This window comes from Carcharodon carcharias, chromosome 9 (assembly GCF_017639515.1).
Source record: "Carcharodon carcharias isolate sCarCar2 chromosome 9, sCarCar2.pri, whole genome shotgun sequence".
Lineage (NCBI taxonomy): Eukaryota > Metazoa > Chordata > Chondrichthyes > Lamniformes > Lamnidae > Carcharodon > Carcharodon carcharias.
The window spans coordinates 88,577,981-88,684,137 of NC_054475.1; the positions used below are offsets into that span (position 1 = coordinate 88,577,981).

General features: G+C 45.0%; 1 long non-coding RNA gene across 3 annotated transcripts; it reads left to right on the top strand.

Moving 5' to 3' along the window:
- Window positions 1–30,814: 30,814 nt before the first annotated feature.
- On the top strand, window positions 30,815–105,133 carry LOC121282640. 3 transcript variants are annotated; one of them, XR_005944088.1, is made up of 5 exons: window positions 30,815–30,953; window positions 34,963–35,050; window positions 48,140–48,245; window positions 76,741–76,796; window positions 104,634–105,133. It is a non-coding gene; the product is annotated as an uncharacterized LOC121282640 (long non-coding RNA). The 3 variants fall into 3 exon arrangements; XR_005944089.1 differs by lacking the exon at window positions 104,634–105,133 and adding an exon at window positions 77,402–77,483; XR_005944087.1 differs by lacking the exons at window positions 48,140–48,245; window positions 104,634–105,133 and adding an exon at window positions 77,402–77,483.
- The last annotated feature ends 1,024 nt before the right edge of the window (window positions 105,134–106,157 follow it).

Consider the following 106,157-nt stretch of genomic DNA (forward strand, 5'->3'; position numbering starts at 1 on the left):
GGCTGGCCATCCCCCCATGGAACTCGGGGGGTGTAAGAGTCTGAGTGCCAACTGTCAATGATGCTGGAGTTGGCCAAAGGGGTGAACCCAGGCTACTTGAACTGAGTGTCTTGCGGCTCGAGGGCCATAACTCGGATGTGCCCAGCAAGGTGCTCCTCAGGTGGGCTTGGCCTGGCTGCAATGGCACTGCAGATAGAGAGTGGACTTCTCAATGCTCCTCTGTCCTTTCAGGAGAAGACGGCCCATAACAACATTGAAAGGTTGCATTGAAGGGAGGCCCCACTAACCTCCTAATCCTAAGCAGATACGAGCAGGACACCTTGGAGCTGGAGAGGCGCCATGCACCTTTGTCATCTGGCCACGAGAGGCTGGGGTGTCAGATGAAGGTAAGAGTGCAGTGCACAGAGGTGAGAGTTTCAGATGCTGCAAACATTCTTGTGTAGTCTCACCATTGATGGGATCCTCAAAACTGGAGTCCCCATTGATCATTGAAAAATGATGGCACCATGATGCAGATCTCCATGGTCTCACCAGGGTGCCTGGTGCACAGTGACAGTGTGATAACTAAAACTAATGATATGTCATTGTTCTCCCTTAGGTTTGCCACCAAGCACCCAAATGCAGGACCTCAAAGACCCACCCCGATACCAGAGGATCACCAAACTCAACATGTACCTGCGTCACACCCGCTCTCTGAACCAGGCACCAGCACAGGTACCAGCATCTTGGTGGGCATTAGATCAGTGGCTAGAAAGTCAGTGCAAAGTGGTGAGGGTACTTCACACTCCCTTGAGGTGCAGGATGAGGTAGAGTGCGCCCAGGTTGCCGGCAGTCGGAGGACTGCTGGGGACCAGGACAATGCTCAGTCGAAGGCAGGTGATGAGGCCTTGGAGTCGTCCATTAGGCAGCAGATGCTGGATGTCCAGCGAGATGTGCAGGAGGATCTGGCAGAGATCATTGAGGGTCCGCGTGCCATGGTCTCCATTGTGGAAGAGTCCCTGCGGAGCATCAGCGCTGCGTTAACCCTCACAGCTGAGCACACTGCCTCCTCCATTGAGAGAGTGGTGACTCTCATGGAGAGGCAGCTCCAGGTACAGAATCAGGGGTTCCTGGGATTGTGCTCGGACGTGCAATCCCTCACACAGGCAATGTCCTCAGGTGATCAGTGTCAACGCGGGAGATGGATGAGGCACCCAGTATCCCAGCTAGCTGCCCGTCTATCAATGGCGATCAGGGAGGTCCAGAGCGACTTCATGTTGGTGCATAAGCTGCCTGTTGTCTCTGCAGGCTCCTCTCAGGGTGCTCTGGATGATGGCAGCAGCTCCTCTGCTCCTCTGCCAGTGACCATGACATCTAATGAGGCTGCGGCGACTGAGGAGATGCCAGCCATGGAACTGGCTGCTCCATCCCATGCAGGACCAGCGCAGGCTCCACCTGCGAAAGGATGGCTGCCAAGGTCATCAATGCCAACAAGACAGCAGAGTCAGCAAGCTGTCTCCAAAGCCAGTGCCAGCAAGGGGTGGAGCATCAAGAAGTGGCACTCGCAAACATAAGTTTAAGGCACCATGAGCACAAGAGGGACTGGTCACAGATGATCTTCTGTTGTTCAATGTTTTGTTTATTTTAACTGGCCTGGGGTTGAAGACTAGAGAAGGTTCCAATAATTTGTTTTGAATGTCAACATGAGATAAATTTTCTTTTGTTGTAATGGCCTGAGTGTGCTTCACCTTTTGTTTTAATGTGGTACAGAGTATGCCAATATAAAATGCTGGATGTAGTGGCTTGAAACTTTATTGCACAGGCACTGAGTGGACTTTGGGATCAAAGGAAAGGGTCATTTCAGACATCCGGGATGGAGGCGGCAGCCCTGGCATTAGGTGGTAGCACTTATTTGGAAGCCTAGCTGAAGGAGCATTGGATCAATGCGTCCCTAGTGTCCCTGCCTCCCTGAAAGTTACAGAGGTCTACCTCCATGCCCTCAGCATTCTCCTCACCGTGCTCCTCTTGTAACTCACTACTGGATTCATCATTGGTGGCTTGTGCAGCTGCTTCAAATTCCTCTTCATCCAGTGGCTCCCCCCTTGCCAGTGCCAGATTGTGGAGAGCGCAGCATGCCACCACTATCAGTGACACCCAGCAGCCATCCATCCAGTCGGGCTGGAGCACTGAAGAGCCTTGGCACCTGGGAGTGTCTCAGGATGTACGTGTCATGGGAGCTGCCAGGGTACCTTGTACAGATTTGCAGAATATGCATTCTATGGTCACACACTAACTGCACATTCATGGAGTAGAATCCCTTCCTGTCGACAAAGGCACCCGGCTAATTTGCTGGCACCTTGGCCACGTGTGTGCAGTCGATTGCACCCTGGATGCAGGGGAACCCAGCAATCACTGCAAACCCTTTGGCTCGCTCACCTTGGCTGGCCTCATCCATACGGAAATGAATGTAAGTCTTCACCCACATAGCTTCTGTCATCATCATGATGCAACTATGGACAGTTGACTGGGACACTCCACACAGATCCCCCACTCACCCCTGGAAAGGGACAGATGCATAGAGGTTGAGGGCCACTATTACCTTCAGAGCCATTGGCATGAGTTGCCCACCCATACAGTCAGAGCCAATCCCAGGCCCGATCATCTGACAAATGGAGGTCACTGTCTCCCTTGAAAGGTGGAGCCTCCTTCGGCATTGCACCCCGGACATACTGAGGTAGCTGCATCGCCGCCTGTAAACCCTAAAGCCTTGGACTGCTAGCTGGCCTTGACCTGTGCCTCTCCTCCTACAGGTCGCTCCCCTGGAAACTGTATTGGGACACCTGGCCTCCTCTCACTTCTGTCCCTCTCTTCCTCCTGAGAGGAGGTACCACCAGCAGAGACCACAATCCCCATTACCAGGGTAACAGAAGGCTGTCTGATCCCTGGAAGGGTCCACATGGTCTGAATTCTCCAGAGTCATTGGAGACACCGAAGAGTCCTGAAATGAAGGCTGGAAATGCTAACAATGAAGCCCCAAACACAAATGAAGCTGCCATATACCAATAAGTCACCAGCAGCAAACTATCCACCAAGCTCCTCACTATTCACACTGGCAATGCTGCTGACCCTTTTCATCCCATCTGTGGATGAGAACTTAGAAATTGTCAGTTGGCCGTCTGCCCATTTTGCCCATGCAACGAGCGCAATATCGCACAGACAACAAAAAAAATCAGCGTAAGTTGACTTTTTAATGGCCTTAACTGGCCTCTTAATTAATGGCGGGTGCAGGTCCGGCACGCACGTGTGTCTGCCAGCATAAATATTGTGTGAGTGTGCAATGACATTGGGGCACTCGCCCAACATCATCACACGCTTTTTTACACTCAAGCGTGTGGGTGTGCACCCGCACGCCGAGTGAAAAATTATGCTCTTGGTTTCAGAGTGTGGTGTGTCTGACCACAGGGTGCCTGTTGGTACATGGACTGTGTACTTACTGTGAACATTAAAGTATAAAATTGCTTTTGTAACTTACACTCTCCTTACAAATCTGTATATATCTGTAAAGGTATAGTTGCGGGTGGAGGGGTATTGTAATATAGTTCATCTTTTCTTGTTGAATAAATGTTTTCTTTTGTTGAAAGTTCATCAGCTAACTCCTGTGACCCTGTTCAGTAGCTCCTCTCCACGTATCTAAACAAACAAATAAAAGTTAGGATCTATCAAGTTGGGTTCCATTCTGGGATCAGGCTTGTCCGGGGGTAACCTCAGCTGGGTTCGTAACGCTATATTCCATGGTATGAGGAATACCTCAAAGTCAATGGAATTTTAAGAGCATTTTTTCCTTTATTGATCCTGGTGTCTTTTTCCTGTTTTGTCACCTCTCCCAGGAGATTGCATGGTTATGATGTGGATGTGACAGACAGGGTGTGAGGAGAAAGTGAAGGAAAGAAGATGATGAAGCCATTATGGTGTGGAGCAGGCTTGATGGGCCAACTGGTCTTTTCCTGCTTGTCATTTTCCTATGTTCTTAATAGAAGATTGCATTTTGATCATCTATGTATTTTATGCAAAATAAAGCAGTCTGTTAGGTTACAATTGGTTTCACTTCAGTACATCTTCTGAAACAGCTAGGGGAAAGCATGGTACAGCATGTGAAACAACATTGCATTTGGTGCACTTTTCTCACAAGGATTCTTGAGTTTACCAGTTTACCGCTGCAACTGCAACCAGTATTGAACATGGGTTTACTACTTGGCCTGCAAATTGCTGTATGGATTTGGAAGAAGAAGAGGAACTCCTGAGGAAGGAGAACAGGTAACTGAGCTGGCAGCTACCAAGAAGATAGGTTGGAATTACCTGTTAGGACCTAGATCCAGTTATTTGGACATATCAGAAGAGATCTGCCTTTGGAGCTGATGATTCAGCAAGGATGCTGTCACTGAGTTTTGACTAATACTTCGGCACGATCTCAGACCATATCCGGCAACAGCCTGCTGTAAACTTACCACATTTTACATGTTTACGTAATATTCAATTCAAGCCACTGGTACTTACATTTATCACATTAATCACTTGTGTGATAATTGTAATATGCCTGACTGGATGAAATTATTTCAGTGATGAATAAGAGTTATTCTTAATCATACATGGCTAACTTCAAAATGTCATTTATGCAGAGAAAAAGATTAAGAGATAGAGTGACCGTAAAAGAAGGAAAGACAACAAACATAGGCCAGAACTTTCTGCCCCCACTGGCGCAGACATCTTAGCAGGTGTGAGCGGATAATATGGCGAGAAGGACAAAAATAGGTTTTAAGCCATCGTAAAACCAGTTTGCGATCACTTGCTCTGCCTGTCAATGGTGGGAACCTAATTTCAACGCATTTGCATCTCATCATCTTGCCTGCCTGCCAGAATCATCCCCTCACGCTGGATCATCCAAGTGCACATCGACGTGTTTCACAACTGAACATAAGCGACTTGCACCTGGTAAGTTGCACTTCACTCGGGATTTTGAGGTTTGTTTGTCTACCTTGCTTCAGGCAGCACTCACAGTCATCAGCGTCAGAATTCACATGCAGCACCAAATCACTTTTAGGGGGGCTCAAGGGCAGGTCTCTACTTACCTGACCAGCTGTAATGCCGGAGTGGCTTTTCATCAGCTGCTGGGGGAAGAAGTGGCCTCAGGCAAGGGAAGAGGTTGCAGGGCTAGGGCAGTACTGGGAAGGAGGGTATCCCAGGGTGTGTGTGGGGACACATGTTGGCCTGTGCAAGTGACCTAAGGATGGTGAGGGCTGAGGATGCAGTCTCCAGAGGAGTTGAAGCCAGATGGAGATGTGAGGGTGTGTGTGAGAGAGTGAGTGGTGATGTCCATTGAGCTGGTAGTGAGTGAGATGCCAGTGAACGTGTGATGGGCTTGTGAGTGTGTGAGTTTAGAGTGATGAGATGGTTGCCTTATCCTGGCGGCAGGGATGAGATCATTCATCTGGTTTCTGCACTGGATGATGAATCTCTCCTGTGCAGCATTGGAACTGACCACAATTGCTATCACCTGTCTTGCCAGAGTGGTGAGACTGATGGGCCACCTACAGCCAGAGCAGGGGTAGAGGACCTCAAGGCAGCTCTCCACGGCACCCAAAAGGCATTGCAGGGACACATCAGAGAAACAGTGAGCTGCAGTCTACTTGCCTTTCTTCTCTTAGCCTCCCCGCGCCCCCCCCCACCCCCCAACCCCTGCTAAAAGTGATGTAGTGCTTCCAGTGAACCCTGGCGTTGATGACTGTGAGTGCTGCCCGAAGCAAGGTAGGCAAACAAACAAAGAACAAAGAACAAGAAAAGTACAGCACAGGAACAGGCCCTTTGGCCCTCCAAGCCTGCGCCCATCATATTGCCTGTCAAACTAAAACATTTTGCACTTCTGAGGCCTGTATCCCTCGAAGTCCCGAGTGAAGTTCAGCTCACCAGGTGCACGTTGCTTATGTTCAGTTGTGAAACACGTTGGCGTGTACCTGGATCTCTTCTGTGTAGCAGTCCTGGGCTGTAAGCATTGAGAGCTGTGCACGTGGCTGCAGTTCAAATATGGCACCCAGCACGAGGAAGAGGCAAGGTGATGGCATGGTGGGTGAATCGGAGGAAGCCCGCATGTTTCCCGTGACTGCATAAATAATGAAGCGGGAAGGGGACGATATGGCATGAAAACCCACCTTTGCAGTCGGCAGTTAAAACATTGTTTTACATGCCTGCTACCGCACTTTGTGCAATTCTGGGATGATTCCACCCATAGAATCAGAGGTCTAGAAATTCGATGATATTATTTCTATTTTCAAGCATAAAATGGGCTCATCATTGAATATGGAGGACGGCCACCAGACTAAAAGTGCCCCTTTGGTATTTGTAAAAACAGACAAAGAGGTGGCTAGGACCTGCACCTGAAACAGATATTAGGCCCTTTACATATGCAAATAGAACACTAATGCCTGCATGAATCCCCCTTTGTAAAATTTGCACCTGCACAGTTTGTGCTGGACAAGCACCAGGAAAACATGGTATGCATTTGGGCCCCATCAACAATCCTTTTGGGTCCTAAAGGGGCCACTTGAGGCTGCTGCTGAAAAGGTACATTTTTAAAAAATATATCTGAACGTGGAGTAGGGAAAGAGCAGGTGTGCTGGCAGTCCATCTTTTTGATAAAGACTGGCTGCAAGTCTCCACAAGGTAGATGGCACAGTTCTGTAACTGCCCCCTTGCTTAGACTGATCTTTGTCAGGCTGCTGTAAATATGAACTTGTAGATATGGTTAGTTTAAGAATGGCTAATACGTCTATGCTGATATTCCTACCTCCACGAATAAATCACTAGCAATCCTTACAGTTTATAATTGCACAGCAACAAACAGAAATGTATGGCATGGCTTTAAGGAATCCCTTCCAACAAATGAGAATGTGACTGGTCTTTAATTACCATTCACACAATGGGTGAGAACTGTACATTCCACATGCAGTGTAGGAGTTCAGGAGGAATGCAGACCCCTTCCATTAACAGCTACCTCTCATGTGATGTAGTGTACTGTATAATGATGCTCCAGCACATTCCATACATGAGTCACTGGGAGGCAATTGGATTAGGAAAATAGTGCACATGGAGCTGGCAGAAAGCAATTTGCCAGCAGCTCCTTGCACAATTGTATAGGCTTATTGTAAAAGGATTGTAAACCAATTTCAAAACAATTGGGTTACAATGTTGTTATACATGGTGCACAGAGGAAATATTTCCTCTATTATTATTAAATATTTCTATACTGAACCCATTGATCATTCAAGAAGGCTCTGAATTCAGCGATCATTATTTCTGGTAATCTTACTGAGAGCTAATTAAACATGTGGTGTGATGGGAGTATTATTAAATATTTGTGGTTTATAACAGACACTCGAATTAAGCATTACTAATCTCGTGACACCACCTGGAATATGATTGACATTTCATCTTCTGGCGTGATATTCTGGAGGTGATTATTTTGAAGGCAGTTAAGTGAAGTTTATCCAAGGTGTGCTATGCAAAGCAGTGAATATGAAAGAAAGTTTGACCCCCAACAGTGAATGGAGGGGGTGGGAGTGCGGGGGTTGGTGGGTTAGAGATAAAAGATTGGATCCAACATGCCCTCTTCCAATTTTAACAGAGGCAGATAGAAGGGTGACAAAATGACCTGCTCTCCAGAGGGAAGCCAGCTATTAAAATATTTTAATGCGGCAGGTTGCCAAAGAGTTTATCCTGGGTTTTAATTTACCTCTTCCACTGTGAGTGGAGGGCAAGGGGAGACACTGAGGGGCAGGGAACCTGGGAGTCAGCATTGCCCCATACACTGTGGAGTTTTTGAGTGGGAGAAGGGGTCAATCCCAGGGGAGGATTGAACTGGGGGTGGGGGGAAGGGGTTGTTGGAGAAGGACTTCAGTCAGAAGGGTATTTGAATTGTGTAGGGAGGTTCTTGGAATGGGGTGGGGGGCATGTAACTTCAGAGACGCAGTACAAATTCAGGGGGTCCCACTCATACAATGTCCAGCTAGTGTGTGACCATATACAATGCATCCTGCAAGTCAATAGCCAGTATCCTGGCAGTAGTCATTCTGCAGCATTCGAGCCACCATGAGAAACCAGGGGGTGCCTATTGAGCAACAAGGGCCATCCACTGATGACATGGTTCAAGACTCCAATGCGCAACCTATGCAGGTGTGAATAGCATGATTAATGAGAGTAGTGCTGACATATGAAATCCCATTGAGCAAACCATTGGGGTGCTTAAGCAATGGTTCTGCTGCTTGAATTACTGTGGAGGAGTCCTGCAGTACTCCCCAGAGTGTGTCTCAATTTGTCATGATCTGCTGCATTCTATACAATCTTGCCATTATTGGGGTACAGCCCTTGCCACCAGGTACACAGCAAGCAACTGAGAAGAAGAAGTAGGAAGTGAAGAGGCAACCAACACAGCCTCTTTCTTGCTGAACAGCATGTGATCGGCTCATCCAACTGCAGTACCAGTGATTGCAATCTCAATTCCCCATTCATTAACAGTCCCACAGCTTCCCTTCCCCCTCTCATTGAATCTCACAGCATCCTCTTGCTACAATACTGAAACAAAGAGTCTCATTCATAAAAAATTCCAAACCAGCTTCAGAAATTAAACTGCCCAATATTCCATTAAAAAGCCAACTAATTACCCCTGTGCAGTCCTTTATGCCTGTCTTGAGGGTTTCTTTGCTCCTTTGAGTCATCCTGCATGTTACTGTCCCTGTTGCTACACATGTTGGCAGAAGGCTGCTGACTTTCATTGGAGCATACTGCAGATAGTCTTGCAGGATGATCTTGACCAGCTCTGGCATTAAAATGCCCAGCTTCAGACTGCACCTCAGCATCAGCAGCAACTGTTTGGGCTGGCTGCCTGATAAGGGAATGGTGAAGTGGTAGCAGTGCAAGAATTAATGCTGTTATCCTGAAAGAGAACACTGGTGCACACCCCATGGAAACACTGCCACTCTCCCTATGACAGCAATGCCTGAGCCATCCTAGCAACATGTTGGAAGGAAGATTAGTAGAATACCACAAGACCCTGCAAGTCCCTTTGAACATTGTTATCTGCAGCCATGATGGCAGCAGCCTGAGCCATGTGTGGAAGCAAGCTGTGCTTTAGTCTGAGCTTCCACTGCAGCACCCACATGTTAGATAGCTTCAGCTTGAGCTGCAATTGAAGATGAGACATCAGCCGTCAGACATTGTATCATGGTTGGGTCCACAAACATGACAATGGAATTGACCATCACTTCTATGTTGGAGAGGATGGGCACCGAGATCTGAGTAAAGTTATGCTCAAGGTTACTGCACATTCCTCCATGCTTCTTGAAAGTGATAGCATGCTTTCTAACAGGTTTGTTCATGAACCAGCATCTGTGTGCATAGCCATCAGCCTTTCTCTTTATATCACCCAGTGTTTCACCATGTGCAAATCCCTCCTCTAAGCTGCTCTCTATAATGTCAATATCTGAGCCTGAGGCTACAAGTGTGAGATTGAGTGTTGGTGTTTCTTCACCAACTTCCTCTGCCAATTACTTGCTTCTGCACCAATGTATGGCCAGCTTGCAGCTCTTGGGCACATGAAAAGAGAAAGGCACAAGAGTGCGGTTGCAGGGAGGAGAGAGTGGCAGCAAAAGTTGGATGATTAGATCATAAATCAGAAGAGATTATGTGATGAAGGGGTGATGGGTAGTGAGAAAGTGAATTCAGTATGGACTACCATCACATTTGATTCAGCTCCACCAATAGCCAGAGTTTCAATCATAGCTAATCCAATGATGGCAAGCATTATTTCCTCTATAAGAGAGTGAGGACATGCAGCTCTGCTTGTCCCCCACTGGTTAGGTGTTGCTGCCTGCACTTTGTCCTGCAAGAGTGCAAGTGTGTCAGTGAGTATGGTGCAATGTGTTTGAATGATGTACCTGTAATGGTTGAAAAGCTGGCAGTATGAGTAAAGCTGTGAGGTGTGGCTGTTAATCTTGCAGCAGTGCTAAGTGTGTGAGGGTGTGTGAAGTACAAATCATGGTTGATGGAGATTATTGGCAGGTGAGTGATAGGGGTGTGGTGAACTGAGCAGTGCGTGAGGCTAGTGGTGCAACACAAAATGGCATTTCAAGATGAATTCACTGGCCTTGGCCAATTGTGTGAGATCATTGAAGTTCTTGTAGCATGACATCCAGGTCTTTAGGGCTACACTCCTGACATTGACCACAATGGCTATTTGCTCCTTCTGCCTTTGCATTGTCTACCTGGCAGATCTTCTGGTTCCCTGTAGATAGAGAACCTCTGTCCATCTCCTGCACCAAGACCTTAAGTAGAGTGTTGAAGATCTTTGGATCATACCCTCTGCCATGGTTTGCCATTCTTCTGTCTTTCCAACATTAAAATTGCCTTTAGAATGCTTCCAGCACCTCTCCAATCAAATGCACCTCCTGTTTAAGAAGTGCCGGCTTGCTTTAGGTAGGGCAAGCTATCTTAAACTCACGCTAGCTGCTTGTGATTTTGTACCCCCTGCTCAGGTGTATCAGTGATTCAACAAGGGAGAACTTTTTATCGTTCTTGAGATTTGAGCATTGCTGAGAAGGCCATCATTTATTGCCCAACCCTAATTGCCCTCGAGAAGGCGGTGGTGAGCTGCCTTCTTGAACCACTTCAGTCTATGTGGTGTAGGTACATCCACAGCGCTGTTAGAGTGGGAGTTCCAAGACTTTGACCCAGTGACAGTGAAGGAGCAGAAATATGATTCCAAGTTAGGATGGTGTGTAGCTTGCAGGGGGAATTTGCAAGTGGTGGTTTTCCCATGGGTCAGCTGTCCTTGTCCTTCTAGGAGGTAGATGTCATGGGTTTGGAAGGTGCTTTCGAAGGAGCCTTGGAGAGTTGTTACAGTGCATCTTGTAATGGTACATGCTGCTGCCACTATGCACCAGTGGGGGAGGGGTGATGTTTAAGGATTGCTGATCAAGTGGGATGCTTTGTCCGGGATAGTACACAAATGTTGTTGGACCTGTACTCATCCAGGCAAGTGGAAAGTATACAATCATACTTTGACTTGTGCCTTGTAGATGCTGGACAGGCTTTGGGGGGTCAGGAGGTGAGTTATTCGCCGCAGAATTCCCAACTTCTGGCCTGCTCATGTCTCCACAATTTTTATATGGCTGGTTGTAGTAATCTGATGTATAATATACCTTTAAGACAAATGTTTTAATGTAATTTCACATGTTCTTGGAACCCAATAACAGAGTAGTGCGGGTTACCTCAGTAGTCAATACTCATGAGTTAGAATCTGAAGAGTAAAGACAGAGTTTTGAGTTGTAAGCACACAACTGTAGCTGCTGAGTTCCTCTAGTAAATAAACAGAATGTGTTTCTTCTAAGAACGGTCTACTGATCTTCTCTGTCTTGGTACCAACTCGGTCACTCTGAAACAAGTGTGCATCCTGGATCCTTTAGCCCCAAAAAACCAGGGCACTGGATCTAACACTAATCCAGCTAAGTTTCTGGTAAACAGTAACCCACAGGATGTTGATATTGGGATAGTCAGCAATGGTATTACCACTGAATGTCAAAGAGAGATAGTTACATTCTGTGCTGTTGGAGATGGTCATTACTTAGCACCTTTGTGGCATGAAATGTTATCTGCCACTTATCGGCCCAAACCTGAACGTTGTCCAGAATTTATTGCATTTAGACATGGACTGCTTCAGTGTCTAAGAAATTGTGAATGGCATTGAACACTCTGCAATAATCTGCAAACATTCCTACCCTGACCTTATGTTGAAGGGAAAGTCATTGATGAAGCAATTGAAGATGATTGGGTTTAGGACACTCCCCTGAGGAGTTTCTGGAGCATTGTCCTGGGGCTGAAAAGATTAGCCTCCAACAACTACAGCCATATTCTTTTATTCTAGGTATGACTCCAACCAGTGAAGCGTTTTCCCCCTGATCCCCATTGACCTCAATTTTGATAGGGTTCCTTGATTCTACAAATGCTGTCTTGATATCAAATGTAATCAGTTTCACCTCACTTATGGAATTCAGCCTATTGTCCATGTTTGGACCAAGTCTCTAATGAGGTCTGGAGCAAGTGGCCATGGCGGAGCCCAAACTGAGCAACAGTGAGCAGATTGTTGCTGAGTAAGTGTCTTTTTATCGCACTGTCAATGATACCCTCCATCCTTTTGCTGATAATCAAAAGTAGACTGATGGGGTGGTATTTGGCCAAATTGGATTTGTCCTGCTTTTTATGGACCTGATATATTTGGGCAATTTTCCACATAGTCAGATGGATGCCAATGTTGTAGGTGTACTGGAACAGCTTGGCTAGAGGCGCAGCTCATACTGAAGCACAAATCTTCAGTACCTCAGCTGGCATGTTGTCCAGGCCCAAAATCTTTGATGTATCCATTGCCTTCAGTCATTTCTTCATGTCATGTGGAGTGAATCAAATTGGCTGAAGACCGATCTGAAATAGGGCAGGAAATCTGGAGGTGCTCTAGAAGGAACAACAATTCTGGCTGATGATGATTGTAAATGCTGCAGCCTTGTCCTGACATGTTGGGCTCCCCCATCATTAAAGATGGGACTGTTTTAGGAGCCTCCTCCTCTGGTTAATTTTTTCATTGTCCATTGCCATTTACAACTGGATGTGGCAGGATTGCAGAGCTTTAATGTGATCCGTTGCTTATGGGATCACTTTGCTGTGGCTGTAGCATGCTGCTTCTGCTGTTTAACATGCATGTTGTCCTGCATTGGAGTTTCACCAGGTTGGCATCACATTTTTAGAGATGGCTGGTCTGCTCCTCGCATGCTGTCTTAGACTCATCATTGAATCATGGTCGGTCACGATGTGATGGTAATGGTAGAATGAGCAATATATTGGCCATGAGGTTACAGATTTTGATTGAATAGATTTGTGCTGCTGCCCCCAGCACCTCATGGATGCCCGGATTTGAGCTGCTAGATCTGTTCTGAGTCTATACCATTTAGCTCTGTGTAGTGTCACTCCTATGAATACTGTCATGGACAAATATAACTGCGACAGATAGATTGCTGAGGAAAAGATCAAGTAGGTTTTTCCCTTGTTGCTTCTCTCAGCCCCTGCTGCAGGTCCAATCTGGCAGATATGTCCTACAGGATAGTAATGCTCCCAAACCACTTCTGGTGGTTGACGTTCAACATTGAAGAGTGTTGATTCATCAGCTGAGGTGGGGGGGATAGGATTGAGGGTGGGGGTGGCAGGGGGATGGGAAGTGGGGGATAATTAGCAGAAGGTTCTGTTGTCCATGTTTGATCTGCTGCCATGAAACTTCATGGGCTTTGGTTTCAATGTTGAGGCCACTCTCTACTGACTGTATACCACTGTGCCACTACCTCTGGTGGGACCGTCCTGCTCGGATCATAGATCATATCCAGGGATGGTGATGGTGGCGTCTTGGACATTGTCTGTAAGGTATCATTTGGTGACTATGTCAGGTTGATGCATGACTAGTCTGTGGGACAGCTCTCCTAATTTAGCACAGGTCCCCAGGTTTACTGAGGAGGATTTTGCAGGGTCAATGTCCTATGCTGAATCATCTTCAGTTACTTCATCAATGACCTTCCTTCCATCAAAAAGTAAGAAGTAGGGATGTTCGCTGATGATTGCACAATGTTCAGCAAAATCATGGCTCCTCAAATACTGAAGCAGTCCATGTCCAAGTGCAGCAAGACCTGGACAATATCCAGACTTGGGCTGACCAGTGGCAAGTAACATTTGCGCTGTAAAAGGACTAGGCAATGACCATCTCCAGCAAGGGAGAATTTAACCATCAAGATAAAAGCAAAATACTGCGGATGCTGGAAATCTAGAACAAAAGCAAAATTACCTGGAAAAACTCAGCAGGTCTGACAGCATCTGCGGAGAGGAATAGAGTTAACGTTTCGAGTCTGAATGACTCTTCATCAGGACCATTCGGACTCGAAATGTTAATTATATTCCTCTCCGTAGATGCTGTCAGACCTGCTGAGTTTTTCCAGGTATTTTTGTTTTTGTTCTAGAGTTTAACCATCGCCCCTTTACATTCAATGGCATTTTTAAAAATTCATTTATGGAATGTGAGTGTTGCTGGCTAGGCCAGCATTTATTGCCCATCCCTAATTGCCCTCGAGAAGGTGGTGGGGAGCTGCCTTCTTGAACCACTGGGGTGTGGGTACACCCACAGTGGTGTCAGAAAGGGAGTTCCAGGATTTTGGCCCAGTGATTGTTGAGGTACGGTGGTATATTTCCAAGTCAGAATGATGAGTAGCTTGCAGGTGCTGGTGTTCCCATGTTTCTGCTGCCCTTGTTCTTCGAAATGGTACTGGTTGTGGGTTTGGAAGGTGCTGCCTGAGGAGCCTTGATGAGTTTGTGCTGTGTACCTTATAGATGGTATACATGCTACCACTGTTCATCAGTGGTGGAGGGAGTGAATGTTCATAGAAGGGATGCCAATCAAGTGGGCTACTTTATTCTGAATGGTGTCCAGGTTCTTGAGTTTTGTGGAAGCTGCATTCATCCAGGCAAGTGGGGAGTATTCCATCACACTCCTGACTTGTGCCTGGTAGATGGTGGACATGCTTTGGGGAGTCAGGAGGTGAGTTACTTGCCACAGGATTCCTAGCCTCTGACCTGATCTTGTAGCCACTGTATTTATAGGGCTGGTCCAGTTCAAGTTCTGGTCAATCATACCCCCCAGGATGTTGATAGTAATGCCATTGAATGTCAAGGGGTGATGGTTAGGTTCTCTCTTGTTGGAGATGGTCATTGCCTGGCACTTGTGTGGCACAAATATTCCTTGCAACTTGTCGGTCCAAGTCTGGATATTGTCCAGGTCTTGCTGCATTTGGATATGGACTGCTTCAGTATCTGAGGAGTGGTGAATGGTGCTGAACATCGTGCTATCATCACCGAACATCCCCACTTCCGACCATATGGCGAAAGGAAGGTCATTGATGTAGCAGCTGAAGATGGTTGGGCCAAGGACACTACCCTGAGGAATTCCTGCAGTCATGTCCTGGAACTGAGATGATTGACCTCCACCACATCCACCTTCCTTTATGCTAGATATGACTCCAACCAGCAGAGAGTTTTCCCCCTGATTTCCATTGACTCCAGTTTTGCTCGGGCTCCTTGATGCCACACTCAGTCAAATGTGGCCTTAATGTCACGGGCAGTCACTCTCACCTCTGGAGTTCAGCTCTTTTGTCCATGTTTGAACCAAGGCTGTAATGAGGTCAGAAGCTGAGTGACCCTGGCGAAATCCAATCTGAGCATTAGTGAGCAGGTTATTGCTAAGCAAGTGCCACTTGATAGCACTGCTGATGACCCCTTCTATTACTTTACTGATGATCAAAAGTAGACTGATGGGGCCCTAATTGGCCAGGTTGGACTTGTCCTGCTTTTTGCATATAGGACATACCTGGACAACTATCCACATTACCGGGTAGATGCCAGAGTTGTAACTGTACCGGGACAGCTTGGCTAGGGATGTGGCAAGTTCTGGAGCACAAATCTTCAGTACTATTGTAGGAATATTAGCTGGGTTCATAGCCTTTGTAGTATCCAGTGTCTTCAGCTGTTTCTTGATATCATGTGGAGTGAATCAAAATGGCTGAAGACTGGCATCTGTGATGCTGGGGGCCTCTGGAGGAGGCCGAGTTGGATTGTTCACTGTGCACTTCTGGCTGAAGATTGTTGTGAATGTTTCAGCCTTATCTTTTGCACTGATGTGCTGGGCTCCTCCATCATTGAAGATGGTGAGATTTGTAGATCCCCCTCCTCCAATGAGTTGTTAGATTGTCCACCAACATTCACGACTGGATGTGACAGGAATGCAGAGCTTAGATCTGTTCCGTTGGTTGTGGAATCGCTTAGCTCTGTCTATCACTTGCTGCTTATGCTGTTTGGCATGCAAGTAGTCCTCTGTTGTAGCTGCACCAGGTTGACACTCATTTTTAAGAATGCCTGGTACTGCTCCTGGCATGCCCTCTTCATTGAACCAGGGTAGATCCGCTGGCTTGGTGGTAAAGGTGGATTGTGGGATATGCCGGGCGATGAGGTCACAGATTATGGTTGAGTACAATTCTGCTGCTGCTGATAGCCCACAGCGCCACATTGTTGCCTATTCTTGAGTTGCTAGATCTGTTCGTATTCTACCCCATTCAGCATGGTGGTAGTGCCACACAGCACAAGGAGGGTATCCTCAATGTGAAGATGAGACTTCATCTCCACAAGGACTGCCTGGTGATCACTCTACTGATACTGTCATGGATAGATGCATCTGCAGCAGGCAGGTTGGTGAGGGTGAGGTCAAGTGTGTTGTTCCCTCTTGTTGGTTCCCTCCCATCAGCTATCAGTCTAGCAGCTCTGTCCTTTAGGACCCGGCCAGCTCAGTCTGTGGTTGTGTTATCAAGCCAATCTTAGTGATGGGCATTGATGTCCCCCAACCAGAGTACATTCTGCCCCCTTGCCACCCTCAGTGCTTCCTCCAAGTGGTGTTCAAAATGAAGGAGCACTGATTAATCAGCTAAAGGCGGGAGGGGCGGGGGGGGCGGTGCGGGGACGATACATGCTAATCAGCAGAAGGTTTCCTTGCCCATGTTTGACTTGATGCCATCAGATTTTATGTTGAGCAGTCTGAGGGAAACTCCCTCCTGACTGTATACCACTGCGTCTGCCGATGGGACAGGACATACCCAGCGGTGGTGATGTTGGTGTCTGGGACATGATCTGTAATGAATGATTCCTAGAGAATGATTTTGTCAGGCTGTTGCTGTGAGGCAATTCTCCCAATTTTGGCAAAAGCCCCCAGATGTTAGTAAGGAGGATTTTGTAGGGACGATAATACTGGGTTTGCCGTTTCCATAGCCTAGGTCGATGCCGGGTGGTCTGTTCACTTTCATTCCCTTTTATTGACTTTGTAGTGGCTTGATACAACTGAGTGGCTTGCTGGGCCATTTCAAAGGGCATTACTGCAGATCTGGAGTCACACGTAGGCCAGACCAGTTGAGGGCGGCATATTCCCTGAAGAACATTAGCAAACCAGATGGGTTTTTTTTTTAACGGCAATTGATAATGGTTTCATGGTCATCAATGATGATGAAATCAGTGATAACATGGACTATGTCCTGAGCTCCCTGACAAGTTTTGATCCTGTAAACAGAATAAAACAATTGTCACGTCCTGTAGAACAAAATCCATCAAGTCTTAGAAATGCCACATCTGAGATTTGACATATGAGAGACCTTCAAAACCATGCAAACATTGGGTACTGAACTCAAACAAATGATCTCTTTCCTTATTAAAAACAATCCTTCTAACTACCAGGCCACTGCTTCCAGAAACACCAATTAATCTCCTCAGCATTCGCTTCCACATTTTACCCATAAAGTATTATAAGAGACCATATGGAGATCAGTTGGTGGGGCAATTAACTATGGCACAGTCAATTAGATTGTGGATAGTGGTTGTCATAGATTATCACTCTGTAGCAATAATTTCAATCCTAGCAAGAGGCAAAATAATCAAGTCATTTTAATTTTGCCAATGTGATGAATCCACCCCAGAAGGGGAAAAAACAGTAAAAACTGGGAAATAAGAATACTGGCCTGAACTGGTCCTGTATACTTTAAAATGGAACACCAGTAAAAACTGGGAATAAGAGTACTGGTCCTTTCCTTCTGGGACACTTTGTTGATATGGAGTATTAATTGCATGTCAAATTGAGTAAACCTCAGTCTGGATATGATAAAATTGTAGGATTGAAGATTTAAAGAGATACTTCGCTATTTTTTCTAGCCCAGCCCCTTTAGCTACATTTCAAAACTGAAGCCTGAAGTCAACAAATTCTTTAGGCTAAATTTTACTGTGGGCTTCAGAATCCAATGTTGGGAGGGGGGGGGTTAACTGTAGTATAAGGGTCTGGCACATACAGGGTTAATGTGGGACTGAGTACAGTAGGGCCCACAGAATGGTGTAAGAAGGCACATGACCTAGACCTAGGGACATGTGGTGTTGAGCAGACACTTGCTAAGTCTTAGGCATGGAGATAGCTCCTTGCCTGTACACTATTCTTTATATATGAATAGAGTTATAAGCAGTTAATAAAGACTTGCTGTTAACATACAGGAGACTATGAAGACTTCTTTAATAGGCACGTTCTATAACCAACACCATCCCAACATGATGGCAGCTTGTGATTAAAAACTCTCATCCTCACAGAAATGATGAAAAACCAAGAAAAAGAAAATCTCCAACTGAAATTCTGACCTGAAAGAAGCTCCCAACTGAAGCTGAAGACACTGAGAAAATTCACCAGAAAAAAGCTACAGAGAAAAGGGCTTGGAAGCTGAAGGCAGAGGTTATACTGCAGCAGAAGATTCCATAGATTCTCCCTTGGAAGTCCAGTTTCAGCATGCAGAGCCTGAAAAAGTGAGCTAAATCTTTTTAAGTTCCATGCTGCTGCTAGTCCTGAGAATTCCTTCCAGATTCAGGAGTGCCATTTGAACGAGACTGTCACTAAACCGAATCCTGACTCAGAGCTTCAAAATGTGGCCCCTGAGTTTGAAAAAGAAAAGAAAATAATTAAATTATTCAGTGTTACGGGCAAGGGAAAGAGGAAAACCCAAACTCTTATTTTCTCACCATCTGTCTGCAAGCAAAAGTGTTTTAATTTTTCAAATAGGCTGTGGCGTGTTTCCTCAAACCTTTGGTTTGTGAGATCAATTTTTAAAGTAACTCAGAGCAAACTCTCTTTATAATTAAATCAGAAGTATTGTTTATTCATATATTCAAACTCAGGGGATGGTCACAACTTCATACACACAAACAAGCACACAATAAGAAGATAGGAAAGAGGGGTTTTTACAACTATGAATTACTGAAAAGAAAAATATCCACAGATATGGATCAGTTCATGTAATTGCTGGAGTCCAGAAAATCAGAGTCTAGTGAGAGTTCCTTCACAGAGGAGTTACAGTTCAGAGGGGTTCAGCTGGCTGAAGCAGGAGTTGCAGAATTTCTTTAAAGCTGACGGTGACACAGTAAGACGAGGTTGATATACAGAGGCTTGGGCTGTTCAGCAGAAAATATCAGGAATCTTCTAGAGAAACAGGCTTTGAGGAGGCTTAGACTTGATGCAGGCTGTTGGCCAGCCTGGAGTCCTGCTGCAGTGTTTGCAAGCTGGAGGTTAAACAGCAGACTGAGTTACAAGTTTAGAAATGTAATATTAAAACTTTCCAAAGGCCAAAATCTTAGGTCACTGGCCCATTAATGAGTCAGTTGTAACTTTTCGAGTACAAACACGTTTCCATCTGTTCCTATAGGCTAACAAGCAGTTTCTATGCCTCTAGTCAAATCTGTTGTTTGCCTAAGAGGATAGATGATGGCAGGCATCATGAGTTTTGATGGCTCTCCCTTTGTTGTAGGATCATGCTGGTCACTGGTTTTGTTGATTGTAATGTGTCCTCACAATGACAGGTGTAAGATTCCACAAGGATGAGAGTTGAACTTTTGTCCTGTAACTGCAGTTGGAAATTTCCAGAAACTGTAGCCAACTTGTGAATCTTGTGAACTGTAGCAGCCAGCTTTTGGCTCAGCAAAGTCCACTTTTGAACAAGCAAAAAAAGTGAGGTTTGATTTAAACAGTTTATTATCTCTTTCATGTCTTAGGGACATGACACTTAGCCTCTTAGAAATATCGCAACTGAGCGATCCATAAAGCAGCAAGCCTGCGTTGAATTTGAACACTTCACTACTCACAACAGTGAACCGCTGAATGAAATAAGTCGGCAGACAGCTGATCCACACAGCCATTGTTGGAAATTTTTCTTCCAGAGGCACACTGCCGCCATTTTCGGAATCTGCCAAAACCGAAAAGTACAGGAAATGCCATCCTGAAAGCCTGTAAGCTCTTAAAATTGTACCCACACTTTAAATATCTTTAATATGCAGCACAATCCCACACTTCAAACTCCATTTGGACTCAGCCAAGGCCCAGACCAGCCACAAAGTTGGGGGTCTTTGATGGAAAATCTTTTTAAAATCTTTTTCTCCAGCCTTCAACAAATGGTCTGCAGACCTGCAAGCAAAAGGTGACCTAACCTTCCACAAGGCAATCCAAATAGTTAGACTGTCTGAGCTGCATGAGCAACATAGGATCCTAAGGGGGGCGAATACAACGTGGGCAGAGGCCAACCCTCAGTCCAACTTATCAGGGCACAAAGACGCAGGTACAATCCAAGTAAGGGAAGACAATTCCTGATAAAAACAAAAAACTGCAGATACTGGAAATCCAAAACAAAAACAGAATTACCTGGATAAACTCAATAGGTTTGGCAGCATCGGCAGATAAGAAAAGAATTGATGTTTCGAGTCCTCATGACCCTTCAACAGAAACTGAGTAAATATTAGGAGAGGGGTGAAATATAAGCTGGTTTAAGGTGGGGGGGGGGCTGGGGGGGAGAGAAGTGGGGGGGTGGTGTGGTTGTAGGGACAAGCAAGCAGTGATAGGAGCAAATAATCAAAAGATGTCACAGACAAAAGAACAAAGAGGTGTTGAAGATAGTGATATTATCTAAATGAATATGCTAATTAAGAATGGATGGCAGGGCACTCAAGGTTCAGCTCTAGTGGGGGTGGGGTGGAAAGACTAGCAGGGCATAAGAGATTTAAAAATAATGGAAATAGGTAGGAAAAGAAAAATCTATATAAATTATTGGAAAAAACAAAAGGAATGGGGAAGAAACGGAAAGGGGGTGGGGATGGAGGAGGGAGTTCAAGATCTAAAGTTGTTGAATTCAATATTCAGTCCGGAAGGCTATAAAGTGCCTAGTCGGAAGATGAGGTGCTGTTCCTCCAGTTTGCGTTGGGCTTCACTGGAACAATGCAGCAAGCCAAGGACAGACATGTGGGCAAGAGAGCAGGGTGGAATGTTAAAATGGCAAGCGACAGGGGTGGACCATGTGAAAATGATGGAGGGGTGGAGATGGGAAACAAATTAATAAATTTTTCCAAGTCCCGGCGAGAGCATGAAGCAGCACCGAAGTAATCATTGATGTACTGGAGAAAGACTTGTGGAAGGGGGCCGGAGTAGGACTGGAACAAGGAATGTTCCACATACCCCATAAAGAGACAGGCATAGCTGGGGCCCATGTGGGTAACCATAGCCACACCTTTTATTTGGAAGAAGTGAGAGGAGTTAAAGGAGAAATTATTCAGTGTGAGAACAAATTCAGCCAGATGGGGGAGAGTAGTAGTGGATGGGGATTGTTCGGGCCTCTGTTTGAGGAAGAAGCCAAGGGCCCTCAGACCATCCTGGTGGGGAATGGAGGTGTAGAGGCATTGGACGCCCATGGTGAAGAGGAAGCATTTGGGGCCAGGGAACTGGAAACTGTTGATGTGACGTAAGGTGTCAGAGGAATCACAGATATAGGTGGGAAGGGACTGGACAAGGGGAGAGAGAAGGGAGTCAAGATAATGAGAAATGAGTTCTGTGGGGCAGGAACAGGCTGACACGATCGGTCTACCGGGACAGTTCCGTTTGTGGATTTTGGGTAGGAGATAGAAGCGGGCCGTCCGAGGTTGGGCGACTATCAGGTTGGAAGCTGTGGGAGGAAGATCTCCAGAGGAGATGAGGTCAGTGACAGTCCTGGAAACAATAGCTTGATGATCTCCTCTGGAGATCTTCCTCCTAAAGCTTCCAACCTGATAGTCTTCCCTTCACCCCCCCGACGGCATTCCGTAGGGATCGTTCCCTCTGGGACACCCTGGTCCACTCCTCCATCATCCCCTACTCCTCAACCCCCATGTATGGCACCTCCCCATGCCCACACAAAAGATGCAACACCTGCCCCCTCACTTTCTCTCTCCTCACCGTTCAAGGGCACAAACACTCCTTTCAAGTGAAGCAGCATTTCACTTGCATTTCCCCCAACTTAGTCCACTGCATTCATTGCTCCCAATGCGGTCTCCTCTACATTGGAGAGACCAAATGTAAAAATGGGCGACCGCTTTGCAGAACACCTGCGGTCTGTCAGCAAGCATTACCCAGACCTCTCTGTCGCTTGCCATTTTAACACTCCACCCTGCTCTCATTCCCACATGTCTGTCCTTGGCTTGCTGCATTGTTCCGGTGAAGCCTAACGCAAACTGGAGGAACAGCACCTCATCTTCCAACTAGGCACTTTACAGCCTTCCAGACTGAATATTGAATTCAACAGCTTTAGATATGGAACTCCCTCCTCCATCCCTAACCCCTTTTCATTTCTTCCCCCTTCCTTTTTTTTCCAATAATTTATATAGATTTTTCTTTTCCTACCTATTTCCATTATTTTTAAATCTTTTATGCCCTGCTAGTCTTTCCACCCCAACCCCTCCAGAGCTGTACCTTGAGTGCCCTGCCATCCATTCTTAATTAGCACATTCGTTTAGATAATATCACCACATTCAACACCTCTTTGTTCTTTTGTCTGTGACATCTTTTGATTATCTGCTCCTATCACTGCTTGCTTGTCCCTACAACCACACCACCCCCCCACCTCTCTCCCCCCCATCACCCCCCTCCCCACCTTAAAGCAGGTTATATTTCACCCCTCTCCTAATATTCACTCAGTTCTGTTGAAGGGTCATGAGGACTCAAAACGTCAACTCTTTTCTTCTCTGCCGATGCTGCCAGACCTGCTGAGTTTTTCCAAGACAATTCCTGAACTGCCCAGCTGAGTGACCTTGCTCATGCTGCAGCGCAAAGTGTCCTCACAGGAGAGATCAGTGTCCTGCGAGTACAGTCCCGTGCAACAGACAGGGACACTTTGGCAAATTGTGCGCATCAAAACCCCAGCACCACACAGAGCCCAAAGTTAATCCATGAGGTCGAGACCGAAAACCCAGAAGACACACAGCCATGCTTCTTGAGTGAGGTCATAGATTGCGGTTCTTCATTTTGGAATGCTAACATTCTGGTAAATGGTAATCTAACAAATTTTAAATTAGATTCTGGTGCTAGAATGACAGTCCTGTCAGACAAGGAACCATGGCTCCAAGACCTCTGGCTTCAAACAACAGACATTCCACTTTATGGGGCAGGGGAGTCCAACTCCTGGTCATCGGCATGAACCTGGAACCACTGAGTTATGGCAGCAAACAGATCTTTGAGCTTATGTACATTATCTGTAACCAGCCTTTCTCTCTCCTGAACAGGGATGTTTGCATAGCCCCTGGATCTCCTCCAGAATGCAGAGTATGTCACGACCATCACTGTCATTAGCCAGCCAAAACAGCACGGTCCTGAGTACTCAAACACTAAAGAATATTCAGACTCGGATTTCACCTTTGATCTCTCTTCTTTCTTTGTGGAGCAGGTTCAGCCATTATCATTCCAGGTCCCGGAAAGTCCCCAATGGTCAGACCAACCTACTTCCCACAAAATTACCTTGACGCCTCTAGTGGGAGCGGTATCAGAGGATGATCAGCAGTTGGAGAAGCCTCTGCCTTCAATTACGATGATGGTACAGCTGATCAACACAGAAACCACTGTGCACATGCTGCAACTTCCAGCCAACATGCTACAACCACAAGGGATGCTTGAACCTGATAGCGGTCTCTCACCATTAACAACAAAAAGAGGTGAGCGTACTACTAAACCAGGCTGCCAGAATCTCTCATTTCAAGGTCTTGAAGGGGGCAGGTGGGGTATTGAGAATGTTGTACAAATGCTAATACAGTAGTAGCAATAATGTCAGAATAGCATTAAGCTTGTAACAATAAAGTAAATGCATACGATTAATGACAATGTAAGGTATGAAGTAAACTAGTATAACTCCATATCCATGGGATAAAGACTTGGTGGGAGAGGTAGAATAGGGGTCTGGCACATACAGGGTTAATGTGAGACTGAGTACAGCATAGCCCACACAGTGGTATTAAAAGGCACATGATGCAGACCAAGACATGGAGAAAGCTCCTTGCCTGTACCCTTTAGTACATATATTTATAGTTACAAGTAGTAATAAAGATTTGCTGTTAACAAGCAGAAGACTTTGAAGAGATCTTTAACAGACACATTCTGTGACCAACACTATCCCTACACTGAACAACTCCTGAGCCTACATTTTTCAGCAGCGTGACTGAATCAACAATTTTACCGCAGGTGACCTCCGAATTGATCACCCGCAAACCCACTGTCCAGTTAAGGATGGCAGGCAGGCTCCTGAACCTGCTGGCCCAGAGATAAAAACAAAATACTGCGGGTGCTGGAAATCTGAAATAAAAACAGAAACTGCTGGAAAAACTCAGCAGGTATGACAGCATCTGTGGAGAGAGAAACAGAGTTAACGTTTCAAGTCTGCATGACCCTTCTTCAGAGTTGGGTCATACGGGCTTGAAACGTTAATTCTGTTTCTCTCTCCACAGATGCTGTCAAGCCTGCTGAGTTCTTCTAGCAGTTTATGTTTGTATTATGGCCTAGAGGGCCGATGGCCTCAATAGTGTCATTGGGAGAGGTTGTCACTATGGGGCTTCCATTAAACCGATGGTCTCCCTATGTAGCTGGGAATCACCCTACCATCAACAAAATGCTGGTGGCTCCATAAAATGGCCCCTAATTCGACCTATATGTATGCAAATCAGTTGCCTACCTCCTTGGAGCATGCAGCCGCTCAGCATTCGGTGGCCGAGCTGCATCAGGGAACCATCCCTATTTTACAACCAGCCCTGCCACCTTCCTGGGCCAATAAAATTCTGCCCATTGCATCTCTTTAAATTTACTTCCAGCACTTCCCTATAAACCTGAAGTATTTGGCAAAGCAGAAAATGGGGTGTGTGGGACTAGCCAGGCTGCTTTCCTCTCAATGACATTCATCCTATTATGGGGTTTTGAGTATATTATAGCTGCTAACTCTTATCCTACATTGCTGCTTTATTCTTCCATCTCTGATATGAAAGAGAGGCAGCTCTATCCTTTCATTATTTAATGGAACAGGAAGTAACCTGGCCTCCAAATTAATTACTTGGCGCACAATAGTCTAACTATTCATCACCACAGAATTTCAGAATTGATACAGAACAAAAGGAGACCAATTGGTCTGTTCTGTCTGTGCCAGTTCTCTGTAGAAGCAATTTATCCAGTCCCCCATCTTCTCTCCATAGCCCTGCACATTCTTCCTTTCCTGATAAAAATCTAATCCAATTCTACCTGTGGTCTTGCAGATTCTTCCTTTTCAGGTAAAAATCCAATTATGCCTTGAATACCTCGATGGAATCTGTCTCCACCACACTCTTAGGCAGTGTACTCTAGACCTTAAGCATTCACTACGTGAAAGCTTTTCCTCAGGTCACCATGGCTTATTTTGCTAATTACCTTAAATCTGTGTCCTCATGTTTTCAATCCATCCACCAGTGGGAACAGTTTTTTCCCTAACTATTCTGTCCAGATCCCTCATGATCTTGAATACCTCTATCAAATAGCCTGTCAACTTTTTCTCCAAGGAAAACTATCCCAACTTCTCCAATCTGTCTACATAACTGCTGAACTTCCTCATCCCTGGGACCATTCTGTAATGCCTTCACATCCTTCCTAAAGTGTAGTGCCCCAGAAGTGAATGCAGTGCTCCAGCTGATGCTAAACCAGTGTTCAGTAAAAAGTTAACACAACTTCCTTGCTTTTATACTCTATGTCCCTTTTAATAAAGCATAGGATACTGTATGCTTTATTAAACATTCTCTCAACCAGTCCTGCCACCTTCAATGATTTATGCACATCTTCTCTCTGCTCCTGAATTCCCTTAAAAATTGTACCTTGTATTTTATATTGTCTCTCCATGTTCTTGCTACCAAAATGAATCACTTCACACTTCCCTGCTTTAAATTTCACCTGCCCATTCCACCAACTTGTCTGTCTTTTTGTAGTTCTTTCTATACTATCCTCCCCACAGTTCACAATGCTTCCAAGTTTTGAATCATCTGCAAAAGTTGAAATTGTGCCTTTACACCAAGGTCTAGGTCATTAATACATATTAGGAAGAGCATGGGTCCCAACACTGACCACTGGGGAACTCCACTATGAACCTTCCCCAGTCCGAAAAACATCCAATAACCACTACTCTCTATTTCCTATCACTCAGCCAATTCTGTATCCATGTTGCTACCATCCCTTTTATGCACCGAGCAATAACTTTGCCCGCATATGTGTTGAACGACACTTTATCAAATGCCTATCCAATACTCTTAACAATTTTAAACACTTCAAAGATCTTTATTGCCTCCTCTTTCACAATGTCCTGCATGCAATCCTATTCCTTGGTAAAGACAAATACAACGGATTCATTTAATACCTCAGCTATGCTCCCTACCTACATGAGTAAATCCCTTTCTTGGCCCCTAATCGGCCCAATCCTTCTTTTACCACCGTTTTACTGTTTACATGCCTGCAGAAGACTTTTGGATTCCCTTTTATATTAGATGATATAGCTTCTTTTCATACTTTCTCTTTGCATCTCTTAGATGCATTTTCACTTCCCCCACTGTAGCTCCCTCCCTCCCAATGATACTCCAATGTTCAGCTGGGTTCTCAGTTGTATTATCCACCAGACATCTGTCATATGCATACTTTTTCTTCATCATAATCTCCATCTCTTTTGTCCTCTAGGGAGATCTGGATTTGTTTGCCCTGTCTTTCCATTTCACAGGAACTTCCTTTGTCTGCACCTGAACAAATTATTCTCTAACGGCAGTCCATTATTTAGACAATGTTTTTTTCTGTCAACTTTTGATTCCAATTTATCTGGGCCACATCCATTCTCATCCCATTGACATTAGTTTTCCTCCAATTAATTATTCCTACTCTGGGTTGTTCCTGGTCCTTTTCCATAGTCAACCTATAGCTTTTGAGACAATAATTACTGCCCCCTAAATGTTCCCCTACTGACACTTGATCCACTTGGCCCACCTCACTCCCAAGAACTAGGCCTAGCAATGCTTCCTTTCTTGTTGGCATGGAAACATACTACTGTAGGGAATTTTCCTAAACACACCCCTGAACTCTTTCCCCTCTCTGCCCTTTATACTACCACTACCCCAGTCTACTATATTTGGATAATTAAAGGCCCCATTATAACTACTCTATAATTGTTGCACTTCTCTGTGGTTTTTATGCAAATTTGTTCTTTTAGATCTTTCCCACTAGTTGGTGGCCTATAAACTTGCTGTAACAATGTAATTGCACTTTTTTTGTTCCTTAGCTCTAGCTAAATAGATTCTGGCCTGAATTTCATGCTCCCCCAATTAAGGGTTTTTAGGTGGTGGGGGAGCGTGAACTAAAACAAATAGGCTTCCGGCTGGGTTCACGCCCACCCCAACCTCTCAGCAATTTTACACTGGGGCGAATGAGGCCTTGGATGGGCCACCTGGCCTTGCCCAAATTGAGGCCCTTAAGGGGGCAATTACTGGCTATTCAAGGGCTGTTTCCCACCAAGCCTCAATTTTAGGCTGGCAGAAGAATTTCCCAGGTGTGGGGGAAGGCCGCAAATGATCGGGCTTAGGGCATCCTGAGACCCCAAAAATTTACCTTTCCATCCAATCCCATGTCTTAGGGTGCAACATCTTCAGAAAGTTCCTCTTCTGTCCTTTGCAGCTTCTGTTGCTGCAGGGACTAGAGAGCTGCCAGCCAATTAGATTGGCAAATCCTGTGTTAGGGCACTTATTCAAGCTGAAATGGCTGTGGGGCAAGCAAAATCAGCAGTTTCGGATGGCAGGATGGGAAACCCTGCCATCTGAAATATCCTGACTTCTGTCCCTGACCCCTCTGGGACATATTCTCACTCCAGCACTGTATTGTTATCCTTAATCAATACTGTCACGCCTCCACCTTTCCTTCCTTGCTAATCTTTCCTGAAAACCTTGTATCAGATCTGGATTGAACACGTAGAGTTATAAAAAGCCTAACTCATCTCTGCCAAAATGGCCCTTTATATTAGGGTCAATAGATAACTCCAGACTACTTTTCTCTTCTACTACTCATTCTTTAACAACCTCATTCAAACTCACATTTGACTAATCTTTTGGTAACCCCACATAATATCTCCTTCTTTGGCTTTGCACCAAATTGCCTTTATAGCACTGGGTTTGTTTTGGAGCCTATTTCTGCATTAAAGCCATCCTAGAAAAGCAAGTTGCCATGAATGATTTTAACTCTTGGCGGAATTGGCCGCTCCCATTGTCATAGCGGTCATGAGCAGGCAATATGGCGAGAAGGTCAAAAAATCAGTTTTACACCGTTGTGAAACCAGGTTGCGATCGTCCACACCACCCGTCAATAGCGGGCCATGTTTCCCACTGCCGCACGCCGGGAACCTAATTTCAATACTTTAGCATTTCATTATAAGCCCTGCTCACCAGAATCATCCCCCCCAACACCCCCCCCCACCCCCCCCGCCCCCACATTAGATTATCAGGGCACTTAGGAATGATTGCACACTGACGTGTTTCAGAGCTCTACATAAGTGGCATACACCTGGTGAGCTGCACTTCGCTTGGGACTTTGAGATTAGTTTGCCTACCTTGCTTCGAGCAGCACTCATGGTCATCAATGCCAGGCTTCGCAGGCAACACCACATCACTTTTAGCAGGGCTCATATGCAGATCTTTACCTGTCTGATCAGCCGTAAGTTGGGGGTGGTTTTCAATGGTTGCAAGGCTAGGGTTTGCTTGGGGAAGGGGTAGAAGTGGCCTCAGGCAAGGGAGGAGGCTGCAGTAAGAGGGCTGTACTGAGCAAGGGGAGTATCTCAGAGTGTGTGTGGAGGCACAAGTTGATCTGTGCAAGTGGCCTCAAGATGGTGAGGAGGCAGTCTCCAGAGGAGATGAGACCAGTTGGAGATGTGAGGGTGTGTGTGAGAGAATGAGTGGTAATGTCCCTTGAGCTGCAGTGAGCGAGATGCCAGTAAATGTGTGTTGGCCTTGTGAGCATGTGAGTTGAAAGTGATGAGATGGTTGACTTATCATGGCAGCACGAATGAGATTATTCATCCGTTTTCTGCACTGGATGGTTGTGTGCAGTATTGGCACTGACCACTTCTGCCACCGCCTCCCAAGCCAGAATGATGAGACTGATGGGCCTCCTGTGGCCAAGTTAGAGTAGAGGACATTGTGACAGGCCTCCATGGTGTACAGGAGGCTTCCCAGGGATGTGTAACTGATTCGGGAGATGCACTCTTCCTGGCTTTTGGGCCATGTCTTCACCGGAGCAGTCCTGAGCTGCAAGCATTAAGTGTGCAGGGCTGCAGCTTAAATATAGCGCCCAGTATGAGGAAGCGGCAAGGTAACGGCGTGGTGGGAAAATCGGAGGCCACCCGTCAGAGTGACAGTTTGTTTCCTGTGGCTGCGGGAAGGGGTCAAGATGGCAATAAAACCCGCCATTGTGACCAGTGGGTAAAACATCTTTTTTCATACCTGCTACCGCACTTAGCGTAAATCTGGGACAATTTATCTTTTTCTTTGCTATTGTCTCCACACCTGTCCTGACGGTACCAGGGTAACTTTTTGTCTTTGGTATGGGCAGAGCAGAAAAGAAGAAAGTCTTTCAGGAATGATTTTGCACTGGTAATAGAACTGTCTGCTTTCACCACTACTTTTCAATGCCATAGAAGGAAAATTCATGAAAGAAGTCATCTCTTCTCTCCCTGAATATCTTAGGGCCAGTATTGGTGTTCACAATATCTGTAACATCAGATGTGCTGATGTCACCACCCTAATGGCCAAAGGCAAGTAAGAACTACCTATGATGGCTGAAGAGCTGAGAAAGTTATTTTTTTTTATGTCTTGTAATAAATTCCTGTTCACACATAGAACCTGGCGTGTGCCATCTCTGCGTATCTATGAGGCACAAAACATAATAGTTGGTGAAGAGAATGGAGAATAGTTTAATTTTACTGGCTGCAGCACATTTCCTTTCTTTATTGGGAGACCTGCCCCTGCTATGAGATTAGCTTCTTGGTCACGATGGGTATGGGTGGTCCACAGATAGCAGCAACCGAACATGATACTCATCCATTGCTTTGGAGCAGAAGGTTAGTGATTATTCAACCAGCTCACAAAAAACATGTCTATGTTTGAAACAATGGTAAGGGCTCTTGAAAAATACTTCAGGCCAAAGAAAATGTGAAGATCGAAAGATATACCACCAGAGATATCAGGGAAATGATGAGAACATAGAACAATATGCGGCAGAGTTGCAGCAGCTGGCTTCCACGTGTCATTGAGTGAGCCAAATTTACAAACTAATTCATGATCAACTTATTGAAAAAAACTTCAATTCTACAAATTAGGGAATACCTACCCATGGAGGATGGTCACTTGCAAAAAGCCACAATCTTAGCAGTCCACATTGAATATGCCATGTTTGATTTAGATGTTACACAGAAATGCACCCTCAGACTCAGGGTCACAAAGACAGATTGCCCAACCAGCTTAAGTGTAATGGTTACAGACCGCAACCTCAAATTCATATATTTCAGTGTAGTCATCGGAGACCTTCATATCTGTACTTGGAGAAAATGAAAACTCTGAACTCTAAGGAATGGCCTGACGTACATATGGTTGCTGTTTCTATTGGTTTAATTTAAAATAATGTCCTTTAGTTTTACAAGGAGGAAAAGCTATTGCACTCAATTGTTCGGTGTTTGATTAGGTGTGGCTGTTGACTGTTCTCTGTGCTCTGTGTTGTCTGTCAAGCCTGTGGGTGTAGTTACAGAGAAAGAGAAACTGAAAGGAATCTTGTACCTGGAAGCATTTTTTAAAAAAAAGCTTTTGTAATATAGTCCTGATCATCAGATATCTCTGAAACACAAAACACAATACGTCAAGTCTGAAGTTTGGGTTGAGCATCAACAGACACTCGATGACAATTTATGGTGAGAGTAATGTGATGATTCAGTCTGTTACAAATACAAATGTATATCAATTTCAATTTCTGGGATTGAAAGGGACCATAAATGGGAATAGCCACACAAGTCAAGACGAGGCCAGTAATTGCCCACTTTACAACTCATCAGCTGAATGAAGTATGGAGGGCATCTATCATCACCCTCCACTTAGAAAAGCAACTTGCAAGAGGAAGAGAATTAAGGGCTTTTGAAATGTGGTTCTAGTGAAGGGTCTTTAGAATCAGCTGGGCAGAGCGAAGAACCAATTAATTTGTCTGCAGGGAAATCAGAATCCCAGCATCTCATGAACTTTCAGCTAAAGTGAAGTGGAAATTGAGAAAGTGCGACCACTGGAAAAAGTTGGGTAGAGTTTGGCGCTGGTGACAATAGAAGGTGAAACAACCAGAAAGAACAGGCCAAGCTGGAGATGGACTGGATGGGTGGACATCAGAAAGTGGACAGAGGGGAATGACAGTGGCACCCAGAATTGCAGTGAACTGAGAGGGATGCCTATAGCAACTCGTGGACAATGGCTAATTATACCTGGAATAGAAATCAACCCTTCACTAGAACCACATTTCAAAAGTTTTAATTCCCTTCTCACAATCTTATTGAGGATTCAACTCTTTCACCCATAAAGTGTAATGTTCCATACCAGGAATCTTGCAAGTTGCTTTTCCAAGTGGAGGGTGATGATGGATGCCCTCCATACTTCGTTCAGCTGATGAGTTGTAGAGTGGGCAATTACTAGCCTTGTCTTGATTTACATCCTACATCCGTGATTCCTCTGACACCCTACATCACATCAACAATCTCCAGTTCCCTGGCCCCAACCGGCTCCTCTTCACCATGGACGTCCAATCCCTCTACACCTCCATCCCCCACCAGGATGGTCTGAGAGCCCTTAGCTTCTTCCTTGAACAGAGGCCCGAACAATCCCCATCCACCACTACTCTCCTCCGTCTTACACTGAACAATTTCTCCTTCAACTCCTCTCACTTCCTCCAAATAAAAGGTGTGGCTATGGGTACCCGCATGGGCCCCAGCTATGCCTGTCTCTTTATGGGGTATGTGGAACATTCCTTGTTCCAGTCCTACTCCGGCCCCCCTCCACAACTCTTTCTCTGATACATTGATGATTACTTCGGTGCTGCTTCATGCTCTCGTCGGGACCTGGAAAAATTTATTAATTTTGCTTCCAATCTCCACTACTCCATCATTTTCACATGGTCCATCTCTGACACTTCCCTTCCCTTCCTTGACCTCTCTGTCTCAATTTCTGGTGATAGACTGTCCACCAATATCTATTACAAACAAGCCTACCGGCTCCCACAGCTACCTCGACTACAGCTCCTCACACCCCGCTTCCTTTAAGGACTCCATCCCATTCTTTCAGTTCCTTCATCTCCGTTGCATCTGTTCTGATGATGCTACCTTCAAAAACAGTTCCTCTGACATGTCCTCCTTCTTCCTTAACTGAGGTTTTCCACCCACGGTGGTTGACAGGGCCCTCAACCGTGTCCGGCCCATCTCCCGCGCATCTGCCCTCACGACTTCTCCTCCCTCCTAGAAACATGATAGGGTCCCCCTTGTCCTCACTTATCACCCCACCAGCCTCCGCATTCAAAGGTTCATCCTCCGCCATTTCTGCCAACTCCAGCATGATGCCACCACCAAATACATCTTCCCTTCACCCCCACCACCCCCCCCACCCCCAGCGGCATTCCGTAGGGATCGTTCCCTCCGTGACACCCTGGTCCACTCCTCCATTACCCCCTACTCCTCAACCCCCTCCCACGGCACCTTCCCATGCAACCGCCGAAGATGCAACACCTGCCCCTTCACTTTCCCTCTGCTCACTGTCCAAGGGCCTAAACACTCTTTTCAAGTGAAGCAGCATTTCACTTGCACTTCCCTCAACTTAGTCTACTGCATTCGTTGCTCCCAATGCGGTTTCCTCTACATTGGAGAGACCAAACGCAGACTGGGTGACCGCTTTGCAGAACACCTTCGGTCTGTCTGCAAACGTTACCCAGACCTCCCTGTCGCTTGCCATTTTAACACTCCACCCTGCTCTCATTCCCCTATGTCCATCATTGGCTTGCTGCATTGTTCCAGTGAAGCCCAACGCAAACTGGAGGAACAGCACCTCATCTTCCGACTAGGCACTTTACAGCCTTCTGGACTGAATATTGAGTTCAACAATTTTAGATCATGAACTCTCTCCTCCATCCCCACCCCCTTTCCATTTTTCCCCCTCCTTTTTGTTTTTTCCAATAATTTATATAGATTTTTCTTTTCCTACCTATTTCCATTATTTTTAAATGTATTTCCATCCATTGTTTTATCTCTACCTTTTTTAGATTCCTTCACCCCACCCCACCCTCACTAGGGCTATCATGTATCTTGTTTGTCCTGCTTTCTACCCTTAATTAGCACATTCCTTTAGATAATATCACCACCTTCAACACCTCTTTGTCCTTTTGTCTGCGACATCTTTTGGTTATCTCCACCTTTCATTGGCCCTTTACCTAGCTCTTTTTGTCCCAACAACCTGCCCCCCCCCCCACTTAAATCAGCTTATATTTCACACCTTTCCTATTTTTACTTAGTTCTGTTAAAGGGTCATGAGGACTCGAAACGTCAGCGGTGTTCTTCACCACCGATGCTGCCAGACCTGCTGAGTTTTTCCAGGTATTTCTATCTTTGTTTTTGTTCTGGAATAGAAATGCCCTGATTCTCCCTCTATTTAAATGGTCAAAGGAAAATCAGTTAAGTGGGTTCTGTAACAGGCATATGATCCTTCTAATCCCATTTTCCTCTCTGGTTTCCCACGAAGTGTTGGTCAATACGTAGGCAGTAAAAACAAAATCTACCCTATTGATTATTATTGAGGTACAGATTCATGAACTTCTTCCTGAACCTCAGTGAAGTGCCCATTCTACTTGTTAGAGATTAGACAGTGAGCATAGCTACGGTGTTCACGTACGGGTATGTCATAGTCAAGCTCAATCCTGTACTCGCTCAATGTTCGCACACACTCACTTTCCAGCAAAATCATTGGATTATAGTCAGGGGTCCCTCCACCACACCCCCCGCTTCCCAGTTCTCATGGCTAGGGGGGAAAGAAGTCAAATAGGGTGTGGTGCATGGGTTTGAATTAGATTTAAGGACGTCAGGATAAACATTTCAGCAGCCAATCTTTATTGTACTCATTAAACAAATCTATAAACAACTCCAAACAAAACGATCAAAGCAAATTGTGGAATTTGGCCATGGTCTTGCAGGAGTAGATGAATTTCTTAGATTTATAGATTCATATTTCAGCAATTTTGCAGAGTTATTTTCAAATTAAATCTAATTAGTGTAAAATGCAGTGAGGTCTTATCACATTTAATGAGTGATTACCCATTTGGCTACTTTGTCAGCTTTAATTCCCGTTATATCAAGCAGCATAACAGCAAATAGCATTCCAAAGACCAAATTCTATAATGTATATGTGTTGGTACAGCATTTGAATAAGCGTAACCAATAATTCATTTATATTATGTTCTGAAAAGCCTTTTTTACCTCCTGATCTGACACAACAGATTTTTGCATCCACTCAAAGACCAAGGCCTAAAATGTACAGTGGGTAGGAGAGGGTACACATATTCCATATGCCAAAATGTACTTGCCTGGGGTCTTCACTGCTGACCACTAGCCTCCTCCCCCACCCCCACTAGCCTCCTCCCCCACCCCCACAAAGTTTGCAGGTTCAGAGACGATCCATTAGTTTTAATATCAGTCATGCTAACAGAACGAGAAGCATGTCTTGGGTGCCTGCCTTATTGGCAAGCTGCAAATTGCGGTGGTGGTTGCTGGTTCTGGGCAGGGGAAGGTGGCGTGGGGGGAGGGAAAGAGGCTCAAGGCTCTTCCCGGAAGAAACTTTAATGAGTCTCCAGTGATAATGCTGAATTTATTATTTTTTAAACACACCTTATTCTTTGGATTTCAGGGTGGGACCATGATCTGGATTCTCCTGGTGACCCTCACTTCCAGTATCTGCCTGCCTGAGGAATTTAAAATAAAAGGATCAGAGCATGGTTGGTGGAATAGAATATGACCATAACATTTCAGAGATGGATAAATCCCTTGAATTTGTAGATATATATTCCAACAAGACTAGAGTGTCATTTTCATATTACATTTAATAGGTGCAAAATGTAATGAGTTTTTATCACATTATTTAATGATTGAATATTCACTTAATTTGGAGCTGGTCACTTTGTCAGCTCTAATTCCCCAATTATGTTCAGCGGTATAACAGTAAGTAGAGTTACAATGATTAAATTATGTAATTTGTCTGTTCATGTGCAAGACCTGATCAAAGCCAGCCAAGCTGAAAACAACCAAACTAATGAATTGTTCAAAGTTTGGGTCTCTGAGAATAATTATCTCTCATCTAGTGTTGTATTACCATTCGTCTGCCTACCAATCCACCAAAACAGGGGGTTCCTTCCATTCATTCCCTACTGCTCTAATGCTGATGGGCTTGTTTGGGTTGTGAGTAGGTTCCCCAACCAACACACCATCCCAGAAGAAGGATAGAACTGCTGGATTTAGAAGTTGCTCTAATTTCTCACCATTATGGTGAATTTTTATTAAAATTCATCCAAAATATGTGCTTGAAGGGCTACATATTTTATGGTCTCTAGGGGACATGGCCAGGTTTTCACTCCAGAAGCAAGTAGTTCAAGTCAGGAAATCTCCCAACTCACCAGACTTGCCACAGTTGAAAGGCCCCCGAATGGTACGATTTTCGCTCTGGTGTTGGGGGGGGTGGGTGGGTGGGATTTAGATGGTGGTGCGGACATGGGATAGAGTCAGGCCCACTGCCCCCAGAAGCACATTAGAGGCGGTCACAGGGGTAGCTGAGTGCCGGGGTGGGCTGGTTAAAAGCCAAGTATACTAAATGATGCCATCTAGTTCTACTGAAAGAGCTCTTACACCTGCCCTTATTATGTATGCTTGGCTGATAGCCCAGGCTCATAAAAGGACTGTCTCAGTAGGGGTTGTGTTTTCACAGTTGGTGAGTGTTGTTGACTTTGCTTGATTGAAATCTTTAAGTGGTTATAATCAATTGTTCTTTCTGTGATCTCTTTTGTCAATGTATATTTGCACATGATTAAAAGCTGTGAAGTGTTCAAAACTTCTGATGCTGATACTTCAATGATCTGTCTGATTGATACTTCTGTAGGCTTGTAGGAACAGCTGATTTGTTTTCCAAAAGATTTGTGAATAAGTTTTTTTCTAAGCAGTTCGACACTTGCCATTGTTACTATTTGGTTCATTGGTTCTGTTCAGAGTGTTTGGGTGAATGGGCATGGAAGGGCCATGAGATGGCATGGAGTGTATGAGGGGCCATTGGGGATGGGTGGGTGGCAGGAATTGGCATGAATTGGCATGGGGGCCATAAGAGGATATGGGGTTGGATGGGGACATGAGTTTTCACTGCAATGAAATAGAAGGGGCATGGGAGGGGCATTGAGGCATGTGTAAGGCCTTCTTATCTTACTGTTCAAAAGGTTCCTGCATCCAGACTACGGTTCATAACTTCTCTGAGGGGCCAAGAACCACAAGTCATCCAGAAGCTAGCCTGACTCCATGAAAATTGCAGGTGCTAGAAGATGCCCTCCCTGCAATAGAGACAGCCAAGTCAGGGATGCAGGGTGAGAATTTGCTACCCGCCCCCTTATCCCATTATCAGCAAAAATTTGGGGCACCAGGAATAGAGGTGGGAATCCTAGAATCAGGTCCTGCACACCAATTTTAAATGGTTCCGTAATCATTGCAACTCTACAAATATAGGTGACCTAAAGTATGATAAAGAGTATGAAATGTACCCTGTGAGACAGCTTGTAAATTAGAATCCTTAAATACATAGAGCTATTGACTGGACTGAGTCTATTTCACTCATTGTCAACATCTGGCTCTTCACATTAGTAAACACTATAGTTCAGCAGCTGTGAAGTGGCAAGAAACTATAGAGAATAATTCAAAATTTAGGTGGTAACACAGCACCAATGCAGGAATAATAGGCGGGATTTTCCACACCCGCCCACCACCAGGATCATCCGGTCCCACCGCAAGTCAGTGGCCTTCTGCCTGGGGCGCTGCCTCGCCCACAGTGGCTCCTGCTCACAACGGGGCTGGAAAATCCCAGCCAATAGTGTCTGGGAGACCTAGGAGTCCTTGTAGATTCAATGCTCAACAAGTCCAATTAATGCCCAGAGCAATCAAATGCATGGCTAAAACAAGTCAGGAAGTTGTGGCAAATCTGTTATATCACACCTTGAGTACTGGTCACCAAAGAAAGGGAGACATTCAAAGTACTAGAGGTAGGGCAGAGAAGAGGCTAATCTGTATTGTCAAAAGACTGAAAAATGAGGAAAGATTAGAGAAACTTTGGCTGAGAGGTGATCCTATAATGGTATACAAGTTGGTAAATGGTATAGTGGTTCTTCAGGCCAAAGATAATAAGAAAATGTTATGGACTTCCAGTTAGAGTGGTGGAAGCAAAAATCCAGAAATCATTTAAGGAATAATTACATGTGGCTGAGGGGGGTGGGTGGGGAAGAGGATGGGAGTGGAAGTGAAGGAATGGAGGGTTGTTCTTTATGGATTTAATAAGATTTTCCAAATAGGCTTGCTCATCTGTAAGTACCTTGCTGTTTTGTGATATGCCTGTATATTTCCTCTCAATTCCAATGATAGAAAATACCATATCATTAGATCACTTTGTCCAGCTAAACAACTATCCAGATGCACTTACAGATAAATGATTTGCAGAAGGAAAAACATTGGTAAAATGCTGTTCAGCACAACTAGTCATTTACATTTCAGTCAACCACCATATACTGTTGAAAACAGTTTATAATTCTTCCCATTTCTCTTGAAAGCTAATGAAGAGATATTGGTGATTACTTATAATTTCATGATAGATTGGATTCCCTGCTGTTGTAGAATTAACTGATTTACATTGCTTTGAAATCCACCAGGTTACAGCTCAGACAGAAATTGAAAATTAACTTAACCCAATTTTCTCCATAATTGAAGTACATAAGCATTACGACCTAACCCTGCCTGTAATGGAATGACAAAAAATTCAACAATGCAAGAAGATTCTGGGTTCTAATTTTTTCTCCCATTCAGTTTGAGCAGTCCCCTGACTTACATACCTACTAATTTTAGCAACTGACGGTAATTGGAAATGATCCTAACTGACCCTGAACTGAGTTTTTGTCCCCATACTGTCACCATCACCAAGGTTGCCCATTTCTATCCCTGTAACTCTGACCTTTCTACCTCAGCTTATGTGCCACTAAAACCTTCATCCATACCTTTGATATCTCCAGACTTGGCCATCTAATGTTTTCTTGGTGTTCTCCTGTCCTCCACTCCCGATAAGCTTCAGGTCACCTGAAGGGGACTGCTCAAACTGAGTAGGAGAAAAAATTAGAACGCAGAATCTTCTTGCATTGTTGAATTTTTTGTCATTCCATTACAGGCAGAGGTAGGTCGTAATGCTTATGTACTTCAATTATGGAGAAAATTGGGTTAAGTTAATTTTCAATTTCTGTTTGAGCTGTAACCTGGTGGATTTCAAAGCAATATAAATCAGCTAATTCTACAACAGCAGGGAATCCAATCTATCATGAAATTATAAGTAATCACCAATATCTCTTCATTAGCTTTCAAGAGAAATGGGAAGAATTATAAACTGTTTTCAACAGTACATGGTGGTTGACTGAAATGTAAATGACTAGTTGTGCTGAACAGCATTTTACCAATGTTTTTCCTTCTGCAAATCGTTTATCTGTAAGTGCATCTGGATAGTTGTTTAGCTGGACAAAGTGATCTAATGATATGGTATTTTCTATCATTGGAATTGAGAGGAAATATACAGGCATATCACAAAACAGCAAGGTACTTACAGATGAGGAAGCCTATTTGGAAAATCTTATTAAATCCATAAAGAACAACCCTCCATTCCTTCACTTCCTCTCCCATCCTCTTCCCCACCCACCCCTCTCAGCCACATGTAATTATTCCTTAAATGATTTCAGGATTTTTGCTTCCACCACTCTAACTGGAAGTCCATAACATTTTCTTATTATCTTTGGCCTGAAGAACCATTATACCATTTAGCAACTTGTATACCAATATAAGATCACCTCTCAGCCTAACCTATTTTTTAAGTATGCAGATCAGGCTCCATTGATGTCATTGAGCATGACTGCTTTTTTAACTGTGAACCTGAGGGTAGCAGCTAGTTCAGCTGATGTTAGAGAATTTAGACCCCATTTTAGAACAGATTTACTAACACTCTAAGAGACAGATCTATCAAAGTGAAAATTATGTCTTCTTCACATTTATGAATTTGGTGGTTAGGTAATACCGGACATTCTAAAGACTGAAGATTGTAGAAGGAAGGACAAACTGAGTAAGGTACAGCGTAATTCACAGTACTGACGTAATGGTAGAGTATGGCCTGGATTTTTGGCAAGTCAGGAGGTTTCGGGACCCCATTAAAAATGGCAGCAGGACCCAATTCTGGGATTTGAGCAGTTTTCATCAGTGCGGGATAAGGGTGCAGGCAGTCAGGCCGCATACAGCACTTCCACCCTTGCCGGCTATTTAAACCCCTGACAATTTTAGTGGAGGCAGACCTCTTTCGTAAGTAGACATGGTTCATGGTCTCTCAGCGGGGACATGAATCTTGGAAGAGCCCCAGTTCCAAGTGGGGAATCAAAAAAACAGCCACCTGTTGTTGGAATTCTTTCATTGACAGGCTTTGAAATACAAAAAAAAATCTGTTCTTTCAGTTTCAATAGTTAAATGCTGTATTATAGGTTAGATGTGTTTTTACTGCAATGATTGATTATTGGGCTTCATCCTGCAGGTAAGTTAACCATTACATTGGTCAGCTTTACATGGGGCAGGATTTTATGCGTCGGTGAGCGGGGGTGGGGCCAGCTCACCGACGCATAAAATTATGTGCGGTGACATCGGGGGAAACCCCCAACATCACCGCGCCCCAATTAAATTTTCAGGAAGGCGGGGGCCCAGCAAAATCATCTGTGCGCCTGCTGACCTGTCAATGGCCAATTGAGACCATTGACAGAGGTAATTAAGTAATTAGAGGACCTGCCCGTCCAACCTTAAGGTTGGTGGGCAGGCCAGGAGCCCCGGCGCGAATTGGAAAAAGCATGAAACCTCACCCACAGGCAGGATAAAGTTTTTGTGAAAATTATGGACATGTCCCAACTCATGTGACATTGTCACATGAGGGGACATGTTAGGGAAATTTTATATTTTTATTTTTATTTTTTTGACATTTACAGCCAATCTCCCTGAGGCTGCACTTAGCTCAAGGAGATGAGTGCATTCTTTCGTGCGCATGCGCGAAAGAGCGCAGTCTCGATTTTGGGATCCCCCCCGCCCCGCTCCCCCAACTCACACGGGGAGTGCATAGCGCTTTACAAGATTTGGTGGGTAATTGCAGCATCAAAATATGGTAATCCAGTTCAGCAGGGGAATATCTTCTGATTCATCCGTAGATGCAATTTTATACACATTAACTACAGGACATTGTCACTGCACATGTTCAGATCTGATGAATACCAGTGATAACATTGTGGTGAGAAGTAAATGAATATACAATTGTCTATTATATGTTGTAATCTGGTAAAGGGAATAGAATTGGAGGAAATACATATTTACTGAATTGTGTGTTCTGCTCCTTCAATGTTGCTCTGTCCTGACATATCCCTCCAATATTGTTTCTGCTTCTGATGTTCTCTTGTTACAGATATTTCTGACTTCAGTGTTCCAGAATATAATTGATATTTTCAGTATGTTTGATGTCTCCCTGTGACTGACATTTATCAGAGTTTGTGTGTCGTTTTCCTAGTTTGAGTGAATTGCACAGCAAGGGAGTTCTGACAACATCACAAACCTGAATATAGTTTATTCTGACCTGGAGGCATTCTCTTCACATTTACATAGTTTCATGTAATGACAACAGCACTCCAATAGACTATATCCTGCATTGCTATTAATAACACAATCACCTATGGTTTAGCAGCCCCACATTCGGGGAAACGTCACCTGTCCTCTCTTTCTCTGGTCGAATGGATGTTGTTTGTCTCAGGTGTGCCTTAGAAGAGTCGATACCTATTATTGATTTCTTTCCTGCTGTCCAATTGTGGTGTTATAAAAGCTGTCACCTTAATGTAAACTGTGATACTTTAACAAGCCATTGAGTGGCAATGCTGTGACTGACAGGGATTGACAACCACCGCGGGTTCTAGTTACAGTGGGAAATATGAGATCAGATTAACTCATTAAGTACCAAATCATCTATACAGGATTCAAACAGAGTGAAATCACTTTGGGCGGAATTTTACATTTTTGAGACTAAGTGCGGTGGCGGGTGGGATTCGTGGCACATTTTCCACTGGGCGTAGGGGTGGCATTTCATGCCCAATTTCACACTCAGAAGTCCATTAAATATCCATCGGCGAGTAAGTCTCCAAATCACAAGCTTGGGTGGGCACTGATTCATCCGCCCTGCCATTACCTAATGGGGTCAAAAATCTGGGCCCCATGTTTAAACACCACCTGAACACATATTCACTCTCTCCAGCCCAGCTGAATGAAGGGGATGTCTCAAGGGGATGGCTGCATCCTAGAAGAAAGCTGCACTGAAGTTCAGTAAAGGGCCCCCTAGATCTTGGCCCTCTAGAGGATGCCCGCCAAAGTCATCAAAGACAACAGGGTGTAATGGTCAGCAGGCTGCCTCCACCTCTACTGTGGATGACGGGGATGCACCTAGACGTAGAGGTAGGGTTACAAAAATTAGAAGTTTTGACATCACTTCTGGATCACTGGTGTTCAATTACTGTTTATATCATGAACCTTTGTAAATACATTTGCTGTTCATGAGAATAATCTCTTCATTTGAAAGCATCATGTATATGCATTTATGTGCCCTCTTATTGCGAGGGTGAGCCATGCTCCCACTCGGTGATCGCCTCCCTGAGCCTCACATTCATGTGATGTGTAGCTGACTCATGATAGTTATTCTAGCCTTGTGTTATGAGAGGGAGGTGTGTATAACTCTTTACTGGAATTGTCAGCAAATACGTTACTAACCAAACTGCTTAGAAGACAACATGGAGTTAGGCATGCTCAATAGCCTTTGAAGATTAGCTGTAATTGTCTCTCTAAATGAGAAGATTGCCTTTATTGGTGGTGCCAAAGCACAAGGCCTGCAGCTATAATGCTCTCTCTAACCATATGCACATCCCAGTGTCCACTGAAAGTTTCTCATAAAGGTGGTGACGACTGCATAAAGTTCTTTGATGCAACTTTTGCATTGTTGTGCCCACTTTCCCTTCCCAGAGAACATTGATACAGGGTTAGCCACTGATGTTTCTAGAGATTAGGGCCTGAGATGAGGGTTGAAAGTGCAAGTCTGAATGCTGAACATGTTCTCAATGCCACTGATTGTAAAGGCCTTTCAGTGCACTGGCATACACTAAGGGACAGAAAGAATTTGGCTGTATCTCGTTGCCTATACCTTAATCCTCCTAGAATCTTGTGCATGTCAGTATGGTACTGGCAGTCTTTCAAGACGTGCTTATTCAAGGGCATCTCACGTGGAAGCCACCCTCACCTCCCAATTCAGGTTTCTGCCCTTTCTGCTCTTCATCGTCTGAGGAGCTCTTAGTTTCCTCCATATCTCCCTCTGGCAAGGGATCTCCCCTTTGTAGCACCAAGTTAATGTTAATGAACATCAGGGGGTGGTGCCATGGAGCTCTCAAAGCCACAAGTGTGTAATCGATTGCACCCTCGAGAGAAGCCTGAGATAGCTGCAAACCCCAAAAATCTAGCAGCCTTGCTAGCTTCATCGAGTGTGAACTTCACATAATGATGAGCCTATGATAGAGGGCATCTGACACCTCCTTGATACATTTATGTGCTAAGGACTGTGGGATGCCACATAGATCCTTTGTGGATCCCTGGAATGATTCACAGGCAAAAAAGTTAAGTACCTTAGGGCCAATGGCAGTGGATGTCCTCCCAGTCCATGGGGCACTAGATCTTCCCACAAAATGTGGCAGATGTGATCTACCACATCTTTGACAAGTTAATGTTAATGAACATCAGGAGGCGGTGCCATGGAGCTCTCAAAGCCACAAGTGTACAATCAATTGCACCCTCTAGGGAAGCCTGAGATAGCTGCAAACCCCAAAAATCTAGCAGCCTTGCTAGCTTCATCGAGTGTGGCATTGTCTTTTGCTCATCTCCAGATAGAAAAGTCTTCTTCAATAGATCTTTGGTCATGTAAGTCACCTCTGTGGAATGGGTCTAACCTTCACACCCTTTGGATTTTGCTGGGGCTCCTCTGGACCATGGACCTTGAGCCTCCTTTGGGCTAGGCAGTGCAGGGCCCTTCTCCTTCTCAAGTGGATCAATGCCATCAAGAAGGCAGCATTGAGCAAAGGCTCCATTATTCAATCCTCCTTCTCCCTGGGGAATGATATATGCAATGGATTAATGAGCTCTGGGCAAATATAGTAGACTTTCCACGCACAAACAGAAAGAATATGTCATAACCTAGAGCTGTGTCTGCACTACTAGCTTTATGCTGACACCTTGCAGCTGAGGCGCACACTCACAGATCCAGGTGACCAAGGTACCAACCCTGATATTTGACATCTCAATCCCACAGAGGTTGGAAGGGATTTAGACACCTTCATGAAATGAGCCGCCTTACCAATGACATTCCTGCAATCTCTCATCTGGTATGTTGATCAAGCTCAACTTGTAATGACTGAATGCCCTTTGGCCCATGATCCATGCCAATTGAAGAAATCACATTAGAGGCTTTCATTGATGATCTGGCAAGTATGCAGCAGCTGTGCTTCCTTAACAGTTGCCTGCATTTTCTGTTAATGCTCAAATGGGTCAACTGTATTGTGAGGCCACTGGCTCCTGCAGTCTCTCGTTAAAGTGCAACAAAAGGCAAAAGCTCCAATTGCACCTTCTCAAGGGAGTCTTCCTCTTTTCTCTGAGCTCTGACTCTATTTCAATGTTGAGACTCCAAGCAGTTTGAGGGTGCCCCTGAAAGGGTCCCTGAGTGCAGCCCTGGGCTCCTCCCACACTGCCTCAAACTCCTCCTGTGCAGATTCTTTTTCAGTTTTGATTTCAAACTGCGCAACTGCTTCAGGCTTTCAAGATGATGGTGCTGCATTTTTACTTTGAGACCAGCTTCGACCCTCCCCCTGTTCACGTTTGGGTCCTTCTAATCTTCCTGGAACCCCACGGTGTGCAAGTAGAGCTTCCTTTGGATGTTCTCCAGCCTCCCCCAGTAATCCTGGATCCCACTGTTATTGTGGTGAATATTCCAACCCTCTCCCTGAACCCTTCACTGTTGATGTCCCCCTGTCAATGTGGAGCTCACCCCTCCCCTTTTAAAGGCTGTGTGCACAGTCACATACAGCGAAGAACACCCCCAGGAGAGTTCTGAATCTCCCCTTTATTACGTATTCCACATTTGCAGGCTGCAGTCGCCTCCCCTAACCATGACCACTGCATCTGCAGTCCAGTACCAAGCCAGATAAGCCCATGGTCACTGACTGTAAGACCATGACAACACCCTGCACACCAAGCTGTGGCTTATCCCAATTGAACACACAGCCCTTGTCCTTCCCTGGAGTGAGACTACAATGTGTGTCATGGATAGCCCTGGATCATGGATCGCAAAGCCCAGGACTGCCTTTAATGTCTCACCCTGAGTAAAAGGACCGCAAAGTCCAGGACTGCCTTTAATCTCCCACCCCAACCTCTTGGCCCCAGACCATGAAATATGACTGCCTTTCAATGAGCTCTCCGATTCCTTTTTTGCTGATGACAACAGTCTCCCTCCCCTTCACTACATGAGTGTTTGTGCAACTCATCCCTCTTGCGCACCCCTTCCCCTCCCCACCTCCATGAGTCTCTGTGCAACTCATACCTCATGTGCAATACTAACACAAACACTCCCCACCCCACCCTCCCCTCACCCCACCCTCCCCTCCCCTCCCATTCATACAGTTTGATTCTCATCCACCCCTTATGTTTCTGAATTCTAGTCTTCCATGTCGGGCTCCAGCTTCCTCATCCTTGGTCTCCCCTCTACCCAACATCATCTCCCCTCCCCTCCCCTCTCCCACCCCATCATTGTCCCCCATGTCTCCTTCTTCCTTCCCCCACCTCCAACCCCACCATTGTCCATTGTCCCTCTCTGTCTCTGTCTTCTACTTCCAACCACGCCCTCCCACCACCCCCCCCCCCCCCCCCCCCCCAAAACCAGGTCACAATGCTGGCCTCTGTCCCATAGTACTGCACTGCCTGAGCCCCCCAGAAGACACCCTCCCAGAATATGGAGGGAGCTGGTGAGCAGACCAACACTACACCCCCACCAGTGTGGCATCTCACTAGCATTGGTGTGAACCTGGAGAAGTACTGCTACATGTAGGCTTTGAATGTTGCACTCATCTCAAAGTCACAAGCAAACTGAGGGCTGACAGCTGCACGCTACTCATTTCCAAACATGATTCAGATTAATCTAATTTCCCACTTTCCCAAGATTGGGCGGGGGAATGTAACTCCAGCAATTGAGCATTCATGACATGGTAATGCCTGCAAATGGCATTCCCAGCTTGGATCAGTGGGAAACCCGATCAACCATCAGCCCACCATGAAAGAGGTGAGAGGAAAATTCCAAACTGATTTCCCGCCAGTGGGAATCCGAATTTTGGTCTTGTTATGACCACAGCCCAAGTTATGTGCTGAGCAAGCTAAATCCCAGGTGAAATTTGTCTTCCTGATCATAGACTTCTTTTTTGTATTTTGAAAATGAGGGAAAGAACTACTGATCCCAGAAGCATAGAATCCCAGTAACACTTTTAGGATTTTAAAATTAAAAGATTTATTAACAAGAAGGAAACAAACTTAAGCACACAGTTAAAGTTTCACAGTTAAAACAGGTTTGTAAAACATCCCCCCCAAAAAACTCATTTGGTCAGAACACACAAGTAAACTACTTGGCAACAACTCCCTTATATATTTTTAACCATAAAAATCCAGTAATATTACCCAAGGCAAAAACTGCTGCCACTTTAGTAAAGGTATACCACGCGACTTCTCACTCTCTTCCACTCTGCTGTGGAATCCAAAAGAAAGGTTCAGAAACAGACAGCTTTCTGAAAACAAAGACTTATCTGGCTTGAAATTTCGATGGCTGCTTCAAATTCACAACTTTCAAAACTTCTTCCAGCACAGATCTGGTCTCAGGACATTTCCCCCACACAGCCACCCAACTCAGCTCAGCATCTTTCCTTGAATATCCTTTTCCCCTTTCATCTTAGATTCCATTGCCCTAAGCATATCTTGGAACTCAACTTTTCCAAAATATAAAAATCTTTCATGTTTTCCTATTGCTTCCACTTTCAGGTCAAATAAAATTTAATAACCTTCCCTTGTTTACTTAAGAAACCATTGTAAGTTGTAAAAGTTCCTTGTCACTTCTAAACTCCCTTTTGAAAATTAAGAGCCAAAAAGTCAAATTCCTACTTATAATGCAAATTTCAAACCCAACCTATTTACTTGAAATCCAACTTTACCATGGCCTCTCATTACAAATGCATGCATCTAGCCCATTTACCTTTCATTTCTCAGTTCACACAGACAAGCTGTCTTTACTAACCTCCCCCTCCCCTCCCAACCCAGTTTAATTAATCATGGATACACATACACATACACACAGCCTTCTTTACAGAATACCACTATATTCCACCATAGATATAAAAAAAACATCCAACTTCAGTCTCTCTCCAAAGTGTCCACTTCCGCCTGCCACAAAATTCCACCACTCCTCCCTGATCTGTTGTTTAGTCAATGAACTTAATTGCAAAGAATGCCCCAATGCCAATTCCAAGACTTTTCATGAGTCATAGATCCTGGAGAATAGCAAGAGCCAAAAGGTAAATTTTCTGATTGCTTGCTCCTAACATGGAACTTCACTTACCAGAATGCAAATTAGGAAGTAATGCATGTGGAGACTACCATTGTCCATTTACTAATATTAGTGGATCAAATTATGAGCAGTTCGCTGGTGTGGAATTTACTGATTTTCTTTCTCAACAAGGGAGGCTTTACTTCAAGTATACATAATTACAAAATTTACTGTAGATACTCCAAGAGACTGAACAAATGAAACATAGACAGGGAAAGGATTAGTGTAGAGAGAGCTTTACTCTGCTTCAAAAGAATGATGTACCTCATATGGGGATATTTGATGGGACAAGATAGAGGGAGTTTTACTCTGCGATAATCCAAGCTGTACCTGACCTTGGAGTGCTTGATAGGGCAATGTATAGGATTTTGCTGTGGGTCTTATTTCCTAGCACCCTGGAAAACGAATACCTACAAAACAGACAGTCATTGTGAAATTAAACATGTACATTCTAGGAAGGCGGACGCCTGAGTCATTTCCTAAATAAATTTCATGTTCTTAAATAGCATTAAAATATCATCTTTCACTTGAGACTCACACATAACTCACTTGCAATCCCAATCTCCCTACGGACTCCAGGACAAATTAATTCAGCTCTCTTAAAAGGGAACTTTGCAGTTATCAGGGCATCAGTGAAATTCCCTTAGCAGCATTATACGCTACTTAAGCAAGGGAAATTGATGTCTCGTGCTCTGAAAGATTGACGGCATTTTCCAGACACCGCAGATTCTCGACAGATTCGAAAGCGGCTGTTACTGCGAATGAGATTTAAATTATTACTCCAGCGTACACAGGAACTATACTGATCCAAACTGCCATAATTATTTAACCCCAGCTTTGAATCTATGTGACTTCATCACAGGGCCATATTGAAATGACTGATTGTAACTTGATTTTCACTCAGTGCACGAAAGCAGGTTATCTCGGAATTAAACACAGCCACTTGCAGCACAAAATTGAATGGCTGTTGCCACTGTGCTCAGGTGTGACAGTCAAATGGCATAAAGGATGCTGACTGCACTTGATACAATCTTATTTCTCTTTTTTAAATCTCATTTAAATGAAGAAAAATAAATTGTGAAGACTGACAAGAGGTCCAATACTCCCAAGGAACAATTCGTGATGAGCGCAGTATTGACTGACATCCGCCTTTGTTGCTGACAACCGCAAAGGTAACAAATTATCTGTTCCTATCCTTTGAATATGAAGTAATTATTATACTCATCAGCTCAGAAATTGCTTTGACATATTTATAAATATTTCTGTATTTTTATAAATTGAAGCAGCAATTTGTTATGTATTTATAGTTGAGGGCGTCTTTCAAAAATGCAGTGAAGGTCTTATGGACGAAATACCAGATGAAATGCATTTTATTTTTTAGGATGATTTCATAGTTTAATCAATCAATTTATGTACTCTTTATTCTGGAGTTCAGAATCAAGAGTTCTGTGCCTGGAGTGTAGGACCTATTCATATGTTAGGTCGTGTTTACGGTGAGTTGGATAACACGCTCCTTTATAAAGGCAAGCTTTAACTTCAGTACTTGTTGCTGTGGACTTTCCTATACATTGTACAATGAAAAATTTGGGTAGAGTTCTGGAGCTGGAGAACCTTGAGATGATGTTCAGATTTGGGCAGTGGGCTGTGTGTGACAATACTGAAAGAAAACTCGAGGGTTGCCAGTACTTCGATGGTGTCTTCAGCCTGGGAGAATTGGAGACAATTTCAGGATATAGAAGCACTTTATAGAGTCTCAGGATCTGGCAGGAGTGAAACAGGATCCAAGGTCCAGTAGAACTGTGAAGGGAATTCAAAATATTTCAGCATTGGGAGCAAATCTCATTTGAGAAAGCATATTCCAGGATCTGCAGACGGTGGAAGGGGCTGTTCTAGAATTTGAAAGTACTGTACTAGGAAGGGGTGTTCATGGAGGGGTTGGAGAGTCCAGAATAATGGAGCCTGATATGTTCTCTGTCCAATTTTGGTCCATAAGCTGTCTTTCCTGCTGTTTTTTGATTGTCAGTCTATAAATTCATTCAAAGCACTCAGTGCACTAATGTGGGTTTGCCAACCCTGAATGGCTGGTATTGCTGGCAATCATAAGAATTCTCTCTAGAACGTTCCCAAGGTAAATTTCATTCTGCTCAGAAAGAAGTTTCAATATATTTTGTTCAAATTTTTCAGACTTTATTGCAAGAAATCTGTTATTTTTCCAGATGTTTCCACTGTGTTGGAAGGAAAATAGATTTGCGTACAGGCCAGAATTTTCCCACCCTGTTGGCCGCGGGTGTCATGGGGGCCATGGTGGGCATGGTGGCGGTGGTGGAGGAACAATGTAGTGGGAAGGCCAAAAAATCAGTTTCACGTCGTCATGAAACCATTTAGCCATCGTCCACTCCACCCGTCAATGGCGAGCCACCTTTCCCATTGTCCAACGTTGCAGGGGCAGAATTTTACATCCTGTGGGTGGGCATACGCCCAACCCAATCAGGCGTAAAATCATGCAAGAAAATAGGCGAGTATCCCGATGTCATTGTGTACTCGTGCGGTATTTCAGTTGGCGGGCACGCGCTAAAGTCAGAAGCGTGCCCACAGACAATTAAGAGGGCAATTAAGCCCATTTATGGCACAATTGACTCATATTTTCCATTGCCCATCGAACCCTACGGTTGGCGGATGGGTGAATCAGCCAGGCGGCCTTTACATTTTTCATCAAACCTCATCCAAGGATGGGATGAAATGTCCATGATAAAATAAAAATAAATTTCTGTGGACAGACAGCATTTTTATCAGTAATATTTTCAGGTGATTGGTTATGATGCATGGGCACTTTTATCAGCTTTTAAAACAGTTATTTGAGCATTTTCAGGTCTGCAGCTCCCTGAGGCAGCTTTCTGCCTTCAGGGAGCTCTCTCGCAGCACTCACCCACACCCACGGAAATGTCATCCCCTGCCCTCTTCCTGCCCCCACCCCGGCAGCGCTGAGCATTTCAGTGCGTGTTTCACGCTGGCCAGCTGTTAATTGGCCAGCCAGCGTGAAATCACAGTTGGGAGCCGATTGCAGTCAACGGTCCATTTTCCAATTGCTCCCAGGCCCGCCAACTTGGCGCGCCTGCCAGAGGTAAAATTCAGGCTCTAATTTCAATGCCTTTGCATCTCATCATCTTGCCTGCTCACTGGAATCATCCATCCACATCAAATTTACCACCCACATCAGCAGGAAAACACCCCAGCCCAGAACACCTTTGGGCAAGTGTGATGTGCAGAAGTTGGGACTTACCGTTAGGGCCTTACTCACATTGCAGACATCTGAGGAGCTGAAGATGCTGGAGCCCTACTGCTACTGGACCCTGGAGGAACACGTGCACCGCATGCTTGGTGGATTCTTATGGATATGGCTTTGCCACAAACCAGCTCACGGAAGGTGGAGGCCTCTGTTGATCTCTGAGGTCTGCTTCAGGACATGATGGTCTTGGTCATGGGCTGCTATGGATGATCAGCGAGGTGGGGGAGAGAAAGGTGTACCGGGGGACGGGGTGGTGAGGTTGGGAGGGGGTGGAATGAAGGTATTGGTGGAGTTAGGTTGGGGGGGGAGGGAGTACAGTGAGGGGAGGGGGTAATGGGAGGGAATGCAGAAACTGGGGAGGAAGGTGTAAGGAAAGGACTTCGGAGGTGGGGGGGAAGGACTTCGGGGGTGGGGGGAAGGACTTCGGAGGATGGAAGGAGTCCGGGGAGAGGAAGAACATGCAAGGGAGGGGTCTGTGGAGTCAATGACTGCTTCCTGGGGAGTGAACTGGTGGTGGGCATGGTAAGAGCAAATGAGCATGGGTGTGGTTAGAGTGAGCCGGAAGGATGGAGGCTGAGGGTGTGACAGTGGCAGTAGAAGGGATGGGAAGGGTGGTTGGTGGGGACTCGGAGGTGGACACGGACCCTGGGGGTGGGAAGGAGGAGGTGGGGGTGGTCACTGTGGATGGGGGTGGGATTCTTAGGAAAGTAGGGAACATACACATTCACCTGGACATCCTGGAAAGGAAAGGGTTCTGGTTGGTAGGTGACGGTGGGGAGGTGGAAGGTGATGCCAGGGGAGGGTCAACAGTGATGGGGGAAAGGACTTGGGTGACTGGGGGAGGGGAAAGGACAGGGGAGCTGAGAAGAAACTCAACGACTTCCATGGTTGTTGAAATGGAAAGTGGGCGGAGCCTCATGTTGTGCGGGCACAGGTGCTGCATGGGAGTGTGATCAGTGGGTGAGCGGAGATGCAGGTCAGCTCAGATAGACAACTGAAAGAGAACCCCAGCAAGCAGCATTGAAAATACTCAGGACATTAAGGTGAGTGTGATGGAGGAAGGCTCAGTGTGAGTGGGAGAATACTTGCACGAGGCTCCAAAAGGCCTTGCTATTCACACACTTCTCCCTCCAGAATCACTCGTGGTCCGGCTGCATGCAGCTGAACTGCTAGTTGGGGGGATTTTGCCAGAAGATTCACGTAACCTGTAAGTGAAGCTGAAAGACACCATTGCACATTATTAAGTGAAAGTGAATATATTTTCAGATTATAAAGTGACAAAATGCATTCACACGTGCAACCACATGTGATTAGAAATTCTTAACTTTTCTAGGCCTCCCAGTTCTTCCAGGTGCTGCCCTGACATCCACAGGAGGGGTGGAGGCAGCTTGTGCAATGGTTGACCCTGTTGCTTCTGAAGACATTGGTGTGCACTCTCTGGAGAGCCGAGGCCATGATGGCCCTGGTTTGCTTTGGGCTGTCCTCCTGTGGGCCAGCTGCCCCCCCTGTGGTGACAGAGTATGGGTTAAGGGGGTCACAGGCAAAATGGGCTCGGAAGGAGCAGATAACATCTGAGATTGCTGAGTGGATGACCTGAGGTGTCTAGCTGCCGCTCCTCCTCCCTTCAGGTGCCTGAGGGTCGTGGCCTGACTCCTTGAGGGGAAGGAGCACATGGAGGGACATCAAGGTGCCTATTTCCCCCTTGCATTGCCACTGCAGGAACTTACCTATGGCTGCCGTGATGGAGTGCAGGTCTGCACACATCTCCCCATTCTGCTGGACCAGAATCTCCATGGTGTCCACTATCCTCCTCATGGAGACCTGCATGCACACACATGAGGGCACAACTTCATCAGAGAGCAGACAGACACATTTCTCTGACTCACGTGCAACTCTGTTGAGGTCTTCCAACAGCTCTGCTTGATTTCCCTCTCCTGCTGACTCACCATGATGATTTGGAAGGCTGAATCCAGAGGTTTATTATCTGACTCAAGCCTCACAGATGCCCTTTCCAAGCAGTCCTCCAAGTGCTGTGGAACTCGGTTGAACCAGCCTCTTCCCTCCGCGAACATGTGTCCTTGTGGTAACCACAAGATTATGAACTCAAGCCTGCTCTAGATCTAGGTCCCACCGAGGTGTGCGTCTCTTCGCTGGCGGAGGGTGTGGGTAAGCGCTGCGACAGGTCTTCCAGGCTGCTTATTTCCAGCTCTTCTACAGAGGAGGTGTCCTCTTGGCTGGAGGTGAGGACCTGGATGAAGGTGAGGAACTGGCTGACTGAGGGTGTCGGTTGCTTGGCAAAGATCCTTGTGAACAAAAATAGAGATGATTAGTGCAAGGCAGCAGAGTCAAAAGCAGGAGAGAGAGCACTCACAGTTGCATTAAGAGAGGGATGATGTGGTGCAGGATCCTCATGTCGGTGTTACCCACTGAATTCACCGTCGCCGCAGGCATGGTCCAAGCCCTCACCAGCCAGCGCAATGGCATGCTCCTCAAAGTGAGTGAGGGGCTGAATATGAGCCACTCCACCCCTGGCCAGGACCTCTCGCTGCTGTTGTCAGCCACCTTCTCCTGCATGAAAACGGATGGAGACAGTGTGAGCAGGACGCATGGCATTGCATGGAATGTTTGTGTGGTGAGTGGAGCCATGGACAGGATGAGGGCATGAGCTCCAGATGATATGAGCCTGATGGCGATGTGAGGGTGTGTGTGAGAGTTAGTGGTGTTGGCCCTTGAGGTGTGAGATCCTTGTGGATGTGCGATGGGTTTGTGAGTGTGTGAGTTGAGAGTGATGAGGTGATGACTTACTCTGGCGGAACGAATGAGATCATTCATCCTCTTCCTACATCGATGGCTGCTCTCCTCTGTGTTCTGTGGTGCTGACCACCGTTGCCATCGCCACCCAGGCCAGATTGGTGACTCTGATGGACCTCCTACGTCCAGAGCAAATGTAGAGGACATCATAGCGGGCTTCCACCATGTCCAGCAGGTGCCCCATCACTAAATTTATGGGCTGCAGTCTCCTTTGCTTTGCCTGGAACAGTCCTAGTCTGAATACATGAAGTAGGCTGCACTCTGGTGCACTTTAAATATGGCGCCCGGAGAGAGGAAGCGCTGAGTTCATGGCGTGGCAGGCAAATCCAAGCTCACCCGCCAGTGAGCCGGTGTGTTCCCCATGAATGCATAATTAATGAGGCAGGATGCTCCTGGAATGGGACAATACAGCATGAAAACCCGCCATTGCAGCCAGCGGACAAAACATCCATTTTCCCGCTCACTGTCACACTTTATGCAAATCTGGGACAACTCCACCCTCAGTGTTCAGAGAGAGTCAGGAGCTGGAACGGATTTGCAAGAAATCAGAAGCACCAGGGAGACAATAAATTGAGGCCAAGGCTCAGGACCTATGCCTGAGGAGGGAGTCGGCAGTTGAGGTAGACCTGAAAGAAATCAGGAGCACCGGGGAGTGGATAAATGAGGCCCAGGCTTGGAGCCTATCACTTTCCTGAAGAGAGTGTTGGCAGCTGGATTGAACCTGGTTGCACTGGAGTTTGAAAAGGTCAAAAAAAATTGAATAATTGCAAAATTGAAAGACCCTGGGTGGAAGCTTCCCAGAATTGCACTAAGTGTGGTAGCGGGTGTGAAAAATGGAGTTTTACCTGCCAGCTTCAATGGAGGATTTTCACGCTGTATCGTCTCCTTCCCGTCTCATAAATTATGCAGTCACGGGAAACACACCATCTCACTGGCAGGCAGCCTTTGGTTTGCCTGCCATGCCATTATTTCGCCAGTTCCTCACTCTGTATGCCATATTTAAACTGCAGCCGCACACCCAGACCTCAATGCTTGCAGCCCAGGTCTGCTCCAGTGAAGAGATGGCCCCAAAAGCCAAGAAGAGTGCAGCCCCCCCGATTCAGTGATACATTCCTGGAACGCCTTTTAGATGCCATGGAGGCCCACCACAATGTTCTCTACCCCTGCTGTGGCTGCAGGAGGCCCATCAGTCTCACCTGTCTGGCTTGGGAGGCAGTAGCAAAGGTGGCCATGCCAATGCTGCACACAGAAGGTCGGCCATCCACTGCAGAAAAAGGATGAATGATCTCATCCATGCCACCAGGGTAAGTCAACCATCTCATTATCCTCAACTCACACATTCATAAGCCCATCACACATTCATGTTCTTCTCACCCACTGCCAGCTCAAGGATAATTACCACTCACTCTCTCATGCATACCCTCACACCTCCATCTGACCTCAACACCTCTGCAGATCGCCTCCTCATCCCATCCATGGTTCCACTCAGTACACAGGAACGCCTGGCATCCTTCTCATTTGGCCTGCCATGCGCCTTGCTCACACTCTCTCCATCTGTCTTAAGCAGGACAAGATCACACATAATCAACAGGAGAGGTCCCAGACCATGGATGGAGTATCGGACATCAAGGTCTTCACTCTGTTTGAAAGTCATGCATTGGAGCTGGCCGGTGAGGATGTGGACCATTGCTGCGGTGACGGTGAGGTTTGCAGCAAACATCCAAATGAAAATCCTGCACTTGATCTAGGACATTGGTCACAGACTGCTGTGGGGGCTGAGCTCCATTGCAGATGCCATAGTTGCCATAATGTCAACGCTAGAAGGGTGTGGGACAGCTCGATCTCACTCCAGCTTCCTCTTCTCCTTGAGGAGTCAGCCAGGGGCCATCAGGCATCCACAAGGAAGAGGATCAACAGCTTGACACCCCAGGGCCATCCACCCAGGTGACTCCAGGAATGTCTGGCCGATTCAAATCCCCTCTTCCTGTGATCCCATCATCTCTAGCTCCCCAGGCCGAGGATGGTGCGCCTGGCCCACAGCAGGATACCCAAAGCAGGCCGCAGCCCTCCAGGACTCAGCCCTCCAGAAGGCAAGGTCATCACAGACAGGGCATAGCAGTCAGCAGGCTGCCTCCACTTGCACTGTGGGTGTCGGGGAAGCACCAAGACGTAGCAGCAGGGTTAGGAACGGTAAAAAGATGTAAATATTTTGAGTCAAACAATTAAACTAAATTAACAAATTCAGGGACACAGTAAAAGCAGACCCTTAAAGGGAAACTGCAAAAATAAAAGACAAAATGCAAAGGAAACTTACCAATGTCATCCCAGATCACCTCAGCTCTATTTAAGAAAGGGACTATTTAGAAGCACACTACGGTGTGCTTGCACACGCACAGGAGAGAGAGCTCCTCCTGAGTGAGACACAGCCAGGTGTCCACAGACAGATGGAGAGAGTGTGAGCAAGGCACATGGCAGGCCAAATGAGAAGGTGAGTATGTGTATTGACAATTTGGTGCACAGTGGTAATTGAACTGGTAAGTCTTTCTCTTTAATTTTTGTAAGTTCAGTACTCTAGTTAAAAGGTTGGTAAGGTAGCTGAGTCAGCTGATTGTATGTCAGTTAACTGTCAATCACCTGAAGCCTGATTAGGGCCTGAATAGGTGTCGATTACTGTTTAAAGCTTAACTAGTGAGTCATCTCAGCTCTGTTTAAGAAAGCGACTATTTAGAAGCACACGATCTATGTGCTTGCACACGAACAAGGGAGAGACCTCATCGTGAGTGAGACACAGCCAGAGTGTGTGTGTGTGTATTGGCAATTTGGTGCACACTGGGAATTCGGTGCAGAGGGGAAGAGATGCTCATTGCATTTTTTATTTGCTATCCAACTTCTTAAATCTTCAGAGAGTGGTCTTGCCCTGCTGCAGCAGTAGAGGCTACAAGGGAAAGGAATGACTGGTAAGTAATGGGTAAGGTCGGGTAATTATTTATTACTTTTATCGCTTATAGTTTAAAGTCTTTTTGTGGTTTAAAGTTTGTATATTCTGTAGTAATGAGGATCAGGAAAGAAGGGCCCTAGAGTATCTGATTTAATAGGTCTAATTTAAAGGGATAAGTCATAGCAGGAGAGCTCAAAGCCGTGGAGTGCTCCTCATGCTCCATGTGGGAAGCCGGGAACATTTCCAGTGCCCGGAACCAGCATGTGTGCAAGAAGTGTGTCCAGCTTCAGCTCCTGGAAGCTTGGGTTTCAGAGCTGGAACAGCGGCTGGGGACACTGTGGAGCATCCACAAGTCTGAGAGCATCGTGGATAGCACGTTTAGCGAGGTGGTCACACCGCAGCTGAAGGGACTTGAAGGAAGGGAATGGGTGACCACCAGGCAGTTGAAGAGAAACAGGGAGGCAATTCAGGAGACCCCTGGGGTCCTGCTTGCAAATCAGTATTCCATTTTGAAGGCTGATGACAACGATGGTTCCTCCAGGGATTGCGGACAGAGCCAAGCTTCTGGCACCACAAGCAGCCTTTCTGTACAGGAGGGGAGGAAGAAAGGAAGAGCAATCGTAATAGGGGATTCTATAGTCAGGGGAACAGATAGATGCTACTGTGGCCATCAACGTGACTCCAGGATGGTGTGTTACCTCCCTGGTGCCAGGAACCAGGATGTCACTGAATGGCTGCAGGGCATCCTGAAGGGGGAGGGTGATAAGGCAGAGGTCATGGTACATGTTGGTACCAATGACATAGGCAGAAAGATGGATGAGGTCTTGCATCAAGAATTCAGGGAATTAAGCAGCAGACTAAAAAGCAAGACCTTTCCGGTTGTACTCTCTGGATTACTCCCAGTGCCACGTGCTAGCGAGCTCAGAAATAGAAGAATAGCACAAATGAATAGGTGGCTTAAGAGTTGGTGCAGGTGGGAGGGTTTTAGATTGCTGGATCACTGGAACCGTTCCTGGGGAAGGTGGGACCTGTACAAGTGGGACGGTCTCCATCTGAATCAGAGTGGGACTAACATTCTTCCGGGCGGGTTTGCTAGTGCTGTTGGGAAGAGTTTAAACTAATTTGGCAGGGAGGGGCACAGAATGTTAGCAGAATAGGGACACATCATAATACAGTAAAACAATCAAGTCAGAGGGAGTATAGCTGCATTAAGTTTCAAGGGAGTAAGGCAAGGCTGGATGGCCTCTATTTTAATGCCAGGAGTATTACAGGTAAAACGGATGTGTTAAGGGTGAGGATTGACACGTGAAATTGTGATATAGTAGTCATCACTGAGATGTGGTTGAGGGAGGGGCAAGATTGGCAGCTCAACATTCCAGGATAAAGAATCTTCAGCAAGACAGGGGAGGGGGTAAAAGAAGAGGATGCATTGCATTATTAGTTAACAAGTCAGTTACTGCAGTAAGGAGAGATGATATCTTGGATGGTGATTTGAATGAAGCTTTGTGGGTAGAGTTTAGGAATCAAAAAGAGGCAGCCACATTGTTAGGTGTTTGTTATTGACCCCCAGATAGTCAGCAGGAAATTGTGCACATATTTGCTCCTCAATTTGCAGAGGCGTGTAAAAACAATAACAATAGGGTAGTTATATTAGGTGATTTCAACTTTCCCAACATTAATTGGGATAGACATAGTGTTAAGGACTTGGATGGAGTGGATTTCTTGAAATGTGTACAGGAGAACTTTTTAGGTCAATATGTAGAGGGTCCAACAAGGGACGGTACAGTGCTGGACCTAATTCTGGAGAATGAAGCTGGACAGGCAGCTGAGGTTGTGGTGGGGCAACATTTTAGTGATAGTGACCACAACATGGTACAATTTAAGCTTGTTATGGACAAAGAAATAGACAAGTTTAAAAATGTTTTGGATTGGAGGAGAGCGGACTTTAGTAAAATAAGGCAGGATCTGGCCAAGGTAGAATGGGAACAGTTACTTGGGGGAAATCTACAGAGGAGCAGTGGCAGGTGTTCAAAACAGAAATGGGGAGGGTACAGGCTTAACATGTTCCCTCTAGGTTGATAGGAAGGGGAAACAAGCCCAGAGAACCATGGATGACTAGAGATAATCAGGATACGATGAGAAGGAAAACAGAGGCTTTTAGCAGAAACAAGGGAAGCAAATCAGTGGAGGCATTGGTGTAGTACAGAAACTGCAGTGTGGAGCTTAAGAAAGCAATTAGGAGAGCAAAGAGAGGATATGAGAAAGCTCTAGCTGGTAAAAGTAGGGAAAATCCCAAGATATTCCATAAATATATTGATGAGAAGATGATAACCACGGAAAGAGTAAGGCCCATAAGATACCAAGGGGGCAATCTATGGATGGAGCCAGAGGCCATCGCTAGAGTGTTGAGCAAATGCTTCACATCCGTCTTCACCCAAGAGGATGAGGATGAAGGTATCGAACATGGGGACAGAGACTGTGAGGTTCTTGAGCAAATTGATATAGGGAGTGACAAGGTATTGGCAGGCTTAAAAGTGGACATATCTCCAGATCCAGATGATTTGTGTCCCAGACTGCTGAGGGAGGCAAGGGAGGAGATCGCAGGGGCTCTGACCCAAATTTTTAATTCCTTTCTGGCCATGGGAGAGGTGCCAGAGGACTGGAGAACAGCTAATGTGGTTCCACTATTTAAGAAGGGTTGTAGAGATAAGCCGCGGAACTACAGACCAGTGAGTCTCACGTCAGTGATAGGGAAACTATTGGAGAAAATTCTGAAGGAGAGAATCTATCTCCACTTGAAGAGGCAAAGTTTGATCAGGGATAGTCAGCATGGCTTTGTCAAAGGAAGGTCATGCCTAACAAATTTGATTGAATTTTTTGAAGAGGTGACCAAGTGTATAGATGAGGGTAGTGCAGTTAATGTAGTTTATATGGATTTCAGCAAAGCCTTTGACAAGGTCCCACATGGGAGACTTATAAAGAAGGCAAATGCACATGGGATACAGGGTAATTTGATAAGGTGGGTTCAAAATTGGCTTAGTTGTAGGAGACAGAGGGTGATGACAGAAGTGACTGGAAGCCTGTGTCCAGTAGCGTACCACAGGGATCTGTGCTGGGTCCCCTATTATTCGTCATTTATATAAACGACATAGATGACTATGTGGGGGTTAGGATTAGTAAGTTTGTGGATGACACAAAGATTGGCTGGATGGTTAACAGTGAGGTTGAGTAACTTGGGCTACAGGAAGATATAGACGGGATGGTCAAATGGGCAGATAAGTGGCAGATGGAATTTAACCCTGAAAAGTGTGAGGTGATACACTTTGGAAGGAGTAATTTGACAAGGAAGTATTCAATGAATGGCATGACACTAGGAAGTGCTGAGGAACAAAGTGACCTTGGCGTGTTATGTCCATGGGTCTCTGAAGGCGGAGGGGCATGTTAGTGGGGTGGTGAAAAAGGCACATGGGACAGTTGCCTTTATCAACTGTGGCATAGATTACAAAAGTGGGGAGGTCATGTTGGAGTTGTATAGAACCTTGGTGAGGCCACAGCTGGAGTACTTTGTGCAGTTCTGGTCACCACATTATAGGAAGGATGTGTTTGCACTGGAGGGGATGCAGAGGAGATTCATCAGGATGTTGCCTGGGATGAAACATTTAAGTTATGAAGAGCGATTGGGTAGACTTGGGTTGTTTTCGTTGGAGCAGAGAAGACTGAGGGGTGACCTGATCGAGGTGTACAAGATTGAGGGGCAAGGAGAAGGTGGATAGGGAGCAGCTGTTTCCCTTAGTTGAAGAGTCAGTCACGAGGGGACATAAGTTCAAGGTGAGGGGCAGGAGGTTTAGGGGGGATGTGAGGAAAAACTTTTTTACTCAGAGGGTAGTGACGGTCTGGAATGCACAGCCTAGGATGGTGGTGGAGGCAGGTTGCCTCACATCCTTTAAAAAGTACCTGGATGAGCACTTGGCACGTCATAACATTGAAGGCTATGGGCTAAGTGCTGGTAAATGGGATTAGGTAGGTAGGTCAGGCGTTTCTCACGTGTCGGTGCAGACTCGATGGGCCGAAGGGCCTCTTCGGCACTGTGTGATTCTGTGATTAAAGGGTCTATAAAACACCTCAGTCCCCGCGGTGCCCACTGGGCACGGAAGGCCTCAACGGTGCCGGCGGACACTGCGTGCTCCCTCTCCAGGGACAACAGGCCACAAACATAGCTGTGGTAGGGCGGCGACAGTGGGTTGGACAACTCCATCGATTGCCCGCTGCCTGGACCTGTTAATGGCTAACTTGGCCAGGCCTAGGAGCAGGTTCACAAGGAGGTCCTCCTCCTTCCCGGCCCCCCTCAACACTGGGTGCCCGTAGATCAGGAACATGGAACTGAAGTGCAAACAAAACAACGGTGAAAGGTTTTTCAAGAAACTAAGAAGGAGTGCAGCCTACAACAATTGACATACACGTGGTCCACGGACTCCACAAGGCCGCAAAAGACACAGATATCTTGGGAGTCTGTGAACTGACACATTCTACGGTTATATGGGGCTGCTGCGTGCAACACCCTCCATCCCAGGTCCCTGATGGAAAGTGGGAGGACACCCCCGTAGAGGGCGCCCCACTGGGGACCTCCGCTGCCGGACGACAACAAGGCACACCAGGGCGTGTCTGGGCAGCGGGCGAGGGCAAGGATGTGAAGGGTGTGCAGCAGCAGTCCATACAGAAAACCTCTCCGTGCTGTGCTAAAGGACACAAGGGCATTTCCACGAGGCAACTCAGGTTACGGGGCACTGGCTCCTGAAGGAGCGTTCAAGGCTTGGAGCCAATGTGGAATTCCATCCGAACAGGGGTGCGCTTGGACAGAAGACCTGCGCCACCTCGAGGCTCAGAATGACGTCGGGGCCGAGCACGACCATCCTAAGGTCTTGAATGGCATTGGCCACAAGCCAGATGTTCACGGACGTACGATGTGCCAACTCCTGTGGTAGCATCAAGCCCACTCCTCCGCCACCCAGCACGTCCCTGATCCTGGTCACACCGGCAGCCACACCCTCCTCTCCGCCAGCCACTGAAACGGACGGAAGGGCAGATCCCTGAGCAGCTACTCCTGACGGTGGAGAGCTGCCTCTCGAGGCGACCATCTTCCAGACTTTGATCAGGTCCTGTTAAAAGACGGGCAACGCCTGCAAGGAGCCACGAAGGCCCCTCAGGTCTACAAACAGGAGCTGCACGTCATAATTCAGGCCGTGCACCTGGCGGAAGAAATACATCAGCAGGGCACACTATCTCAGAGGAGGCTCAACATAAATGTGTCACCGCAGGGCCTGAAGGCAGAAAATCACCACCTGGGTGCATAGGCACACCAGCACCTGTCCGTCCTCCTTAAGCAGGAGACTCAGAACCTCAGCAGCGACCCAGTGCAGTCTTTTGTCTCAGAAGAAACCGACGTGCATTCTCTGTTTTTTTTATGACAAAATCCAGGGGAGGGGTCAAAGTGACCAGCCGGTACCACAACATGGCGGCAATCAGCTGGTTTATGACCAGAAATCGACCCCAGTAAGACAGCACTTGGAGCCGTCCTGTCCAGCGCCGCAGGCGAGCAGTGACTTTCGTCTCCAGTTCCTGCCAGTTCGCCGGCCATGATTCCTCAGCAGGGCAGAGTTCGACCCCCAGGTAGAGGAGGCTGGTCCTGCTCCAGGTGAAAGGCCCGAGCTCCTCGGGTAGGGGATCCATCTGCCACAGACTGACCAGGTGTCCAGAACATTTACTCCAGTTAATCCTGGCAGAAGGTGTGGCAGAGTAGACCTCCTGGCACTCGCGTATCCTCCGCTGGTCAGCCGTGTCGGTGAACAAGAGGAGCATGTAAACAGCATAAGCCGAGAGGACCACCCCGATGCCTGGCCCGCGCAGAACCAATCCTGACAACCTCCTTCGCAAGAGCTGCAGGAAAAGCTCTACGCAAATAGAATACAATTGGCCAGGCAGGAGGCAGCCCTGACACATTCCTTTCCCAAAGCAAAGGGGCACCATCAGGGACCCATTAACCTTCACTAGATGCTCTGCAGCAGCGTGCAGAAGTCAGATCCGGGCAACAAAATGCGTCCCGAACCCGAATGCTCACAGAGTCCCAAATAAGTATTCGTGATCCACCCTGTCGAATGCCTTCTCCTGGTCAAGAGACAAATAGTCTAGAGACCCACGTTATTGCTCTTGGGACAAGGGTTCAAATCCCACCCTGGCAGCTGGTGGAATTTAAATTCAATTAATAAAACCTGGAGTTGAAAGCTAGTCTCAGTAATGGTCACCATGAAACTATCATCATTTGTTGTAAAAACCCATCCGCTTCACTAATGTTCCTTTAGGGAAGGAAATCTGTTGTCCTTACCTGGTCTGGCATACATGTGACTCCAGAATGTGGTTGACTTTTAACTGCCCCTCTGAAATGGCTGTGCAAGACAATCAGTTCCAGGGGCAATTAGGGATGGGCAACAAATGCTGGCCTTGCCAGCAACACCCACATCCTGTGAAAGAATAAAAAAAACAGCCAGCCAGTGTGAAGCGCGCACTGAAAAGCTCAGCACTGCCGGGGTGAGGGCGGGAGAAGGGTGGGTGATGATGTCGACTTGGGCATGGGCAAGCACTGACAGAAAGCTCCCTGCAGGCAGCTCTCTGCCTCAGGGAGCTGAAGACCCAAAACTCAAGAAATGAAGTTTTAAAATCAGGAAAAAATGTCCAAGCATCACAACCAGGCACTTAAACACATAGATTATAAAGTTGCTGTCCACAGATTTCTATTTTTATTTTATTTAATAATGGAAACCGCATTCCACCCTTGGACGAGGTTTGCTGAAAAATGCAAAGGCTGCCTGGCCGATTCGCCCATCCACCAACCATAAGATTGGACAGGCCATGTAAAATGACAGACAATTGCATTTGGGCTTAATTGCCCTCTCAACTGTCGGCAGGCATGCTTCTGACTTTTGCGCTTGCCTGCTGACAGAAATATCGCAACAGCACTTGATAATGTTAAGAAGCTCACCCAACATTACTTCGTGTGATTTCACATCCGATTAGGTCGGGCGTGAGCCTTCCCAGTCAGCGTAAAATTCAGCCCAGCTGGGTCAAAGTAAAGGGGAAAGTAATAAAGTTTAAATTAAGGTTACTGTGCATGTATGTGAATGCGCGGAGTATGGTAAATAAGATTAGTGAGTTGCAAGCACAGATAGCCATATGGAATTATGATGTTGTAGCTCAAAGAAGGGCAGGACAGGCATAAATATTCCTGGATACAAGGTGTTGAAGAAAGATTGGCAAAGCAGTATTGATTAAGGATAACATTGTCGTGCCAGAGGAAGAAGACACCCTAGAGGGGTTAAGGACAGAATCTATTTGGCTGGAGCTAAGGAATGAAAAGGTGCAATTATATTGTTCAGTGTAAACTACAGGCCACCAACTCGTGGGAAGGATGTAGATGGACAAATGTGCAATGAACTTACAGAGGAGTGCAAGAATTTTAGAGTAGTTATAATGGGGGTCTTTAATTATCTGCATGTATATGGGATAATAGTAGTACATTGAGTAGAAAGGGACAAGAGTTCCTAGAGAGTGTTCAGGAGAACTTTCTACAGTATATTGTTTCCAGTCCAAAGAGAAAGGAGGCACTACCCAATTGGGTTCTTGGAAATGAGGTGGGCCAAATGGATCAAGCGTCTGTAGGGGAACATTAGGGGACAGTGATCATTGTATCATAAGATGTAGGTTGGCGATGGAAAAGGACATGGAACAATCCAGAGTAAGGATAGTTAACTCGAGGAAAGCCAACTTCAATGGGGTTGATTCAGAAGAATGGATTTGACCCAGATAAATTGTAATCAAAGATTGGCAGGCAAAATAGCAACTGAAAAATGGGTTGCCTTTAAAGAAGAGATAATTTGGGCACAGTCAAGATATATTCTCAAAAAGTTGAAGGGTAGGGCAAACAAATCCAGAGGTCCCTTGATGATAAAAGAGATAGAGATTAAGATGAAGAGAAAGTGTGCTTATGATTGATGTCAGGTGGATAATACAACCAAGAAGGCTGGATTAGAAGGGAATTGAAAAGCAAAGAAGAGAAACAAAGAGTATGAAATGAGGCTATCAGCTAACATGAAAAAGAATCCAAAAGCCTTCCAAAGGTTTATAAGCAGTAAAAAGGTGGTAAAAGCAGGAGTAGGGCCAATTAGCAACCAAAAAGGAGATTTACGCACAGAGGCAGGGGGCGTGGCTGAGGTATAAAATGAATACTTTGCACCTGTCTTAAACAAGGAAGAAGATTCTGTGCAGGTTATGGTGAAAGATAAGGTAGTTCAGACACTTGAAGGATTTAAAATTGATATGGAGGAGACATTGGATAGGTTGTCTGTACTTAAAGTTGGTAAGATACCAGGACTGGATGAGATGCATCCAAGGATACAGAGGGAAATGAGAGTGGAAATTGTGGAGGCACTGGCCATAATTTTCCAGTCTTCCTTAGTTTCAGGGATGATGCCAGTGGACTGAAGAATTGCAAACTTAACACCCTGGTTCAAAAAAGGGTGTAAAGAAATGCCCACCAACTATAGGCTAGTCAGCTTACCTCAGTGGTGGGGAAGCTTCTGGAAATGATAATTCAGGACAAAATTAATAGTCACATGCAAAAATGTGGGTCAGCAGGGAAGCAGCCACACAATTAAGGGAAGCCAGCATGGATTTATTCAGAGCAAATTATGTTTAACTAGTTTGCTTGAGTTTCTTGATGAAGTAACAGAAGTTGATTAGGACAATGCCGTTGATATGGTGGACATGGACTTCCAAAAGGCATTTGGTAAGGTGCCGCACAACAGACTTTGTGAACTCATGGAATTAAAGGGAAGGTAGCAACATGGATACAAAATTGGCTTAGTGACAAGAAACAGAGTGGCTAATGGATGTGTTTGGACTGGAGGAAGGTTTATAGTGGAGTTCCCTAGGGGTCGGCATTAGGAACCATGCTCTTCCTGATATATAGGCGACCTAGACCTTGGTGTACAGGGCACAATTTGAATGTTTTTATTCATTTATGGGATGTGAGCATCACTGAATAGGCCAGCATATTTTTTCCATCCCTAATTTCCCTTGAGAAGGTAGTGGTGAGCTGCCTTCTTTAACTGCTGCAGTACCTGTGGTGTAGGTACACCCACAGTGCTGTTAGGGAGGGAGTTCCAGGATTTTGACCCAGTGACAGTGAAGGAACGGCACTATTTTTCTCAGTCAGGATAGTGAGTAGTTTGGAGGGGAACTTCCAGGGGTGGTGTTCCCATGTTGCTGCTGCCCTTGTTCTTCTAAATGGTACTGGTTGTAGGTTTGGAAGGTGCTGTCTAAGGAGCCTTGGTGAGTTTCTGCAGTGCATCTTGTAGATGGTATACATGCTGCCACTGTTCTTTGGTGGTAGAGGGGGTGAATGTTTGTTAAAGGGGTGCCAATCAAATGGGCTGCTTTGTCCTGGATGGTGTCAAGTTTCTTGAGTGTTGTTGGAGCTGCACTCATCCAGGTAAATGGAAAGTATTCCATCACACTCGTGACTTGTGCCTTGTAGATGGTGGACAGGCTTTGGGGAGTCAAGAGGTTGGCTACTCATGTAGGATTCCTGGCCTCTGACTTGCTCTTGTAGCCACAGTATTTATGTAGCTAATCAAATTCAGTTTCTGGTCAACTGTAATTTCCATGATGTTGATAGTGGGGGATTCAGCAATGGTAATGCCATTGAATGTCAAGGGGCAATGATTAGATTCTCTTTTATTGGACATGGTCATTGCCTGGCAGTGTGGTGCGAATATTACTTGCCACTTGTCAGCCCAAACCTGGGTATTGTCCAGGTCTTGCTGCATTTAGATCTGGATTGTTTCAGTATCTGAGGAGTCTCAAATGGTGCTGAACTTCATGCAATCATCAGCAGACACCCCCAATTTTGACCTTATGATGAAAAGAAGGTCATTGATGAAGCAGCCGAAGATAGTTGGGCCTAGGTCACTAATCTGAGGACCTCTTGCAGTGATGTCCTGGAATTGAGATGACTGACCTCCAACAACCACAAGTATCTTCCTTTGCATCAGGCATGACTCCAAACAGAGGTTTCCCTCTGATTCCCATTGACTCCAGTTTACTAGGGCTCCTTAATGCCACACTTGGTCAAATGCAGCCTTGATGTCAAGGGCAGTCACTCACCTCACCTCAGGAGTTCAGCTCTTATCCATGTTTGAAGCAAGGTTGTAATGAGGTCAGAAGCTGAATGACCCTGGCAGAACCCAAACTGAATGTCAGTGAGCAAGTTATTGCTAAGCAAGTGGGACTTGATAGCAGAGTTGATGACCCCTTCCAATACTTGACTGATGATCGAGAGTAGACTGATGGGACAGTACTTGACTGGGTTAGATTTGTCCTGTTTTGTGTGTACAGGATATACCTGGGCAATTTTCCACATTGCCAGGGAGATGCCAGTGTTGTAGCTGTACTGGAACAGCTTGGCTAGGGGTGTGGCAAGTTTTGGAACACATATCTTCAGTACTATTGCCGGAAATTTTGTCAGGGCCCATAACCTTTGCAGTGCCTTCAACCATTTCTTGATATCACATGGAGTGAATTGAATTGGCTGAAGACTGGTATCTGTGAAGCTTGGGACCTCCAGAGGAGGCCAAGATGGATCATCCACTCAGCACTTCTGGCTGAAGATTGTTGCGAATGCTTCAGCCTTATCTTTTGCGCTAATGTGCTGGGGTCCCCCATCATTGAGGATGGAGATATTTGTGGAGCCTCCTCCTCCATTGAGTTGTTTAATTGTCCACCACCATTCATGACTCGATGTGACAGGACTGCAGAGCTTTGATCTGATCCATTGGTTGTGGAATCACATAGCTCCGTCTATCACTTGTTGCTTATGCTGACTGGCATGCAAGTAGTCCTGTGTTATAGCTTCACCAGGTTGACACCTCATTTTTAGGCTTCTAGCATGCCCTCCTGCACTCTTCATTGAACCAGGTTTGATTCCCTGGCTTGATGGTAATGGTAGTGTGGGGGATACACTGGGCCATGAGGTTACAGATTGTGTGCAAGTACAATTCTGATGGTCCCCCACAGCGCCTCATGAATGCCCAGTGTTGAGTTGCTAGATCTGTTTGAAATCCATCTCATTTAGCAAGATGGAGGATATCCTCAACATGAAGATGGGACTTTGTCTCCCCTAAGACTCCTACCTATACTGTCATGGACAGATGCAACTACAGCAAGCACGTTAGTGAGAATGAGGTCAAGTATGTTTTTCCTTCTTGTCGGTTCACTCACCATCTGCTGCAGACCCAGTCCTTTAGGACTCCGGCCAGTGGTGATGCTACCACAGACCAACAGAAGTCCATTCTGCACCCTTGGCACTTCCTCCAATTGGTGTTCATCATGGAGTATTGATTCATCAGCTGAGGTCGGGGGGTAAGTGATAATCAGCAGGCGGTTTCCTTGCCCATGTTTGGCCTGATGCCATAATTTCATGGGGTGGGAGTTGTTGTTGTGAACTCCTAGAGTAACTCCTTCCTGACTGTATACTACTGTTGCTACCTGTTCTGGAAGGGTGATGTTGGTGTATGGCACATGATGTGTAAGGTATGATTCCGTGACTATGTCACTCTGGTGCTTGACTGGTTTGTGAGACAGCTCTCCCAATTTTGGCACAAGCCCCCAGGTGTTGGTAGGACTTTGCAAGGTCATCTGGGCTGAGTTTGCTGTTGTCATTTCCTGTGCCTAGGTCGATACTGGGTGGCTTGTTACAATTGAGTGACTTGCTAGGCCATTTAAGATGCATTTAAAAGTCAACCACAATTCTGCAGTCACATAAAGTCGAGACCAGGTAAGGACATTAGTCAACCAGATGGGCTTTTACAACAAATATTCATAGTTATCATCAGACTTTTTAAATATCAGATTTTTATTGAATTCTGCCTTAGTGGGATTTGAACCCAGTTCCCCAGAGCATTACCCTGCATATCTGGATTACCTATCCAGTGACAATACCACTACACCAACACCATCCCATGGGGGAGTTAGGACTGTTTTCCTTGGAGAATTGGAGGTTGAGAGGAAATTCAGTTGAAAGTCACAAGGGGTCTGGCCAGAGTAGAGAGGGAGAAGCTGTTCCCATTCGAGGAAGGATTGAGAATCAGAGGGCACAGATTTAAGTTAATTGGCAAAAGAAGCAATGACTGCATGAGGAAAACCTTTTTCATACAATGAGTAGTTAGGATCTGGAATGCACTGCCAGAGAGTATTTTGGAAGTGGGTTCAATTGAGGCATTCAAGAGGGAATTGGATTATTATCTGAAAAGAAAGAATCTGCAGGACCAAGGGCAGAAAGTGGGAGAATGGCACTAAGTGAATTGCTCCTTCAACGAGTCAGCACAGACACTACAGGCTGAATGGTCTCCTTCTGTGCTGTAACCATTCTGTGTTTCTGTGATTATTTGCACAGTATGTCGATGTTGATTTGACTCACAAGAGAAAGGTTCCAAAAATCTGTGGGTTGTAACTCCAATGCTTTCCACAGTTGTCTGCATATAGTCAGTGCCTTATTAATATGGAACAGGTGGGCACACACTGCCTAGACCTCTCCCTCTCAAAACCCAGTCATAGGGCTCCACTCCAGTCAAGTGGAAAACACATTAAAGTCAGCCACAGGAGTAGATAAGGAGCATGCAGCTGCAACTGGGAGCATGGAAAGGTAAGGTGGGCGGGGTGCGGGAGGATGCTTCCAATACATGACCCAGAGCTGGTTGTTCCTGGGGCAGGTCAGATTCTGGGGATTGGGATTTCCTTTCAGAGGGAGTATCTAATCTTTTGCACTTGCCAGCAACAGCTTTCTACCACTGGTTTTCTCACCTGGCAGTCGGATAGATTATAAGGGGGAAACAAGTAAAAACATGCTATGTGGTCCCACTACCAAATTTGGGTTCCCTGGCTGCATACAGAGGACCTCCAATTCCTCCCAATCTCCCTGTAATTATTGGGGCCCCTGTCTATGGTCAGCAGAAGTAAACCTGCTCATAGCAGGTATGCTTCCCAGCTGTTAATGCCTTTGGGAATGATTTGAGGTTGGGATTGTAGTCTAGATCTTGAAAACTTGGAACATTTTTTTTCAATTTTAAAGCAACTCCTTTTATAATGGATCTGCAGGGACAGTTGATTGGTTTCCTGTTGGGGCTGAGAGCAGGGGGTGTGATGGCAATGGGAACAGAGGTCCCCTCCCCATGCTAGCACACCTCAACTAGACTTTCTAGCCTTGCTACTATGGCAGGTGCCTAGCAATTGCAGTCTAATTACAAAACTTCCTCCTGACCCTGGAAAGTGAAATTTCCAAACATAAAATGCAGAGTATAAAATAAATCATTTTTTTGAAATTAGGAAGGAGTATGTCAAAGCAGAGTTTTGTGGATAAATATAGGTGGAGTAAAACTAAACTGATAGTGAAAAGAGACACATATAATAAATTTATAGCTGAGAACATTAAAGATAATCACCTTGAATACAGAAATATAATAGTTATAAAAAAGGAAATTAGAAGGGTTAAAAGGAAGTATGAAAAAGACCAGCAGTAAATTTAATTGTAATTGTCATGATTTTGATAAACATAAATAGTAAAAGAAATAGTTAGAGATTAAAGAAAGGATAGAAATGTTCCGGTTAAAGGGGGAAGTCAATTGTAGAAGATTTTGTACATACAGCATTTATGATATATATATATATATATATATATAACTCACACACACACATATATATATATATATATATATATATATATATAATGCTATATATATATATATAATGCTACATGTATCGGAGATGAATCAGAGATGAGGAGAAATTAGTTTTCTCAAAGGGTCGTGAATCTGTGGAATTCACTACCTCAGAGCGCAGTGGTGCCTGGATGCTGAATAAATTTAGGAAGGAAATAGACAGATTTTTAATTAGTAACGGGTTGAAAGGGGGAGAGGGTGAGAAATTGGAGTTGAGGCCGAAATGAGATCAGCCATGATCGTATTGAATGGCGGGGCAGGCTCGAGGGGCTGAATTGCCTACCCCTCCTCCTAGTTCTTATGTTCTTATGTATATGCATATATATAGAGAAAAGGAATTGGTTAGAAAGAGGTGAGTACGTAACTGGGATCTGATGGCCAATACCTTAGGCTGTTGAAGCAAGTCAGACAGGAGCTAATATAGGCCCTGGCATGCATTTTTCAATCCTCACTTAATATGCAAATTTTGCCATGGGACTGCAAAATAACTGATTTAGCTTCAGTGCTCAAGAAGGGAGAAAAAGATAAATACGGTAACTGTGAACCAGTTAGGCTAAAATAAGCTTGGTATTAACTTTCTTCTTGGTAACAGCTCAAAAATCAAGGCCCTTTACTTACTGCCCATTCACATCATTTCACCAGTCCCATTTTGCTCGAGGCCTTCACCAGTAGGAAATTAAAAGATTTAAATTAAAGTCTATATGACTAGAACTACAATACAAATTTTAATGGAAACAGCAGAACCATTTGGTGGTACATGTATGAAATGGGATTTACCAGCAGTTTTGAAGAAGTATTCAGCTGCGAGTACTTAAATCATTAGAATCTGTTTACAATTCAACTGACCACATTTGTACCTTAGAAATTGTTGATTTTTCAGTTTCCTTCACTGCAAAATGTTCAAGAAGCTCAGGAAAGGGCTGCTCAGTACTTGAGATAACAGTTACCTTGAACACCTCACTCTGATTAGAGGAAGAAGAGCAGGAGGTATGACATCAGCTGTGGCATCGTAAGAACATAAGAGCAAGAAATAGGAGCAGGAGTAGGCCATTCGGCCCCTCAAGCCTGCCCCGCCATTCAGTAAGATCATGGTTGATCTGCCTCAGGCCTTAACTTCCCATTCGTGCTAGCTCCTCAGCCATCAACTCCCCAATATTTCAAAAATCTACATACCTCCTCTTTAAATACTTTCAGTGATCTAGCCTCCAGAACTCTCTGGGGTAGAGAATTCCAAACATTCACTACCCTCTGAGGGAAGAAATTCCTTCACGTCACAGTTTTTAATGAGTGTCCCCTTATTCTGTAACTATGTCCCCTAGTTTGAGATTCCCCCACTAGTGGAAACATCATCTCAACATCTACCCTGTCAAGCCCCCTCAGAATCTTGTCCGTTTCAGTAAGATCACCCCTCATGCTTCTAAACTCTAATGAATAAAGGCCTAACCTGTTTAACTGTTCTTGATAAGTCAAACCCTTCATCCCAGGAATCAGCGTAGTGAATCTCTTTTGAACTGCCTCCAATGCCAGTATATCCTTTCTTAAATACAGGAACCAAAACTGTACACAGCACTCCAGGAGTAGCCTCACCAACACCCTGTACAATTGTAACAAGACTTCCTATTTTTAAACTCCAACCCTCGAGCAATATAGGCCAAAATTTCATTTGCCTTCTTAATTACTTGCTGCACCTGCATGCTATCCTTTTGTGTTTCATGCTCAAGAACACCCAGATCCCTCTGTGCTGCTCTTTTTTTGGAGCCTCTCTCCATTTAAATAATAGTCTGCCTTTTGATTCTTCCTACCAAAGTGCATGACCTCACACTTTCCTACATTAAACTCCATCTGCCAACTTTTTGCCCATTCACTCAACCTATCTATATCCCCTTGCAGATTCCTTATGTCCTCATCACAACATGCCCTCTCACCTACTTTTGTACCATCAGCTAATTTGGATACATTGCACTTTGCCCCCTCCTCCAAGTCATCAATATAGATAGTAAATAATTGGGGCCCTAGGACTGATGCTTGTGGCACTCCACTAGTTACATTTTTCCAACCTGAAAAAGACACATTAATCCCGACTCTGTCTTCTGTGTGTTAACCAATCCTCAATCCATGCTAATACATTACCCCAATACCATGAGCTCCTATCTTGTACAATAACCTTTTATGTAGCACCATATCGAATGCCTTCTGGAAATCCAAATACACTACATCTACTGATTCCTCTTTATCAACCCTGCTTGTTATATTCTCAAAGGACTAACAAATTTGTCAAACATGATTTCCCTTTCACAAAATCATGTTGACTCTGTTTGATTGTGTTAAGCTTTTCTAAATGTTCTGTTATTTCTTCCTTAAGAATGGACTCTAGCATTTTCCCAATGACAGATGTTAGGCTGACTGGCCTAAAGTTTCCTGCTTTTTGTCTCCCTCCCTTCTTGAACAGGGGTGCCACATTAGTGGTTTTCCAATCCGCTGGGACCCTACTAGAATCCAGTGAGTTATAGAATATTTCAACCAATGCCTTCACTGTCTTTACAGCCACTTCCTTTAAAACCCTTGGATGCAGGCCATCAGGTCCTTGCGACTTGTCTGCCTTTAGTCCCATTAGTTTCTCAAATACTTTATCCCTCATGATAGAGATTGTTGCAAGATCTTTCCTCCCATTAGCTCCTTGTTTATCTGATACTTTGGAATGTTTATAGTGTCTCCACCTTGAAGACCAATATTGGTTTAAATATAAATATATTGGGCAAAATATTGTTTTAAATTATCTGCCATTTCCCTGTTCCCCCTTATCAATTTTCCAGTCACATCCTCCAAGGGTCCCATGCTAACTTTAGCTACTCTCTTTTTATATACCCATAGAAGATCTTGCTGTTTGTTTTTATATTTCTTACCAATTTACTTTCATAATCAATTTTCTCCCTCTTTATCAGTTCCTAAAAAAATTCCCAAACCTCTGGCTTACCACTAGTTTTCACCGTTTTGTATGCCTTAGTTTTTGATTGGATATTCTCCTTTACCACCTTTGTTAACTATGGGTGGTTTATCTTTCTCATCGAGTCCTTTTTTTTGATCAGGATAAATTTTTGCTGAGCGTTATGAAATATCTGCTTAAATGTCTGCCACTGCTCATCCAGTGACCTTCCCATTAGTCAAGTTTTCCAGCCCACTTTAGTCAACTCTATCTTCACACCAGAGTTGCTCACCCTCAAACTGAATTTGAAATTCCACCAATGTTGTGATTGTTACCCCTGAGAGAATCCTTAACTACAAGATCTCTTATTAATCCTACCTCATTACACAGTACTAGATCTAAAATAGCCTTTTCCTGGATAGGTTCTGCAACATGTTGCTCTAAGAAACAATCCCTAATGCACTCTACAAATTTGTCTTCCATGTTACCCCTGCTAACTTGTCCAGTCAACATGCAGATTAAAATCACCCATGACAATTGTAGCGCCCTCCTTACATGTCTCTTATTTCCCAATTTATACTTTGTCCTATAGTGAGACAACTCTTCGGGGGCCTATAGATGACTCCCCCCATGACTTCTACCCTTGCTATTCCTTATTTCCACCCAAACTGATTCCACATCAAGATCTATTGCACCTGTATCACTACTCACCATTGCATGATACCTTCTTTTATTAACAAAGCTACCCCACCTCCTTTTCCTTTTTGACTATTTTTCTGGAACATCGAATACCTTAGAATATTGAGTTTGCAGTCTTGGTCACCCTGTAACCACGTCTCCATAATAGCTATCAAGTCGTGTGCATTCAGATAAAGAGCCATAAGCTTTGACTTTTTACCATAATTACTCATTCTGGTTTTAATTTCTGCTACACTTTTCTGTTTATATTTTCTGCCTCTTCCTGTCACACTTTGATTATCATTTGCCTCTTCATTACCCTGCACCTCTGCTCTCTTGTTTCTTTTTGATTTTTTAAACTTCCCTTCAATTGAGCTCTCCCCGCCCCACTAATTAATTTAAAGTTCTATCTACAACCCTAGTTATACAATTTGCCAGGACGCTGGTCCCAGCATGGTTCAAATGAAGCTCGTCCCAACGGAACAGCTCTCTCCTTCCCCAGCACTGGTGCCAGTGCCCCATGAATCGGAACCCATTTCACCCACACCAATCTTTGAGCCAAGCATTTACCTCGCTAATTTTATTTACCCTATGCCAATTTGCACATGGCTCAGGTAGTAATCCAGAGATTATTACCTTTGTTGTTCTGCTTTTTAATTTAGCTGTGAGCTGCTAATAGTCCCTCAGCAGAACTTCTTACCTAGCCCTACCTAGTTAGGTTGGGAAAGCTCAGTGAACTGCAGTTAGATCGCTAAAGAGACCAAAAAGGGAAAAGGGCTGCCCAAAGACATTTTTCCATTGGCCACAGAATCTTTAATCAGTGAGTTACCTTCTTCCACTTTTCTGAGGAGCAGTGCATCAGGATTCTGCGCTTCTGCAGAGAGGCTGTCAAAGACACATACAGCAAGACCATCAATCTACTCTTGTAGCTGGCCATACAGGAAAGTAACTTTGGCTCTCATATTTTGGGCTCGTTCCAAAATTTTTTTTAGATGGAATCAGTCAAATTGGTCAGCCTACAATCCATGTCTGCATCCTTAAGGTCAACCAATTGTAATATTCCTCATGGCTACCAGCAGCCAGCAGGAAAGTGCTGTCTGTTTTGTTAACATTTCAGATTTCCCCAATTTCAGGCTGTGATTGACTGCACCCACAGAGTTATCAGGGCCAGCAGCTTCAAGAACAGAAAAAGCTTCCATTCCCTTAATGTTCACCTAGTGAACAGGTCTGTGCCCACTTCCCTGGTGAACAAATCAGTCCACCTTGCCCCCACGTGTTCACCCAGCTCATAAGGCCAGAAGCTGGTCACTTGGGTACACTTAAACTTTACACCTGTCTCATGATACCTCAAATGATAGCTCAATGAACATCACCACTCACTCTCTCACACACACCCTCACATCTCCATTTGGCCTCATCTCCTCTAGAGACTGCTTCCTCAACCCTCACCATCTTGAGGCCACTTGCACTGATCAACATGTAGCCCCACAAACACTCTGGGATACCCCCCTTCCCCAGCACAGCCCTGGTCCTGCAGCCATTGAAAAGCCATACCCACCTTAGGGCTGGTCTGATAGATAGAGACCTGCCCACGAGAACCTAAAAGTGATATGGCGCTGTTTGTGAAGCCTGGCGCTACTGACTGTGAGTGCTGCCTGAAGCAACATAGGCAAACAGACCTTGAAGTCCTGAGCAAAGTGCAGCTCGCCAGGTGCAAGTCGCTTATGTACAGTTGTGAAACACTCTCGCATGATCCAGCGTGGAGGGATGATTCCAGCAAGCTGGGCTTATAATGATATGAGGACGTATTACAATGAAGTTCCCAACATGCAACGGCAGGAAATGTGGCCCGCCATTGACGGGCAGCGCAGACAATTGCAAACTGGCTTCACGACATTGTGAAACCAATTTTTGGCCTAATGGGCATGAAAAACTCTCCCTTTCATCTTTAGGTTGTATCACTTTGTCTATTCATGCAGAAGAGGCTCATACAAGTCACCAAAATTTGACCTTGACCTTCTCACCATGGTTGCCTGAACAATCTGCTTTTAAAATTTGGTCACTGATAATGAGGAAACCAAATGTAGGTTTAGAGAGGCAGAAGAAAAAAGATTAAAAACATTTTGAGCCCCCCCCCCCCACCAACAACATCACTAGGGGAGTTTTGAGTATCCCCCACCTTTATTGCATTTTCCCCATTTACAGGATGCAGATGCCTCCCTTAATCATTACCATCCCATCTGCAGCATAGTACTGAGCCAGACAAACCCATTGCCAATGACTGTGAATATACCTTGCACACCAAGCTGTGCCTTATCCCAATTGCACACACAAGCCTTGCCTTTCCCTGTTGTGGGAGTATGACATTTGTGTCATGCATAGCCCGCAAAGCCCCAGGGCTGCCTTTAATCTTTTACCCTGACTGTGAGGCCTACACAGCCCCAAGATTGCCTTTAATCTCTCATTCTGAGTTAGAGGTCCCGGGAGCCCCAGGACTGCCTTTAATCTCTTACGCCGACCTGTCGGCCCCAGACCAGGGACTATGACCATTTTTCAATGACCTCCCCCATTCCCTCATGAATAATCACAACACAGTTTTCCTTCCACCACCGCCATCCCCCCCACCTCCATGAGTCTCTACGTAACTTATTCATCTTGTGCCACACTAACACACCCCTCCTTTCCATTCCTGCATCTGCATACATTCCCTTCTATTCAAACAGTTCAATTCCCATCCATCCCCTTGTGTGTCTGCATTCCAGTTTTCCGTGTTGGGCTACAGCTTCCCTACGCCCGGTCTCCTCTCTGCCTGCTATTATTCTCCTTCCCCACCCTCCCCTCTTCCAACTCCTTCATACCCCATTCCCGCCTGTGTGTCTGGTAATTCATTCCCTTCCCCCTTCCAACCCTCCTCATACCTCATTGGTCTCTTGTGTGTCTGTCATCCTTCCTCCAACCCTCAGTTGCAAAACTGGTCTCTGTTTGAAGGCACTGCCTGACAGCTGCTGCACAGTGGTGTTCTCCCAGTGTATGGAGGCACACACCATGAGCAGACCAACCCTATACACCCAGCAGTGTGGCATTCGACTGCCACCGCTAAGAAGGCAGAGCAGTGCTTTTGCAGGTAGGCTTTGATTGTTGCACTCACCTCAAAGTCATGAGCAAAGTTTAGACTGATGCATGCCACTCATTTTCAAATGTGTTTCAGATCAGTTTGAATTCTCGCTGGCGTGACACAAGATTGGAAGACAGAATGTAATCCCGGTGAGTAGCATATTTAATGAACGTCCATGAGATGGTAATGAATGCAGGTTGCATTTTTGACACTGATCAGCAGGATACCTGACCTGCCATCAACCCACCATGAAACAGGTGAGAAGAAAATTGCAAACTGTTTTCCTGCCGGCGGGAATCCAATTTTTGGCCTGTCCCTAAACATTCCACTCCCACCTGCTACAAAACCTGCCGCAGGCAGGAAGGGAAAACTCTGCCCAAGGTTTCAGTTTCAGCTCCCCTAAAATTTCAGGAGGAAAACAAAATTAAATGTTAAATTGTTGCCTTATCATTTGCCTTACCAGTTTCTGTATAGAAGTTACTGAGATGAAAAGTACTCACTGAGCTGAGCAAAAAATTGCCTTAATGCAGGATGAACTCTTACTATTTGGAAGGTGGCATTTAGATAGCCTACTCTATGTAGCATTGAGCTGTATGGAGACAATGATCAGTACCATGTTTAGAGAATGACAATGTCTTATACAGAAGTGCATGTGTCTCTTCCCCCATTTTGTGTCAGTGTGCACTATCAGAAGATGTCTCTAATATACTTAATACAGCAAACTGTTCCTATGTTTCTTTTTTCTATGTTACAGTGCCCTCTTGTGCCAGTGATTTCTGCTTCTGCTACTCACAGAAGAGGGACTGTCCTTAATATCCTCAAATGTTGCAATAAACCTTTTATAAATCACTGGTTAGGCCTCAGCCGGAATATTGTCTCCATTTTGTGTACCACACTAATGAAGTGAAGGTCTTGAAGAGGGTCCAGAAGAGATTTACTAAAATGGTACCACTGATGAGGAATTCAGTGGTATCGAGAGACTAGAGAAGCAGCTCGGATTATTCTCTTCAGGGCAGGGAGGGTCTCAGGAGTTTTAGCGGAGGTGATCACAATTATGTAAGGCTTTCATGGATGGGATAAGGAAAAACTGTTTCCAAGGGTAGATTTAAGATAATTGATAAAAGAACCCAGCTGGGAATTGAACAGAATTTGTTTTATGTGAGTTGTTATGATCTTGAATGTGTTATCTGAAAGCGTGATGAAAGCTAACTTGATAGTAATTTTTTAAAGGGAGTTGGATATATACTTGAACAGGGGAAAAAAAAATTGCAGAACTATGGAGAAAGAGCAAGGGAACGGGTAGAACTGGGTAGATCTATCAAATTATTTATTTATTTAGCATGTGCATAATAACAGAACCAGGCAAAAGCCTTATCAGTGGCTATATAGAGTTCTTTAAGCCTGCCTTCAAATTTAGTCAGCAATAACTCTTTGACAATGTGAGTCATTGTTTGGACTGTACCATGATTTAAAACAGCCCATTGTCACCGTAGGAGATCAAAGTCATGTGGACAGGCAGTGGGGTCTATGATGAGAGAGTGGTGGATGTTTTCTCCTGCTAACCCTCCTGCCATAGGTCCTCAGCTGTTACTCCTCGGTGTGATGGGTTTAACCATATGGGGTTATGTGAGGGAAGGTCTTCTGCTGGTGAGCTGCGGAGGTCATTGAATGAGGGCAGGCTTTGGTTGCAGAAGACCTTTTGCAGCAGCTTGCCTGTTGCAATTTCCCACCTGATGTGGGGCTTTGGGTGTGGGCAAATATTGTTCAGTACGGGGAGCTGGAGAGGTGAGTTGGTCAGAGAAAACCTGTGATGATATACATTGTTGAGTTCAATTGTAAAATGATAAGTTTGATGTGGACCAAGTGGTACCATACTGGGGCACAGTATTCTGCAGATGAATATGTGATGTGTTATGAGGCTATGCCCATTTATTTTTGAAAATACGATTTTTCAACTTTCAACTGACTGGAAATTTTGCAATTTGAACTGAGACAGAGAAAAACTGCTTAAAAATGCAAAGCCATGTTCCAAGGTGAAAGTGGAAAACCAGTAAATCGCCCTCAGGGGAGTTTGAAAAGAGATGCATTTCCTATAATCCAGACACCCATTGAAATTTGTAACTCTCTGAGGAAGGGACATTAAAAATGCAAAATACTGGATATTGAAACAATGGCTGCCACAGACAGGACCCTGAAAACCTCTTAGAAATACACAATGGGTGAAGAATTTCAAGACAAAAACAGAATTACCTGGAAAAACTCAGCAGGTCTGGCAGCATCGGCGGAGAGGAAAAGAGTTGACGTTTGTCAACTGTTCTGTCGAAGGGTCATGAGGACTCGAAACGTCAACTCTTTTCCTCTCCGCCGATGCTGCCAGACCTGCTGAGTTTTTCCAGGTAATTCTGTTTTTGTTTTGGATTTCCAGCATCCGCAGTTTTTTGTTTTTATCTAAGAATTTCAAGACACCAATGAGAGATTGTGACACAGACAGTGTCAAGAAAGTCTTCAGCCGAGGAAACAAGCTGAAGGCTATCTCTCTTGGGATAAGTGTCCCCAGTTTGAGCAGCCAACTCTATAGAAACATCTTCTACATCTGGCCACATTCAAGAAACCAGCTAACCCAAATCAGCCATAATGTTTAAAATCTACCCCTCAAGGATAATCTAAGGACACATAACTGTATATTATTTTACCTTTTTTATTGTACTCTAATCCCCTCTGAATTATGTTGTGGCACCCTCATTTGCATGATTAAAAGAACTGCCAGTTGAAACAGGAAGTCAAAGTCTGCCTAAAGGAAGCCCCTTTCAGAATGGTGACGATGTGAATGGGGTGATAAGTGCAACCACCTAATGTAGAAGCCATTTCTGGCCTGCTAATGGCAACTTCGACTAAAATCAGCCCACGTATGTAGTGTTGGAGGGCAGTGTTGATTGAGCAGGATTGCATTACTTTATTTTAAAATCTGGTGATAACACGAAGATGAATCTAGCCCAGCAAACATGTTGTCACTTTTAGAAAACTATCTTCACGTCTTTTGGATGAATACCAACAGCAACATTTGTGTAGAATTATTCACATGGACAAATGCCTTATAGCATTTTACAAAGAGGACAGATGAGTAATGAACAGGAAGTGAAGGAATTTGGAGGGGTTGGAGGAGGAAAAGGCAGAAGGCATATGATATAGGTAGATATGAAGTATTTGAATTTGGAAAGAATGTAACCTTGGTGAGATGATTTTGCATGGTAATTCTAGGAATAGCAATATGCTTCTGTTACTCACTGCAATCTGTTTAAGACCATGCATGACTGAATAATCTGATTGAATGTTTTCTAGAGGAGATGGAATTTTCTTACTCTTGTTTTGCTTTGGAACAGAGTCATGTGATTCTAAGTTTGAAAAGTGCTTCTTTTTCCCTTCCCTCAAACATTTTAGAATCATAGAACCTTACAGCACAGAAAGAGACTATTTGGCCCCTTGGGCCAACTCTTTGACAAATTACCATCAATCTGCCAGCCAATATTGCTGCTATCAGTATGCTTCAAGGTAATAGAATACTTAATCCTACAATGGGCCAAGCCAGAAGTGGAGAACATTCTGAGTGCGGACCAAGCAGGCTTTCGACAAGGAAGAAGCACATGTGATTGCTCCTTGCATTAACCACTTTCATTGAAAATGACTTTCAAAAGAATCTCAAAACAGGAGCAATTTTCCTTGTCCTCACTGTAGTGTACAATACATTGGCACATTGGTCTATTCATCAAAATACCAAGAGTCCTCCCTCCCAGCATTACTTTTGCCGTTGAACTGCTACTCTGGGACAGACAGTTCAGGGTGCATATGAGTGACAAGACTAGCACCCAGGGGCCTACATTTGACTCCAGGCCCACAACATTGTGGTTGACTCTTTAATGCCATCTGAACAAGGGCAATTAGGGATGGGCAATAAATACTGGCCTAGCCAACGATGCCCACATCCAATGAATGAATAAAAAAAAATTGCCAGTGCTAAGAGGGAACTGATCACCCTGGATGGTCAGAGACTGAAGCACAATCCCTACCCTCTTTATCTAGGCATCATCCTTGACAAAATCCTACTGACAAATAGCACCTCAGCAAGACTGCAGAAAAAATTAAAACCTGCACCAACCTCCAGAGTAAACTGGCTAGTACCTCATGGGAATCACAGACCAATACCCTAAAGACCTCTGCTCTTGCCATCTGTTACAACCAGGTGAGAAGAGGTGAATTGGCTCCCCTCTATTCAACCACCTTGGCTGGTCACAATAATGGTTTGTTTCCTTTTACAAGGATATGCCTTTCCTAGATCACAATGTATTTAACTATTTAAGCCGTGAGCAATAAGGAGCCAGTCAAATAAGGCTTTCTTGAGTCAAAGAAAGTGCAAATTTATTAACCACGAAATGAAAGAGAAATAATAAAAACACGATGTCAAGCATTTGGCCGTTATCTCAGTGATTAGGGCCAAGAAACACACGCACACACAAACACACAGACACAAAGGTATCAGAAATAAGGGGGAAACACACACACTTGGCCCATAGCCTTGAACGTTATGACGTGCCAAGTGCTTTTTAAAGGATGTGAGGCAACCATCCTCCACCACCTTCCCAGGCAGTGCATTCCAGACCGTCACCACCCTCTGAATAAAAAAGTTTTTCCTCACATCCTCCCTGAACCTCCTGCCGCTCACCTTGAACTCACGTCCCCTCATGACTGACTCTTCAAACAAGGGGGACAGCTGTTCCCTATCCACCCTGTCCATGCCCTCATAATCTTGTACACCTCGATCAGATCACCCCTCAGTCTTCTCTGCTCCAATGAAAACAACCCAAGTCTATCCAATCTCTCTTCGTAACTTAAATGTTTCATCCCAGGCAACATCTTGATGAATCTCCTCTGCATCGCCTCCAGTGCAATCACATCCTTCCTATAATGTGGCGACCAGAACTGCACAAAGTACTCCAGCAGTGGCCTCACCAAGGTTCTATACAACTCCAACATGACCTCCCTACTTTTGTAATCTATGTCTCGATTGATAAAGGCAAGTGTCCCATGTGCCTTTTTCACCAACCCACTAACATGCCCCTCCGCCTTCAGAGACCTATGGGCATAATACGCCAAGGTCCCTTTGTTCCTCAGAACTTCCTAGTGTCATGCTGTTCATTAAATACTTCCTTGTCAAATTACTCCTTCCAAAGTGTATCACATCACACTTTTCAGAGTTAAATTCCATCTGCCACTTATCTGCCCATTTGACCATCCTGTCTATATCTTCCTGTAGCCCAAGACACTCAACCTCACTGTTAACCACCCGGCCAATCTTTGTGTCATCCACAAATTTACTAATCCTACCTCCCACATAGTCATCCATGTCGTTTATATAAATGACAAATAATAGCAGACCCAGCACAGATACTGTGGTACGCCACTGGACACTGGCTTCCAGTCACTAAAGCATCCTTCTGTCATCACCCTCTGTCTCCTACAACTAAGCCAATTTTGAATCCACCTTATCAAATTACCCTGTATCCCATGTGCATTTGCCTTCTTTCTAAGTTCTTAAAGAGTCTGCTGTTAACGACTTCAAAAATAGCTCCAAAACTTGTTCAACATTATACTTCTGTGGAATCTCAGGGACCAAATATTTTCCCCCTTGCTTCACAAAAATTATGCAGGCCGTTGCTGCCCAGGCTAACTCTCCTTCACTTCCATCTCCAGCACCTAGCAATGGTGTCAGCTGAAATTCCTTCTGGTCGAATACTGCATCAGGTCACTTGCTTGACACCCCAACTTGCTTCATTTAAAAGAGGTCCAGGTCTCAAAATGACCCTGAGCATTTTCTCCCTACAATGGGCCAAACTAGGCCAGAGCCCTCTACCAGTTGGTCACTCAAAAGTTAAAAGCTACCCTTCACAATCCACACCACCGTAGAACTTTCCACAAAGATGATCTGTGAATACTATCACAGACTGTAGTCAACAACATAAAGCTGTTGCCCAGTTAGAATATTTGATCTGAGCATGCTACACTTGAAGCCAGACTAGTTCTCTAATAGTTCATTGGCTTTTGTTTTTTCAATCTTGTTCAATAATTTACTGAGCATTATAGTTCCCGCATCCAAAAAATTTCGGAATGGTATCTCTCCATTTGGGTTTTCTTCCTCATAAGTTAAAATAGGCTTGCTTTATAGGTACCTTTCCACCTCCCTCAAGCATCTCAGCTATTCTCATTGATTGCTCAGTTAGTTTATTTGCCTGATCTGCAATTGTGCTGTTGCTTAATCCAGCTGTAATGGTGGTATCACCAAACCGACGGAACATGAGAAATTTAGCCAGATTGCACACCCTTCTCCCCCGTGACAATTGCTTGAGTGAGGATTAAGCCCACCTGTTATGCTTCTTCCCTCAGAACAAAGAAGGCTGAGAGGTGACTTGGTTGAGGTGAATAAAATTATGAGGGAAATAGATAGAGTGGACAGGATAAAGTTATTTCCCTTGATGGAAAATTCTAGAACCAGGGGACATAGATTCAAGATAAGTGGCAGAAAGTGTAGGGGGAACATGAGGAAGAGCTTTTTTACACAGAGGGTAGTGGATGTCGGAATTCGCTGCCCAAGTTGGTGGTAGAGGCAGAAACTCTAAACTCTTTTAAAAAGTACCTGGATCTGCACCTTAACTGCTGTAAGCTGCAGGGCTATGGCCGGGTGCAGGAAGGTGGGATTAGAAAGGGCACCTGGGTGTCCTTGGGCTGGCATGGACAAGATGGGCCAAGTGGCCTCCTTCTGTGTTGTAACTTTTCTCTGGTTCTATCAAATAAACTGCAGCATTCACTATCCAGGCACATGTGCCACTTGGACAAGGCAGCACTGGCTGCCACTTCACAGACAGAGATACCTTGGAAAGAACCAGGAGAGGAAAATAGAAAGAGTAAATCCCAAGAGAAAAATTAGCAAGAGAAAAAAATCAGCCAAGGTATTCACCAGTTCAGTCCAGTTATTTTGTTCCCATCTCTACAAACTTAATGCAGTCTTGCTGCTGATAGGTTAATGTTAGTTGAATTCTATGACTATTGACAGTTGATGATTCTTTGGATGACTCTGCCCTTCTTTTCCTTTGGCTGCTTTCTCTCCTGACTATTTTGTTCTTGCCCTTTATTATATGGTTACATTGGGCTGGACTTTCATCCTTGAGACAGGTAGCGGGAATCAGGATAATTCCTGGCTTGGCTTGGATGAAAGTGCCAGGAAAGGCAGGATTTTCATTGTATGTGGGTAGATGCAGGCAGCAGTCAGGCTGCCAGGTGCCAAGGCAGGCCATTTAAAAGGCCTGCCTCAGTGGTGTGGGACTCCACCCCAGTCACAATGAAAAAAGTAAGGTCCGCTAGCACACATCCCTCAAAGCCGCAAACTCCCCATGCCTCATCCATGCCACCTCATGCCCCTCTGCCCACCCACCCCCTATGGCCACTCATGTCCCCATGCCAAGCCAAGGCAATTCTATGCCCATTCACTCACTGTGCATTGTATAGAACCAGTGAACCCTAGAGTGACAAGAAGATTTGTGAAAAAATATTTTTAAAAAACAGTCATACATTTTGAACTTCCCATTTTCTTTAAAAAAAAATCTCCTTTTTACTGCAGGCCAATAAAAGTGTCAATCATCCAGACCCTTTAAACTATCAATGGTGAAACTGCAAGCATTTGAAACCTCTATATCTTGTGTAAATAAACATTGTACAATTGACAGAAGGGCGGAATCTTCTGGTAGAAGCAAGGTTGTCAGTGGCCGGACAGGAAGTGCATGACACTTCTGCTCAGGGATGGGAAGGCATGGGTGAAGAGTGCATTGAGTCAAGCAGCAGGGCAGACAGGAAGTTGGAGCCCCACCATTACCTTGGGGGGGGGCGGGCGGAGAGGCATCAATGGTCCAGGCTTCATATTTAAAAGGAACCTGGACAGGCATTCATTCCCTGCAATCGAGGAGCATCACTCAGGCTTTCTGAGTGGACATCTACAACAAAATCTTCTGGTCCTTCCCCACCACACAGATAACTTCAACTGCTAACTTCAGGGTTGATGTCTCAGAGAAGATGAGTGGCCCCACGGTTCAGTGATGCCTCGCTGTAGGTTCTTCTCCAGGCCAAGTGGGAAAGGCAAGAGGTCCTGTTTCCCAGGGATGGCAGTAGGAGGTCCTCCTGGCTGACCAAGGCATCCTGGACAGATGTCGCAGTGTGGGTTAGTGCCATGCGGCCCACTCCAGAATCTGGTTGCCGTTCAGGAAGTGCATAAATGATCTGCTGCCCTTCACCAGGTAAGTGACACCGCGTAGTCACTGCAAAGTGACATTCATGGGGCATCAAGCAGTGTAAATGTACATGTGCAGGGGGATGTCAGACAGGAGTTTGAGTTGCAAGCCTCACTATCATATGGAACATGTCGACTGAATGTGTGGGAGTTACTTCATGCCATGAATATTTTACCAGTTGCAGGATGGTGTGGCTGTCAAACACTTACTGTGGAGAGCTCAGGAACTATCATAGGCATGCATGCACACTTAATCATTCTGTCTGCTGGAGAAAACTGCTCATATTAGGACAGAGTGTAATAAGACTGGGGGAGGTGTCCTAGACATAAGAAGCCTGACTCAGGTGAGGAGAAGACTGTGGAACTTGCCAGTGAGTACCATGTGCGTTGATGGAGAAACTGGAGTTTTTCAGCCTTGCAGTGAGGATGCCTCCAGTCTGGGGTTGACAAAAAGATATATGAGAGTAACGCCTGAAACGTTGTTGAGGAAAGGGATTGTGCATGACCATCAACTAATTCTTTTGTTCTCTACTGATGGTCCTCGCAGCCAGTCACAAAAAAAGAGGGGACAGTATTCCTCCAGCTCCACCTCCACCTTGAGCACCACCTCTGAAGATGAGGACTCCGGAGACCTCAGAGGATGCACCATCATGGCATTCCTCTACACCCTCCACCAGTGCAGACATTCACCTCAGTAGTCACGCATTCTAGTTAGGCTTGGGGTCACAGTCTGGTGACTACAGCACAGACACATGCCCGCAGCTGATGGAGGATGTGACAGCCGAGGTCTCTGACTCTTGGAGGGCTGCTGGAGACGAGGTTCCTGCTGAGCCATATGCAGATGATGAGCTTCTGAGCTTCTGTATTCAGCCTTATGATACACGTTGGAGATGCAGAGATAGGCAGGGGAACATCTAGCAAAGATGCCAGGGGCCATGTGCAGACTTGAGCAAAAGGTGGAGAAGCCCATCGAAGCTCTGAATGTTGTCATGGCTTGGGCATATAAGTGCTTGGCTGCCTTCATGGAAAGGGTGACCAACCCCAGGTGAAAAATCTGAGGAACACTTTGTCATGGCGGAGAGCCTGTAAGAGCAGGGGAGGTGTTGCCGGAGGTGTGAGAGCAGATTGGTTGCAGGGTATGGGGGCATTTGACGGTGCGTGTTGCTGCCAGAGCTGTAACTATGGAGAGCAGGGGGTGTTGCTGGCAGAACTGTAAGAGCAGGAGGTGGGGGGAGGGATGGGGAGAGATCTTCTGCAAGAGCTGTATGAGTGGTAGGGGAGGTGCCAGAGCTGTGATGGGGGGAGGGAAGGGGCAGCTTGCCCCCCACCCCCATCCTGGGCACTTGCTCAGAACCACCAAACATTAATCATGGCACTTCAGAGGCTGATACCAAGCAAAAACAATTGGCCCACATATGTGCAGATAAAAAATAAGGTCAACATATGCACAAATTGAAGACTGGCCAACACGCATGCAGATAAAAGATTGGTGGATGCATCCTCAGAAAAAGACTAGTGGACTCAATTGAGTTCCTGGACAAAATGCATCCTGGGAAGGCATGACCCGGGACAAAAAGCTTAATTACAGGGTAGTCCCAGGAAATCTGTGATTATTGGTCACCCTAATGGAAAGAGTGGTAACTGCTATGGAGAGCCAGGTCCAGCAGAACACACAGTAGATGCTGGATATACATTCGGACCTGCACTCCGTCACTCTAGCCATGGGTGCATTGTAGCAATGGCTAGCCATGTGGGGTATGAGGCACCTCGACCTCCTTCCAGGTCCCCATTCTCCTCAAGGAGTCAGGGAGGTGCCATTATGCAACGACAGGAAGGAGGAGCACCATTAAGGCACCCCAGGGGCTCCAGTCCAGGACAGTCTAAGGGTGCCCTGCCACTCCACCTCCCTTCTGCCAGTGACCTCATCAACTTCAGGTCAGGACAAGGAGGTTGCACCTGCACCTGTTCAAGAAACCCTCAGCAGGCCAGAGTCCTCTAGGCCTCAGACCACCAAAGGACGATCACTAACATCTAGCAGTCAGCAGGTTGCCTCCGCATCAGCTGTGGATGTTGGGGCTGCACCTAGGTGTAGTGATAAGACAAAGATTAAGAAAGTATAACTAAACAAATGTGGCATAGGTGCCTATTCACTGTACATATGAAATACACTTGTAAATATATGTTTAATTGCACTTTATTCACGTATGTTGTATTTTCATTATGCTGCCAGTTGCTGCAATGGTTGCATGCACTTAAAGGCATCACAATTTTTTCCCAATCAGTTTAGGATGAAGTGCTCTTATGAATACACAAGTTATTGTGTCACGTCAACAGTAGTGGCATCCCTGACATGTGTAAGTTTAAACATTGGGCATCATTTGTAAAGTTGGGGGCTTGGAATGCAGCTGGCAACCCAGCAGGTAGCAAAGCCTCTCCTCCTTCTCCCAACCTTGTTGGAATCTCAGTTGAATGTGACCCATGAGTCAGGCAGCAATGCTACTGTGTTTAGAGAGTGACCATAAAGATGAGAACTTACTTGACCAGGGCTCTCATCCATTTAACTCATGATTATTAGGGTGTCCCTTTAGTCAGCAAGTTGTGCTCACCGTTAATTCCACCCACCCAAAACAACCCTCTTCCCACTTTGATGGTTCACACTTTCAGAGCAACTGCATTTCCAAAAGACCCCCTCCACCATCTGCCCTCCCCCATCACCCACCAGCCCGACCCACCGAATATAACCATTTCCCTTCACTCCATTGCCCTTCAACTTCTGCCTCTTATCCTTGACCTTATAACCTTCACCCTCTACATGCCTTCTCTCCTCCCTGTGCCTACACCTGTAACGGTCCCCATGCGCACAATGACTGCAACCGCTCCCTTTATTCATGCCACCAGTTCTGTTTGTTTCTGTAAACCTCCCCCCCACCGCCCCATGAGACCATCCAAAACCCGACCATGATCCTAGACCTGCCACCCTATCGCATTCCACTCCTCCCTCTCAATGTGACTGTTCGTTCTGCTTCCTGGTACCCTCAGTTTAACCCCCAGGACCCCACGATGACAGCACTGACCCCACCCTTTAGGACTATCTATTGACCAGCCCTGCCCAGAAAACTCCCTGCTACATAATGGCCACACCCATGATGCTAGGCACTTCCATCCTCTGCACGTCCCTGCACCCTTGCCTTCCCTCGTTGCTTCCCTCTCTCCCTGCCTTGGACAGCCTCCCTCCCACCTACCTCCTGTCCCATGCCCTTAGACTGCAGCCTCACTCCCTCCCTCACTTTCTGTCTCAGACAGCCCTGCCCCATGTCAATTACACTGCAGCCTCCCTCCCTCCCCCCACCTCTCTCCCTCCCTGCCTTAGACATCCCTGTCCGTTGACTTTTGACTGCTGCCACCAGATCTCAACCATCACCTGTCATGGAACAAAGCTCCCCAAAGAAGAAAAATCAGCAGATATTCATTCCAACCCCAGTAAGTACATTACATTGACTGGTTCACACTGCTTAATTGCAATCATGGATCTGAAGGCACATATTTTGCACTTGAAGATAACTTAATTTGAAAGGTGTACTTGATTCTGGTGAGATTGCCTTTTAATGAACATGCATGACATGTAGATGCATGCTAAAAGGCTTCCAAACATTTGCTGTTCGGAAGCTTAACCTGCCTTCAAACTTCTGAGAACTTAATACCTTAGTTTCATCCTGCCATTAGGAAGCTTATTTTTGGTATCCCATGCAATAAAGTTCCCTCACTCACCTTGCTTCATGCCCCAGGGAACAGCACAAGATTCCACCTGATACATCCAAGAGCCAGAGTTGTCAATTAAGCAATGTTTTCCCTGGGTCTCAGGTGCTTCAGCACTCTAATGGATGTCTGGGCTCTCAACCAAGAATACATAATAATGCTAGGTTGAGGGCCCACAAACCCATTAGAGTACTGAAACATCCAGGCCCCAGGGAAAATATTACTTGATTAATAGTCCCAGTTCCCTGATTTCTTCTGTCAATTACATAATATTTATTTACACAAGATAAAGTGGTTTCAAGTGCTTGCAGTTTCAGCTACTGATACTTTTAAAAGTCTGAATGATTTACATATTTATTGACCTCTAGTAAAAAGGAGTTTTTTAAAAGAAAATGGGAAGTTATCAATGAATGACTTTTTAAAAGATTTTATTTACACATCCTATTACCACTATAGGGTTCATTGGTTCTATATAGTGTCGAGTAGCTGAATGGGTATGGAAGTGCCATAGCTTGGAATAGGGAGCATGAGGGACCATAGGGGTTGAATGGGGACATACCTTGGCATAGAGGCATTAGGGACCACAAGTGGATAAGGAGGCATACCTTGGCATGGAGGTAATGAGGAGGACCTTTTGAATTTACCTTTCAAAAGGTTCCTTTGCGTACACTATGGTTCACGACACCTCTGAAGCACAACTCTTTGAAAAACTGGCCCAATTCCATGAAAATTGTGGAGGGCTAGGACTTGCCTATCCCCACATTAGACCCAGCCAGGCCAGGAGTGCAGGTTGCAGGCTTGCAACCTGAAGCAGCCCACACTTTTAAAAGGCACTCCTGGAAATTGGAAACCCCTGCATTTGGGTCAGGGATCCTAGGATAGGGTCCTCACCACCCCTCCATTGAGTCTTCCTGCCCCCACAAAAATCCAGCCCATTGTCTTCTACCTACATGCTGTATTGTTGTCAAGATAAGGCTTCCTCAAGCAGGATTATGAGTGTATCTCTTATAGCATTCCGTTTCTAATTGTGATTTAAAAGAAACATTTGGGAGCTTCTCAAATGAGAATCTTGCAATTTCTCCACGACACATTTTTTTTTGCTCATTTCTTTACCTTAGACAACTTGAGAGAAATTATGGGGACAAGAAATGAATTACTTCTCATAATTACTTCTCAAATGATCTACTGCTGTGCCATTATTAGAGATCTAGGTCTACATGATCCAATTAGCATTGGAATTTAGTAAGACGTTTGGTTAGAAATTTCAATTTAGCTGCCTAAATTTCTGCTAATATCATTAATCAATGGTACATCGTGACTTTGCCAATGCACTAAGAAAAAATAGCTGCAATTCTAACACACACACAAATCCCAATTTAACACAAACACAAATTAGAATTCCCATCACCCAAAGAGAGACTACACTTGTGTCTGAGTTATCATTTACTGAGTAGTCTGTATTGCATGTTGTTGTGGTTATCTAAAGAAGAGGTCCAGAGGCATAGGCAGGAATTTTCCAGCCCCTCACATTGGTGGATCTTCTGGTCCTGTAGATGTGAACAGAGATTTCAATGGCTCGCTGGCCTCTTTGTGGGGGGAACCTGCCATGGGGGGCACTGGAAGATTCCAGCCATAGAGCCTGAACACTAACTATTTATTGTAGAACATAACTACGCACAGATATACAAGGCTTCTTCAGTCCAAACCACATCTCCATTCTGATGACTACCAGACTATTAATAGTCATATGACTCCCTTTACATCACCATGGGTGTGGTATGGTTTCCCCAGTCCCACAGTAATCCTTTCAGTCCTGAACACCCTAAGACTACACATCCCTCCAAGCCTTTATCCAAACATATTTACATTTACATGCTATTCCTTCTCTTCCCAAGTCTCTGACTTCACAGGTTTAAACAGTCTGTAGGTTTCACTACTTTCCCTGATCGTGTTCTTTTGGAGGATGGGTGGTTTCAAGTTGGATTTCTTTGTTCTGACTTGGCTGTTCTTAAGTAGAAGTTTTAGTATTTGATGTTTGTTTGAGGTTCAACACTTGATCATTTTCTTCCTCTCCTTGCTGTTGTACTTTTCCCCATCAATAGCTTCCCTTTCATGGTTGGATGTCATGGGCTTATCCTTTCTTTATGTTGACTATGTTACTCTCCTTGTTCACTGAATTAACGCTGGTTCTTTTTAACAATTTTTTCCACCATACTTTGCCTTTAAAGCAATGAGTCTGTGTAGCCCCTGGTTCCTGAAGTTTTGGGAAATCCTGGATTGTGGTCTCCTGAGGTGAGGAAGGCATTTGATTAATGCCTTGCTATCCTTCCAATCACAGCAACCCCGATGTGGTAGGAAGGTCAGTATCCCCTAACATAGAGGAGGTAGACCTCATCTGATTCATTTTGTTTCTAGTTCTGAAACCTTTTGGTTATTTTGACACCCTGGGCCACCAGTGCTGGCGGATGAATGTGTGTGGATATACTTAATAAGGGGTCAATATTGACAGATGAATGCAGGGTGTTCCAGCAACTCCTCGCACCTGGCATTCAACTTTGATGATCTCTGACAATTCACCGAGCAGTGAAGAGCCATGGCTGCACTCAGCTGCTCATTCATCCAGCTGATCCATTTCCTCTGCAGGCTGAAGAAGGTTACCTTCATCTGTTTGGAAAGGAGCTGGATTATCTGCCTCAGCAATGAGTGTCAAAAATTCTACACTGAAGTCCCAGTCAAGGTCATCAGTGCTGTTGGACAATTTGAGAGTCTCCAATTTGGCATACTCAATGACTGTCTAGTCCTTGACATTTTCTGCTGTTTTGATGAGGTTGAGGGGAACAGAGGCATCTCAGCTCAGGAGCGAAAATTCCTGATTACGAATCACATATATCGTCTCCAGTATCTGCTGGTTCCCATAATGGAGCAGTTCTAGAAGCATGCCTGTAACTGGTACTCTGATCGCTCCCAGGCTATATAATGTCTGCAGTCAGAGGTTAGCTAGCTGATCTCTAACAGACAGGACTGTCACACTTGCTCCTGTGTCTAATTTAAAATGAGTAATGTGACCATTGACACATATGCCAACATTCTAAAAGGCACACTGGGACCTTTAATCTCAGCTAGGAAACATTGTTGTTCTTCATTTTGCTGTAACTCTTCTATTTTGTTCGTGGCTTTTTGTGCGAAGATTCACTGGTGATCCTCGATGTTTGGAGGTTTTTGATCTGCACATTTTCTGAAAGTGTCCCAGTCTTTTACAGTGGATGCACTCTGCCATGCTTGCTGACACTGTTTGTACCTGTGAGGCATTTTAGTGCCATGTCACTGGCACAGTTTACCACCATCTTGAGTTTTAATTGCATATGGTTTTCTTTGCCCTGGAGTGTCATTAGCATTTTGTTGTTTAATGAGCTGTACCGTCATTGGGAGCATTCTGTACCATGCTTTATCTCGCTGATGGGCCTCAGATTGTCTGACAATCTCTATTGCCTGCTCAAAAGTTAAATCTTCTTTGGATTGAATCAAATCAGAAAGGACATCAATTATGCCAAATACGATGCGTTCTCATTGTCAGCTCAGACTTAAGATCATCATGGGGCTGAATTTTATGTCCAACGGACGGGCGCACGTCTGACCCAACTGGAAGTAAAATTGCGTGAGAGGATGTCGGGCAAGTGTCCCGATGTCACTGCGCACTCGAGTGATATTTTACTTGGCGGATGCATGCAAGTCAGAAGCGCACCCGCTAACAATTAAGAGGGCAATTAAGCCCATCAGTGCAATTGTCTCCAATTTTTCGTGGCCCGTCCAACCCTACGGTTGGCGGATGGGTGAATCAGCCAGGTGGCCTTTGCATTTTTCATCAATCCTCATCCAAGGGTGGAATTAAACTTCCGTTATGAAATAAAATAAAAATAAATATCTGGACAGAGTTTTTATCAGTTATATTTTCAGGTGATTGATTGCGATGCATGGATTTTTTTTTTTGCAGCTTTTTTAACCTTTATTTGAGCATTTTCGAGTCTGCAGCTCCCTGAGGCAACTGTCTGCCTTCAGGGAGCTTTTTCACGGTGCTCACCTGCACCCACGGAAACGTCATTGTTTGCATTCTTCCCTCTCCCACTCTCCCACCCTAGCAGCGCTAATATTTCAGTGCATGTTTCACGCTGGCTGACCATTAATTGGCCAGCCAGCGTGAAATCGCAGTCAGAGGCCAATCGAGGTTGGGGGCCCATTTCCCAGCCGCTCCTCGGCCCACCAATCACACGCACCCACCAAAGGTACAGTTCAGGCCCATATTCATAGCCTTAAGCCAACTGATACGAATCATTGTTGAAGGTATCCATGGGTTCTCCAGGCTTTTGGACCCTTCTATTAAACTTTGCTCTTTCCAAAATTTTGTTACTCCTTAAGCTAAAGTATTTAAGATTGAAGTATACGAGATCCTGAAAAGGCTTGACAAGATGGACGTTGAAAGGCTGTTTCCTCTTGTGGGTGAGTCCAGAACTAGGAGGCACTGTTTTAAAATTAGGGGTTGCCCTTTTAGATGAGAAGAAATTTTTTCTTTCAGAGGGTTGTGCGACTTTTGGATTCTCTGCCTCAGAACGTGGTGGAGGCGGGGGTCATTGAATATTTTTAAGGCAGAGGTAGATAGATTCTTGTTAGGCAAGGGAATCAAAGGTTATTGGGGTTCATGGGAACGTGCAAACTGAAACACAAGATCAGCCGTGATCTTATTGAATGGTGGAGCAGACTCGAGGGGCCAAATGGTCTACTCCTGTTCCTTTTCCTTATGTTCTAATGTTCTTAATCATCAAAGGATTTGATGATCTCTTCAAATTTGTCAGATGATTCATCAATGCCTTACCTGGCTCTCACATTGTCAGCAATTGCACCAGTTGAATTCAACAATGTATTAATTTGCTCAGCCTCTGATTTATTATTTAATCCTGATGCAATTCTGTATCTTAAAAATCCCTTCCTCATGCCCAATTCTATGTCTGGTCAGTCCCTTCCATCTGTCCAAATTAGCCTGGCAAAGTAAATTTTAAATCCATAGCTGTTTCCGGCCTAGGAGAGGCTTGCCTTAATTTTTTTAAATGGTGCTGCAGTAATTGAGTTTTCCCGTGCTGATCAGGGTTTCTCAGATACCCATCGCGGTTACTGAGCTGTTTCAAATCTTCTCCGAATCTCAGGAAAAATCATTAAAATGATTATTATAGCCAGTTAGTTACTTTGCTGTCACTGGAGGATCAAATTTAGTAACTAATTTTTCTTCTTTTTTATACACCACGTGATCACCACATGTTATAGCGCCAATTCTGGACCCAGGTTACAGCTTGTTTCAAGCCATGCACTTAAAAATGAACTGTCTCCCAGTGCTGCCTGGTTACTGCACCTTGTTTAGAAGCTTATTGAAGCCTTTTTAAAAGTTTGCTCAGCCTTCTTTGATCGTCGCTAGGTTCTTTGACTCTGGTGTTTGATCGGGATTTTCAACGGACATCCATGTGCTATGGTGGAGTCCTTCTTGAGCTGCACAGTTGATTTCTTCTCTGCCTCTCAGCCTCCACCTCTGTTATGGAGCTTTTCAGGTTTATCCATTTTAATTATCAGAGATTTTGCAGTCCCTCATCTGCTTCCGTTATGTTGTGTGTTATTGTGGTTATCTTAGGAAGAAGTTCAGAGGCATAAGATCTGAACAGTAACTATTTATTGTAGAACATAACTAGGTACAGATATACAAGGCACTAGGCTTCTTCAGTCCAAGTCATGAGCTACCTCCATTCAGGCTACCTGCAGACTACTACTAATCATGTGATTCCCTTTACATCATCATGTGGGTGGTACAGTTTCCCCAGTCCCACATTAACCTTTTCAGTCCTGAACACCCTAATACCACAATGTTATGAACTCAATAATGATATAGCAATGGTTGTGACAGTTTTCTCTTTTGTATCCCGCTTGGAAAATGTATTACATGTATCAATATAAATGGCTCTTTGGGGGAAACATGTCTGTTTCTTAATGCATATCTTGTTCCTTTATATGCCTTTGATATTATTAAACCTAACTGCTAAATCATTTAATTAATGTCATGAATTAGTGCTGACTGGCGAATACTGAAACTCTTTATTGAAAATGAATTCTGATCGATATGTTACTCTTTTGTTAATGGTCCTGTGTGTTAGCAGCCTGTTAATTGCCTGTAAATACGGAGTAAAATCTGCAACAACACAGCCTAAAGAGAACAGTTAACCATGAGCAAAATACTTCAAATGCTGGAAATCTGAAATAAAAACAGAAAATGCTGGAAAAACCTGACCCTGAATTGGGAAACTTCATCAACTTTGCTTCCAAATTCCTGGCTTCTCTCACCTTCACCCAATCCATCTCTGACACTTTTTGACTTTTCCTTGACTTCTCTGTCTCCATTTCTGGGGATAGGCTGTCAACAAATATTCATTATAAATCCACCGACTCCCATAGCTACCTCGGCTACATTTCCTCACACCCTGAACTTCATAAGAATTCCATTTCATTCTCCCAGTGTTTCCATCTCCATCCTCTGATTGCAACATTCCACACCAGTGCTCTTGGTATGTCTTCCTTTTTCGTTAACTGAGGAACCCTTAACCAACCATGGTTGACAGAGCCCTTGATTACGTCTGACTCTTTTCCCGCATTTCTGCTTTTACCCTTTCCCCTCTCTCCCAGAACCATGACAGGACTCCCCTTGTCCTTACCTTCTACCCCACCAGCCGCCATATTGAACACTTCATCCTCCACCATTTGCACCACCAAAGACATCTTCGCCTCCCTTCCCCTTTCAACATTCCGTAGGGACCGTTCGTTCCATGACACCCTGGTCCACACCTCAATCAACCCCAATACCCCATCACCTTCGCATGTCACCTTTCCATGCAAGCACTGGAGATGTAACACTTGCCCTTATACCTCCTCTCTCCTCATCATCCAAGACCCCAAACACTCCTTGCAAGTGAAGCAGCAAATTACGGGTACTTCTTTCAATTTGGTATACTGTATTCACTACTCACAATACAATGTCCTCTACATTGAGGAGACCAAATGCAGATTGGGTGACCGCTTTGTGTGGAACACCTCCATTCAGTCTGCCAGTATGACTCTGAGATTCCCACGGCCTGTCACTTTAATTCTCCACCTTGTTCTCACACTGATACTTCCTTCCTCAGAAAACTGAAGTGTTCCAGTGAAATTCAAAGCGAGTTCAAGGAGCTGCACCTCTTGTTTCAGTTAGGCACTTTACAGCCTTCTGGTCTCAACATTGAGTTCAACAATTGCAGACCATAATCTCTGCTAACCCATTTTGTTTCCTTTTCTTTACACGTGTTGGCCTTAATCTTGTTTTTCTGGCTTTTGCCTTTGGATTGTTGCCATTCATTATTCAGCCATTCACACTCCCCTGGACTCATCTTTTATTTCTTTACTTGTGCCAGTATGATCCCTTTGGCTCTACACCACCTCTTGTCATTTAATGTCTCCTGTCTTCCACATGACTACAGATCTTCCTTTTTGTTTCTTTCCACTCTCGCAGTCCACCTCCTTAAAATATATTCTATTACATTTATAACTTTAACTAGTTCTGACGAAAGAACATGACCTGAAACATTAACTTTGTTTTTCTCTCCACAAATGTTGCCTGACCTGCTGGGCATTTCCAGCATTTTCTGTTTTTTTTAAGAGAACAATATGTTTAAATTCCTCATGTTCTCATCTCCCTTTATCTCTGTAATTTCCTATAGCCCTACAGCCATTCTCCCCATATCTTTTTTCCTCTAATCCTTGTGATTAAATCTGTGATTGGCCAGATCAGTGGGAAAGCATGTGGGAGCTGTCGCACAGATGTCTTGTCAAATGTTTTGTTGGGTGCACTAACTCTGGTTGCAAAGCTTGTTTTTTTTAAGATAGTCTCTGACTGAAAGAAAAAGTAAAATTTCAAGTTTCTGGAAACTTGACTGTGACTTTAGGTTGCTAGGGAATGAAAGCTAGTTGAAACCAGGAAAAAAGACAGAATTATGAAATTATCTGGGCAGTGCAGTTCAGAGCAGGCAGGCTATGAGGAGAAGAAAGTTGTGGCACAAAGATAATCCAATAGGCTGCATCCATGAGCAAAGCTGAGAGGGACCTGGAAAGTATGCCTTTTGGTGGAAATTGTGCTCATGGAACATGGGTTGAATAAAGCTGCTGTTGGATGGGACTTTGTGACCAGAGCCTCAAAATAAAAGGACTGGAATGCCACCTGAGCTAGGATATTACAGTCCCGCCACAGCGTGTCTCCCCCAATGGATGCAGTGAGCCATTTAAATCTCCATTCAGTTTGGTGGGACCATAATATCCCACTGGGAGGGAGGGGCCATAAAATCCTGGCCTGAGGAAGACAGAATTTTGAAGGACTTTGTAGCTGAAATTTTTGCCATAGATGCTGAATGGACTACCTGAGAAAACTGTGGGATTCATCTTTCTTGTGTCCATTATTTAATAAGTAATTGATAGTTTATATTGACTACAAATTCCCTGTTAATTTCTGTTTATGTTGATTTTGGATTAATTGTTAAAGTATAAGTTATAGAAGTGAAATCTTGTCATTTGGTATGTTTCATTGGGGTCATTAGGTAAGTTTGGTTCTTTTTGTTTGTTGGTCTCCATGGGATCATAACCCTCTGAACTCTGCTGCCTTCCCCACCCCTTAGGCTGGCCATTGATGCTGTGCTTTCAGCCACCTCGTACCACAGTTGGAGTTCCCTTCTTAAACCTGTCTGCCTCTCAGTTTGCCTCCCCTCCTTCAAGACCCCCGCCCTCCCTTGAAAACCCATCTTTTTCCCTTCTGAATACATCTCTTTTTCTGCTCAGCATCCATTGTTCAATTATACCTCTGTGGAGCACTATGAGATGTGTTTCTACGTTATGTAAATATAAGTCATTTTTATAATATTTCAAAATGAAAAGATTCACAAAGGAAGGCAGTGATCAGAAGAATCTTAAGCATCAGGCGATCACAAGATAATTATAGAGCAGGGTGGGCAATCAGGCCATTTTAATTTATCCATCCAAATAGATCCTAGAGCCCTTCCATTTCAGCATATAGCTGTTCTTAAAAGATTACATACCTGTCACTCCAGGATTCTTCCTGGATTCTTCCTATTCATGATCTCTCTTTGTGTGAAGAGCTTCCTGACATCAGTCCTATCTTGTATTAAGCCTATCTTTTATTAATTGAATCAGTATTCCCTTGTCCTACTTCTGCAATTCAATTTAAAGTACCACATATTTGCATTTTATTGTCCTAACTATAAAACATAACTCTCTATGAATTGGTTCATTGCTGCTTTGCATTGGTTCAGCATGTTGAGTATCAAATCTACTAACTCCTGGTTCTGTTTTATCTTCCTCCTTGGCTATTTCAACACTGTTGATAGGGTATTTGTGTCAATATTTTTCCCTATCTGCAATACTTTACACTTGTCTGCATTAAATGTTATTTGCCACTGTTCTGCTTGCTAAAGTATGGAATCTGATTCATTCCATAATTTCTGAGCTTCCTCCTCCAATTCCTCTGCACTTTCTAGTTTGATATCATCTTCAAATATAGCTACTATGCAATAAGTCTTTAAATTCAAGTAACTGATTTAAATTAGAAACAGCAATGGTCCTACTGCCACTCTCTGAACACCCACCTAATACATCATACCCCTAAAATAAAAACAAAATACTGCAGATGCTGTTATGATTACAGCCGATGTTATTTGCTGAGCAAGCCAAATCCCAGATCCCTTATCTTACTGATCATAACTTTTTTTTGCATTTTGAAAATGAGGGGAAAACCACTGACCCAGAGGCATAGAATCCCAGTAATGCTTTTAGGGTTTTAAAATTATAAGATTAACAAGAAGAATAAAAAAAAACTTAAACACACGAGATTAAAATTACACAATTAAAACAGCCTTACAAAACATTCCCCAATAAATCCCATTTGGTCAGAACACACCATTAAACTATTTTGCAATAGCTTCCTTATAGATTTTAACCATAAAAACCCAGTAATATTACCTAAGGCAAAAACTGCTTCTACTTTAATAAAGTATACCACATGACATTTCACTCTCTTCCACTCTGCTGTAAAACCAAAGAAAGTTCAGGAACAAACTGCTTTCTGAAAACAAAGACTTTTCTGGCTTAAAACTGGATGGCTGCTTCAAATTCACAACTCTTCTCAGCGCAGAGCTGGTCTCAGGACATCTCCACACAGCCAACACAACTCAACTAAACATCTTTCCTTAAATATCCTTTCCCCCTTTGATTTTTGACTCCATTGTTCTAAGCACCTCTTTGAACTCAATTTTCCCAAAATATAAAAATCATTCATATCTTCCTATTGCCTTCACTTTCGGGTAAAATAAAATTTAATAACCTTCCCTTGTTTACATATGAAACCTTTGTAAGTTGTAAAAAACTCTTGTCACTTCTAAATTCCCTTTGAAATTTAAAAGCTGAAAAGTCAAGTCCTTACCTATCACTAATGCAAATTTTAAAACCCAGTCGATTTATTCGTACATCCAACTTCACCATCACCTCTCATTACAAATGCATGCATGTAGCACCTTTACATTTCAGCTCTCTGCTCCCACAGTCAAGCTATCTTTAATGACCTTCCCCCAAGGTTAATTACACACACACGCACAGCCTTCTTTACAAATACCATTATATTCCCAAAAATGTTTTTTTAAAAATCCATCTTCACAATGCTGGAAATCTGAAATAAAAGCAGCAAATGTTGGAAAATTTCAGCAGGTCTGGCAGCACCTGCGGAAAGAGAAACTGAGTTAATGTTTTGAGTCCGAATGACTTTTCTTCAGCTCTGAAGCAACAGTTGGACAGAAGAGACAGATGAAGAATGGAAGTGGGGGAGACTGTTCGGAGAAGGGGTGAGGATTGGGGGGGGGCGGGGTTTGCTGATAACAGTGTCCGGGGAAGGCAGTGAGTCAGCCTGGGGAAGGCTCGGGGAAGAGCGTTTCCTAGAAGGTGGGGTTGGTATTGTCGAAGATGGGCTCCTGGGGGTTGAACTTACGACATTGGGTCAAGGAGGGAACAGTCATAGGGGGGATGGGATGCGGTAGGGTGGCAGGTCCAAAGTCATTGTTTGATAAGTTAAAGTTTCATGGGGAGGTCACGGAGGTGGACCACACAGGTGGCTCAGATAATGGGACGGGTCAGGTCAGGGTGGGCACAGGGCTGGTAACAGGTGTCGCTCAGAGGGGAGGGAAGGCATGTGGAGGTATATGGTAATGGGACCAAGGTAACTGGGGGAGGTTCAAAGGTGACAGAGGGGAGAGAAATGGTGATATCAGCTGGGTTAAGGGTGATGCGGGGAGGTTGGTGGGTGACAGGAGTAAGAGTAACTTTGGGAGAGCAATTTTAAAAGGTGCGATGCACCATTTATCTACTCTGTTCTGGAGAACACAGTTTTAGTTGGTAAAGGCGATACCTCAAAGTGGAAGGAGGTCTTCTGTGGTGAATGGGGTTCAACGCCAGCACAAGTGGCTGATTAAAGGGACACCCTAATAATTATGAGGCAGATGGGTGAGAACAATGCTCAGTTGAGTTCTCCTCTCTATGCTGAAGCCCACACAGCAGCAGGTTTGTTCTCAAGGATCTCATAACATTGAGATCCCAGCAAGGCCTAGAGCTGCATTTATTCTGTGCCATTTGCCATCTGCTGTTGTCAGAGGCAGGAATGAAGGAAGAGAAAGAGGTGGATGTTTCCAAGGGACATCCGCGATTCCAAGCACCCATCCTCCTGATGAATGGTCATGTCTGACAAGAGCTTATGTGGTTAGTCTTTCTATGATGTGAAGGCAATGATCTCTGCATAGAGTCTCAAATGTAGTGGAGGCAAGCTGCATAGTGTCAAAGGGAGCCTTCTCACTCATGGCTCTCATCACCCCAGTCAAAGATCACTCTCTCCATCTGCCATCATGTATGAACAGGAGGAACACTCATCTCTGGCCCTCCAGGATATCCTGCCATGTCTAGACAGAGGCCAGGTGAAGGGTTTAGCACTGGCTTGCATGCTTTGAGATGGAATGAAACCTGTAAAAGATAAGCTCACTAAATTTATTACTTCAATGCGTTCATAGATCCACTGAAGCACCAGTGATGCAGGCTCCAGGCAATCCTACCTTTGTGCTGGCTCTCATCCAGATGAAGAGAAGGAAGGCCCATCACAGGGCCAAGTGGAGAAAGGGTCTGAGCAGCAAGAGGCAGTGGATCCACTGCAATGGAGAACATTGACATGGCTATGCTTGTATGGCAGGCAGTGCAGTTATCTGCAAATGTGCGAAAGACAATGAGCCACCTTCTGATGTCCTAGAATCTGGCTGCTCACATCTCCCAGCTTTTCCACGACAAGCTGGTGCCACAGCATGGAGGATTTGGAGGCAATCCCATGCCAGTGGCATTAAAGGTCACCGCCACCTTAAGCTTCTTTGCCAGTGGAATCTTCCAGTGCTCTCTGGGGACCTGGGTGACATCTCCCAGTCAGTGACACACTAGCACAGCTGGGAGGTGACATATGCTCTGTTCAGGAGAGCGCACCAGTTTGTCCAATTCCACCCGGATTCTGAAAGCCAGGCTGCAAGAACTCTGGTATTTGAAATATCTCAAGTTTCCCACAAGTGTAGGGCGCTATTGACTACACACAAGTGGCCTTGAGAGCTCCCTGGAAACATCCAGTCACATTCATCAAAAGAAAAGCATTCTACACTTTGAATGTGCAGTTTATATGTGATCACAGAAGATGCATCCTGCATGTTTGTGCTTGGTTCCCATCTAGATCTCACAACGCCTACATTCTAACCCACTCCCAGGTGCCACAGGTTTTTGAAGGACCCCAGCAATTGCAGGGCTGGCTCCTTGGGGACAAGGGATACCCCCAGAAGACCTGGCTGATGATGCTAGTTCATCGTCCACGGAGAGCTACTGAGGAGAGCACATGCTTCCACCAGGGGCACTTGGAGAGAGATCAAGGTGCCCACCTTCCTCTCGCCTAACCACTGCTGCACTGCACCAATGCCTAGAGCGACAGAGTACAGGTCCAAGAGCACATCGGGCAACTACTATATGTTTTGCTGGACCTGGGCCTCCAAGATGGCTGCCAGCCTTTTCCATGAAGACAGCCAAGCACTCACATGCCAGAGTTATGACATCAGACAGAATATGGATGGATTCCTCCAGCCTTTGGTTCAATCTGCGCATGGCCTCTGGCATCTCTACCTGATGTTCCCCTACCTATCTCTGCATCTCCAACAGATCTGTTAAGGCCAAATCCAGAGGCTCACCATCTGCATGGAGCTCAGCAGGGGCCTGGTTTCCAGTGGTCCTCTGAGTATCAGAGACTTCAGCTGTCACTCTCTCTGCTAGCTGTGGACCTGTGCCAGTCATGTGCTCACCAGATTGTGACCCTGAGCCTGCTCTAGAAATTGGATTGACTGAGGTGAATGTATCTACACTGGTGGAAGGTGCAGGCGAATGCCGTGACGGTGCATCCTCTGAGGATTCTAAGGCATCCTCCTTAGATGTGGGATTGTGGCTGGTCCAGGTTGCTGTCCTCCCCTGTTTCTTGCTGGAACCTGGGATGGAGAAAAGAAAGATTTAGTGATTTATTCAGCAGGCTTCTTAATTCAATACACCTTTCACTCAGTGGCTGCAGCTGACAACTGAAGATCAGAGGCATCCTCGCTGGCTTTCTGGGGGAATCCTATCTCGCCCTTAGCATAGGCATGGTTCTATTCCTCTTTAATTGGCCCGGTGGCCTACTCCTCATATAGAGTGAGCAGTCAAATATCTGAAATTCTGCTTCTGGTCTGGAAGGACTCACGCTTGCTCTGGGCATTCTTCTCCTGCTAAAAGACAGTACGATTGATTGTCATGCCAATGGCTGCATGAGCAGTTCAACACATGCATTCCTATGGCAGCTGCTGAGCCCTCCCCAGTAAGTGATTAACAAGCCGGTTGTCCTGCAACTGTTATAAGATTGAGAACATGAAGCAGCTGGCACACATTCAGTGCAGATGTTGCATCTGTTGGTGGGCGCTGTAACCCAAACTCCTATGTGACATTGCTGTACACCCATGCACTTCAACTGCCTGCTGCCCTTATAAGAGGGTCAGTTTGCATTGAGTAAACGGTGCACTTAACCTGGCAGAGCACAGCAGATCATTCATCCTGTTACGACACTGCTGGGCCTCTCTGCACCGGACCCCACAGGCACTAACCTTTGCTGCAACCTCTGCACCAGCCACTGTGATGAGATGAGAGGGCCTCCTGCTGCCATCCCAGGGAAACAGCAACCCCCAACTTCCCTGAACAGCCTGGAGGAGAGTCTGCAGGGATGCCTTGCCAAACCATAGGGCAGCACATTGTTTTTTTCACTAGGATATCCTGGATGAGTAACCAGGAGCTCCTAACCCGCAGCGAGTGAATGGCAGTCCAGATGCCCTTTAAATATGGAGCCCCGACATTCGAGCCCATGAGGTAACACCAGGGATGGCAACTTCCTGCCCAATCCCACCACAAGAAATGGAGAGGTCTGCATGGATGCATATTTAATGAGGTAACCAGTGCAAGATCACGTGTGGTCAGACCAACCTCCCCCCACCCTGCCTCCCACAGCAGTAATCACTCCCATTCCCTTGCCACTGAGTTTAGAGTTCAGAGCCGAAGATTCTACCCATTGTCTCTGATTGTGTGGCCATTTCTATAAGCATGTCTTTTTTTCGGCAGTGTGCCCGTACTGCCTATATGATAGCATAAGCCAGGAGTTTAAGAATTACATCCCTTTGTAATTTGACCTGAATATCAAAAGGATGAATTTCCATAAAGGATCTTCAGTTCATCCATTGTAATTTTGACAGAAAAGCGGATAGAAATTTTGGCAAAACAGTGTAGCCACCATTGAGTGATGTCTGACTGGTTTTGCCTATCAAACTGCCATGAACTATTTTTATAGGATATGGCACCCCTAACTGGGATTAGATGTTGTGAGCCATCCTTTCAGTGTCTGGATCTGGAAACAGATATAATGTTTCACTATCTGCAGCAAAGACACCAGCAGCTACATGCAACTCAGGGTCAGTGCTTTTGATGATAGTAATTGATCAGCCAAAGTCCAAGGACTGCAGAAGATACCTGTGATGTATTTCAGAAATTTTGCATTTAAAATTTCACAAATGCTTGAAAGCTTGGAGTTAAAAACTTATTAACAAACTTATTTGACACTATGTCTCCTGCCAATGCAATACGGCCATGCAAGATGGCCACCGACACCCACCCATGCATGCACACTGGTCTGCGCATGTGCAGAAATCCAATAGCATCACTGCTGGAGCCTGCAGCTTGGAACTCAGAGTGGCAGAAAGGGGGAGGGAAGGAGTTGCAGATGGAAAACTAAAATCTTTTCCATCTGGGATATTTTACTAAACTGTCTCACTGTCCCTGTAATGCAAGCAGATTGTGGGTTGCTGTGAGTGTTAGATGAGTCAATATAGTCTAACACTCACAGCAATCCACAATCCACTTACATTACTGGAATAGTGAGACAGAGTTCAGAAACACTCACTTCTAACCTGTGGCTAAGTATCACAATTGAAGTCCCAATTTTTGGGCCTACCATAATGGCTGTAACCTTTTGTGTTTACAATCGCTGTATTTGTATAAATAGAAAATGAGAATCCCCAGCAAATATCCCATGGAAATACCACATTATGTCAGTTTAAACTACACAGGTTTAACCCCACCATCTACTTTTGTGTCCTAGTATCTTTGTACATGTTGCTACAATTTCTTTATTGTCTTAAATTTCTTACAGATCTTGTGGCATCTTGCAAAATGCCTCCTGAAAATCCAGCATAAAACAGAAGACACAAGAATAGAAGAGCAGGGGGCAAAAGGGACAGAGGAACATAAAACAATCACTATCACTGGACAGAACGTATAAGTAAAACAAATAGAACCAAAGGCTGACAGGTCTCCTGGACTTGATGGCCTGCATCCCAGGGGCTTGAAGGAAGTGGCTGTAGAGATGGTGGATGCACTGGTTGTGATCTTCCGAAATTCTCTAAATTCTGGAAAGATCCCAGTGGATTAGTAGGCCGCAAATGTAATACCACTGTTCAAGAAAAGAGGGAGACAGAAAGTAGGAAACTGTAGGCCAGTTAGTCTATGTCTGCCATTGGGAAAATGCGAGAATCCATTATTAAGGAAGTAGTGGCAAGACATTTAGAAAGTCATAATACAATCGGGTAGAATTAACATGATTTTGTGAAAGGGAAATTATGTTTGACAAATTTATTAGCATTCTTTGAGGATGTAGCAAGCAGGGTGGGTAAAGGGGAACAAGTAGATGTAGTGTGTTTGGATTTCCAAAAGGCATTCACAAACCTGCACAAAAAATGTAATACAAAATATAATAGAAACATATTGAGCAATGAAACAGACCGCATAGAATTCTGGAGCATTGGAACAAAAATCATTCTAAAAGGCATTGGCAGGAATTCCTATTGGACAGGCAATCGGAGAGATAATGGGCAGGATTTTTGGAGGCCCTTGGGTGCAGGAACTGAGACGGGTGGGTGCATAGTTTTGCACCAATGGCCGGCGTGCTAGTTTGTTAGCACCATCCTGAAGCCGTAATCGGGAAGGCCATATTGAGTGCAGAAGAGCTTAAGTTAATTATTAAAAGACCAATTAAGGCTATTGATTAAGGCCAACTAGAATTTTCCAGTTGGTCTGCAATGTAAGAACATGGCAGATGCCCGGGGGCGCCTTCTTGATGGAAGATCGGAGATTTGGGGGGAGGTGGGGGGTGGGGGGGGGGTGGCGGGGAAGGGGACAACCACCAGGATCACTTCAAGATAAAGGTGCTCTCTCCCTCCCTTTCCTGCATGGTATCCTATTGGCCCTCCAGCTTCGAGAGCCCACCCACCATCCTTAATTGGATGGCAAGTGCAACCTCAGGCCAGTAATTGGGAAATCCTGCAAAAATCACTTATCAAATTGCTGCTTCCAACATGCACTTGGTCAGGACCTACATTTGATGCCAACATCGGGTTCCCGACCCAACACAGAAAATCCTGCCTAACATGTTGAAATAAACGTATCCCCTATAAAAGTTGAATTTTGAGGTGACGCAATAGCTGAAAAAAATTGCTTGCATTCAATTACTTTTTGAATTTCCCCCTAAGCTTAAGCTGCTCACGTTTTAGCCTTAACAACAGTTGGACAACACTACGGAGGAACGTAAGAAATTGTTTATTTTTAATTATTCGTTGATAGGATGTGAATGTCCATGGCAAGGCCAGCATTTTTCATCCACCCTAATTTCCCTTGAGAT